The sequence below is a fragment of the Castor canadensis genome, chromosome 9 (genome assembly GCF_047511655.1).
Source record: "Castor canadensis chromosome 9, mCasCan1.hap1v2, whole genome shotgun sequence".
NCBI lineage: Eukaryota > Metazoa > Chordata > Mammalia > Rodentia > Castoridae > Castor > Castor canadensis.
In genome coordinates, this window is record NC_133394.1 from 90,068,232 (window position 1) to 90,173,178 (window position 104,947).

A 104,947-nucleotide genomic window follows, 5' to 3' on the forward strand; every position below is an offset into this window, starting at 1 on the left:
ACAGGTAATCTGGGAAGACCACGCCCCATTCCAGAAATCTGAGGACATCTAAATTGGTACTTGCTGGCCATGTAAACAAATTCAAATTACCTTCCAGCAAAAACCTCAAATTACTTGTTTGCGATGGGTTTTGGCTAGAGGACGTGAATCCAGATCAAAATCAAAAGCCACAGGAATACTGAAATAGCTGAAACAGAGACACGGTCATTACAGGAAGCTGAAGAGGGTTCAAAGGAGGTTAAAAAAAGAAAAGAAAAGCTGGTGGCATCGCCCATCCCCACTGGAAATGTTGATGACATCTTCTGAAGAGGAAAGGGAAGGAGTTAGAAGGGCTAAACAAGCAGCCTAGCCATCGACAAAACAGGAAACAGGAGTGCTGATGAAAGTGAACTATAAATTGGGAAGAGTGTAAAGCATCAAAGCCACAGGGCTGTTGGAGATACTCACTGAGGACAAAGTAAACGCAGTGAGGGACCAAGGATGAACTACGGCAATCTCAGGTTCCCTACTGAAATCAGCCAGAAGTAGTCCTATTGTAATGGTCTTAGGGCTATTCCACTGTACTAGAAGTGCATTGGATCAAATAGTGCTTAAATAAATGGGCCTTCTAATTTTTGAGGATTCTATTGTTGGTATAGATATCTCATAATAGTGTTGGTTAATAATAACAGGTAACATTTAGTATACCATCCACAACCCTTTATGGGCTATATAATTTAATCTTGGAAGGGTGGAATAGTCACAGAATATGAACTTACCCCTCTTCAATCTTCAGCCGATGTTTCGTCTTGAGCCCATCTCGCCTCCCAGGTTATAGTGCTGTTTGATTAATACATGATATTCTATTCAAAATACTTCCAGCATATTTCTACTTAAACTTAGTCTATTTATCGGAATTGTTATTTTCCTTTGTCAGCTTTAACGGGAGAGAAATTGGGCAACAAAATGCTCAAAAGTAAGGAACAACCCAAGTAACTGAAAAGAGCTAAGAAGCCTAGAATTGGCAGCAGACTAAAAGTGGGTAGGTTACTATAGATTGATGAGCTCAACTCGCTCAGTAGAGTGAGTAAACTGCTAGCCCCGAAGTAAGTCTTGCTGAAAGTATCTTAGCAAGTCAGTGACAAAATCCTTTGACCAGATTGGGGATGACCAGGAAACTATTTTTCTTATTTAATAGGATGACAATATTTGGGGAGGGATTACTGCATCAATAATCTAATTTAACAATTACTGTTATTATTGATAAACTAACAGCAACTTGGTGTAGTTAAGTGATCTGTTTACAGTCACATAACATATTCTATATTTAAAATTTCTCCAAATCTTATTTTGTGCAGGAATTGTTCTATTAGCCAGTAAGGCCCATTTTGGATCAAACATAGGCTTATATCACTTAGATGTCAGTTTTTGTTGTTATTATTTGTTTTGCTTTGTTTTTTTAATGCTGAGGATCAAACCCAGAGCCTCTTGCATGTTAGGCAAGCACTCCACCACTGAACTACATCCCCAGCTACATGCAGTTGTTTTTAAAGAAATAAAAGCTTGCTTCAGAATCCACAGCTTATGTTTCTTCTTATTTGGCTGCCATCTCAGGATTGTGGCATGCATGGGACATTTTGCAAGCAGCCAGGATGGCTTTGGACATTCCACTGCTCTTTCTTAACTCAGTTGGTCTGCTGTGTTCCCTAGGTTAGGGAATGAGCCCCCCAGGCACTGATACTCAGAGTTACTTAAGGTCTGAAGAAGGCAAATTTTAAATGCATAGAAAGCTCACAAATACTCCTTTGAAGAAGGTCAACACAAAACACAAAAAGGAGTTCACTCAGTGCTCAGTCATGTTGTGAGAGATCTGAGGACAAACGAAGGAAGATGCGTATGCTGTAGCATATGTGTAAGGACACTTTTCTTTGTTGAAGAAAATTCAGGGATGCCATATTTTATGCTAATGTTCACATCAGTGTGCTTTCTAAGAAATGCTTCTGAGCACACTTGCTAGGTGGGGACTCTACCACTTGAGCCACTCCAGCAACCCTTTTTTATGTTTTATGTTTTTGGTGTAGGGTCTCTATTTGCCTGGGATGGCCTCAAAACATGATCCTCCTGATCTCTGCCTCCCAAATAGCTAGGATTATAGATGTGAGCCAATGTGTACCACCTTAACTTTTTTCCTTAATGTTTCCTATGGAAGAGATTCCTGGTTCCGTCATATCCATTTTCCTCTTCTTTAACAGAAGATTTTCAGCTAGGCACAGTGTCTCTCAAGTCAAAACCCCCATTTCTTAGCCTCCCTTATGATTAAGGGTGGCCATATGACTAGCTTGTCAAAGACATGAAAGCATAATTTCTAGGTGGAATGCCTAAAAAGGCTACTTAAAGGTATTCTCAGCTGGGAGTGATACTTTGTCTTTTTCTTCCCGCAATGCCAATGTGATAACTGTAGCATTAGAAGCTAGAGATGGCAGTAATAACAAAAGCCACATGTTACGATAATGGGGAAAAAGATAGCCTGGGCCCTAGCTGGATTACCTCTCTCCAGATTCCTATGCGAGAGAAGCAAACAAACAGATACCCAAACTTCTAGCTAGCTTTAGAAAATGATAGTTTATGTTTTTCTTTTGTGTGCAGCAAAACCTAATCCCAATAAAAAAATACAGTTGTTCATAAACTCCTCCACCCCTAGTCCTAAGGTTGGATTTCAGAGCCTGAACACTTAAAAACTGATAACCAACGTAATACAGGAGTATATTTGAAAACCACAGGTTTGGTTATTATCTGTCAGTTAAAAAAACTATAAAGAAAAATTTAAGCTAATTTTTATTTTAAGCTATGGAATTCTTGATTTTGCTGAAGAGAGAGAGAGAGAGAGAGAGAGAGAGAGAGAGAGAGAGAGAAGTAGTCCAAAGTTTCTTTAGTTACTGAATATATATATTCTCTGACTCTGTCTCTCTGTCTTTCTGTCACTCTGTCTCTCTGTCTCTTTGTCTCCCTCTCTCTCTCTCTCTCCCTCTCTCCCTCCCTAAGTAATATCCAACAATGGTATGTTTCATATTGTTTAAAAAACTATTTTCTAAGTATTTATATAATCCTTTAAGTTTGTAAAGTATGGCCAAGTAATTAACTCATATGATTCTCATAATAAGAAGGCAACAGAACTATTTCCTTTTCTACCAAGTAAAAACTGGGTTTTCATTCTCATTTTATCACTTTGAGGTACATGGACTATTATTGCTAATATACATAAACTGGAATCATGGAGTGACCTCGTCATCTGATCCAAGGCCTTGTGTACAAGTTGGCATTCAATAATTTCTTGTTTGCTGCCTGGATGAGTGCCAGGGTGATTGAGTGAATAAGGAAAAGGAAAGTTAAAGGAAGTATCAGAGTCAGAACTTTGGAATTAAAATTAGGGTTTCTTTACTCCTATTTTTATTCCTTTTCCATTATACCACATAGCCTCTCCCTAGAAAATCATTCTCCAACTTCCTGAGTTGTCCTTTTGGGTGCATTGTCAGTAAAAGGCGGTTTTCAGAAGGTCACCTATAGTGAACTTCAGCTGATACCCCAGGAAAACACTGCTCACTCCACAAAAGGTTTGCTTTTGCTGGCAGCTCTCCCAATCCTCACATTTTAACACTGCGCCAACGGCTATTGTCTTTGACAAGTGACTGTGCTGGCGACATAGGACTCCTTTAAACAAAGTCCTTCACACAGAGAGCCAGCAAGGAGGTCTTTTTCTAGCTTAGCTTGATACCATCCCTCAGCTAGAATATGTGTTTCACTTGGAAAAAGGCTTCAGGAGGATTTTGCTGTGGTAATTGTGGTTTAACAGCAATTTAAAGGTTTAAACTAGGAAATACAAGAACTATCACGAACCCTAAAATTTAGAACATTTTCTTTCCAGTGAAAGAGCTGAGAAATGAGCAAAGATTCTAACAGCCAAAATCATTGCCTTGATTTACCCTAAGTATGTATCTCAAGTGATGGACATCTTTTTGGTAGCCTGCTGAGGTGAATATTAAAGAATGTCTCTTAAGTCATCTGACTTGTTCACACATAAGGCAGAGAGTCTAGATTCTTTACTTGTTAGTAAGCTAGTAGGTGAAATTCTACTCCTACTGTTTGCTAGCCATAAGACTTAGGAAAAATTAATTATCACTTCTGAACCTCAATTTATATAGTGTATATTAATTGTACAAAACAGTGGATTTCATTATGATATCTTCCTGCATGTACAAAGGTACTTTGATCCCATTTACCCTCCTTATTATCCGCACTTATCCCCCCTTCCTCCTGCTGGTACCCTTCCTATTTCTTGATAGTTCCCCTTCTATTTTCACGTCTTTTTTAAGATGCTATATATGAGAGGAAACGCTCAATTTGCGTCTTTCTGAGCTCAGGGTATTTTGCGTAACATGATCCTCCAACCTCAGCCTCCCTTGTGCTTGGATTACAGACATGTCCCATCATATCCAGATTCTCTGGGTTTCTTAATGTAGTCATTTATAGCTATAAACTTCCCCCCTCAGATTTCTTTGACAATCCATTGATCTAAATCTCAATTTTAATATATACTCCTGTCCTGCTAAGTGTTTGCAAATTTAGATGAGAAATTGTAAGGTACACCTTCGAAGTCACTCAATTTCATGTTTCATTACTTCTGGCTATGATGTCGGCTCTATTTTCAGAACCTCTTGTCACATTCTATGAACAGAAACACTAAGACATCCAATATAACCTTTATCAGAATATTCTGACTTCTTTTAGTACACAAAAGTTTTGAATCCCTATAGCATGTAAAATTTACCAAAATATCTATGAGGACTTAGAAGACACTTGGCTTAGTTGACTTCACCTGTATTGACTCTGGTTCTTTGGAGTACTTTTTGTCCCATGTTCTGCAACAAGAGTGAGAGCACTGAGTGGAGATATTTTGGTGCCTATCATGTCTCATAATCTTGGCCCAGAAGTCCTTATTTATGTTTTTTTATAGCTTGCCTGAGAAAGTATTTTTTAACTTTTAAATTTTCTTAAAATCGATGCATAAAAATTATACATATTTGTGGGGTATCATGTGAAGTTTTGACATGTGTATATATTGTGTGATATTCAAATTAGAGTAAATCTTTTCTTCTAGCTTTTTTTGAAATATGAAATATATTAACATTATTTATAGCCACTATGCTCTACAGTGGAACACCAGAATTTCTTTCTTCTATCTAACTGCAACTTAGTATCTATTGATAAATTTTTCCCTATCCTCCCTCCTGTCTACGCTTCCTAGATTTGGGTAACCACTATCTACTCTCAACTTCTCTGAGATGATCTTTTTAGATTTCACATATAAGTGAGATTATACGGTACTTGTCTGTACCTGGCTTATTTCATTTAATAAAATGACTACCAGTTCCATCCAGGTTGTCACAAATGACAAATTTCATCTTTTTCTGAATGGCATATCGTTATATGTATTGTCACAATGTATTCGTTTATTCATCAGTTGTTGGACATTTAGTTTGTTTCCATGTGTGGGCTATTGTGACTAGTGCTGCAATGAACATGGGAGTGCAGATGTCTCTTTGGCATGATAACTTTATTTCCTTTGGCTATATACCCAGGAGTGAGAGTGCTAGATCACATGGAAGTTATATTTTTAATTCTTAGAGTAAATGCTGTACTGTTTTCCATAATGACTGTACTCATTTATACTTCCCTCAACTGAAGGGTTTTCCTTTTCTCCACATACTCACTAGCACTTGTTAATTTTTGATCAGCAAGTATTTGTAAAGCACCAACTATGTTCCATGCACTACCTAGGTGCTGAGAATACAGCAATGAACAAAACATATAGAAGTCCTGTTTGGAGACTGGAAGTGTAGCTCAGTGGCAGGACACTTACCTAGCATACATGAGGCCCTGAGATCAGTCTTTGCACTGGAAAAATTAAAAAATGAAACCCTGTCTGTTAATAAGGAGAAACAGAAACAAACCAAATATTCATGGTCTGTTGACAAATAATATGCATGATGAAGAAAAATAATGGAGAAAGGGAGATACAGAGTATTAGGGGAAGACTTAGTAATTATAGTGGTTGGAAAAATCTCAAAAGAAGATGAAACAGTGGAGACCTGAAGGAGATAGGAAATGAGCCATTGCAGAATTCACAGGAAGATCAGAATTCGTGGAAAGTACATAGAATGTAAGGTAAGAAAGTACCTGGCATATTCACAGGACAGCAAGAAGCCCAGTGTAGTTAAACTAGAGTCCACCAAGGAGATGGGTAAAGAGATGGGAGGGGCAGATTGTGGACACCCATTATAAGGACTTTGTCTTATTGTGAGTGAAACAGAAGGCTTTGTGGGTTGGAGTAGAGAAGTGACATGATCTGGCTTAAGTTTTAATAAGAGCACTTTAATTATTGTGTTGTGAAATAACCTGAAAAGCAACGAGATCAGTAAGGAGATTATTGCAATAACCCAGTGAGACATTATGCCAATATTTGTTGATAGATTGGATGTGGTAGAGAGAAATAAAAAATGACTCCAATTTTCTTCTTCTTCTTTTTTGTTTTTTGGCATAGGAAAGTAAAAAGATGGTGCCCATCTTTTTAAACTTATGTGCTAAAGACTATAGGAAGACAAGTTTTGGGGAAGATCTGTAGTTTGATATTAGACCTACTAAATTTCAGATTATTATTAGATATCCCAATAGAGATGTCATATAATGGGCAATTGGATATCAAGTCAGGATATAGGGGAGCTATCCAGGCTGGAGATATAAATCTGATGTTGAAAGGAGAAAAGACAGATACATGTGACATGTATTGTAGGGAGGCAAGCAGGTGGGTAAAACATGGTATAGGGAGCTTGTGGAAGTTCTCTTCTCAGTTCCTTCAGTTTCCCAGTGTATTCAGAAGCAAGGTTATCCAGTGAGTGTTCCTACTTAAGGTTCAGAAAGAACAGCAAGGGCTGGAGATGTAGTTCAGTGGTTGAGCACTTGCTTGGCATGCACAAGGGCCTGGGTTTGATCCTTAGCACCACAGGAAAACAGTGGGAATGGCAACTGCCTGACTGTACAGTAAGAGTAGTTCCTGATCGCAGCACCAGAGTCTTCTGTTCCCAGATTCTGCAAGTGCACAGCCCATTTTCTCAGTGCCCTCTCTTTATGCCTAGGTACCGTTCCAAGCCTTAGTTTTTCTTACCTCTATCCTTAACCAGTATGCTGACTATACAACATGGCTCTTGCTAAACAGAGAATTTAGACTCATGACTTAGCAAACCTGCCCCTTGAAACCATCTGAGGGGCAAGTGCCTGAATAGATGAAGAGGAAACCATTGAGTTCAACATCTTCAAATCCCCTCAAGTGAGAAGATGACTAGTTATGGGAGGCATTGGCTAACCTGAGGCCTGGCATAGTGCATCAGAAGTCAAGAAACCACTGGAGAAACGCACACAATGAGGCTACTGAGGAATGACATGGGCTAATTGACTCACAACCTCTGAGTAACTCAAAGAGACTTGGGTGTTCAGTCTTCATAACATGTTGCTTAAGCAGTACGGTTTATCTGTTCATAACTTTAAAAAGATTAGAGACTTTGACTCATAATTCCATTTCTTGACATGAATCCTAGGGAAGTAATTTTGTGACAATATGTTTAATATATTCACATGTTCATCACAATGTCATTTATAATAGAAAATTGGAAACAATTTAAGTGTTCTAAGAAGGGAAAAAGTTAAATAGTCATATAACTATAGGATAAAATGTTTACAACAATGCTTAATAACATGGAAAGTGACTAAAATATACTATTAGGTAAAAATGAATATAAAATTTTATATAATATGATCCTACTTTAATGCTATCAAGTGTGCAGAGAACACAGAATGAAAAGAGATATCCCTAATAACTGTATGTCAGTGGTAGACTTGACGTTTTTTTCCTATGTCAAATCTTTTTGTTTTCCAAATTTTCCACTGGGAGAAAATATTACTTTTATATGATCATTTTTAGTTTTTAAATTGATAATATTAGACAATTCCTAAGTTATTCCTACTCACCCTTGGGTTGATCTGCCTACTGATTGATTCCTCTGCTTGTGTCAGTTGTAGACTCTATGAGATCGACCAAATATTTTCTACCTTTTTCCTAGATCAAGTAGCAAAACCTGAGTGATTAGGCAAAAGGTGACAGGATGTTAAATAAAAGCTGAGCTGGTGGACAGCCTGCATCACTTGTCTGATAGATGGGGCAGTGATCTCCTTGGAGCCCTGGAGCTGTTCATCAGACTAGGATTTCACCCGTTTGGGTTGGCAATGGGCCCTATTGCTCCCAGAATACCTAGAGCTCATCATTAGTGTCTTTGTGCCTGGATTATTTATTCACTCCTACTCTTGAATTCTTTGCAGCAGAATCATTTCCTGTTTAAATCTCTTCAACTTCTTTTCTCTTTGGCCCTGAATTAACTCAGCATTATCTCTGTTCTACAGTGCATGAAATACTCTTCACAAAGGTAATCCATTAGTCATGTGCTAGATTGTCATACAAAAGAGGCAAAACAATTGATACCTACAGTTTGTCCCTCTGATTTGGGAGTAACCAATAGTCACCACAGACGGTGCACCTTATTGGATCAGTACAGGCAATTTCTGAATTGCTAAATCTAGCCAAGTTTTATTTGGGAGGCTGGCTTTAATATCCTTCTGCTTCTTGAAGATTGGGAAACCACCCAGGCCTCCCAGCTCTTGGCAAGCAATAGATTGACTTCATGTTGTTACTCAGCATTTTGCTTCTTACTGAAATGCCTGGCTCTGCAAACTGGTTTATAAAGTCTGAAGATTCCCCTGGGTGTGCCCAGAAACATAGTAGCTTCAGGAGGAGAGGATTGAAAAGGACAGAATGAGAACAGAGGACTTTACAGTTCTAATCAGCTTGGATCAAGCATATGTCAACAGCCTAGGCTCTTGTTGGTACTTAAAGCCCATCTCCCTTCTGGTTGCAATCCCACCTACTTGTCTACAGCAGCTGAAGTGTGCCTTACCAAGTCTAATGTAACTTCATCTGTTTCTTATAATACAGTCTATTATGTCTTACAAGATTTCCTTGTATCGTATTTATTTGTGTCTATCTTACATATGTGTGTTGTCCTACTATAGTAAGTGTCCTGAAAAATTAGAGGGATTGGTTTAGTTTTCATCCCTCTCCTTTAACATATACCTTCCACTTATTAAATAAAAATGCCCGAATGGAATGGAATCAAATCTTGATCTCAGGAAATAATTTGATTTTGAATAGATCTGAGAATGCTGAGACTACTAATATAAAGACGTTGAAAACAGTATTAATGAAGAAAAGCAAATTCTTTTTTGTTTTGTTTTGTCAGTACTGGTATTTGAACTCATGGCCTTGTGCTTACTAGGCAGGCAATCTGCCACTTGAGCCAAGTCTCCAGCCTTTTTAGTATTGGTTATTTTTGAGTTAGGGTCTCACTTTATGCCCAGATAAGCCTGGACCTCAGTCTTTCTATTTGTGCTTCCCAGCATAGATAGAATGACAGGATCACACCACCATGCCTAGCCATTGGTTGAGATGGACTTTTTCCCTGGACTAGCCTCAAACCATGATCCTCCCGATCTCTGCCTCCCAAAGCAAAGTAAATTCTTGAAGTGTTAATTTCTTGGAAAGAAAGAAAATACCCATGCATCGGAGATTAAATTTTTACTGAATATAGATAAAGTAGAACTTGATGAATTAAGATGATAATGTAAGCTGGGCTTGTTGGCATGAACCTTTAATAGCAGCACTCAAGGGGCTGAGGCAAGAGGATCAAGTGTTCCAGGCCAGCCTGTCTCTAAAAAGCAAAATAAAACAAAATACAAAGATAACGTAAATCTGTATTTAGGGTTTCACACCACATTGTTGGATAAAAACAAAAAAATCCTACAGTAGCATGTTTATTATAATCTCAATATTTTTTGGTAAAAACAAACCAAACAAAAGATCACTTCTGTAAAATGTGTCCATCTATCTAGGGAAAACATTTGGAAAATTATATAAGCATTTATTTCTCCTCCAGTTGAAGTGTCCATAGAAAGAATTAGACACAGCACAGTTAGCTAACTAATTAAGGTAATTTCTATACACTACTCTTGATAATAGCTAGAACTGATTGGGAGTGAGTGTCAGCACAGTAGAAAACAAACCACTGTTTCCCAGGCTGTCATGGGCTGTGGGGAAAGTGGGCTTGCACAGTAGAGGTGATGGCGTCTGAGAGTACTGTGTACCTGGAGCAAAGCATGGGAAAGGTGGAGTTTGTCTTTGTGTGAGTTTTTTTCCTCTTTTGGTTGAGTTCAGGGCTTGGTGGGCAAGTGCTCTGCCACTGAGCTATGAAACTAGCCATGTTTCAGTAGGTTTTGATCTACCTGTCTTTTTTCTTTCCAAAAGCTGGCAATAGCCAAATACATTTATAGTTATGAAAACACATTAATTATTAAAATTATTATAGAAAACACTCTGTTCTACTGTGAGTCTAAACCTTCTCTGTCCTTATTAAAATAACTTTTAAAGTCATGGTTTTAAATTAAAATTTGATTTGCTTTTAATAGTCGATATATCATAAAGGACAAAAATCTTTCAGGCATAGCCTTTATACAATGAAGAAATTTGGCCCACTGCTATACCTCCAACCATCCCTCCCCAGTTTCAGCCAGCGTCACCTGCTTTTAAAATCATTTTGATCATTTGGGAGTTTCAAGGAATGCTCATATTTTACTAAAGTAGAGTGGGCTATGTACTAAAATATTAACTGCAATTAATTTTCAAATGACAGTATTATAGGAAGTATTTATCTCTTTATAGCTTTCCAGATTAATTTTTCCCTTTTAGGTAAAATAATTAAAGATAACTTCCAAAATCATTTTGTTGGACTCTGTGTGAGAGCAAGCCTGAATCTTATGTTGTCATCACTTTTTAATTATGCCGTTTCTCTCCTGTTCTTTAGTCTTGGTTAAGATTTCAGCTAATGTAAAAAAGTGTCCTTTTAGGATCCTTCTTCCTTATTATTCCTCAGTCAATAGCTCATGAAAAAAATACATTGAAATCATATTCTGAAAAGAAATTTCTTAATAGAATTTCCTCATGGGTTTCTGAATTTCATTTGATCCACACTAATTAAATCAAATTAATGACTTACTATCTACTCTGCTTGGTTCACTTAAGATGTTTAAAGTAATAGCACATTCATAGGTCAGACTTATCTTACTGAAGACTCCCACATGAATGTAAAATATTTATCTTACTTGGAGGGTAGGAAAAGATTGTATTTATTATATATTTTTTAAAGAAATCTTGGCAATGGAGGTTTTATATGTGGTAAATGGCTACATTTGTGTTTTGAAAATACGCATTTTGTACTACTTTCACTATGCATAAAGCCAAGCATTTCTTCAAGCCTGTTCAAGGTATGAGAATTTGGACAACAGCACCATTTATTCCAAAGTACAATGCATCAGCTTTGGAGTAGACAGACTTAGACATAGGAAAACAGCAGTTCTCCTCTTGCTATTACAGCTTTTGATTCAACTGAGTTTTACTTATTGTGCTTTCTCTCCTATAATCTCTCCTCCTTCCCTTGCTGTCATTCATCTTGTAGTTTCCTTTTACAGCAGGCTAATGTCAATTTAGGATGATAGATCTGGAGGGACCCAGAAGTCTTATCTAGTTCTCTACTAGGTTAGGTAAAATCTCTTCCTCCTTCCCTTCCTTCTATCTTTCCACAAATATTTGCTGAGTTCTACTTTGATCTAGAGACTGTTTTAGATTGCAGAAATGAATTAAGACATGAATGCTGCACTTTGGGACTGTGTACCTGGTCCCTTTAGTTGTTACTGAGAAAAAAAGTAGATCTCAAGATGGAAGCTGAAACAGTGAGTGGGCACAAGTCTGTGGCCCTCCCCACCTGCTGGCCAGGGATGCAGTGTGCCACATGTTGGCATCTTGTACTCCTTGGTGGCAAAGGAGGAAGGCATGGGATGTGGAAGTGATACAGGCTCTGTTTGGAAGCAAGAGATGGCAGCAGTGCAGCAGTGAATTGATACTGTGTCCTGGAGTAATGCAAACCTAGACATTAGATAAGGAGTTTTTCTTTCTCTCCCCAGGATCTAGTTTATTATTATTATTATTTTAATGCTATGACACTTATTGAACAAATGTCATACCTTGACACTTACTGAACAAATGTCAGAATGACAAAGCTTATGGAATTTTCAAGTATGTTGGGAGCATATCCTTAGAAGAAAATTGGGAGAGACTGATAACCAAGAGCTGGCCTTGGTTTATTTCATGAAATAATGACACATAAAATGTTATGGAGTAAACAGTCCTAGCAATGCTCTCACTGGGAGGCTGGATGGAGTAAAGCAGAAGAGGGAAGAAGGGTGGCTTTCTTAGGCTTCTCTCTGGGGTGCTCTGAGGAAGTGACCTGTCCTGCAGGCATGAGTACATACCTAGGGAAGAAGACTTTATTTCCACACCAGTGGCTGACAAAGAAGGACATGGGGTGGGCAGATAGAAGACTAGGTTTGGAGTCAATAATTAGGACATGGAGCTTCTCTGCCACAGTTTATGAATTATTGATGGCCAAGTCTAACATTTCCTGAAACTCAGCTTCCTTTTCTATAGATACTACTTTCCAAACCCTGTGGTGAGGTTCTTTTATTATAGGACTTATTTACCTTAGAGATTTACATGGATCAATATGTTCTTGTTTTCTTTCTGGTTTTGTTCAAGAAAGTGATTCTCTGGTGGGAATTGTAATTTTTGTCCTTTAGGTAGTTTTATTTCATTCATGTTTAAAAAGGTGAAAAATAAAATTCTTGCATAAACCATTTCTCAGATTTGTGGCTTAAGTGAATTTTCTCTTCTCATAAATATAATATTTCTAAATTTTTCTATTCTGTTAAAATAAAGACATAATTAGATATAATTTAAGTCTTCTTTCTCATATTTTTCCAGCATGATACATTCCTTTTTAAAAAATACATTCTTTGAAAATAAAAATACACTTTTTGTTTATTTGTTTGTTTGTTCTTCAAATGTGCTTTTGCAATGTTGTCCCAGTGGTCTCGATATCTTGGGCTCAAGTGATCCATCTGTCTCTCCCTCCCAAGTACCTGGGAAGATAGGCACACACCACCATACCCAGCTAGTGCCAAGTCCTCCCACTCAAACTGGAAACAGGTCTCATGCTTCAAGCTACTTGGGAGGCAGAGATCGGAGAACCTGGGCAAAAAGCTGGACTGTATTTCCAAAACAGAAAGAGGGCTAGAGGTATGGTAGAACACCTGTCTAGCAAGTGCAAAACCCCGAGTTCAAACCCCATTACCACCAAAAAAAAAACAAACAAAAATTTTTTTTAAGTGAATGATAAATGGCTTGTTAGAAATACAGCTCTTTGTTCCCAACCTGTTCAATACCTGCCACTAGACTCCAGGCAGCTTGAGATCCTAATATCCCCTTCTACATTGTGTTTTCCCAGAAAAGATACCCTTTTTAAAAAAGAAGGATGAAACTAATACTTATTACAAAATAAATAAATGAACAAACAAACAACATAGGAAAGTATAAAGAAATTTTAACAATCATATTTTCATTAATTTGACCATCAGTGAAGTAAAATTTTTATGAGTTAATTAGTAATTTCACTAGTGTGAATTGATTACTTCAAACATGTCACTTTTTTTATTGTTGTGTGGGGGTACAAGTTTTTACATTGTATCAAATATATCATACTTGAACTCACCCGCTCCACCATTCTTCTTTACCCCTCCATCCTGGAACAGTTTCAACAAGTCTCATTTTTCCATGTACACACATGTGTACACAGTATCTGCACTGTATTCACCCTCCCATGCTCCCCACATCCTCCCCATCCCACTGGTACCAACCACTCCCCAAAAGGGACCTCTTCTGCCCTCTCCTCTATTTTTCTTCTTTCTACCTTAGTCCCCTTCTTATTGTGATTTCAACAGGTTCAAAAATTCTGTATTCATTCTTGTATAGAGAGTACATCTGCCACTTATTTTTTAACTAACAGTTTGCTTGCTTGATTTCTTACGGATTCATGAAAGGATTTTTTTTTTATAGTAAGGGTACTACACCTTTGTCAGATATTCCTTTCTTATAGTTTGTTACCTGCCTTTTCACTTTGTGATATCCTTTCTTACACAGAAGTTTCAAGTTTTAATTTTTCTTCTTCTTTTTCACTGACTATTTCTACTCTACCTGTGCTACAAAATCAGACCTAGGGGCCTAAACTTTCAAAAAGTTAAGGATGGAAAAAAAGAAAAAAAATTACCAAAACCACAGAATCTAAATATAATTGGCAGATGAACCAACAGACAATAAGGACTGTAGGTGTTTGAAACTTTGCCAAATGCAAAGTGCTGAGTATGCACTCTGGGGTTGAGACTTGCTATGCCTTAATTTTTGCTTTGTCAGTCACTAGTAAACTTTGGAAACTTGCCTAACCTGCCCGTACTCCAGTTTCTTCACCTTTAAAAGGTAGAATTTTTGTGTAGGATGTAGGATTATGTCATTCATTTTTATTTTCTTCCAATTTTTAGTACCTGGTGAAAAAAATCCGACAAGAACTGAGACTACAATGGAGAGGAGAGAAAATTTGAGCCAGGGACCCTGACAATGTACTTGTGGGGATCCACAGGTGGATAAGGGCCCCAGCTAGGGCTGCAGAGGTCATTTGGGAGAGATGGTCTGAAGTGTGGTTACAGTGAACACTGAATTGTGACTGAAAGCAGTCATGGGGGGCGGGCGGACAGAGTGAAGAGGAGCTGGAAAAGATAAAAAGGAACTAACTAGAATTTCTTGTAGCACAATTTTAAGTAAAAAAAAAAGTGGAACTAAAATATCTCAGCCACTGTGTGAAAGGAAATGAAACTCAAGTAGCAGTTAAAAAAAAAAAGCTAGTGCTAACAGTTAGTACAGAAATGAAAAGAACAAGATAAAAGGTACTTCTGCCCCACCAGAATGGCTAACATGCAAAGAATGATGATACCAAGTATTGACAGCCATGAGCAGCAAAAGGAGCTGTTGGTGAGAGTATAAACTGGTACAAACTCTTTGGAAAGCTGTTTGAAAATATCTACTCAAGCTAAACCTTTGTATCCTGCCTCCACCAGGACTCAGCAATGCTACTTTTAGTCTGTATGGAACAGGAATTATATATTTGCTCTCCAAAGACATTCATGTTAATAACCAACACTAACCATGAAAGCCCCCAATGAAACTGCCCAGATGACCATCCACTATAGAAGGGACAGACATACTGTGGTCTGTCCTCCCAGCAGGAGACTGTGTAACAATGAGAATCATAACATGGAGGGATCTCATAAAACTGAGCAAAAGTGATAGACACAGATGAGCACAGTGTACAATTCCATTCATGTTATATACAGATGAAAGACAGGCAAAATTAATTTCAATGTTAAAAGATGTAGTTATTATAGTGAGGATGGTTATTGTCCAAAGAGGGTAGGTCCAAAGGGGATGGGGTGGGAGTGAGTTATTTTTGGAGGTGCTTGAAGTGTTCTTTTTCTGTTCTTTTTCCCCTCTCCTCTCCTCTCCTTTCTTCCTTTTTCTTCTGCGGTGCTTTGGATCAAACCCATAGCTTTGCACATGCTAAGCAAGTGCTCTACCACTGGGCTACACCCCCAGTCCTGTGCTCCATTTCTTAATTTGGGTGGTTACTGTGTGAGTATGTTCAATTTGTATGATTCATTGAAGTGCATACTTACTACTTGCACATTTTTCTTTATGTATCTAGCTGCTCAATAAAAATGTGAAAATATTTGTCCAATATTAGAACCAGAAGTCACTCACAGAAGATATAGTGGCTTATTGTCAGCATTATGGTGGTATAGACTATGATTTTAGTGAACCTAAGTTTCCATATTTACAAAGTGTAGATAATAGTACCTGCCTCACAGTAGGTAATGTCAGTGAAAGAGCTTTGAAAGTTGTGAAATCTCATACAAGGCACTGGGAGAAAGGCTTCGTCTCCACTCCTAATGCTTTCTTTCTATTAGCACAATAATCCTGCTCCAGCTCACTGTATCCCAAGAAGGCATAGCTGATGGGCAAGTTTGGAAATATAGTTCATCCCTTTTCAGTCTTTTCCTTTGAAGACCAGGCTTCCATAACAAAAGGTTATTGAATGAATAACCTTTCAATAACCCAAATTTAGGCTGATAAGTGACGGAGATAGAATCTGAACTCAGGTTTCTTCGATTACCATTCTACTCTACTGCCAGCCTAATAAGGAATGTATCATATAAAAAACAAAGAGCTGATTTGTATAATTCAGGTAAGAATACAGTATGGTTGCAGCGAAGGGAGTGATCCATAAAAGGATGAGCTACGGATGACTACATAAGGTTTTTATATTTCCATGATACAGGAGTCAATTCCTGCTAAGCTCTCTATGTAAACTCCAGGAGCCAGAATGGCTGGAATTACCACTTACCTGCTTTCTAGGCCACATTACAAGAGGCTTCTGTTGTTGGCCAATGCACAGCTAGTGCCCTATGTGGGCCTCGGCACTTGCCAGTTTCTCCTGTGTAACTTCTGTTTGTCATTTAAGTCTGTTGGCTTTTGCCTTTGATTTCTTCTTGGCTTTGCCCCATAGTTATTCTAAGGTATAAGAAGGCACAGGAAGCATGTTTTCAAGAACTTGAAGTGCTTGTTAACACTTGAAGAGCACATTGCAGGATAAAGGAAGGTTTTTTTCTATTGAGGTATAATTTATATTCAAGGAAAAGCATTGATCTTAGATGTTCAGTTAGATGAATTTTGACAACTTTATACATCCATGCAAACACCACCCAAAACAAGATGCAGACCGTTTTCACCACCCCACGTGGTGTATTGTACCATTGTTTGTATCTTGCATCTGCCCTTTTTCACTCCACAGAATATTTTGGAGTTCATCCATGTCATTGCATTTACCAGCAATCTGTTTCTTTGTATCCCAAGTAGTATCCCATAGTATAAAATGTATGACAATTTGTCTCTGTATTCTGTTGGTACACATTTAAGTTGCTTCCAGTTTGGGGTTATTATGAATAAAGGTGTTATGAACATTGTTGTGAAAATCTTTGTGTGACATATATTTTCATTGCTCTGGAATAAATTTCTAGGATTGGAACTATTGGGTCATAGGGTAGATGTATGTGTGCTATTATGAGAAACTGCCAAACAACTCTCCAAAGGGTTGAACCATTTTACATTCCCACCATCAGAGTGGGTCTGCACTCCCAAAGGAAAATTTTTTACAAAGCCAAATATGATGACATTTTAGTAAAGACTATTTATCATGGTGTCTAGGGTGAGAAAGATTTCTGTGGGAATCATTTGGAGGGAAGGAGAAAACACCCAGCTAACAGAAGGGAGTGGATTGGCACTCACCAAATAGAGCTTACCAGGAAGCCAGCCCCAGAGGATCACGTGGGCAGTGGGCCCCATAGCCACCAATCAAGGCTGTGTTTTCTACTGATGACATTCATTCCACATGCTAGGCCCTCTGTCCATGATCCAAGAAATCTGGGCAACTTATTGTTTTTGCTCAAGTTGTACTTCATTGAAATTCTTTTTGGAGTGTCCCTTTCAGTCAGTCACAAGTTCCCTTTCTTGTCTGAGAGCCAAGAAGTGGAGCTCAGTACAGTGAGCCTTTTTGAATTTGTGTTGCTGGCTTCACTTTTATTTGTGGCATTAAAACTGGCCAATCTGAACCATTCAGGTCAGCTTTCCCTTGGCATCCACAAATTGAGAGCAAGTTATTGTTTATCTTTTGGCCTCTTCCCCCAGGTTACTTTTAGTAAGGGTATAAGTTTGTTTTTTATGCTATTATACCCAGTGGAGGACAAGGCCTTTGGCGCTGCTTTAAGATGATTTCATTTTGAGACAAAACCTTGTTCTCTGAGGCTTTTTGTTGGGTTATCATGACAGGGGCCAGAAATGGTGGGGAGTAGCCCCAAAGAAATGAATCCTAACTTTTTTTCAGGCATTGTTGACCCTGGCTATGTCTTCCTCTTGATCCAATCCTATTAGTAAAAATCATTGCTAAAGTAGGGACCAGCAGTCCTGATTCCTCTTTAACCATACAGTTGGCTACTTTTCACACTATTACACACTCTTAGCTTCATAACTATAGTTAAATGATTCTGTGTTTTCTGACACTCTAAAAAGAGAGGTTCCAGAGAGAGCACTTGAAACAAGTGCTCATTCCTGAATCAGTCTAATAGCCTTAGGAAAGAGTGCTGTGGTCAGGTCTTGGTCATACATCTATCTAAACTATAGGAGGGGAGTTCATCTCAGGACAGAAGGTGTAAAACAGGGTCACAGATGCTCAGTTGACAAAAACAACAGAATCTAATATGGAACCAGGGTTTCAGTCTGTATGGAACATTCCTCATTTTTATGCACTGTCCTCACCCCATAACCACAACACAGTGTTCTAATGACTAATTCTACTCATCATTCAGGTGTCAGAGTATACATTACTGCACCAGAGAGACCTCTCCATCAAAATACAAGTCCCCTTCCAAGTGTCTATAGTTCTTATCACTTGAGATTCATTTGTGTAATTGTTGGACACACACACACGTATTTGCAGGGCTGAGGATTGAACTCAGAGACTCACCCTTGCTAGACAAGCACTCTGCCACTGAGCCATGCCCCCAGTCCTTTTACTTTTTAGTTTGTTTTTCAGGTAGGGTCTTGTGCTTTTGCTGGGGCTCAGCCCAGACCACGATCCTCCTACCTTTGCCTCCCTAGTAGCTGGCATGTGACACGTTGCCCCACTTGCTTTTGAGATCGGGTCTCACTAACTTTTCTGCATGCTGGTCTTGATCTACAATCCTTCTGTCTCCACCTCCCAAGTAGCTGGAATTGCAGGATGTCCACTGTGCCTGGCTAGTTTACTATCTTAATTATTACCTTGACTCTGAGCTCTATGAATTCAAGACAATATCTGTATTGTTTATCACATATAAATACTCAAAATAAATGAATCTGAATGAAAGAAAATTTGCAAAGGAATAACTTGTTCTCAGGTTTTATGCTAAATTCCTTAAATGGTCTTTGTAAATGAAAGTTCAGTAAATGAATATCTGATTAAACTTCAGACTCATTATGAGAACCAGTAAAAGAAACTTGCCTCTATTTTTTTCTTTATGTGTGTGTGTGTGTGTGTGTGTGTGTGTGTGTGTGTGTGTGTGTGTTGCTGGCGATCGAGCCCAGGGCCTCATACGTGCTAGACAAGTACTCTACCACTGTATGGTACACCTCTAACCCACTTTCCTCAAGAAATTCAAGACCTACACAACCTTTAGAAGTGAAAACCATTGAGTAGATTAGCGTCATCGTTCTTTATTGAAACAAAATACATAATGTCTGTATGAAATATCTCTCATAATAAATTAATGCAACCACGTATCTCACCTTGCTTAGTACTTTTTTGCAATTTCAGCCACGGATAACCCAGTAAGATAAGTAAAATGGGCAATTTTATTTAGCAAATGAGAGCAAGAGAGAAAGAGAGAGATTGAGAGAGAAAGCCTGAGAACCAGAAAGGGAAGATGAATTCCATATCACATGATGGGAAACTTAGTGGTCAAACAAGACTATTACTCACCAGTCCTTAAGGGTAGTTCTGAACTCATTCTACCAACTCATTCTACCAGTCTCTCAACTTTGCTGTTAACACACACTTCTGTCTCATTTAGTTTGGGATGTGACAAAAGTCACATAGTATTTAATGTAGTTAATTTTAATGTGAACAGGCTTTTGGTTTTTTCTGTTTTATGGACATTCTGGTTATTTGGGCTGCCAGTCTTCTTTTCTACACTCACCGTTTGCTAGTTAGTGACTTACTCCATCCTCATTTTCAATCCCAATAGTAATAGTAATTTTCCCATTCCCAAATCATATGCTCTCTGACCAGTGAGAGCCTAGTATTCTCCAAGCTGTACATTTATTGATGACTGATGGCTCATAAAATTCAATAAGGTACAACAAAATCTTCACTAAATACTCTGGGACAGAAACATACACTCTTTCTATTGACTTGAACTTGAGACAATCTGAAGCTGGAACTTCAGTTTGCTCTCATGTGGATGCTGAAACCAACCCACTGGAAGGTAGAGCTCAGACATGAGGAAAATCATGACCTAGCAATACATTTGAGCCCTGAATTCAGCCATACCTAAAACCCAAAGTACCCCTGGATTTTCAGTCACACAATACAATAAATTCCATCTCTTGGATGAATTGGGTTTTCTGTCTTTATCACCCCAGAAGTGTCTTAACTAAAATATTCTATAATAATGTGCTCCTATTCCATTGTATTCCCACACTCTTTCTAGGCAGAGGCTTTACCACTTGTGCCACACCACCAGCCATTCCTACATTCTTTCTTGAGAGGGAGAGAAGCAAGTAAAGATACAACTATTTCCTGAAGAATTTATTACATGTAACAATGAGATTAGCTTCCATAAAACAAAATTAGACTTTAAGTCACCTCACTAGGATTCAGTTTTACTCTCCTTGTCTGAAATACTTTTTTTGGTAGCATCTTTTTCAGGCTAGTGGTGAGTGGGCACCTCCTCTCACCTCCAGGACAGATAGACTTAGACTTACTCCCTGCTGCTGTGTCATACCTTATCAGCTGGCAGGCATTCCAGAATTTTCCTTAATGAAGTTTTTTTTTTTTTCCTTGCAATAATAAGGGTGAAACTTAGGGCCTGTGTATGCTAGGCTTAATGAAATTTTGTATTTCTCTGCTTCTCATTATACCAAATACTTGAGCCAGGCTCCTTTATTTAAACAAACAAACAAACAAACAAAGGTTTGTTTTGGTTCACAGTTCTGGAGGCCCAAGGGTATTGTGCCAGAATCAGCTTGGCTCTGGTGAGGACCTCTGCCATCAGGGTGTGCTTACGACTGGGAGGAAAAGATCACATGGCCAGATAGGAAGCTGATTCAGGAGTTTGTTACCCTCTTACAACAACTCACTCTTTAGAACACACTGTCACATGATGGTTTTCCTAATCCTTTCCTATGGTAACAACCCCCATGACCTATGGACCTCCAAATAGGCTCCACCACTTAAAGGTCCCCACTACATCCCAACCTCACCCCACTAAGTTCTGAGCCTCCAACACATGAATGCTGGGAGGACGCATTCACACCATAGCAAGTTTGGTGTTCTAGAGGCCATACCACAGTTGACATTCCCTCTGATTATGTGAACCCGTAGCCTTCTCCCTCTGTCAATGTCACTGCAAATCTATCTCAAGAAAAACCTGCTATAATTCCTTCAAATCTCAGAATAGGATTTCCAGTAGTATCTATTTGAAATAATATTCCTGTTCAAAAGTTAAGTCTAAATAATGACTCGCTTTTCTGACTGGCAACCTCAGTGAAATAAGAACAGAGAGGAAATGCTATAGGAACTCTTTTGAGATCAGAAGAATTGCTTTTTTTTTACGGTACTGGGGCTTGAACTCAGGGCCTTCACCTTGAGCCATTCCACCAGCTCTATTCTTTTTTTTTTTTTTTTTTTTTGTGAAGGGTTTTCCAAGAGAGAGTCTCATGAACTATTTGCCCAGTCTGGTTTCAAACTGTGATCCTTCTGATCTCTGCCTCTTGAGTAGCTAGGATTATAAGTGTGAGCCACTGGCACCTGGTGACAATTTCTTATACGGAATAATTTAGTTGGCAAAAAAGATTTCAGCACAAGATGAGTTCAGGGTTTCATTGAAAAGTTTGAGCATTTGCTATCCCTCAGGAAAAAATGAATTTAGTCTGTGCCCTGGTAGTGAATCCAGCAATTACTTTTCATTTGCAAAATGATGAATGTCTCAGCTTTCTAGGAACTAACATTGCTTAATTGTCATACTCCAAATAGATGATAGAAGCATAATGAATGATAGTAACCCAGGGTCTTGTACATACTAGGCAAGTGCTCTCTCGCTGAGCTATATCCCCAGCTCCAGAAGGATTTTTTGTTTGTTTGTTGTGGTAATTCGTACTTATAAGAATTCAAATAAGTTGTTAGGTGCTGTTGCTTCATCTCAACTGACCATTTCTTTTAAAAGAGGAAAGTAATTATACAACAGAAAATGAAATCTTTTACTATGTGAAGTTGCACAGGTCATGGTACCAATACTTAGACTGCAAGAGGAGTAAAGATTGAGGGCCATGCCAATTTCTAAGTTTGACAGAAATAAAGGATTACCCATGTTAGACATCTTTTTGGGCAAATATTCCTGAAAAATAAGGATACCAGAAGAAGGAACTTGCTATGGTATACAGCAGAAAATACCCTGGGCTCAGAATTAGGAAACTTAAACTTTGACCCTGTGTAGGCCTAAGCAAGTCACCTCTCTGAAGGTCTCTTTTCATGTATAAAATAGTGTTAAATAACTGTCAAGGAAGTTTGGGTCTCTGAAAAAGAGCCCAAGCTGATGGAATTCTTGGTTTCAGTTTAGTGTGTGTGACCTCATCAGCTGGCCTTAAACACACACTATCTCAAAGATCTTTGCAGGTAACCACAGCAGCTAACATGAATTGAGCTGGGAGGAAAAGGAATACCAAGGCGTTGATACTTATGATTCATCTATTCATTCATTTATAAATACTTTGAAACACTTACTAAGTACCAGGCTCTACTACAGGTGCCAAAGACACAGAAGTAAAAAGATCAGACTGTCTGCATAGAGCTTGTTCTTTTGAAGGGAGACTAAGTTACAAGCAAATAAATAAAGTGGAGTGTCAGGAGGTGAAATCTTTTATGGAGAGAAGCAGAACAGGGTGAGGGATAGGGAGAGCTTGAGTGTGCTAGAGGATAGTTCTAGACAATGTGGCATTTGAAGAGAAACCTAGAAGGAGTGAGAAAGTCAGACTTTCCAGCTTAGAAATATCAAAGGCAAAGGCCCTGGGGTGGGAGAGTGTTTGGCATATTTTAAGAGCAGCAAGGAATCCTATTTTGTTGGAACACAGAGAACAAGGGGAAGAGTGGTAGTGAGATCAGAAGGAAGGAAAAATACCAACAATGTCTGGAACCTTCTGTGTACTTGAATATAAATTGCCGTATCTACTTATTTGTGGATCTTTTGCTACTAAAATTGGTAGGGGGTAGTAAACTGTCTCAGTCTAATTGCAACATCTGTTTAGACTTGGACAGGATCAGGATCTGAGACACACTGGCCAGAAACCCAAGTTGTTTCTTGTCAGTAAAGCAGCATTTCTTTCATTTTCCGCAAAATTTCACTTAGATTCTATCAGCTCCTTCAGCCCTTCCCCTCCTCTAGTGTTGTCCTTCGATTAACTGTGAGGTTGATGTGGTGGAACAAGGACTCAGCATCTGTTCCACCCTGCAAAAACTAGCAATCTTTTTCTTTTAAATTTAATTTTAACAGATACTTTTAAACAAAAATTGTATGTATTAATGGGATGCCATGAGATGTTCTGATGCATGTAAACTGTGCAATGTTCAAATCAAGGTTAAACATATTTTTATCCTCAAATGTTAACTATTTCTTTATGGTAAAAACTTTCAAAATCCTTTCTTCTAGCATTTTTATTTGTACAGTACAGTATTGACGTCTATAATCCCCATACTGTGCAATAGCACACAGAACTTTTTGCTCATGTTTGACTATAACTCAGTACCCATGGCTCAATCTTGCCTTCCATACTTTTCCCAGCCTCCAGTAACCACCATTCTATGCTCATCTTCTATGAGATCAACTATTTTAGAGTACATATATGAGTGAGATCATGCAGTGCTTGTCTTTCTGTGCCTGGCTTATGTCACTTAAAATAATGTCCCCTGGTTCCATCTATGTTGTAGCAAATGATGGGACTTCATTCTTTCTATAATTGAATAGTTTTCCATTTTGTGTATATGCCATATATTCTTTATCTGTTCATCAATTTATGGACACTTAGGTTGTTCCCATTGCTTGGCTATTGTGCACAGTGCTGCGATAAACATGGGAGTATAGATGTCTCTTTGATAACTAGTTTCTTTCCCTTTAGATTTATACCCAGTAGTGGGATTTGTGGATCATATGGACTCTATTGTTAATTTTTTGAGGAAGGTCCATAGCGTTTTCCATAACGGATATACTTACTTGCATTCCCACCAACAGTGTACAAGTGTTTCCTTTTCTCCACATCCTCCCAGCACTTGTTATCTTTAGCCTATTTCATAATGTCCATTCTTAATGAGATGAGGTGATATCTCATTGCGGTTTTGATTTTCTATTTCCCCGATGACATGTGACATTGAGCTTTTTATTTCATAAACCTATTAGCCATTTGTATGCCTTCTTCTGAAAAATGTCTGTTTAGATATATGACCCATTTTTATGCTATGAGTTTTTGGGCATCCTTATATATATATATATATATATATATTCTGGATATCAGTTTGTGTTAATTGGCTTTTTATCACAGTGACTAATACCTGAGAGAAACAACGTAAGGGAGGAAATATTTATTTTGGCCCACAATGTCAGAGTTTCAGTCCATGATCAGCTGACTGTTGTTTCTGGGTTATGGTGATGCAGACCATCATGACAGAAGGGTGTGGAAGAGCAGTGTTGCTTGCCTCACGCCTCATGGCAGCCAGGAAGTGGAGAGACAGGAAGGAGCCTGGGAGAAGTTATATCTTTCCTTGGCATTCCCCCAGTGACCTACTTCCTCCAATGAGGCCCCATCTCCTGATATTACCATCATATTGTGAATCCATCAAGGGATCCATGCATTGATTAGATCACAGCCCCCAGGATCCAATCCCTTCTCAAAGATTAGATCTACCAGCTGATCCAATGCATGGGCATTTTGAGGAACACTTCATATCCAAACCAACAGAATTCCTTGTTAAATACAAAGGTTGAAAATTTTCTCTACTGTTCTGCAGATTGCCTCTGTACTCTGTTGATTGCTTTCTTTGCTGCACATAAGCTTTTTTCTGTGATGTAATCCCATTAGTCTATGCATGCTTTTGTGATCTTTAAAAAAAAAAAATCCTTGTCCATTCCAATGCCCTGATGAGTTTCTCTTATGTTTTCTCTGGCAGCATCACAGTTTCAGTTCTTACATTCAATTCTAAGCCATTTTGAGTTGATTTTGGTAACTGGTAAGAGATAGGGATGCTGTTTCATTCTTCTGCATGTGGACACCCAAATTCCCAACACATTTATTGAAAAGTCTGTCCTTTCTCTACTGTGTATTCTTAACATCTTTGTCATAAATCAGTTAGCTATAGATGCTTCTAGGCTCTATATTCTGTTCCATTGGTCTAGATATCTGTTTTTATTGTAATACCAAGGGTTTTTTATTTTTTAAATCACTTCAGCTTTGTAGTATATTTCTAAGTCAGTTAGTGTAATGCCTCTCTCACCTTTTTCTTTTTGCTCCAAACAGCTTTCATTATTCAAGGGGTTTTGTGGTTCTATATGAATTTTAAAGCTTTTTTCTAGTTCTAACAAGAATGTTATTGGTATTTTGATAGAGGTTGCATGAATCTGTAAATTGCTGTGGATAGTATGGACATTTTAATAACATATACCACTGCACATGGGATGCCTTTCCAGTTTTTTCCTCTCTTCTTTTCCTTTCATAACATTTTATAATTTTCATTGTAGAGATCTGTTACCTCTTTGATTAAATTTATTCGCATACATTTTTGTCACTATTACAAATGGAATTGCTTCTTTAATTTTTATTTCAGGTAATTTGGTAGGCGTGCTACTGATTTTTGCATGTTGACTTTATATGCAGTAACTTTGCTGAAGTTACTTGTTAGCTCTAATAGTTTTTTGGTGCATTTTTAAGGGTTTTCTCTCTATAAGATCATTTCATTTGCAAACAGTGACAATTTAACTTCCTCTTTTCAACTTAGATGCCCTTTCTTTTTTGGGGGGGGGGGTCTAGTTGCTGTGGTTAGTGCTCCTAGAACTATTTTGAGTAAAAAAATGTGCATTCTTATCTTGTTTCAGATCTTAAAGAGAAAGCTTTCAGCTTTCCCCTGTTCAGTATAATGTTAGCTGCTGGTTTATTAAAAATGACTTTTGTTATGTTCTGGTATGTTCCTTCTATACCTAATTTGTCCAGCATTTCATCAGAAAGGGATGTTGAACTTTGTTATCAAATGCCTTTCCAGCATCTATTGAGATAACCCTATGGTTTCTGTCCTTCGTTCTCTATTATGTTTATTGATTTGTTTGTGTTGAACCACTGCTGCAGCCTGGGGATGAATCCTACTTGATCATGATAATAATTTTTTAAGTGCTAATTGAATTTGGTTTGCTAGTATTTTGTTGAGGATTTTTGTATCTATGCTCATCAAGGATACTGGCCTGCAGTTTTCTTTTTTTGTTTTTGTCTTTGTCTAACTTTGGTTTAAGGGTAGTGCTGGCCTTAAGAAATGTGTTTGGAAGAATTCCCTTCTTTTTGACTTTTTGTAACTATTTAAGAAGAATTGGTATCAATTGTTTAAACGTTTGGTTGAACCTAACAGTGAAACCATCTGGCCCTAGGTTTTTCTTTGACCGGAGGCTTTTTATTACTGATTCAATTTCATGACTTGTTATGGGTCTACTCAGCCTGTTCTCAAGCTCATTTGGTTCTCTCTTTTACTTGATCTGTCTGGCTTTCAATGCCTTCTATCACATTTAAAATTTTGTTAGTGTATTTTTCAGCTCAAGATTTTTCCATGTGATATATAAAATTGATTCCATTTCAAGTGAAGTAAGCCAGGTCCAGAAACACAAAGGTCACATGTTTTCTCTCACATGTGAAAGTTAGATCCAAATGCAAATACAAGTGTTATCATACACACACACAGAGACACTCACACACATATATCTCACTTGTTTTCAAAAGTGGAACAGTTAGAGCAGACTAAGAAGAATGATGGAGAATGAAGAATATAAAAATCACATCTGTGAAGGAAGAAGACACTGAAAATTGTTGAACAATACAGGGTAGGTGAAAAGGTAGATGAATTTAGACTAATTAAAGTACAATACATTTACAGGTAAAATATCAAGTCAAAACTGCACTGAACAATAAACAGGCACTAAACAATGTAGGATGGGGATGTAAAATAGGTCATGTTAAGGGGAGGGTAACATCAGGAGGAAAGGTTAAATGAAGAGGGTAAAGGAAGATGAGTATGGTTGAGGTACTTTCCATACATGTTTGAATATGGAACACTGAAACCTGTCGAAGTCATTTTAAGAAGTGAGTGAGGGAAGAGGGGAATTATGGAGGGAATGAACCAAACCGGGGTAGAATATATGTATATATGGAAATGTCACAATGAAACTCCCTGAACAACTATCATACACTAATAAAAACACTAAAAAAATTGATTTTGCCTGTTTGTTAGAGTTCTTTCTTAAAATATTGAAACAATTCTCTGTGTTTTCTTCAAGCTCATTAAGTTTCCTTAAAACAACTGTTTTGAATTCTTTATCTGAGCAATTGTTTATAACGATTACTACCTGGCCAGTTTCTGGCATCTTATTTTGAATATTTGGTAAGGTCATGATTTCCTGAAGATTCTTGATAATTGTTGGCATGTGATGCCATATGGGCAGTGAAGGATTAAGTTTTATGATCGGTAATTTTGATTGCCAACTTGATTGGGTTGACAGATGCCTTAGGAGATTAACAAAGCACACCTCTTGGGTTGGCAGAGTAGCTTAAGCAGTAGAGCTTGCCTAGCAAGCACTCTAGTTCAAACTCCAACACTGCCAAAAAAAAAAAAAAAAGCACACCTCTGGGTGTGTTAGAGGATGTTTCTAGAGACCATTAGATTACAAGGCTCTGACCTAATCAATGGTTTAATCCATTCATAGGATCAAAATTTAAATAGATTTTTAAGGTGGTAGTACTCTGGAAGGTCAGGCCTAGTTGGAGGAAGAGGGTCACTCTTCCTTTGAAGAGTATATCTTGTCCTTGGCTTCTCCCTGTTACTCATCTCTCTGCTTCTTGGAAGCCATAGGTGAGTAACTTTACTCTGCCATGCCTTCCTGCCACCATGATGTTCTGCCTCACACAGGCCCATAGCAATGGAGCCAGCCAATCATGGACTGAAACAATAAGCCAAAATAAATCTTTCCTCCCTTTAAGCTTTCTCAGGTATTTGTCACAGCAATGGAAAATGTGACTAACACAGATATTTATTCCAGTCTTCCTAATCTGACTTTGTGCTGGTCTTTCCAGAAATTCAAAGCAGGTTGCGAATCTTTTATGAGTCTGTAGTCACTTTTGCAGGTCCAGACAGGCTGGAAGTCTGATGCTGGTGTGTCGTTTCTGTTCCAATACTAGTGGACAATCCAATCTCAGGTTTGTCTTTGTCCCAAATACACTGTTGGTATATTGTTCAGAAAGAAAGGGGAGAGTACTCAGAGTAATTTGTCCTCACAGTCCTTTCCTTGGGGCCAAGGTAGACACAGATGCTTGTCCACAGTTAGTGGTCTGTGGTCAAGCACTATAGTCTTCTCCCACCTTTGTGTGGAGTCACTAGGTTCCTATGTGACACCTGTTGCCACCAATGCCACCAAGCTGTATCACACCCTGAGCCCACAGCCTACCAATCCTAGCACATTACTAAGGTAGGACCAAGGCCCACCCTGCTATAGGCTGTCTATTGCTGAGGTGGAATTGTAACCTAAGATTTCTGCAGATAGCCACAGGTGATAATAGCTAGAATAGAAGCCCAACAGACTGGACTTCTATCTTCCCACTGTTCTATAGGCTCTGTGCTTAAAAAAGCCTGGAGATGGGAGTGGGGAGAGCTGTTAGGTTTTGCCAGTCCAGCACTTAGTTGCAAGGCAAGTCTTGTGCTTATAACCCTGTCCTACCCCTAGTGAATAGGGCCTTAGATCATGCTGTGTTGCCTGAGGTTGGAATAATGTTGGTAAAGGAGTCATTTGGCTACCTGCTATGATGCTAGGCTGGGCCATGCCTGAGTCTCATGGCTACAAGGACCTGAACAGCCTCAGGGGTGCACAGGGCCTACACAGCAGCTAGTGTTGATGCAACCAAAATGCAAATTCATCTCCCCAGGGCTCTTTTCCAGGGAAGTTCTTAAGCTCTATCTGTGTGCACTGGCCTGGTAATAGCTGTGCTGCCCAAGTTTGAAGGATAAGTGGTAGAGAGAGCCCCTTGGTCCCTAATGCTTATGCTAAGCTGTATTACACTTGAGTCTCACAACCTGAGGGATCTGCATAGTCTTGGGAAGAGGGCAGGTGTGCCTCAGCCCTACTCCAAGGCTGGAATTGATGCAGACCAAAACTTGAGTATGGCCCATGCTCCCACAGGTTGTTGTCTGGTGCTGGAGAGGTCTAGAGTTTTTATTTGTAAGCTCTGGCCTGTGTACAGTGCCTTCACTTTCTACAGGTTGCTGGGTCTTACTGTGTCAGGCCTGATGCTGGGCTCTGAGACAAACCCTGTGCTAGTGTTCATACCCTGCTCCCTGCTCTGCTGTCTGAGGTTGGAGAAGGGGTGGTGGAGGCAGTCAGGTGTCTAACCTAATGCAGTTCCAGCAGCTCAGTCCAAGGGAATTGGCCTGGCAGTAGGGATCATGGGGCTTTGCCCAGCACTGGGTTTCACCATATTGTAGACTTCATTGTTTCTCTCTCCTGGAAGCAGGAAGAATATTATCTCTTCACTGGACTGCTTGGAGATGGGAAGGGGCAACATAGGCATCCCTCTCCTTCTTTGCCTTCTTCAATATATCTTTCACTTTGTTATATGTAAAGTCAGTGCTGTGTTCTCTCACTTGATTTCCTTACCTTTTGTGAAAGTAGTTTGGTGCATGAATAGCAGTCCAAATTAGTATGGCTGGGGGCAGAAATTATCAGAGGATCTTACTGAGCTGCCATCTTGCTCTATTCTTCAAGACTAGAAATCTAAGACATATTTGTCCCATTCTTCTGTGCACCAGGGCGTTGGATATGAAACCAATTTGACAAATTGTGTGCACTTGAATGACTTATGAAGGTGAAGTGAGGCAGATTGCTGTTGTCTGTTGTGCTTTTCCTGCAACACAGTCCAGTGTTCAGTTACTAGCTTCATGGGCATCAAAAGACAATTACAAAGGCTGCAGCAGAGGTGGCTTTGGTGCTACGTTGTGACATCCCCAGGCCCTGAGCACTAAGTCTTGATGGGTTGCTTCCTCCAAAAACAAAAAAAGAACTCAAAAAAGTTATATTCTGAGTTTTAAAAAATTATATTCTGTGACTGTGTTGGGATGAACTTGGTTCTGTTATTATTATTCAACTTCAAAGTTCATTTTTCCCTCTGGTTTATAAAGAAATTAATATGTAATAAGTAATGGGTATGTCAGCCCTGATGGTGTTCAGCTCGACTGCCCTAATGCAATGTGTTCATGAAGTCCTTATTTCTGGTGGCAACCCTGAGTGCCTGTCTTATGTACTGTGGCAAAGGAGCAGCTCCCTGGAAGATCCATTCGCTGTGTTGTACCAGGAATCCTTTCTGGAAACCCAGTTTCTCCTAAGGTTTTGTAAGTGCATTGCTCTCTATGCTAAATCCAAATCATTACAATAATGAAGACGATTTCTGTTTCCTGCAGTAGATCTAATTGTTAGAACAGTTTTATGCCATTATTTTCACATTCTTCAAATCTGTTCCTTGTTTTCAAATTCTCTATTCAGTCAGTCTTGCCTTGTTCCTGTTTTCTCACTCTTTGTACTTTTTGCTTTTTACTATCATCTTTGGAATTCCCACTACATTGTGGATAAAGTCTCTAAATTGGTCAGGGTTTTCCAGAGAAACAAAACCAATAGAGTGATGGGAGTGGGGTGTGGGAGGGAGAGAGGGATTCCTTTTAAGAATTGGATCATTGTGGAGGCAGGCAAGTCTAAAATCTGCAGGGAGGGCCTGCAGGCTGATGATTTAGTGAAGATTCAATGTTGCAGTTCAAGTCCAAAGTCTGCCTGCCAGCATAATTCCTTCTTTGTCAGCGGAGGGAAGTCATTATCTCTTAAGGCCTGCAGTTTTGTTCTTTTTTTTTTTTTTTTAGTAAAAGGCTATGAGCTTTATTTATTTATTTTTATTTCTTTTATTCATATGTGCATACAATGTTTAGGTCATTTCTCCCCCCCTTACCCCTCCCCATCCCCTCCCTATTCCTCCACTCCCTCCCTCTCCTCCCATACCCCCTCTCTACCAGGCAGGAACTATTTTGTTAAGGCCTTTAGTTAATGGGAAAAGACTCACCCACATGGTGGAAGATAATTCCCTTTACTTAAAATCTGATTTAAATGTTCATCTCATCTAAAAAAAAAAAATGCTCTTATAGAAACATCTAGAAAAATGACCAAAAATCTGGAACTTGTGATCTAGTCAAGTTGATACAGAAAATCAACCTATTCACATAAATACAGTTTTTAACTTCTTTCTTCTACTTCCTTGCCTGAAATATGTCCTCCTGTGAAATCACTGCTCTCCCGATTGTTTTCATCACAGAAGTCTTATCTCTCTGTGCTCTCTCCAGTCAAAGCGGCAGGTGGAGGGGCGGCTTCCTTTCCCCGGGCAGTGGGCTTTCTTGTCCCTTTGCTACCCTCACTTGCTTTCATGCTCTGTTCAACCGAAGCTTGCACCATTCTCAGCATGGTGACTCACAGAACCCATTCTCATTTCTGAGACTCCTGCATCCGTTGACTAACATCTCTTCACCTCTGTCCTGCTCATCGTCTTCATATTTATTGCCTACAATGTCCACATTAGTCAGCACGGCGGTGCACACCTATGATCCCATCTTCTCAGGAGGCAGAGGCAGGAGACTTGTGAGTTTGAGGTCAGCCCAGGCAAAGTTAGTGAGACCCTATCTCAAAAACAAAAATATGAAACAAAACAAAGCAAAAAGACTGGGGGCTTAGATCAAGTGGTAGAGTTTGCCTAGCATGCAGGAGGTCCTGAGTTCAATCACCAGTGGTTGGGGATGAGGCAGGGAATATCCACAATAACCTTTCAGATTCCTTGATCTCACAGACATTGCCTAGGCTAAGGATTTCCATCTCCATTCCATCTTAACCAGTGCAGTTACACTTGCCTTATCTCTGTTTCTGAGCTCTCTTATCCTACTTGCAGCCACATCCTGTCATCCCCTTCACCTCCTCCCCCGCCCCAAGCCCATTTTCAGCTTCCCTGGCATCTCTACGGCTTCACACACAATCTGTCCCCTTTTGTGCACTAATTCTGTTTGCCTTCACTGCTTCCTGTCTTGCTTGCTAGGATCGCGGACTCCTTGGTTGTGCCACCACATGCCAGACTTGATTTTCAAAGATCCCTGGGAAATAAACATAAAGTAGCAGTAAGGTAGTATGTGGGAGGTAGTAATTAGATGGGATCTTCTTCTCTTCTTCTTCTTTTTGCTTTGTTTTTGTGGTGCTAGGGATGGAACTTAGGGTCTTGTGCATGGTAGGCAAGTGCCTCACCACTGAGCTGCAACCCACCAATCCCTCTTTTTCTTTTCATTTCTGCTTTTTTGCATCTTCTTCTTTTCTCATGCTTCCAAATTATTACTAGTTTTTGAAAGACAGGAAAGAACTCTGAAGATATGATCACTTTCTTCTCAGTGCTATCTGACTTTAGCTATACTAGCTCTGACCTCTCCATTTCCCTTCTACATCTCTTGTGACTGACTCATATCACACCAACACAGAGAATTTTCCTTCTAAATTATTTATATTCTCATAAGATTCCTTTTGTTTCCCCTCAACTCCTTACAAAGTGAAACACAAATAACATCTCCTTCTTGTTTTAAGGTGGGTTCCCCCCTCCCCCAAGAAGGGCAACTGGGGATCAGCCTCCCTGGGAGACTGAGAGGCAGTGAAGATCTACCTCAGAGTGGTCCCTCTTGAGAGTCGAGAACTGCAGCTATTCCCTGCCTTCCATGTGGCATTGGCTGAGGGCTGTCCCTGGGGCATTAACTCCCTGACACTTTTATTCTGTTTTCATTGTGGGCAGTGCAGATCCTACAGCCAGATACAGGCTGCGGCAGAGCCACAGAGACTTGCAGTTAAGCAGTCAGCATCTGTGGAATGCTGGCGTGGGTGGGGCACAAGAACGTTCTGCATTTCCTGTACACCTAGCACTCCTGTCACACAGAACTTTCCTGTCTCTAGCTTTATGCCCTCTTATTCAGTATGCTAGGTGCTCTTGGGAACGTTTCAGTTTAATCCTCTTTACCGTGGAAGTTGGCATTGTCTCAATTTTACTTAAGAATAAGCAGAAATTAAAATTAAGCACTTTTACAAAATTTACCTGGCTAGTAATTCTGAAGCTGTAATTTTAAGACTCAGAAATCAATTTGAATCCAATGACAGAGTTCTGGGACCACCCATTATTGTTAGCAATGTCTTGGTAAGAAGAAATGGGTTGAAGGTAGGAGGGGGATTATTTTGGAGAAAGACAAGCTCCTCATCTAAGACCTGTTTCACCACTGTTCCCTAACTCTGTTTCTATTCACCCCACTTTCTAAAGCTCACTAGCTGGAGTTTTACTTTCTCCATCCACAGGGCCTGATAAAATTTCCAAGAACAAATACCAGGTAAAAATGTAATTTTTCAGAGTAATACTGGTATATACAGTGGTAAAAAGTATCCAATTGTATTAAACAATTATTATCAGTCATCTCATGTGTATAAAACTCTGGGCTAGACACCAAGAGTACAATGGTTAGCCAGCAGTGTTTCCTGACTGCTGAATGAGTCAAGTTTTACATATGACATATATAATCCCACATTCTCAAACTGACACCAATTACATGAAAGCATCAACTGATTATGGCCAATTAGGATGCATCTAGCACTCATTTTTTTTTTTTTCTCAGTCTGGATGCCTAGACTTTTTTTGATATTTAACAACAGCTGATAATGTTGGTATGAAAAAAGCACACTCAACAAAGGAATGCTGTGAACATTTAATAAAATAGTAATTGTCAAATCCCAGGCATTTTGTGTAATTTGTCATACTTGTTTGTATTATAGACTGGAAGAACCATGAAAATACACTCTGAGCTTTTGCTCATGTATCTGCAGCCTTTAAAACAATATTTAGTCACATAGTGGGTCTTCAATTAATGCTAGGGGACTGAATGAATATGTTTATTTTTACCCAAATTTTCAGATGAAATAATTATTCAAAGAGCTTGAGAAGCTGCTCAATTTCTCCATGTTTACAGATTTTAGAGCTATAGCTACTTTGTGTACATTGTGGCTCCAGAATTATCTAGTTATATAATCTAGAGTAGTGCTATGGTTTGAATATAAAATGTCCCCTGTAGGTTCATGTGTTGAAGGTTTGGTCCCACCTCGTAGCACTATTTTGTAAGGTACTGGAAACTTTAGTTGGTGGGGCCTAATTGGAAGAGGTAGGTTGTTAGGGTTAAATCTTGCCCTGGCTCCTTATTGTCTTATTCTCTCTGCCTCCTGTCTGCCATGAAGTGAATAGCTGTGCTCTACCATGCCCTTCTGCATGATGTTCTGCCTTACCATGGCCAGAAATCTGTAGCCAGCTGACCATGGAACTTCTGAAACCATGAGCTAAAATAACATTCACTCCTTTTAAACTGTTTGTCTCAGGTATTTGTCACAGAGATGAAAAGTCTAATACTAGTCATTTTAACCTCTCTGGTCCTCAGTTTCCTAACTAGAAAATGGAGATAATGTTACATGTCTCAGGAGTTGTAAGGTTAGAATGAGATAACATATACAATTAGGCTCATAAAGGTGCCTATTGTTATTGAAATAAGAGTACACCTGAAAGGATGCAAGTCAGAGTTCAGGTCTATTTGTTGAGATGAGACGATGAGGTCACAAAGCCAAAGTCCAAAGAGGAGCTGAGTTCTTCTTCTCTTCAAGGGAGGTAGCATAGTTTGCTAAGTTCTAAAAGCTCCATGTGGTTATTATACAGTGTTTGTAATCTTTTCTTGATATTTCCTATAATTATTAACAGAAAATCCTATGAAAAAAAAAGGATCTTATCTATATACATGATATAGTCAAAGGGAATGGGAAATCCAGGAAAGGTATAAAGAATAATCAATGATTGCTATATTTCAAATATTGTGTTAGATGTGTTTGTTTTGTTAAATTATATACTTCTTTATGTCTTCTATAACATATCCTAGCATTCCCTCCTCCTGGCACCTGGGTCTTCCTGGCAATATGAGTTTAGTAAAGTTTTAGTTTTACTTTAGAAACAGAAGAAAATGGTAGATTGGTAAGGCTAAGCAATTTGCCCCAAATTACACAGAAAATAGGTGGTATTTTAATCCAGAGCCTAGAGTCTAGAGTTTTTCCTTTGTACTTAGGGGAGGGGGAAGCTCCTATTTTTCCTGAAGAAAGACAGAACCATCACACCGAGGAAGCCAAGAGCAGTCCCAGAGAAGCAGGACAACTGCAATGTCCCCAGAGTCATAGCCAGAAAGATCTGTGGCATTTTCTCACAAGGGCTTTCTCTCCATGGATCCTGAAATCTGGGGAATCCTGGATCTCCCAAGAAGTTTCTGGCAGAACCCAGCCCAGACAAATTACACATTCAATAGTCACAAGAAAGGTGAGGAGAAAACCAAGAACCGACAGTTTGTTGCTGGTAGCCAGGGAGAGTCTCCATATTGACTTAATTAAAAGTAGACTAAACAGTGCCAAAGACTTCTTTGTCTTGTCAACAGTGCTTAAGTTAGCCAGGAATTAAAGCAGAGGGTTAGGAAGAAACCGGAGGTAGAGAGAGGAAGGAAGTGCTCTTCTCCCTGACACCAAGCCTGCTTTCCAGAATCACGCCTGGATGAATTGGAAACAATCTCCAGTACTTGTTTTGTAGTTCAGGCTTCTAGTGATGTTGGGCTAAGCTATGGGATGGTGACACCAAGAACTGGAAACAATTAGGGACCCTGGGCTTGTTGGCCTCACCTGTAGCATATTCAAGTGCTTCCCTAGAGTCCTGAGGTCTGAGGTGTGGCACTTGAAGAACCAGAAAAGCAGGATCATTTCCAGATGACTTTTGATCTGGACCACCCACTTCCTAGGAAGGGCATCGAAGATGGATCTTTTTAAAATTTTTTCAGTGGTACTGGGGTTTGAACTCAGGGCCTCACATGTGCTAAGCAGATGCCCTACCACTTGAGCCATTCTGCCAGCCCACCCAAGATGGATCTTATACTGGCTGTAACCCTTGACAGGATGACCTGCATGGCTCCCTTATTATGTGTCATATCTGGGTAGTAGGAATAGAATTAGCATGTACTCTGTAAGCTCCAGCACTGAGAAAACAAACTGGCCTCTGGATGTCTTCAACAGACAGGATTCCATAATGAGATTTCTGATGGGGGATGGGGGGGATTAGGGGAAGCAAAAACAAGTGGAAATTAAGATTAAGGACAGACTCTGGGATATTCAGTGCCCAAGGAAGGTCTCTTTACTGAAGATTAATTAACCCGGGTACCATTTGAAGCATGATTTTCCAATACAATCAAATCATAATTGAGGCAGTTTTGGGAGTTCGTTCTCATTTCTGCTAATCTTTATGTCTTCAAAGCCCTTACCGATAATTCTTTTAATACTCAGTTCAAAGAGTATGTTCCCAGTGAATTCTTCCCTGACATATCTAATTAATCCATGAACCATGGTCCTCTCAATCTCAGCCTCCCAAGTAGTTGGGATTTCAAATGTGAGCCACCAATGCCTAGTGTAGGCACCCTTTAATAACCAAACTTTCTTCTACTTCACATAAAAATACTTTTTAAATTATTAAGCCAATAAGTTGTTAAAACTGTAGAAAACACAACCTAGAAAATAGAAGAAAATGAATCACCTATAATCTTACTACCCAGAAATAAACAGTTACCATTGTTATGTACATTTTTTTAGTCTATGGTTCTTTTTCCCACTTTGTTTGTTTTGTTTTGCTTCTTTTCTTTTTTGAAGGTACTCAAGACTTCACATTTTCTAGGCAGGCACTTCTCCACTTGAGCCATGCTTCTGGTCCTTTTTTGCTTTAGATATTTTTCAAATAGGGTCCCACATTTACGCCCAGACTGGCCTGAACCGCAATCCTTCTATTTACACTACACTCATAGCTGGGATGATTGGTATGTACCACTATGCCCAGCTTTTCATAAGTTGAGATGGAGGCAGGAGGGAGGGGGTCTCACTAACTTTTTGTCCAGGCTGGCAAAAAGTTTTTGTCCTGCCTCTATCTCCTGAGTGCTGGCATTACAGATGTGCACCTAGCCTACAACATTTTTAATGTCACGTGTCATGTCACATTTTACTACAGTTAATGATAAATGGCTAGCATTTTCGCAGTGCTTACCACATACGGGGCCATTCTGAGTACTTACGTGGATTAGTCCACATGATCTTTGTAGTCAATATAATTCAAACTTCATAGATAAGGACAGCGAGGTATAAAGGGCTTAAATAATTTGTCCATGATCACACAGTAACTTTACAGCTGGAATTTGATCCTGACACTAGATCTAACTACGGTGCATTAATAGTCTTTAATCGAGCACCGAATAATTGGCAGTCTCTCCACACATTCTATCCCTTCACTCTGCAAGTGGCAAACAGTGTAAGAATCTTGTCTATGGCTAAGCAGGGAAGCCAGGTCTACCTGATCCTCAACCCATCTCCCTCTGCCCACCCCCACCAGGCTCCCGTGCTAATTAGCCACCTTCCTCCAGAATATCAACTCCTTGAAGTCAGGCAATGTAGCAAAGTCAGCTTTATTCCTCTTTATAGCCAGAGCACATGGCAACAGTTCCTGGGCCACGATTACCATGCAATAAATGTTGAAGAAATAAAGGACTGAAGGAGTTTGTTTTGACTGGTGACCACCAAAGTAAATATTTTTGCTTGAACAGATCAGTTAACACCTATTTAAATAGAATTTGCAATGTATGATCTGTGTTTTTCTTTGTAGACTTGGTACTCTTAATATAAAACCAAATAAAACAAAAGAAAACTTAAAATTTTCGACAATGGAAATCTCATAAATTCCCTGTGAGATAGTGGCCAGGGGCACCAATGCAGGTAGTGATCTGGACTGCTGCAGTTCTCTGAAGGGAGGAAGATGTGAATTTGGACCCATTGTCAACAGGCCTCCCCTTGTTCTCCTCTACCACCTCCTGCCCATGGTGACTCACTCCTTTGTGTAGGAGCTGACTTCCCCTTGGTGTTTTTCACAATTCTCTTTTGCCTGGTGGTTAATATTTTATCAATTGGCAAATTATATCTGTTGCTTCAGAGCAACATCAGGACTCTGTTTATTTCTACCATTTCACAGAATCTATGCCAAAGGAGGACACATGCAAGCTTTTCCGATGGGAGGGGAGTACTGGGGTTTTGAACTCAGGGCCTTGCACTTGGTAGGCAGGTACTCTACCACTTAAGCCATGGCTCCCAGCCCCCCAAACCAGTTTTCCGTAATGCATAATGTGCTCTAAAGAGCTGAACGAGGGGGGTGGGGAGTGGAACTAGTGGAGTGGCTCAAGTGGTAGAGTGCCTGCCTAGCACATGTGAGGGTCTGAGTTCAAACTCCAGTATGGCAAAAAAAAAAAAAAAGGAGCTGAATGGTCTGGGCTGTTTGGATGTCTCAGCTTTGACAGCCTGGGTTTTCTTTTGACAGTTTGCTGCAGCAGGCACTCACCATCACTCCCACTGGATGATCTTCCTCCTCATTTGAAACTCTCATCCATTACTCTCTCACTTTTGACTTTGTAAAATCTACAAAAACAGGCAAACTGTGTTCTTAGAACAGGGCCGTTCCTGGTGGATCAAGCTAGCACAAAGCTGAGTTTGTTGTAACTGGAAAAAATGTAGCACTTGTAAAATGGCTTTCTCAGGAGGCAACTACTGCTTCCTTGGCTCTCACAGTCCAGAGGGAGGCATAGAGAGTGAGTGGGTGGAAAGGGTCTCAGCTTGTCTGTTTGCTAGGGTCGGATTGAAAAGAAACTTGGGGTACTTTCCATGCTTCATAAAACAAGGTTTCATAGGCAGGAAATTGCCAAGAGGTCTGCTTTATCTCTTGTTGTAAAGAAGAGAACTTTACAACATCCCCAAATCACCCAAATGGATGATTCTAAACTATTGTAAGTCTTCCAAATGGGTCAGAGAACAATGGATAACATTTATTGAGCGTTGTAAAGGGTGTATACCCTCTGCTATGTGCTTGAGGTAGTGAGACCTCACACCTACTCTGAACAATAAATGCTGTCCTCATCCTGGTCTTACCAGAAAGGGAACTAAGGCACAGAAAGGTTAAGAAACTTGCTCACTTATGCCCCACAATTACCAACTGATGGGCAGGAAGTAAGCCTAGAGAACCTGTCTTCTGTTGTACAGTCACAACGTAAGGCTGTTTTCAATGAGTATCTCCCCAAAGACTTCCAAGTCCTGTCTTAGAGATGCTATCATAAGTATCACTTATTTATTCTTCAAATGTTTATTAATTTTTTTGAGATGGTTCCATCCCTTTACTCTACCCTTTCAGACACACTGTGCAGGCCACTCCTTGGGGCCCTTACTGCCCAGGAGAGAAGCTTAGCTACGTAACTGGTTGACCACTTACATTTCAGGATTACAGCAAATGATTCTATGTGTAGTTTCCAACCCTTCCCCTATATCCCCCCCCCAAAAATTGTACATGAGTTTACAAACATATTAACATATAAATCATGAGAAAGGTTCTGGGGAGCCTCCCTGTTGTCTCTACTGGAGGTAACACTGGAGGGGCACAGTCTCCACAGACTATGTGTGCCCTGGGGAGTCTCATGGCGGTTGTCTGGGCCCAAGACTAGCTTCTTTGGCACCTCCAGGTTCAACGGCCAGTCTATCTCCCCTGTGCCCACTGAAGAGCTGGAAGCCTGGAACCTGCGGCAGTGGTGACTCTTGTTTAGGCTCCGGCTCATACTGGAAGGGAAGCTTCCTCTCCCAACAGTATTTGTTGTGAGCAGACCCAGTCCTTCTGCTGGTACTGGCAGCCACGGTACTGGGCCATCTGGCAGTGGGCACAGATGATGAACTCCTGGAGCTGCTTCTCAATCACATGCAGGGAAGGTAATGGCACCCACAGTAGGAGAAGAAACTTGCCTCCTCTTCTACCACATCCCCACTGGCACCGTATACCACTCAGAGCAGGGAACTGCTCTTCTCTGGGGGTCTGTGGGAAGCTGCTGGCCTACGGCACCAGCTGCAGGTTGCCCCATCGATGGTCCACTGTCACAGCATTGAGATGCAACACTTGAAACCCGGGAGCCACATCTCCACTGTGTTGCTCCACAGCAGCTCAAGGAGGAGCCTGCCTGATCCTTTTCCTCGGTTTTTGTGGAAGGCACATGCGAATATCTTAGCACCGTTTCCATCAGCATCTACTTCCATACGAGCCTCAAAGGAGTACATCCTCTCCACCAAGAAGATGTCTTGCTCATCTGTCAGTGTGTATTTCGTCTTCCTGGCCACCCGGCCTCCAGGCCTGCTCTCTTGGCTGGTGGCAACACTCTCTCGGGCCAGCAGTCAAATGTTTATTGAACACTTACTATCTGCTATTCACTGGACAAGGCTGTGACAACGCAATTACTAGTAACTAGTTTTTGTTGAGTGAAATTCTTCATGTGCTTCATCTCATTTAATCTTTACAGCTCTTTGAGTTGAACTGTAAGGAAGATAAGTATTTGTCAACTGTACACTGATGCACACATTGCTGTATAAATAGGGAAGCCAGGATTTGAACCCAGATTGATCTGACTCCAAAGCCAATGCATTAAAGACAAAGTAAAGCTGTAGAAATCTGAGGCTATGATATGTAATTGATATCAAAATGGAGAATAAAGAGGTTACCCAGGAGATACGTCTGAATATTGAGTGTTTCTTTCAAAATGCCCTTCCAAATAGGCTCTTAGAGAATCTTCTATTCAGTATCTTCATTTTCCATTTCTGCAGCTCTCCTTATTTATAAGCAAAACATCCTATTGCTCTAGAAAGAAGTGTACAAATCTTCCATCTGCAAGTCACCAATCACAGAGCCCAGGACTTTTTCCAGCTTGTGATATTTCTCCTTTACTCTCCTCAGCGACTAAACTGGTGCTTAATGAGCTGATTTGCATGCACTTGCTTAGGCAGGCAACCTGTGGCAGAGCTCATATACATCTCACGCAAATGCAGATGGCCCTGGGAATGCTGAGAACTCAAGGATTAAAGTAAATGATCCGAATGTTCCATTCAGAAGGCGCTTACAATGACAGTAAGATGCCTGGACCATGACAAACATTCCATAGATGTTTTCAAGTAGTTCACATTTGGACTGGATATTCTGAAACAAGTAAAGTAGGTTTTGCCATTTGGATACAAAGCCATGGGGTGCACTTTGAAGTTGACCTGCCACCTTGTGGAAATTGGAAGAATAAGAAACATGGCCCTTGAACAGCACACCATAATATGATATAGGTTAACATTCTTGCTCACTTCCCCTCCCCCCTGCTTTTTCCCCTCTTCCTTCTTCCCCCCACTCATTTGTGAGAATGGGTGTCACTATGCAGCCCAGGCTGGTCTTGAACTACTGGGCTTACTCTTCCCTCAGCCTCCTGAGTAATAATAATACCTGCCTCATAAAAAATAATGATTTTATAACCAATATTAAGTAGTTGGGACTACAGGCATTCACCCTGAACCGGGCTTAAGCTAATATTTGCTGGGGGCTTATCATATATTCACTGTTTTTTCATTTAATCATAAAATAACCTTACAAGGTAATTATTGTTGTCTTCATTTTAAAGGTGAGGAAAGTGTGGCTTAGAAAGGTAAAAAAAAAGTGTTGCTTGAAGCCACAGGTCTGGGTAATCTGACCCAAGGTAATAAACTTAACCATGGCACCACTCCTGCATTGTCTACTGCCCACCTCTCTCACTCAGGCATTTGAACACTTAAACATTATAGTTCTTTGGAAAGACCATCACCAGCAACCATTGCAGGTAGCCGTGTTCCATCAGAATAGTCAGAAATACACTTCCAGCAGCCTCCAGCTGGCAGGGCATCTGAAGCACAATGATGAGAAGGGTGGGAGGACCGGGACAGCTTTCTAGGGTATTCTTTCACTAGCTTGCTGTTGCTTATCTTCTCACAGTTTGTGATCAGCACTCCCTTCACATTCTCACCTTCCTCACACTCACTCACGCCCAGAGAATTTTCAAATCCAACTGGTAGATCTCAAACCCTGGTGTTACCTAACAGTTTGGAGCCTCATTTTCCTTGTTTGTAAAATAGGAAAATACTGACACGGATAACCATGCTTTGTTTCAGAAAGTATTTATGATGAATAAATGATATAACTCTGAGGATAAATGAGATCTAAAGTGTCTAGCACAGTATGCAGCATATACCAAGTCCTCAATTAATTGATTAGTTGATAATTTTAATATCAATACCATAGCTCTATATTGTGTTTTAATAACATTTGATACATCTCAAGGTAGCTCCAATCATTATTTCCTGTGCTCCTTTTAACAATCCGGTATAGTTGGCAGGCAATTCTATTACCTCTCCTTACAAATCACCATCATTAATATTTATTGTGTACCTTCTATGAATGGGGAATTGAGCTAGGAATTTAGGGATATAGAATACATACACTGACATTCAGAATGACTTACTGGCTGTCCTTTCTATGACAAGATTACACAGCTGAGCCTTGAAAAGCTGGAAAGAACACAGATTCTGTCTAGTTTTGTATTTTTCCTGTACTCTGGCCCTTACTGATTGGAGATAAAGGCTGCTTCTGGGTCCTAATGGGGCACCATAACGTCAAAGAAGCATAAGGTGTAAGAAGTCAGAGGGACAGAGTAGGAAAAGAAGGAGGGAGCAAGGGAGGGAGGGAGGGATGAAGGAAGGAAGGAAGGAAGGAAGGCAAAAAAATGTGGGAGAATTCTAATTGAGCAAATAATTTTTTTCAGAGGAAAAGAACAGTTAATATTAAAATCCTAAAGGGTAGAGATTACTTCACAACTTTAGAGAACATGGCCAAGGTCAAGTTTATACCTTGTAACACCATTTTAGGAGTTTATTTTTGTATTGAGTAAAGGATATCCTCTGCATTTGAACTTGTTGCTCCTCAACATTTCTCTCCATGGTGATGAGTAGCTTGAAAAAAGTACTTTGTATGTGAGTAGAATTTCTGAATTTTTCTTCACACCTCCCCACCGAATTTGAATGTTTAAATAGCCATTCAAATTCACTTATATAGTTCAGATGCATAGGGTAAAAAGAACTTCATTCACTCAACAGAGCTGTGTGATTTTTATGTGTCAAGTTCTATTCTAAGCACTAGAATATAGCAGTGAGGTAGCAGAAAAATATCCCTACATTCAAGTAGTTTACATTCTAGAGTTGAAAAGGACAGTGGCCCTGGGATGAGAAAAATCCTAAAGTAAAATAGTGATTAACAGCAAGGACATTAGAGTTGGCCAACTTGAGTTTAAATCCAGGATCTTCCAAAAGCAAATTATTCAATTTCTCTAAGCTTCCATTCCTGAACTGAATTATAATCTATATTATAAGCTTGCTATATTTGAAAGACTGTAGTATATTTAAGATATACCACACTGTTTATAAAATAGTACCTGACACACAGTATGCATTCAAGGAGCACTAGCAGTGATTTATTTTTTAATTTATAATTTGCTTTTTTTATTTTTTGGACACAGGGTCTCAGTAGCAAACCTCCTGCCTCTGCTTCCCAAGTGCTGGATTACAGATGTGTGCCACTGTGCCCAGCTAGCATTGATTTATTTGTTTGACAATTTGTTCAATCACCAAATTATTTAAGCCAAAATTGTAAGAGTATACTTGCTAACTACCTTGATTACTATGTTTACTCAGTTTTCTCTCTTAAATATTCAAGTCTTTTTTGTTGTTGTTTTATTTGTTCTTTTCATTATCCTAGTTCAGCCTGATGTTTCTAGCATTGATTACAGAGCTAATTTGCCAAATAAGTTCCATGTCTCTGGCTTTTATTGTGGGGGGTGGCGCAGTACTGGGGTCTCAACTCAGGGCAGTACTCTACCATTTGAGCCACTCCACCAGCCCTTTTTTATGTTGGATATTTTTGAGATAGGGCCTCATAAACTACTTTGCCTGGGTTGGCCTCAAACCGTGATCCTCCTGATCTCTTCCTCCTGAGTAGCTAGGATTATAAGCATAAGCCACCAGTTCTTGGCTTGGTTTTATTAAACATTCTTCTTTTATGTATTGCTATGGTTTAGATATGACTTGAGTAATTCATGTATCAAAAAAATGGTTCGTGTGTCAAACTTTTTATATGTGTGTGGTGCTGAGGATTTAATTCAAGGCCTCATGCATGCTAAGCACATACTCTACCACTGAGCTATAGCCACGTGTTGAAATTTAATCCCCATGATGTGGTATTAAGAAGGTGGAACTTAATTCTAAGTGTATAGAGGTGTGACATTTGAGAGGTGATAGGATTAGCTAGGATCATCATGGTAGAGGCCCCATGATAGAACAGATTGCTGTGTAAGGAGAGAGAGTAGATGACACACCTTCTCACTTGGGCTCCCTGTCTCTCACCATGTGATGCCATACCTTCTTGGGACTCTGCTAGTGAGAAGGCTGTCACCAGATGTGAATCTCCAGAACTAGGAGAACCTTTGTTCTTGGGCTCAGGGTGTGGATCAAGTGGTAGAGCACCTGCCTAGAAAGCATGAAGCCCTGAGTTCAAACCCCAGTATTGCCAAAAAAAAAAAAAAAAGCCACTTTTCTTCATAAAGTTACTTAGTTACAGGTAATGTAAAATGGACTAAAAAACCCAATCCCTAGTCAATAGGAGTTTAATTGACATTATTTTCCTGATTTAAATCCTCCTGGAATGCTCTTTCTTTGACTCTCCCTTGCTTGTGAATGCTTCCACACGGCATATGAGACCTCCATAATCTGATCTCGTCCTGTCACCAGCCTTCCCTGTACTCTAAGCCTCAACCACACCAAGCTTTTGGTGGAGCTGTGCACATACCATGCAATTTCAGGGCTCTATGACTTTGCAAGTGCTTTCACCTGTGTCCTGAACCCTTCTCCTTTTCTAGTGGTTGAATTTGTAAACTTGAGAAGGCTAAAGGTCTGCCTCCTGCCCATAGTGTCACTTCCCCAAATGTGTGTAGTTCATACTATGTTGTATTTATCTGTCACATGTCTCCCTACACCAATTTTAAGCTCTTTGGCAAATGAAATGAGTTTTAGCCCCTTGTGTTGCATCTAACACTTAGTAACACCAGAGTTGGCACATGGTATATGATCTGAAGTCTGTTGAAGAATGATGTTTGGCCATAACAGTGATCCCTTATGGAACTTACTGTGTCCAAGCACAGGATGAAACACTTCATAGACATTTTCTTACTCAATCTTTAAGAAATCCTAGGGCAACAATTGATACTAATGATCACCATTGTAGACATGGGGAAACTTGGGTTTTGAAGGTTTTAGTAGCTGCCAAGGTCACTGAGCTAATAAATGGTAGGGCAGGTGTCAGACTAACTCATATACTCCATCTTCTCATGAATTTTAGAAATCCCAGAACAAAAATAACATTCATCTTTCTGAAAGATCTCAGAAGTATTACCAGTGGACTATATTAGATAACAATCCAGGACTACTTCTACAGTATGATTGTTTCTACTCTGGTCCAGACTAATAACTCCAATATTTCTTATCAGTTAAGGTAATTCTTATTTGGTCCCATTCAAGGTAATATCAGGGATTTTTTTTAAAAGCATAGTTTTGATGACTGAAAGGAAAAGATACCTAGCAACAGGATGGATTTTAAAAACCCATTTCTGGGAAAGCAATATTTAGCATGCAGCAACCACAATTCATGCCTGCCACTAAGACAGGAAGTGGTTAGATTAATAGTTCAGCAGATATTTTCTGGATTATGGAGTAACTTGTCATGCACTGGTATTCTCATAGCTTGGTCAGAAATAGAAAGGGCAGGTCAGGTTCACATCCATCTTTATTTTTAAAGACCATAATGGATAAGGTAATAGACTGATAGAAATGGCAACAGCTTTTATAACAAATACCTGCTGTAAAATATCATTAGTTGTTGACACTGGCAACATGAAGGTTGGATGACTCTAAAAACAAGCAGACAAATTACGTTTAACAAAGGCAACAATTTTTATTATACAGATTCTGACTTCCTAACTAGAAACATCATTTGGATAATGTTAGCAGATCCTATTTTAAATTTCATTTATAAGCTCCTACAATAGGAATAAGCTGTTCTAAAATAATCACTTTTGCTTTGTTGTTGTTATGGAACAATGAAAATATCTGTTAGGCAAACAAGTTGCTATTTTACACTTGCTTGTACTTTTAAATACTATGAAAAAGAAGCAAATGGAATTGTTAGCAAAGCTCTTCACAGAAGCCAGCAGCCTTGGGAGAGTCTTCTTCACTTAATCATCTCCACCACAGATCTTTAAGAGCGTGATTCCATAGTCTCCAGAAGTGTCTGACTGCAAAGAACAGGACGGACAGAGAAGAACACATACACATAAATAATGAGAGGACCATAAACGAATCAAATCCCACAGCACTAGGGAATTCACTTGGGTGTGAGACTCATGAGTTACACCCTTTAGTTAAATGCACCTGCAATCCCATCATGCATTCATACCTGAGTTTAGTCATGGTCCAGCCTCACCTCTTTTCTGCAATGTATGTTTAAATTCTTTCTGATGCATTGAAATAAGTTTCAATTTGAGTTGAAACCTCAAAGATTGCAACACTTGCATAATACTACATTATATTAATTTATAATAAAACCTTTAAACTTATAGTTTTAATAAGAATTAATATTTGTCAAATACTTGTTTGTTATTCAAAAAGCTTACTGTGAGGACTGAAGGGTGTAGCTCAGTGGTAGACAGTGTATATAACATGCTTGAGGCCCTGGATTGAGTTTCTAGTTTAAAAAAAAAAAAGAAAGAAAGAGAAGGAAAAAAGAAGTATACTGTGTATTAACTATTTTAACCAAAACAAAACAAAACAAAAACCATTTTGTGTTAAGTAAATGGAAAAAAACACAGGCTATGGAACTTGCTCCAAATCATGAAGAGCATGAGCCTCAGAGGCAGGATCAAATCCAGACAGCCTGACCCTTGACATCTGTGTTGCACTGGTGAAATGAACCACGTCCCCATGCAGTATGTAATTAGTTCCTTTCCCCAAGGCCGTTCAACAAAAGAGTTCATTCAGAAAAGATAACACCTGAGATTAAGAATTAAAGAATCAAGATACCATGTTTGCTACGCAAAAGACACCATCAGAGGTAAAATTTATCTTTTAATCTGGATTGCCAAAAAATCCACGTTATTTTAATTTTTTCAAGGTAACGCAACCAGAGATCACTTCTTACCACTTGAGTTTAATATTTTGGAAAGTAGTTGGAGTATGTATTAAAATAAGTGGTTATGTTAAAGTAATGAGGAATGATCATTTAGTGATGACACAGTAGAACACAGGAAGATACATCATAGTAGGACACAGCAGGCATTGATATATATTCTTCTATGAACATCCATTTTAGTTCTTTCTCTATTGGTTTTTCTAAGCCTTGCTCTGCCATATGTAACATTCTTTCAATCTGCTGCAGTCTACAATGTTCTATTTTTGTATTAAAAGAACTCCCTCTGATCATCTCTCATCAGAGTTGTGAATAATTGTAGGGGTTCTACCAGTTAGTAAAAAAAAAAAAAATCCATGTAGCATATGAGAGGGTGCATGGAAAATTCTGATCCATGGTATGAACTGTACAAATGTTTGACCTTTCTCTTGCCTATATACCCTTCTGCCTTCTAGTAATACAGATATTCTGTTTGTTGGCATTTTAGAAATTCTGGTTTCACAAAAAAGTTAAGGTCTTTTTAAAACCACTGGACATAATTTATGGCTTCCTAATTAGGTCATATTAATTGTTCTTTTTTTAATTTATTTTTTGTTATATTATTGTTGTATAGGGAGTACTTTGTGATATTTACAAAAGTTCTTACAATATATCATCATTGAATTCATCTCCTCCATCATTCTCCTTTGTCCCTTCTCCCCCCCCCCCATCCTGGAATAGTTTCAACAGGCCTCATTTTTCCATTTTTATATATGAGTACAGAATATTTCTACTACATTTATCCCAATTGTTCTTAAGAAACTATCTAAATGCTTCTGTTGGCTTGTTGTTAATAGTGGTACTCTGGTTCTCTCTGTTCCCAACTTTGATCTCATCTTTTAGCCTCCATGTTTAATCAGTCCTACTTAGTGTTTCTTTGTGGTGTTATTCAGTTTATTCCAAATCTAGTCTAGGCTTTCATCTCTTATCACTAGTGTTACAGTACATTCATCAATCTACTTTCCCAATGTATTAATTCTTTTATAAACCAAGTCCAGTAACTAATCCTTCAAAAGCACAAACATTTTCTAGCCCTTATTTTACTTTTCTGTCACCAGGACACAGTGTCTTGTTGATTCAACTTCCTGGAAACATTCTGTTCCCTTGACTTCTGTTCTACCACAAAACCCTGGTTTTTCCTCCTTCCCCTTTGTCATCCTTCACCTTTATCTTCTTTGCAGGCTTCTTCCCATCCAGCTATTAGAGATTAGTGATGTTTTAAGTTCAACTCTTTCTTTTTTCTCCTCTCATTCTACATTTTCTCTCAAGAGGACTTTCATCTTTGTCTGAAGATTCACCAACTTACCTGACTCGCAAAGCATAGCTCATACTACTAATAACCTGGTTGACATCTCCACTTACATGTTCCAAAGTCACCTCAAACTCAACACATGCAAAAACAAACTCATGAACTTCCTCTGACTCCTCCCAAAAGAAAACATCCTAAAACTTGACCCTCTTGCAGAAAATGGCAATACTATCTATTTTGCAAGTCAGAATCCTAGGAGGTCATCTGTGACATATTTTCCTCACTCTTCACACCAAGATATTACACCAACTTCCTTAGTTTTAACTACTAAATATCTTTTGAGCCCCTGCTCTTTCCTCTCTTTGCATGACCATCAACCCAATCATAGCTACTCCAGTGTGACTACATGATAGCTTTCTGACTAATCACCACATATCTTCCAGCTTATGCCTAATTCATTCTTCACAGTCACAGGAATCTTTTCAATGATCATGACACCATCTTGCTTTAAACTCTTTAATGGCTTCCTGTTACTCTTAAGCTAGACACACACATATTTAAACATTGCCCAAAGGTTCTTGCATGAACTTGGTCCCTCCATCTTCATTTTTCATTAGGTTCCCTCTACCATGAGATCTTTCCTGCCATCTGCAATTCTTTTCCTTTCATTAGAATGCTCCTGGCTCCCTGGTTGTGCAGGTGGCATAGCCTTTGTATTGTTAAGATCAGAATAATAATTTCTTCATAGAAGCCTTCCCTGTCAGTCAAGTTTACCTATTATATGATCTTTTAGTACACTTAACATAGTTTGATTTTTATATTTACTTGTAATTCCATAATGGCAGAAAATGTGCCAACTCTACCCCCACTTTAATTGGAATCTTGAGACTGACATAAAATGTATATGTAATAAATTTTTAAGATGGATGAATGTAGTATAAATTCTCTGATCTCAAAGCTTTTTTTAACTGAATTTTTCTTGCCTCCTGGACTTTATTTCTCAATATTCACCACAGTGGATCCTCTAATTAAGAAAGCACCTTATTACTTCTTCTCCTCCTGCGTCACCATATTTCTGTTTCTAGAACATTCATCTTTGGGACCCTGTTGATCAGCAGAGAACGTGACTCATAGGAAGCACTCAATGTATGCTATTGACCTGAAAGGCAGACTCAAGACCCATTGCTGTAAGAAATATTCCTTATCTAACTCCAAACTTCTTTCTTCTCAATTCCTATATTTCTATCCTCTGTACCCCACAATCTAGTATTTAATTATATGTTGTTTCGGTTATCATCTGGTTGTTTTTTATGCCTATCTCAATCCTCTACATAGATAATGAGTTTACTGAGGGTAGATGGCTACTATATTTTCCCTTAAAAATTCCTATTTATTAAATAGGTATATAATTTACTAATCAATGAAAGCTACCAAAAATGTAATTTTACATTAATATCTTTTTATTAAGTAAGAAGAGAGAAATATTTATTTTTTATCTCTGTTTTTCCTTTCCTTCTCTCCTCCCTACCATGTGACAATAGCAGTTAAATATCTGAACAATAGAAGAGAGAGGAAGACAGAATCAAAGGCTGGGGTGATAAAAAATGGAACTCTTATTTCCCAAACATCTAAAGTTAAGCATCTGAAAAGATCCTGCTCATCAATAAGGAAAACACAATGAAATTATCTAATAATGCACACTAGGTGGTAGACATAAAAGGAATTTATATTATTTCAACCACAAACTGAACACTTCAGTGATAGATTTTTCTTTTTATCAAACTACAAATAGTTAAAATGTTTTCTAACACAATAAGTCTCAATTATCCCAACCATTGGGAGACTGAGAGCCACAGCTTAATTTAATTTTCTGGTTTGCTGAGGGTGAACTGAAAGCCCTCCTGGTGTGTCAACCTTGTTACTGACAATCGTTATAAAATGTATGAGTCTGCTTTTCTGCCTTAGTAAATACAATGTGGTTAAGGTTATTGAATCTTCCTCTGATGATTGAAACTATTGTAATGTGTCAGGATCGATTTAAATAGAATCGAGTGTGAGTAGTTGAGGAAATTCACATTAAGCTCCAGGCAGGTTACTTTTTTGAGTCAGTTTCTGGTTTCAATTTATTCATGCATCTTTTCACTGCAAATGAAGATTTTGCAAAAACACAATGCTCCTGTTTCAAAAAAAAGAGGATTTGGATGAATGAATATATTCAACTGACTGGTATTAATTGATTCATTCATTAAAAAAAAAACACACACACACACATTTATGGGTCTCCAGGGAGGACAACTCCCAAGATGGCTAGTTTGCCTCTGATAAAGGTTGGCTGTCAGGGGTAGGGTTGTAACGTGAGTAGGATGGAGAAGCCAGTATGGAAGCCACACAGCTGGCAGGACCTCTGTGAAGCCAGCCCCCGACTCTGTGTTTTCAACTAATCAGTATGGTCTGGTGGTTGAGCTGGTTGGACAGAATCACCAACCTCAGCTCCCACATCATACCAATTCGACTACCACTCTCTATCACTCATTTATAGGAGACTCTCTTATGCCATCTGGGACCAAGGTAGAAAGATGAGTCAACAGAAGACTGTTAGGCAGGTCTGCGGCTAGCCCCTAATTTACCATTTATCTAATCAGTTGCCATGTTCCTATTGGTACCATGATTTAAGCCTGTTGAACAATTTTTGCCAGTCTTACTAAGATAGGGTAGACAAGAATAGGGAGAAAAGAGGCAAACTGCACAGTGCCTAGGGGCTGATGCAACACAGAGCTGTATTACAGCAGGATCACGTGATGCTCAAACAAGATCACTCAAATCAGTAGGGACCAACATGGCCAACTGAGATGATCACTAACTGTGTTTGCCTCATTATAATGACATCTCATACCATTAGTCTTGCAGAGTTGGTGGTTCTCATCCTATATCTGATTGCCAAGATGGACCCAAAACCCCCACATAAGGACAGAAAAGAAACTGGGTGCTGGAGGCTCATATCTGTAATCCTAGCTATTTGAGAGGCTGAGATTGGGAGTGTTGCTCACTGGGCATGGTGACAACCTGGCATTCCAGCAATGGCAGAAAGTATAAAATAAGAGGGGCATGGTCCAGGCTGGCCTGGGAAAAAAGTGAGACCGTATCTCAAAAATAACCAGAGCAAAAAGAGTTGGAAACATGGCTCAAGTGGTAGAGTACCTGCCTAGCAAGTGCAAAGCCCTGAGTTCAAACTTTAGTACTGTCAAACTAAAAGGAAGGAAGGAAGGAAGAAAGCAAGGGAGGGAGGGAGGGAGGAAGAAAAGGGAAGGGAAGAAGGAGTAAGGAAAGAAGGAAAGAAAAGAAAACAATAAATCTCATTCCAGAAATATCCTGACCCATTCCTGGAATTACTCCTGTCTAACTCACAAATAATCCTTTTCTCCATGACGGTTTACCCATAAGAGGCACTATCCCAAAACTCGAGGAATGTGACCCACTCTGAAAAGCCTACACTCCCAGTGGAATAATAAAACCTGCCTCTTTCCCTTCCAATCCCTTACTTTGTCTCATCTCTGTTTTCTCTGATGATAATAAAAACTTGAAAAAAAAACTTGGTGGAAGGCTCAATTTCCTTTTCCCTGGAGCTTCTCCAGCCCCTTATCGCTAGCAACGTTATTTCCTGAGTAATTCTAATAATGCATAATTTATTCAAATTCCCTATGTATATCATCACATCAACTGAGATCTGAAAAGAGTGGCAATTGAGTTAATGCTTCAAACAGAAAGGAAGGAGTATGATACATTTTAGGAAGATTCTCACCTAAGATGATAGAAACATAATGCTGCACTCTTTAAAAATGAGAAACAATAAAAGATTGATAAATTCTATTAAATAAGATTTAAAACTTCTGCTTGGGAAAAACAATACCTTTAGTCAAGTCAAACTAAAAATAAACAGGGAAAATATTTATAATGAGATAAAAAGTTAATCTACCTTATATTAAAAAAAGGATTTTAGAAATCGACCCAGTGGAACAAAAACGCAAAAGAACAATGGGCCAAGAACATAGGAAGAGACATCAAAGAAAAAAAAATACACATGGCATTTAAGGTATAAAAACACTCCCTCTTCCTATAAGAGGCCTGAGACAACCTATGAAACAGTTCACTATTTTCTGGACTCAAAAACCCCATAAAATCATGCAAATCAAGAGGTTTAAATCTTCATGTTCACTTTAAGAACACTTGGGAAATCGACTAGGCAATTAAGAGTATGAATATCTGAAAACCCACAAAGTATCTGAAAGATGTCAGCTTGAAGAAGCGATGTGTGCCATTCCAGCATCACCATGATAGAGTTGGTAAGTGTGCCCAGGCCAAACAGTGGAGCTGGACCCAGTGCCAGTGGCACAAAGAGGTCTCAGTTTTTCTTACACATGCTTAAAAGTGTAGAGTAGTGTTGAACTCAAGGGTTTAGATGTATATTCTCTGGCATTGAACACATCCAGGTGAATAGAACACCCAGCATGAGCCACCACACCTATAGGGCTTGTAATCAGATTAATGCATATGTGAGTCATCTCCGTCCCCTGTCCCCCCACCCCCCACACTGAGATGACCTTCACTGAAGAGGAACAAAATGTCTTTAAGTCAAACAAATTGTTTCTTACACTGAAGAAAAATATATCCCTAAAGAAACTGAAAAAAAATTCATTCACGGGAATGAATTCAGCATAAAGTAAATCAAATAAAAATTTAAAAACCATGAAAAAATGTTCAGGTTCACTCATACTAAGAAAAATGTATATTCAAACTACACTGAAGCCAGGTATGATGGTTTACATCTATAATCCTAGAACTCGGGAGAGTGAGGCAGGAGAATTAAGAGTTTAAGTCCAGTTCAGGATACATAGAGACCCTGTCTCAAAATTTAAGGACAAAGGAAAAAAACCTACACTGAGATATAATTCTTTACCTATCAGATTTAAATACAAAAAAGTGTGTTCATGGATTGAAAACAACCCTCTTATCCAAACCTATGATGACCTAAGGACTCATATGGACCTTATGGAAAGTGGAAAATAACAGATCAAATGGTAATATTTACCAAAATTTAAAAATGCACTTATATCTGTGTCAGTAATCCTACCTCTGGGAATTCATCCCAGGGACACACTTGTACCTCATGAAATTATGTATGCACACTGAAACATGTTGATACTGGCAAGAAAGTAGAAATGTCATTAGTACAAATGTACAAACAGTGGAATGATACACAGCTGTTAAAAATGAGAAATCTTCCTATTGTTGGGTCTGGAGACCTAAGGCAGATGAGGGGTATCCTATCCCCCCTGGAGAGCCATATCATTCCTGCATCCTGAGAAGATGGAGGCCTGCATTCCTGCACCCTGAGAGGGAGTGGCAAACTGCATTTCTGCATCCTAAAGAAAGGATACAGGGTCTGATAGATCTGCTACAGGACTGATGAGTAAAATGCCCTCAAGATTGTTCCCCTCCCCCAATAAAGGTGCAAACCAAACCAGTTCACCTGAGAAAACCCTCGAATCCATGGCCAATGAGAAAAACCCACCTAACCCAGAGTTAGAACATCTGTAAAAACCCCAGCCTTCACCTGTGCAGTGAGCCACTGGCTTCTGGGCTCCACTGCAGTACCTTAGCTGTAGCCTTTCCTTTCTCTCTAATAAATCCTACTTCACATACAGCTTTGGCCCATCATTCAGCTGCCGCACAAGCCAGTTCCCTGGCCTGTGAAGGCAAGGACCCTCAACACCAGCCCACAACACTTCAACACTGTCATGTAACATTTGGCGATGCACAAAGGGACATTTCTTCTGAACCAAGGTTGGTAAAGGTTGTGCCAAACTGGGAAAGGCTGCCTAGGAACGTGACCGTGTCTGTCCGGCACTCCAATGGAGTCTATTCTCCAGGAGAGACCCCCCACCACAGCCTAGCTATGGTGGAACTCCCGGGCCGACCCTCTCTCTCTCTCTCATAAGGGAGGGTTTCTCCCTTGGAAACCTGAGGAAAAGCTCTGAGCCCAATACAGCTGTAAGGCAGGCAACCCGAGAGAACTCAGAGGCTGGCTGGGGGCTTATACCAGACTGCCAATGCTACATGGCAGAGCCAGACTTCAGTGCACTGAGGCTTTTTTTTTCCCCCTCTCCTTAAACTCTAACTCTCTCCCTTTCAAGATCTGACTCACTTAAGAGAAGGTCTGAAAACAGCTGGTGGAAAGGAAAGTTTTTCTTCAAGCTATAAGGGTGCTGTGGCTGGGGCACACCCCAGTATCACCCAAAGGCTGGAGATGCAACTTCCTGACCTGCTCTGAGGCTACAAAGGCAGCTAAGTCTCAGACCCCTCCAGCCATGTCAGAGGCAAACAGACAATCAGATCTCTCATGCTTCCTTCATGATTTCCATGGCCTGAGAGTGGAAGTCACCCCTTGCTTCCAATGCTCCAGTACTGCCTTTGGGCAGGATCGACCTGGACAGCAGTGATGACCAATAATCCCTCATGCATTGCGCCTGGAAACTCTCTTTTCCCCCAACCCTCAGCCTCTCCTTTCTCTTTCCCAAGCAGCTCAGGATGAGTGTCTCCCTCCCCCTTTGCTCTAAATAGCAGTGTGCTTCCTTCTTCAGTGAGTTTGGAAAAAAAACCCTTACACCCGTAAGGGACCTTGCTTCCTCCCTGGTCCCACCTTTTCCTTTATCTCTGTCTGCTTTCCCCTCCCTGGGTTTACTGGGACCCTGGTCTCCCGTGGAGAGCTTGTAGCATGGTACCTTATGACTTTCTTAAGTTAATCCTACAACTAGTTTGTCAGGCCCTTTGGTCCAAAGCAAGTTTAAATCAGCTGCTAGGCACTGGCAGAGGAAGAGGCACTTGCAAAAAAACTGCAGCTCTGCAGCTGCCACACTCACACTCTAATTCCGCCCCCACAAGGAGAGGAGGGAAAACAAACAGGCAGGCTTGTGCACAGTGATGCCGGCCCCTGGGCACAATGGGAACACCTGCCATAGCTAAGAGAATCCTTAGAGAGGACCCAGCACAGATCTGAAGCCACCAGCCACACATGGTGGTGGCTGCGACCCTCAACCTCCTCCTAAAAGGGATGAGAGGAAAATAAATGCACGCAGGTGTGCATTCATGGTGGGGGGGAGGGGGCATGGGCCGCAGGATCAGGCCTAGGCAGACAGGGTCACTTGTCCCAGGTATATGCAGGGGGCAGTGGCACCCTGTGCAAGCCCCGCTCCCAGCCCCACCTCATGCCTTGGGGCACTGGACCCAGCCCTTGTAAGCTAATTCTTATTTCAAGGTTATAGTCTCAGAAACAGCAAAATGGGTGTTACTGTGGTCTATAAACTTGTGTTTTAAAATTTCCTATACTTTTGGCCTCAGCATAAAAATTTTTCCTTCCAAATATTAGCACTAGTCATCCCTTATGGTACTGTTATTGCCCCAGGATGCCCTCTGAATGCCCTTCTCTAACTTTACAGATGATTTATTCCTTTGTTTAAAAGGTAGCCTTTATTAAAGAGGCTGCTTGCTGTTAGCTAAAATGCAGGATCCTAGAGCTCTTCTCACTGTGGCCTAAGGTGACCAGTTTACTTTCCTCCATTCTGGCCACAGATGGCAGGGGAAAGTCAAGAGACAGGGACACTTAGTCTCATTAAGTCAATCCCCTGTCGGGATGCTGATAAAAGGGGAGTCTGACAAGTTCATGTAGATGGGACCTGCCCCTTCCAGTCTTCTGGCCTCAGTACCCAAGTGGTCTCTGCTGGTCTGTTTATTGAAACGTTGAAAGGAAATATTGGAAGCTTTGAGCCACAGTACCTTAGATGACCAAGTGAAGTAGCCTTCACAGGGTTCCTTAAATTACAATGCCATACTCCAATTAGACCTTTTCTGTAAACGGGAAGAAAAGTGAACTGAGGTCCCTTACACAAATTTTCTTTCATCTCTGAGACCACCCAGATTGGCTCCATAATTACTATCTAGATACTCAAACCCTGGCCATTCTTTCTAAGTCACAGGATAAACATGGGGAAGGAGGACCAGAAAAGCCCTACCCCTACTGCTCCACCCTCTACCCTACCTTCTAAGCCACCCCAATATTCAGAACCTCCTAATGGGTGCTTCCCCCTTCAACAGGCAATGGTAGGAAGAAGGCGAGTCTATGTCCCCTTCCAGTTATCAGATCTAAGGGAGATTAAAAAAGAATCTGGGCAGCTATACTGATGCCCCAGATCATACATCCAAGCTTTATCTCTGTGATCCAAAGCTCTAAATTGACATGAAAGGATACTATGCTTCTACTAGACCAGACTCTTTCCTCATTAGAAAAGCAATGAGTTCTGGCCCAGATCACTCAGGTTGGAAATGATTGCCATTTACAATGAACCCCAATACCTGTGGCACCTGAAAATGAGGAAATAAATGTGCCTATACCCACAGGGGCACAGGCAGTCCCCTTGGCAGATCCACACTGGAATCAAAATAGTGAGGAAGATGAGTGGCGTCAATGCCACTTCATCCATCTCATAGTGGAAAGGCTAAAAAGGGCCAAAGTCAAACCTCTAAACTATTCCCAGGTGACTGTAGTACAGCAAGGTCCTGAAGAAAACCCCCTTACCTTTCTACAGCATCTTAAGGACACTATCAGAAAGCACACCACAGTGGATTCAAAGTCACAGGTGGGAGAGGTTCTCCTCAAACATAAATTTCTAACTCAGTCAGCCCCAGATATTTGTAAAAAACTCAAAGTTTGTGGCTGAAGGAGAAAAATTGTTTGACCAACTAATATAGCTAGCCATGTCTGTAAACTATAACCAGGACCTTACTAAGAGGAGAGAAAAAGATAAGAGACATCATGGCCTCATTGCTGTTCTTAGAGAGGGCCCCACACAACTGGGGCCTGCATCCCGAACTTGCTACGATAGTGGACAGGAGGGTACTAAAGGGGGACAGTCCATGAGACAGCCCCACTTCCAACCAGGACCCTGCCCTCTCTGCAAAGGTAACCACTGGAGGTCTAAATGCCCCTGCCTCCGTATGGAAGGTGAGGTGCCACTTCCTATGGATTGATGGGTCCTGGCCTCCTGTCCATGCTCCACTCCTTGGCATCAATGTTGAGGAGCCTCAGGTAGCCATAATGGTAGAGAAGTGAAAGGTCATCTTCCTCCAAGACAGTGGAGCCCTTTTCTCTGTCTTACCATTCTCTCCTGGTCCCTGGTCCAATAACAAGGTTATCATTCAGGGCATATCTGGCCAGCCCCTGGAGCACTATTTTACTTGGCCTCTGGCCTGCTCTTGGGTAGACCTCCACTTCTGTCACTCCACATAGTTCCTGAAACTCCAGAGTCTCTGCTGGGATGGGATTTACTATCTCAACTAAAAGCTCAAATTCTCCTCCCCTCAGGCAGCTATCTCTGCTGCCCCTTCTTCAGGAGCAAGTAGATCCCACAGTGTGGACTGATGGGGTGACTGTAGGGTGAGCCAGGACAGCCTTCCCTATTCAAAGAGAGCTCAATGATCCTTCACAGTTTCCCCACCCAAAAACAATATCCCTTCAAGCCTGAGAGAAGATGAGGCCTTTTACCTATCATAAATTCCTTAAAAAAAAAAAACAAAAAAAACCCAAGGGTTACTAATTAGTTGCTCCAGCCCCGATAATACTCCTATTCTTGCTATCTGCAAGGGGCCAAACAAATGGAGATTGGTTCAAGACCTCCAGCTGATTAATGAAGCAGTCATTCCCAATCCCTATACTCTTTTGGCTCAAATACCCCCATAAGCCCAATATTACTCTGTACTAGTTTAAAAGACACTTTCTTTTGCATTCTTAAATCTAAAGTTTTCAATGTCCAAGAATACACTTAAAATTAATGTAATTGTTTTGTGTTTCATTGTGTAAGTTGTATGTCTCTGATATGATTAATTTATTAGAGACAAAAAAATCTAATAGCTATGATAACAGTCTTATTAAAAACTGAGACTGACTCAAAACACTATTCCTAAAATTGACTCTTTGTTCAGCTATCAATCCACCCAAAATGAGTCCTAAAAGAACAGAATGGGACACCTCTCAATCTGCTCCTAAAAGTTTTTTAAAAAATAACTAATCAATGTACTTGTGGCCACTTAGTTAATTTTTACATGTTCTTGAGCTCTTGAATCTATGCATGTTTAAATTGACATTTATGGCATGACTAATTTAAAACTTTTTTACATATGCATATACTTAAACATTTTTAGGATGATTCTTATTATAAAATTAATGTAAAAAATACAAGGTTTCTGTTCTCTTCTCTTCCCCCACTTCTTCTGTTGCTACTTTTAAGAAAAACCAGTTTTTTAAAGGTTATGTCAATCAGGTCTAACTAAATTATAGGCATTATTTTATGGACAGTGACCTTAGTCTGTTTCATTTCATCATAAGTAATTTACATTCAATTCTTTTATAATTAGATCTATTAACAAATGGTGTCTTTATAGATTACCTATTGTATAAAAACAGTTTAAAATTGCCTTTCTATATGGGTCTATATAATTAAAATTAGGCTACATGAAAAAACTATTTTATTTAAATTTAAATTTAAAATTCTTATGGAAGTTAGTTTAAAATACAAGTTACAAAGTGAATGAGTAGAAAGGATATACATAGGTGTTGAGTGTATATTTTGGGGGAAAGATTAAAGGAAATAAGAAATGTTTTTATATGAGAAAGGATTTTGTTTTGTTTTGGCAGCACTGAGGCTTGAACTCAGGGTCTCACACTTGCTAGGCAGGTACTCTTTCCACTTGAGCCATTCTGCCAGTGAGAAAGGATTTTGTATAAAAGGGTTTGTCCTAAAGATTGTTCCAAATATGGAGAAGAAGAAGGATAAGGATAAACCATAAGAGGGTTTAGAATATTATATAAAGGTTCTGAGTAAGTCTTAAAAGTGTATAAAAAAAACTTCAGTGTGTGATAAAATTAAAGTTGACTATAAGAGTTGCCTAAAAGATTTTTTAGGGTCATGTCAAACTAAAATCTAATTCTGTGTCCACAAAATAACAAGGCTATCTTAATATTGTTCTGCTCTGAGTAACATCTGCAGAAAACTGTTATAGGGAAAGATTTTATCCATTTTCTGTTGATCTTGTCAAGCTTTAAGTACTACTAAATCAGAGTTCATTTACATATTTGCTCATGTGTCTTAAATGACCACCTTATAACAGTGTGGTGTCTATACTTTATCTAAATATGGCACAAACGTTTACAAAGTTAAAAGTGTCAGTTTATGTAAAATGATGAGCTAAAGCTCTCTTTTATCCAAAAGTGTTACATTTAACCTGTTTACCTTTGAAGATCCCACAAACCCTTCACAGCAACTAACCTGGACAGTTTTACCACAAGGGTTTAGAGACAGCCCTCATCTTTTTGGACAAGTCCTAACCAGAGACTTATTAGGTTGGCACTACCCAGAGGCCACCCTTCTTCAATATGTTGATGACATCTGTGCAGAGCCACAGAGCCCCTCATCTGCAGGGTGACTGAGTCCTTTTTAAAACTTCCTGGCCTCCCGGGATACAAAGTCTCTAAGGAGAAGGCTCAATTATGCCTCCCTCAGGTCACCTACCTAGGTGTGGTCTTAAAGGGACAGACTCACTCCCTGAGTCATGAGGGAATCAACCCAATCCTCTGTTTCCCACTCCCCCAGACCATAAAGCAGCCTAGAGCTTTCTTGGGAGTTACAGGATTTTGCAGAATCTGGATCCCTAGATATGCAGCCCTTGCCAGACCACTTTTTCCGCTCCTACGAATATTACTATTTTGGTCTTGTATAATAAATGCTCTCTTCAGATTTATATCTCAACAAGTCCAACGAATCAAACTCTAGCTCTTGGTCAAGGAATACTCACCTCTGCTTACATGAGTCCTCCATCCCATTCTACTGGGGGCCCCTGGAGACTACACGTCAACCCCTGAGACAAATACCCTTCCCCCCAACCCCCACCCTGTCACCCCATTGTCAGCATGAAGCAGCTAGATGAGTCATCGCCCCTCTCCCCAACAGCAGTTGGGTGCTTATCTCAGAGTGGGGATTTGTTGAGTCTGATAACCTAAGGCAGATGAGTAAGTATCCCACCCCCCATGGAGGGCATTCCTGCATCTTGAGGAGTTAGAGGCCTGCATTCTTGCACCCTGAGAGGGAGTGGTAAACTATAATTCTGCATCCTAAAGAAGAGATTCAGGGTCTGATAGATCTGCCACAGGGCTGATGAGCAAAATGCTCTCAAGATTGTTTCCCTTCCCCCAGTAAAGGTGCAAACCAAACCAGTTCACCTGAGAAAGCCCCCGAATCCATGGCCAATGAGAAAAACCCACCTAACCCAGAGTTAAAATGTCCATAAAAACCCCAGCCTTCACCTGTGCAGCAAGCCACCAGCTTCTGGGCTCCGCTGCTCTTCTCTAGCTGTAGCCTTTCTTTCTCTCTAATAAATCCTACTTTATACACCAGCTTTGGCTCATCATTCAGCTGCCTCTTGCGCCAGTTCTCTGGCCTGTGAAAGCAAGGACCCTTGACACCAGCACGTAACACTATATACCAAATTGAAAAAAACTGAAGCTGTAGAACCATGCTAACATTTATGTCTGACAAAGAAGTTTATTATTATTATTATTATTGTTTGGGGGGAGGGATCAAACCTAGGGCCTTACACATCCTAGGCAAGCATTCTACCACTGAGTTATAGTCCCAGTCCGCAAAAAGGAAATTTAAAGTATGTATTTTTCTTTCTTTACAAGCTCATAAACACTGAAATAAAAACACTGAAATATAAATGATAGGCAAACAATTCACACATGCATTTTGTAAAAGAAAAAGATTCATGGCCAATAAGCTTAAAAAAGAAAAGTTGAGTGTCAATTATTTGCCTGGGATTTTAGAACTAAAAAATAGTCACTATCTTTAAGGGATATTTTGCTGTAGCTATTTTCAACTCAGAAAACACATTGACAAGGAGAAAAATATAAGTCATATATGTCTTATGTTTTAAGGAATACAAAGGAAAGAGGATGAGTAGAGAAGGGAATAGTAGGTTTTGCTGTTTTTGAAAGGGGACTTAACTTACTTTAATTGCTGAATACAGGGAATAGCCACAATGCTTCTTGAATTCGTGTCGAATGTCCAAAAGGTCAATTTCTGACCTGGAAACCATGATTCGGTTCAGAGTAAATTCATCAGTTCCAGCACCCTGGAGAGAAATGCAGGTGATCACAACGTGAATCTCATTGGTCACAAAATGACATATAGATCTTTATTTATAAGATATAGATAATGATGCACAAAATATTCAACCATAGTGATTCTTCCTCATTCATTTTCCATCAAACCCCATCATTAATTTATATGAGAAATACTTGTTGAGCCCCTACTCTGTGCCACTACCAAGCCATAATGCTGAAAAACAGAGATAAAGATGTCCCCAATGAGTTACCAATTCTTTAAAGGATACGGGCAAGAAAAACAGGCCACTGCAAAACAATCTGATATATGGGAAATATTGGGTACAATGGAAACATATTAGCAGGAGGTCCTAAGAAAGACTGAGGATTAGGAGGTGACATGTTCCCCAAGGCCTAAATAATCAAGCAGGGGAGCTATAAGCATGGTGGCACACACCTACAACCATAGCACTTGGGAGGGTGAGGCAGAAGACTTTCAAGTTCAAGACTAGCCTAGGCTATATAACAAATCCCTATTTCAAAAAAAAAGAAAGAAAAATCAACTACAGGAAGGAAGAATGGGTTCATATGGGGGGAGAGAATGTTCCAATAGAGGATGATGCATGTGTGAAGGTGTAAGGCAAGAAAGAGAAAGAATGTCACATTCTTAGCTACATAAATGATGAGGGATAGCAAGAAGTGTGTCTGGAAAAGCCAGACCTTGGTAATCATGAAATGTGGTTAACAGCTCCCAAATGTGGAGAACTATTGCAACATATTAAACATGAGAAGGTTGAGAACAGATCATATTTATGTTTTCAGAAGATCACTTTGCAATATAAAGAACAGAAGTAGAATGAAGGTAAGGGAGGAAGACTAGAGTCTTTGGGTGTGGAGAGAAGCCTGTGAGAACTTGACATAAGCACAGCTGTGTCAGGTAATCAGCAGGATGAGTTTGACATGGCCACAGAGGGAGTGAGAGCAAAATGCAGCATGGCTGCTTTTCCTAAGTTGTTTACAGTCAGAGACAGAGCACATTTCTTTTGTTACAATGTCATACCCCTCCCCAAGAATTGTTACTCCATCTCCTCCTTTACCACTATATATAAAAGACTCGCTGAAGGAGGATGGGGGAATTTGATTGGTTGGCTGCTTGTGAGGGGTGGGAGCTACTGCCAGGTGACTTGCAAGGGGACCAACACTACTGCAGAGATTGGTTGCTGCCTGCTGCTGCTGGCTGTTGTGTGTCTGCGAGAGTCTGAGGGCCAAGACTTTAAGAGAGATTAAGGAAAACATGGGACAGTGTGAGTCTAGGTAAAGAGACTTTAAAGAATAGAAAAGAAGTAAGGTTTTAAAGAATAAAGAAGCAAAGTAAAAGAAGTAATGAGGCTGTTGTGCATCTCCATCTGAGCGCCCACCACACCTGCCCCCTGCCCCCAACTTTCTGCATGCTTGTCTTCTTTTGTCCTTCCTGCATCTCCAGTGGCCCCTAGTTAGGTCGGTAGAACAGGAGCTCGCAAAGCTCACAAGATTTGGGACTCACCCAGAGGTGATTGCAGTAATAAAGAAAATGGATAAGGATGCACTGAGCTCAAATAGCACTTAGGGACAGAGAAAATGGGAAGATTTGAGAAATGCTTAAGTAGCTGGATTGACAAAACAATGATGTATCATTTGACTATACGATGGAGAGGAAGAGTGTGAAATTTCTAGCTGAGCAGTTAGATGGAAGTGGGCTCCGTTTATTTATGCATCTGACAAATGTTTGTTGAACGTACTACATGCCAGGCACTGTGCACATGACAGTGAACAACACAGATGCTATCTCTGTCCTTGTGCAGCTTATGTTTTAATTGATAAAGACAGACAGTACAGTACACTAATTCTTTAAATATTAGTAAGACCTGTGAAGAAGACAGAGCAGGGAGATGGAATGGGAAGGAAGCCAATTGATGTAGCATAATCAGGGAGAGATCTTTCAGGAGGAAACATTTGAGCTGAAATTTGAAAAGAAGAGAAGGAGCCAGCCCCAGGAGGAGGAGGAACATACCAGGCAGAGAGGACAACAAGTGCTAAGACTTGGACATAGGAACAGACCTGGTATTGTCAGGGAATGGAAAGAAGGCTGCGGTGTTGAGGCATAGTGATTAAGACCACAGAGCAATGGCATGCCTCACCTGTTGGGGCTCTCCACTGAGATGGCTGAATACAAGAGCAGGAGCAGGACTGGGGTGACGTGAGGTGAGGGAGATGAAGTATTAACTTGGACATTACTGTTTTATTTTTTGGGGGGGAGCAGTATTGGGAATTGAACTCAGGGCCTCACATTTGCTAGACAAGCACTCTACCACTTGAGCCATGCCCCAAGTCCTTCTTGCTTTTTTAGTTTACTTTTCAGACAGCGTCTTGAGCTGACTTATGTGGGCTGGCCTCAAACCATGATCCTCCTATCTCAGCCTCCTAAGTAGCTGGGATTACAGACATGTAACCACCTTACTTTAAAGGTTCATGTGGAACTACAAAAAAATGCCCAGTAAAGAAATTGAGGAAAGGGTCTCCTCTGAGCCAAGCCCTGTCCTAGGACCTAAGCCCAAAGACAGATAACAGCATGATTCATGAAGCTCACCATCCTCCCTGAGAAGACAGACAGGAAAACACAGGGTTACGATAGCCTGTAAAGGTTGCTGGCTCAGCTTGGTTTATTTTAAGGATGGCCACTTGAGAGGGCACCAGATCTCAGGATTAAGTTTGAGATTTGGCATTCTAACATTCTAAAACAAGTTCTATTGCCCCCCTTACTGTAAAGTGAGGAAAAGAATTTAGCCAGCACTTCACTGTACCTATCTCTACATTGATTGGAGTGCTCACTATCAGTGTCCTGGCAAATTAAGCTACAGAAGAGAAGTCATCAGAGTGGAAAGATATATGACAGTTTGTCAATACTAAGCAATATTATTTTCTCCTCAAGAGACAGTAAGAATTTATAGGAAACTTCCAGACCAACCTTCAAAGACTGATGCAGTCTTTCAGCTAAAAAGGCAGGAGTATTCCTCACACAATGAACTGTTATAAAAAGCAAAGTAATTATTAGCTTTATTTAATAGAAATTGGGTTAAGCTACAGTAATATCTTTATTAAAAAAAGATTTTTGGACTGTTATACTCCCTCCCCACGACTGGCTTCTATTTAGAATGAAAGGCTGCTTAACCTGAATTTCAAAGCTTTGTAATGTCATATTTGCACAAAACCTTAGCACAGTAATTACCTTCAGCCATGGGGAAAATAAAATTACCTGCCAAAGAAACTCCCACAGTGTCTGAGTCATCTCTACATCCCAGACACACTGAACACCTACGCTTCCATTGGTAATTCCGTAGGGTGTAGCAGTGCTCTGTTTCTATCATCTTCGGCTTCTGATGAATAATGTGGGCCTAACGACCAGAGATGCTGCTCCAAATAACTCATTAGGTGAGAAGGGGCACTGGAGTTCAATTTAAAACCAGTTCTTCCCACGGAAGGATTTTCTTTTAAAATGCTTGGATTAGAATGTCTAGGCTGGTTAGAGTAACTATATTAGAACAAGTGCCTATTCCTTAAATTCAGTCATCGAAAAAATACTAGTCTTTCAGGTCTTCATTCTGAAATAGCAAGTAAAGCAGAAATAAAACCAGAAAAAGGAAACTGACAAAAACATTGGTAAATTAATTATCCTTTTTTTTTTTATTATTATTCATATGTGCATACAAGGCTTGGTTCATTTCTCCCCCCTGCCCCCACCCCCTCCCTTACCACCCACTCCGCCCCCTCCCTCTCCCCCCCCTCAAAATTATCCTTTAAATAAAGTAAAAAATGTCAGGAACAGGAAAGTCTATAGGAAACAAACCTATTGACTACAAAACAATTATTTTTAAAATCTTAAATGTCATCTGTGGGTAGGACTCTGACAAAAAGTGAATGATTTTTGTAATGAGTTTTATAATGAATTCAGTTTGTGATGAATTTTGGAGCTTAGAACAAGTCTTGTCTGTCTCATGGTGGCTCATGGACTTTCTTTCTTTGGCAATACTAGAGTTTGAACTCAGGTCCTCATACTTGCTCGGAAGGCCCTCTACCATTTGAACCATACCCCCAGCCTAAGCTTAAGGACTTTCTCTTTTTTCAATTTTCAAATACTGGGGTTTGAACTCAAGGTCTCACACTTAATGGATTCTCTTAAGGAAAGCTAAAGACTTGTGTGAAAGCAACTTAAGGGAAACAGAACCAAGAAAACTCTTAGATGTAAAGCTGTCTGATAAGAAACCCACCATTTGAACTGGTACTACCTAAATTTTCTCAAACTCATATTAAAGACCTTAATGATTTGACCAAAACTCATCATGACCTTTTTCATTCTATTAAGTTTTTCAGTCCCCCCAATTAGATTTGTGTGATTCTTTCTCTTTATAATCGTTTCTCTCCCAAGGCTTGCCTTCTGTTTTATGTTCCTGAGTACAAGGTTTGTTCTTCCTGTCTGAAAATGTGTGGTGGCAATATACTATAGTGGTAAGGAAGCTTGCTTGATCACCCAACACCATAGGTAGGGAAAGCTGGGAAGTCCATTAGAGTTAATTACTGTGACCAAGACTTCACAACTGCCTGTTTCCTATCCTCTTCAGTCTCTATCTTTTCATAGGCTTCTGAACTCTGGCTTGTCCCCCATCTTCAGCAAGCACTGAAATGAAGACAATGACCCCTGGCACCTTATCCCAAGAATCCAGCTTACCCACAGCAAAACACATATCTTTCAAACTCAATGACCATGCTCTGCTGCTGCTTGTCCAACTCCCCCTTAACGTCTCTTTAAAAAAAGAGACTTTGTTTGACTTTTTGGATCTTGCACATTTCTGAGATCAAAGTGCTTTTCTTATTGGATTAGTCTTTTTTCTCATCTAAGTCTGGATTTGGCTTAATTTGACAATTAGTAGGTTCCTATTATGCAATTCTAAGATGATGTGGTTCAGATGGTTTTTCATGTCAAAAACTATGTGCTATTAGATTCCTTGTATGTGAAATATTTGGAACAGGTAAACTCATAGAGCCAGAAAGTAGACTAATGCTTTTTAGGGTCTGGGAGGTAGAAAGGAATAGGGAACTGTTAATGGGTACATTTGGGGCTGATGAAAATGTACTTAACTTAGGTTGTGGTGATGATTTCAAAACTCTGTAAGTATATTAAAAAGCACCCTGAATTGCACCCTTTGAATGGGTAGATTTCATGTTATATAAGTTATATCTCATCAAAGATGTTTTTGTTTTGGATGCTGGGGATTGAGCCCAGGGCCTTGCACATGGCAGGCAAGCACTCTACTGCTGAGCCCCAGCCTCAGTCCTTCAATGAAGATTTTTTTTAAATATTTTATTTCAAGGGTAGACTGAAATAGAGAAAGGAAATATGGCATACTTTGAACTTTAAGATAGTTGAGTTATGAATGTATTTTTACTTGATAAAATAGTACATATTATGGCCCAAATTTAATACACAATTCAATGTATATTTCCAAGAAGTTTCTTAGTTCAGTGCTATAGTTTGGATCTGAAATGTCCCCCCCCCACAACCCATGTGTTAAATGCTTGATCCTCAGCCCTATTGAAAGGTAGTTGAAGTTTTAAGAGGTGGGGCCTAGTTGGAGAAAGTTAGGTCACTGGGGGAGTACCCTTGAACGGGATATTGGGATCCTGGCCCCATGTCTCTTTCTTTGTTTCCTGACTGCCATGAAGTGAACAGGCCTCCTCTGCTGTGTGCTCCCTCCATGATGTACTATCCTCCACAGGCCCAAAGCAACAGGGCCAAGCAACCATGGACTGAAACCTCTGAAATTTGTGAGTCAAAATAAACCTTTCCCCCTTTTAAGTTGAATAAAGGTAAAATTTTGTCACAGTGATAGCAAGCTGACTAACTCTTAATGGATGAGAATTTGACATATCAATAAAGTTTTTCAAATATTGAGGCTTAGCAAGAGCAGATAAAGCAGCAAATTACTGCAAAGGTTAACATTACAAAATGGAAAAATGAACTGGCGACATCATCACCACTGGGACATCCTCAGAACTAATTATGAAGACTGACTTCAAGTCCATTTTTTTAATTGAAAAAGAAGCTTTTTCTTTCATGGACTTTTTTTTTAAAGCAATTCTATCAAAGTCAAAATGTATTTTTGAGTCAGCATTTGGATAGAGTCCTGTTCTTGGCACTGAACACAGGGTCAGTAGTGACATATTCTGAGGGCTAAGGAAGCCCTTAGAATAGGCCTGGAACTTTGTTCCCTGGTACATTTTCTGCCATTCACTTTGAAATACTTTAGCATAGACTGTGTTTCAGTCTGTGTCTACACCACAGCCCTTCAGAGTGGTTGTTTAAAATTACAGACTATGGCACCTGCCTGCAGGAGGAGCAGATCAGCTCTGCCATATACTCCCTGGGTAACTGGGGAAGTCACTCGAATGTCTCTGTGCCTCAAGTTTACCATTTCTACCAAGGGGAGGGATGATGATAATAGCTGTTTCATGGAGATTGTTATGAGTCTTAAGCAAGTTAGTATTGTAAAGAGTGCAGTTCAGTGCCCAGCACATGGTAAGCTATTTTAAAATAAAATTCAAGGTATCTGAATTGGGAGTTCACCTTCCAGAGGTGGAATTGGAGGCTCTACTCTAGAGGTAGTTATCCTAAGGTATCAGCTATCTTGACTTCACTAGAGATGCTACAGATGATTGTAATGGATGTTAGAAATGGCTTCCCACTAGTGAGATGACAAGGTGTACGGAGTCCAGATAGCCCCACCTCGGCACCAGTGGAGGAGAAGCCTGCAGGAGGCCCAATGGCTACCCTAAATTGAAATAACTGTTAAGATTCTTAACATTGCTGAGTCTGGGCAAGCACTTAACAGACTTTGTTGCCTGGCTGTTGACTAGAAAGGTCAAGAATTCTGTCTCATCCATTTGAATTCATCTTTCTTACAGAGTGCTCTCCTAGTACCTAAAAAGACAGACTGCGGAGCCCTCACTGTCTGTATAACTGTTTTTGACTGCTTGTTAATGTACATGTTGTATGGGAATGGATTCAGCCTGAAACTTACTTTCTTTTTGACATGCCCCCTGCTCACTCAACCAAGGAAGAATAGTCCTGTAGCTCAGAGCTTGGTTCACTTTGGGAAGCCACTGACACCTTCCAGAAATAACCAAATATGATAAAATATCAGATTGGCTTAGGTCTCAGATTTCAATAAGGCTCAATAAAAAATGCCAGTAAAATGTAATATTTCAGCTCCTAAGGAGTCTACAATCTAAACATGGTGACAAGCCAAATACAAATTTAAAAGGCAAAGAAAGAGGTAGAAAGATAACTTCTTCATGCATCATTTAACAATATTTGTCAAGGCAACTATTTGTACTGTGGACTGTGCTGGGGGCTGTAGGGTGCAGAAAGGTAAAGATCAGTCAGGATTCTTACTTAAAAGGAGCTGCCTTGACATTGAATTAAAAGAAGTGCAAAGCAATTGCTTATTAGTGCTTAAGAACTTACCTATGGCCAGCAATAAGTCTTCAAAATGCCCAGACAACTCTCCTTTAATGCTGTCCTCGATGTCCTTCTGGCTAATATTTCTGTATTCATCAAATGCTAAAAAGTAGCATCACAAAAAATATTTAAAGCATCCCAGTTGACCACACTTGAATATATTTCAAGGTTTTTTTTTTTTTGAGGTCCAACAGATCAAAAAGCAAACTCCAAAGCTCCTTTAAACCATTAAAACTTAAGCTCAATAAAACCCGAACTTCATAAGCCATTTTCTTCAATGGTCTGTCTCTCTTCCTCCCAGGCTGAAGCATTTAAAATAGCCTGAAAGCTTAAGTGATAAATAATTTATCTAGTAAGGTGGTCTGTTTTAAAAATTCTAGCAGTACCTAGAAAACAATATTGTGGTCATTAGTTAAATATATTTCATTTGCTAAAGAAATCTTAATTATGAGGATTATTACTTTTTTTTTTTTTTTTGGTGGTGGTGGTGGTGGTAGTGATACTGGGGTTTGAACTCAGGGCCTCACACTTGCTAGGCAGGTGCTCTACTGCTTGAGCCACTCCACCAGACCTTTTTTGGGTTTGGTATTCTCAAGATTGGGTCTCAAAAACTATTTGCTCAGGCTGGCTTCAAACCGCAATCCTCCTGATCTCTGCTTCCTGAGTAGCTAGGATTATAGGTGTGAGTCACTGGTGCCGGCTAATTATGAGGATTTCTTTATGCCCCTGGAATCATTCCTGAAGGCAGCATGGCTTACTTCACACCTACTAGAAGGCATTTCTGAATGCTTGATCAGTATTTGCCCCAAGTAAAATCTGTCTTATGGCACCAAGAAAGTAAGTACATTTTTTTCTAAGTAAATTTTGAAAAAAAAAGAAAATGTGGGGGCCATTTGATTTTTGCTTTTCAAACAAAGACCATTGTTAAAGCAACTATCATATATTATTATTATTTTATAAACTCAATTAATGCCAAAATTAAGGAAGGACAACTTCAGAATTAAAAAGTCATGATAATCTGCTTCTTTTCCCTATTTTTCTATCCACTCAGCACTGTGGTTGTTCTCTAAACCAGCATCTGGTAATCACAGTGAGAGAAGTTCCAGGCTTTTGGATGCTGTGTCTTCCAGAATAACTCAGGGGGAGGCGTGAGTGACAGGGTGGGTAATTAGCAGTTCCACGTGATTCTTGGTCTGACAAAAGGAGCCTGTCCTTCTAATTCCCCTGACCCCCATTTACTGTCCTGTCACAAAAAGCTGACTGTTTGTTAGTCAGCATTAACCAATCAACAAAAAGTCACCTGCAAATCCTGGCTTTTCTGGAAAGTGGCTAATAAGGGGAAGTGTGGAAAAAGCAGTATGGCCAGGTTCCTGCATCTCATAGGAACAGGCCTTTCTTCTCTCTCCTGACAGAACTGCCTCTTTCCTTCTCCTTGCTGTCTTCCTCCCCACCTATTACCTGTCATTCACTAGGAAATCTATTGAGTCTTTGGGAAAACAAAAGAGGATTGTCAGTACTGCCTTGGGTTAGAATGAGGCCTCCCCATTTTGTTTCCCAAAGTGTTTATGCATAAACTGGAATAGACTTTACAATTTCTAACTCCATTTCCCTGAACCCTGTATATGAAACCCCCAAACAACATAAAACAAAATGGATTGGAAGTCCATACTTAGTTTCAGTTGAGGAAAGCTCCTTAAACACAGAATTTCAGTGAATTTATCTTCATCCGTTCCCCATTTGTTCTCACCAGCATTATAGAGAATCTATTGACGAGAGGAAGAAGACTGATGTGTTATTTCAGACACAATTCTTTCTCTTTTTGAGGGGGTGGAATGAGAAGAATGGGTGCTTTATTTTATTTTAGAGGTCAGTGAGATCATCTGTTATCTACATCTCTCATTTGTAGCAGACTGGAAATCTGAAGGTTGGGATGGCAGGAGCCAGGGAATGATCTCCCCTGGAGGAGGCTGAGGCTGGGGCTGGGAAACCCTCAGATGGAAAGGAGAGGACAAGTGATACCATCTTGCTCCATTTTCACAGAAATGCAAAGGTCATTGAGGGGGAGGATAGTTACAAGAGAGATTTTCTTTGCTCAGTTACTGACCTGGGCATCTTTTTTGGCCAGATGTTCATCTACCTTCAGACTTTCATCTCTTCTACCCTAAACAGAGGTGATAACAACAAGGTCAATCCTTTGAGGAATACTCAGCACTTCAACCAAAACTCTTAGTGATTTTTCTCCAGTGGAGGTTATATAGGATAGAGGAACCAGGTACTTTGGCCTCCAGTCGGCTCTGCCATTGATGGCTCAAGAAATTTGTAGTGAATCACCTGATCTTTGGAGTCTCAGTCTCTACTGAAAACCAAAAGGTGTTAAGAAGATGAAAAGACAAGTCACAGACTGAGAAAATATTTATAAAATATATTAGGACTTACAAACAAAACCTACCAGGAATTCTCAAAACTCAGTAAGAAAATAATAAGCAAATGAATTAAAAACTGAGTAAAAGATGTGAACAGCCACCTCACCAAGAAGATGTAAAGATGGCAAGAGATCACATGAAAAGATGCTTAACATCATATTTCATTAGAATAAGATACCACTGTACATCTATTAGAATGACTAAACTCTAAAACATTGACAACACATGGGCTAAAATGTAGCTCAGTGGTAGACCATTTGCCTAGTATGTGCAGGCCGTGGGTTCAATTCCCAGCACTAAAAAAGCAAAGCAAAACAAACAAAAAACAAAATAGGAACACTGACAATACTAAATACTGGTAAGAATGTGTAACATTGAGAACTCTCATCTTGATTGTTAGTGGGAATATAAAATGGTATAACCACTTTGGAAGACAGTTCAGCAGTTTCTTACAATACTAAATATATTCTTACAGTAGATCCAGCAATTGTGCTCCTTGATATTTTCCCAAATGAGTTGGAAACATGTCCACACAAAAATTTGCCAGTGAATATTTAATAGAAGTCTTACTCATAATTGCCCAAACTTGGAAGCAACCCAGATACCTTCAACTAGTGAAACAAGTATTCCATACAGTGGAATATTATTCAGTGATTAGAACCGTCTAGCTCTGAAGCACATAGAGAAACCTTAAAGACACATAGCTAAATGAAAGAAATCAGTCTGAAAGGGCTACATAGTATATGATTCTAACTATAGGACAATCTAGAAAAGGCAAAACTATACAGACCATAAAAAGTCAGTGGTTGCAGAGATGAGGGGTGGGGGATATAAACAGAGCACAGAGAACTCTTAGAGAAGTGAAGCTTCTGTATGATACCGTAATGGTGGACATGTGATGGCTATACATTTGTCAAAACTCATAGAACGATGTAGCAAAAAACTGAACCCTAATGCAAGCTATATCAATTAATGATAGTATATCAATATTCATTCAGCAACTGCAACAAATGTACCACATTATCCCAAGATATTATTAATAGGGGAGAAGTGAGAAGGGCATTTGAGAACTCTGAAGTTAAGTGTTCATGTATGAACAAATACTTCAGGACATTATAGAAAGATGTAAGATAGAAAAGGAAAACTGGTTTGCCTGAATTATTCTGAAAATTATAGGTGAACAAAACATTTTTCAATAACATTTTAAAATGAATTTTCTTTTTGCAGGTCTTTGTATGCCTGTCTGACTTTTGCCTGTTTTCTTTCTCAGACTGCTGACCTCTGCCACTGATAGTTTGCCTTCTTTGCATTCTCTCCCATTGTGCACTCTGCTCCAATAATGCAATTATTGACTGCCAGTAGTCTTAGTAATAGTGACTCACCACCACCATGTATGGATCACTTTCTATGAGCTAAGTAGTTCACATATTAATCTTCACAACACCTTAAACGGTTGGTGCTATCAGTATTTTGAATTCACAGATGTGAAAATGAATGTTTTAAGGGCTAAACTTGTTGAGATACAGAAAGCTACTAAGCAGCATAAGAGTCCAGTTCTATCTGAATCTAAAACCCTGCCCTAACCTGCACATCCATGTTTATTGCGGCACTATTCACAATAGCCAAGTTATGGAAACAGCCAAGATGCCCCACCACTGACGAATGGATTAAGAAAATGTGGTATCTATATACAATGGAATTCTATGCAGCCATGAAGAAGAATGAAATGTTATCATTCGCTGGTAAATGGATGGAATTGGAGAACATCATTCTGAGTGAGGTTAGCCTGGCCCAAATGACCAAATATCGTATGTTCTCCCTCATATGTGGACATTAGATCAAGGGCAAACACAACAAGAGGATTGGACTTTGAGCACATGATAAAAGTGAGAGCACACAAGGGAGGGGTGAGGATTGGTAAGACACCTAAAACATTAGCTAGCATTTGTTGCCCTTAACACAGAGAAACCTGAAAAGCAACTGAGACCAATAGGAAAAGGGGACCAGGAACTAGAGAAAAGGTGAGATCAAAAAGAATTAACCTAGAAGGTAATACCCACGCACAGGAAATCAATGTGAGTCAATGCCCTGTATAGCTATCCTTACCTCAACCAGCAAAAACCCTTGTTCCTTCCTATTATTGCTTATACTCTCTCTACAACAAAATTAGAAATAAGGGCAAAATAGTTTCTGCTGGGTATTGAGGGGGTGGGGGGAGAGGGAGGGGGCGGAGTGGGTGGTAAGGGAGGGGGTGGGGGCAGGGGGGAGAAATGACCCAAGCCTTGTATGCACATATGAATAATAAAATAAAAAAAATAAAACCCTGCCCTAGAGCCCTGCTCTATACTGCCTCCTATGGGTATGTGAGCTCACGTCCATGCACCCGGATGTGCAGCGCTATGGCTATATACCTCTGAGAGCATGTTTGCTGCAGTACTGCATAAATTTGGGTTTGTGGGTTTTCAGCATTTAAAACAACTGAAGCCATAATGATGATAAATTATTTCCTCATGACATAATGAATGCCTCACTTTGACAAGTGCTGTTTCAACCAGCAGGCTGAGACTGTATTGGAATTTTTTCACACATTAGGAGCTAAATCAGCTGAAAGAAGTCAGTGAGATACAGAATAATTCACTTCCTCTCTTGCACATATCTGAATACATCTCATCCTTGATCTTCCTCCTTCACTATTGAAATCACGAGTCTTCTAAGTAAATCAAGCAAAGAGTGGACACATTTGGTCCAAAGTGAGTAATGATTTTTAGCAGCTTTTCCAAGGTGACAAGCATGAGGTTATAAGTCTTTTTTTTTTTTTTTTGTAATCTTAAAACTGATACTCATTTCTGAAATCTAACACTCATCTCTCAGGAGAATTCTTCTGAATCATACTTCCCACTTAGTTGAAAAGAAATGAATATTCTTTGGAGTCCAGAAGAAAATAAATGCGTCCTAAAAATGGAGACACTTGTAATGGAAATGAATGAATAATTATGTCAGATGATTTATCAGAACATTTTCTAATGTATTGTAAAACCTAATCAAAACATCTTTAATCTATAAACTAACCAAAGACACGCCTTTTGTTACATTACTATGTATTCTTTTATGATCTTGGTTAAACATTTTACTGATGGTGACATGCAATTTAACATGAACAAATCATTTCATAAGGAAAATTGCAGTCTCGCTGCCTCCAGTTGGATTTTTTAAAACTTCCTAAAAATTATTAGTAAGCATGCAGCTTATGTGGGAGTTAAAAAATAAATAAAAACTTACATCTGCCAAAGTCAGCAGAGCTTTCCGGAAGTCACCAGATGTTTCAGAACTAATATCATCTCCAAGGCTCTTCTTATATACTGAAAATAAATGACAATGAAATTATGTCTTACAAACTAAAACACATTATTATAAAACAGAGAAAAGTATAAATGCCAACACTGGCAAGAAATGTGATAAATAGATCTTGCTTCTCATTTAAGTTCCGGTGCTCAACTATTGTCAGATGGAAATATTCTCCTTGTAAAGATTTCTGTGCTGTGTGTTGTGGCAGATGAAGCAGAACAGGAAGAATAGCCATTTTGGATCAAATCATGGTTCATTTCATCTGACAGTGGCTCTAAGAAACATACATTCAGGGCAGGCAACCTGCTAGTCTGCCTTCCAATTTCCATTACCTTCTTTCATATTAATACAACCCTAACCTTTAGCAAAACATAATGCAAACAACCTAAAAACTATGTCCTCAGACAGTTCTATAATTGAGGTCTTCACAATGAAGTGTAGACAGACATGCAAGACTTTGCTAGGAAATCTCCCTAAAGGGACGGGCTTAGTCCTTCCTTGATTCTGCTGCCTTGTGTGTGAACTGATACCTGCAACTTGGGCAGCCATCTTGTACTGTGAAAATAAGGAATATATCTTAGCAATGGCAAAAAAGTGACCAGGAAGGGGTCTGGGTTCCTGAAAGTTTTGAGGAGCTATCATAACAGTTTTAAAATTACCAAACTCCAGACTTCTTCTACATGTAATAGAAATAAACGTCTATCTTCTGTAAGCCACTATTATTTTTCTATTTTATTGAATCCAACCTTAATCTAAACAAATACACCTAAAGTATATTATTTGATATTGCTCAAGAATAAGAAAAACATCCCAAGATTTACTATTTTTCCTTAACTAATGCCAACTATGTGTTCATAGTTATTGTGGTACCCACCTTTTTATTTTATTTTACTTTATTTATTTTATTGCAGTGCCAGGGGGTAGAACCCAGGGCCTTGTGCATGCCAAGAGCTCTACCACGGAGCTAAGTTACACCCCTGGGATCTGTCTATCACTTTTAAATCCCTGTTTTACTCCATCTGTTGAGCAGTAATCCCTTTGCAGCCACCGTATATCTGAATATAGGTGACATCAGGTGCCAATTTGAACTCTGTCTGCATCATTGTCAAGAACTTTCTATAAAATCCCCATATGAACACTCATCCTTTTATTTTATCTTGGAAGTACTGGGGGTTTGAACTTAGGGCCTTGCACTTGCTAGGCAGGTGCTCCACTACCCGAATCACACCCCCAGTCCTTTTTTACTTTAGTTATTTTTCAGGTAGGGTCTTGCATTTTTGCCTGTGAATGCACATCCTTTTAAACGAATGAAAGACAATTATAGAATGAGATTATCTAATATAATTTTAAGATTATATTAGAGAAAACAAGAATTGCATTGAAATGGAAATTTCCTCATCACAATTTTAGTAAGTCTTTTTAATGAAATCTGTAATTTTTCAAAGCAATTCATATAAATAAAATTTACTACAAATACAAATTATTTATCTTAATGATACTTTAGCAGGCACCATTATTCTTAATAGTCATAATATTGTTGCATCTATCTTTCACTGTAGTTAGAAAAAAATTTAATTTAAAAACATCAAAGAATGAAGCTCCCCTGTTTTAGAATTTAGGGATGTATTTTGTGATTTTAGAATTATCTAGATGAGACTTGAGTCATCTTCTGCAGCCTCCCCGGGTAATTTGCAAAAAATTAGACTATTAAAATGGATATGAAGAGGGTAGAAGGGAGGTAGACATGATCAATGCATGATAGATGCATACGTGAAAATGTCTGTGAAATCTGTTAATGTATACAATTAGTAAGTATTAATAATGACAATAATAAAAGGAAGTTATTTAAATCCCAGCTTGAAATTACTTTATGCATTAAGAGGCATAATACAGTATAGAAAAAGAAATACACTATTGTTAACACTGTAGGTACCTGAAGTTCCTTGATCCCTGATTCAGTGTGCTTTCATACAACATTAACTCTGGAGTACTAGAAAAAGCTCTCTACTACTTCTCTATTTATTTACTCTATTGCATCATTGTGCAGAGAAGCCACACAAGACACTAGTTGGTCTCTTTTATGAGGGCCAAATTGGTAGCCTCTTTTGATGGATTCTTATGCAAGGGTCACCATTTCACATTTTATGATGTCACCACTCTTACACAAGACTGCAAACTGTTGACACCGGTATGTAGTGGCCAGCTGCTAAGAGGTGATCTTTGCCCAAAATAAGGCTATTAGTTAATTACTTCTTGAACCCATTGAATCTTCTCTCTCAGAGAGTGAACTACACAGAAAAAGAAGCAAATACAATAGAACAAAGAAGCAAAGGATTCCTAGAAAGAAAGGCAGAAAACAGAAACGAAGAAGAATCAAATACCATGGACAAATATAAGCCTTGGGTAGACAATCAGCATTTAGTAAGGAAAGAGAATCAGAAGCAAACAGTGAGGAACGAGTTACTGTAATGGAAGACAGCACAGGGAGCAATGGATGCCTGATGCTGAGGCAGTGAACAGACAACAGGGTCTCTAGGGAAAGCTTCACTCTAAGTAGTTGAGACTATTGCATTCTTAATATTCTTGTGTACCACTAATTTCTAGTGAAACTGAGTCCTTGGAAACATGAATTTAAAAAAGACATGGCTCCCTTAAGTTACTTGGAGAGAGCTCTAGAGGGTTATTGTATATTGAAGAATCAAGCTGATCTTTGTCTCTGGTTCCTGAGAGGTAACTTCCAAATCCTTGGAATTTCCCATGTAATTGAAAAATTGTTATTCATTCACATTGTCCCCTGAGTTTATGCTAACTACATGACTAAGAATAAAAAGTAATCACATCAGAAAAACCAAGCACGTGATTAGAAGGTTGAGGCTTTGATCCACATGACATCAGTCTGATCTCTGGGGAAAGGAGGGGCTGCAGACTGAGCTCAATCACATTGACATTGATTCAACCAATCATGCCTACATAACAAAACCACAACAAAAACTATGGCTATTAATGATCAAGTGAGCTTGCTGGCTGATAATTACCCATCCATGTGTCAGGAGGGAGGACGTTCCACATGGAACCCTCTCAGATCTCTATCTTTGTGTCTCTTCATGTGGTTGACCTGATTTATAGCCTTTACAGTAAAACTGAAATTGTAAGCACAGCACTTTCTTGAGTTCTGTGAATCATTCCAGTGAGCCATTGAATCTGAGAGGGCAGTGAGAACCCTGGATCTACAGCCAGTTGGTTGGTCAGACATGATTGTGGCCTGGGAACATGTGAGCTTGTGGGCTTCTGGCTAAAGTGAAGGCAGTCCTGTGGGGTCTGTAACTTAACCTGTGAACTCACACACTCTGGGTAGAGTCAGAATTGCATTGTCAGGACTTTCTAATTTTTACATAGTTAACAGACCTTTAGGACTTTTGCTAAGTATATTGAATCCGCATCCTCTAAATGGCTTATCTGATTTCTCACACCAAAAATCACGAGTGTAATCTGAATGGTTTTTAACAAATAATAACAGTAATACAATGATTTGAGTCTCTCATATTGATGAAAATGGTTTATTCAATTAAGTGACTGCTGAGAGCAAAATCCACTGTAGCTATAATATAATAATGCAAAATGTTAATGTCATTGTTAGGCAGTAGTTTCTGGCTCTGATCATGTTCCAATTCTCTCTGAAAATCCATGGCTCATCTTAGAATGTATCTTCCTTTCACTAAGTCTTGTCTTCTCAAAATGCCTTACAAAGGGATGAGTGGGATGCTGGGAAAGGCATCTTGGCTCATATATGTGTGAACAGTACTAAAGGTAAACAGAAAACAGGATTACCTGTGTAATAAGCTTGAGAGATCTCTTTTATTTGTCTACTTGTCCTGGTAGTTAAGATTTCAATCAAAGCATCTTCATCTGTTCCAGTGCCCTAAAAAAGCAGAGGAAATATAATTTTTGGAACTCTTAAAAAAACTTAAGTTCATGCCTTTTAGTCTTAATATCTTATTTTATACAGATGAAAGAACAGTCGAATAAATCAATGTAAGACCTCATATTGCTCTCAGTAGTTTTCTAATTTTCCATGCATTTTAGTATTAAAATAACATGAGTCATCTGGATTAAACTGACACCAAAATCTGATGTTAAGCCTGGATCCCTCTTTTTCCTCCTTCCTCTCAAGAAATATATTAAGCACCTACTTCATTTTACATTCTGCTCTAAGATGAGAAGATACAGTCTAAAACCAAAAGGTTCCCTCTCATGATAGAGGCTTGCCTTTTAGTTAGATGAAAAATAAAAATAAAGAAAGAAAAGACACAAATGTACAAAAAATGAAAAAAAAAAAAGAAGAAAGAGACAAGACAATTTTAGATGCCAATCAGCAAAATTAAAAAAAAACAAAAACAACTGAGGTTGGGAGATAGTTCAAAGGCAGAGTGTTTGGCCACCATTCATGAGGTCCTGGGTTTGATTCCTAGTACCACCACCACAATCACAAAACAAAACCAGAGAACAAAATCCTGACTCTTCCTTTAAGTGACCTGAGGTGGTCTATGAAAATGGTTCACTAGTCACTTGACTCAAAAACCCCACAGAATCATGCAAATCAAAACGTTCAAATCTTCATATTCGCTTTAATAATACCTGTGAAACTGCACAAGCCCTTAAGAGTATACATATATGCAAAAAGCCACCAAGTATGTCACTTTAAAGAAGTTAAGTTTCATTAAACAATGTATGCCATTCTGTTGTTATAAAGGTAAGGCTGGTAGGTGTGCATAGACCAAATACTAGGGATGGACACAAGGTGAGTGGCCCACTAAGAGTTGTTAAAAGTTTTGCTGCACATGCTTAAAAATTCATCAAGTAGTGCTGAGCTTAAGGGTTCAGATGCAAATTTTTCTGGCCATGGAAGACATCCAGGTGCACAGAGAACCCAAGATGCACCACCACACTTACAGAACTCATCGTCAGAGAAACCTGTACAGGAGTCATCCTGCTATATTGACATGATCCTTACTGAAAAGGAACAAAATGTTCCCAAACCGGAAGAGGTTGCACAGAAGAAAAAGACATCCCAGAAGAAACAAAAACTTATGGCCTGGGAATAAATCTAGCATAAAATACATGCAAATAAAAGTAAAATAATAATAATTATAGTAAAGCTGAGCTAACTCAGCTTTAGCTATTGTACCTAAGTACCACAAAATGACTGGAGAAGAAGTACTACAGATGGAAGGGACATCAGTTATAAAGATAGGAATAAGTATATAACATTCAAGAAGCAGACAGAAGGCCAGATAGCTGTGTCAAGCTGTGATGGTCAGTTTTATGTGTCAACTTGGTCAGGCAACAGTTCCAAGTTATTCAGTCAAACATGACCCTAAGTACTTCTGTAAGACATTTTGTGGATATAAAGTCTTTTTATCAATTGATTATAAGTGAAAGATACCATTCTGAGTGGGCTTGACTCAATCTACAGAGGCTTCTCTACAGAAGAGATTCTGCCTGTGGGCAGCTCAACACATACTGAGGGAGGGTCCAGTCTTCCTTTCCTGACCACCTGCCCTACGAGTTTGGACTTGCCCACCCAACCCCATATTCCCATATCCCATTCCTCATAATAAATCTCTTCTATGTCCTGCCTAATGGCTCTGCTTCCAGGGGAATGTTGGCTGACAGAGAGGGAAGTTTTCTAAGTCTCAGAGATAGACAGGAGTCAGACTGTGCTGAGAGAGGAAGATCATACAAAGGAGTTTAAATTTTAAGTGTTCATAGCTGTTAGAGGTTCATGCAGGTGAGTAGAAGAATTTCACTTCAAAAATAACTTCATAAAAAGAAAGTTGGCTAATTCCATAGAGAAGTGAATCAGAACAGATAGAAATGGAGGCAAAGGGTCCCATTAGGATATTGATATGAGCCATCAAGAGATGATGGTGGTCATAGTAGAATGGTAGCAGTGGGTTTTGGAGTAAAGCTAATGACTTTCTGATAGATCTGGGAGCTTTGAAGGGTAAGGGAAAGCACAGGACAAAGATAAAAAAATGAGGCTTTGGCTTAAGCAATGGGGTTGATGATGGCGCTATTTTCCAATGACGACAAAACAGAGAAATGAATCATGTTAAACAGCAAACAAAATAAGAATGTGTTAATATTCTCTCAGCCCAGGAATATCAGGGCTCAAAGACCATCTACTACCCGACTACCCAAAAAACACAACCAAAATAGTCCCAAGCGTGTCCCAAGCTGTGCTCAAGGACGGTTCCCTATTTTTGATGACATAGTCACATCCAGGGCAGGATCAGCTTGTGTAGGATTCATACCTTCATGGATTTCTTCAGCTGCTTCGCATCAAACACAGCTGGTGGAGTCACAAGAGCCATCATGACATGCTTAAAGTGGCCAGAGAGATCACCCTTCAAGTCATCTTTCAGCTCCTAAAATAAAAACCCCCAAGGAAGAATTGTGAGATACCTTTCTCTTTTGCTAAAGTCACCTGTTGAAAGACTATCATAAGTATCCAAATCAGACAAAAAGCAGCCAGTTAAAGGCAAAAGCAGGACTCAGATTCCAGGTTTGACACAGGACATCTTCTGTCTCAGTTGAACTGAAAGTAAAGATTTGAGGGCACAATCTTGCAGAAGCAATCATGGCACAGTCACGATTATCTCCATACCATCCACCAGGGTGACCAAATCCTACCTTTTCATATGCTGCTTGATATTCCTTGACAATCAGCTGCCGCTGTGCATTTGATCTCTCGGTCAGAATGCTGATGAGTGTTTTCTCATCAGTTCCTAAATGAAACAAAAATTAGTTTACTCACTATCAACCCAAAGATAGTCTATATCTGTCTTGAACAAAAGGACAATAATCAAGGCAGAGAGTAAGGCATTTTAATTTTTAATTTCCAGCTTCTTACCAGGTTAAAATCTTTCTTCTTTTCTTTGTTTGCCTGGCTTTTGGAAAAGGAAGGTAACTTTACTTAGATAGTTTGGGGAGAAGAGAAGAACCATTGTCATTTGTTGCCTACTCCTTTCTGTAGATCATACAGAGGGAGGAGCACCAAGACCTTTTTCTTCACCTTGTGAGGTTCTGGGTATGTCTTACTGCCTCTTAGCTCTTATCCTCATTCTGGACATCCAAATATTTTCTCTTCTAGAGAACAGGAGTTGACATTTACTAAGAAGCTATCATGTAATAGGCCCTTGTCATAGTTGATAGTCATGGGGGTCACTGCAGTAGAAAGGACTGAACATTCCTAAATATGAAGATATTAACCCTTGAGAGCTTATCTCACTTACCAAAGTCAAACAACTTCTAAGTTGTGCAGCAAGATTTTTAGATCCAAATCTTTGACCCTCAAAAATATATTTCTATATCTGGTCCACACCTCTTTCAAGCATTTTGTACCCATATACCTAATCAACTGTCTGTAAATAAAGGGTAACAGAGTGAGGGCTGAGGCTGGCCTGCCTGAGAATGACCTCAAAGCCACTAATGCTTGGAAATTAGTGTTGAGATCACTGTGAGAGACTGGGTCCACTTCATTTGCTGGAAAAGATTACAGCTGAGTCGGGAAACTGTGAGGCAGCTTGCAGGCCTTTGGCATGCATGACTAGAATGGTAGAAAGTCAACTGGAACTTGAGATGCCATTTCTCTGGATTGAGGTGACTCACACAACTCTTCTCTACACCTGTCCATGGCAGTGGTATACAGCCTACATCAAAGATGGGGCAAATGAACTTGGGGTAAATGTACTTGGTTATCTGCTGGGATTCACAATGGCTAATGCTGCCCTGCTGTACCTTCAGTCTTGTATTTTTCTATACAGTTAACAGAATTAAAGTCTATTTGTTATCTGTGAGTCTGATTACAACTTGGACCTATAACAGCATCTGTGTCAGTATACAACAAGACACCTCCAAGTGCAAACTCAGCATGCTCCAGCTGGAAGTCACCATGTTTCTCTCTAACTTGTCTTTCATTCTGTGTTCCCTCACCAATGACAGGACTGTGGATACGCTCGTTCTACTCAGAATCCTGGGAATCATTCTACATTCCTTTCTTTCCTTATTCCTTACACTGTAGCAATCATATACATCTCTTGAATTTGTCCTCTACTCTGTGTGTCCTTCTGTCACTGTACCCTTGTCCTATTTCATCTAGATAATCAGAACAGCCTCCTATCTTTAGAAGGGTAAGTATATAGTCAGTTGGAAAAATTGACTAGTATTACTGTGGCAAGTACCAGGGAGAACATGAAGCAAGTGGAAGTCTTATAAATTGCTGGAAGGAATGCTAATTTCTATATTTATTTTGGAGAGCAGTTTGACAAAAATTCTAGCGCATTTGAAAACAAGACTCCCCTTCTACTTGGAAACTCCAATTTTTGTCATTCTAAAGAAATGCTAGCAAATGTTCACAATGAAACATAAGCAGGAATATTCATTGGAGTGTTTTTATACTGCAATGGAAAGAATTGTAGGCAATGTACATGTTCTATCAATGTTCCCATTTTATGATATGGCATGCAATAGATAACCATGTAGTTAAAATTAGTGAACTAGAGCTAAATATATCAACATGGATAAATCTCAAACACATTATGTTAAGGGCTAAAAACAAATGGCAGAAGAATGTACTGAGTACAATTTCAGTTGTTATTAGTTGAGACCAGGTAAAACAATTTGTACATATATGTGTAGTTCTGGTATTGAAGGTTTCATGAGAATAAATGTGTAACTTAGGATGGTGATTTTCTCTAGGCAATTGGTAGGAGTTGAATGTAGAAAGAATTAACGGGGATTAAATTTTTATTTATGATGATGGTGGTGGTGATGATTTGTGGCAACATCAATGGTAGTGGTAGTTTTTAATATTAAGTAAATATGATAAATGCTCCACTTAATAAAACTGGGTTCCTGAAGTGAGCTTTCTTGCGCTCCTGCTCTACTGAGCTAACTAGGGGCATCTGGAGATGCAGAAAGGACAAAATATAGACAAACATCAGAAAGTTGGGGTCAGGTGTGTTGGGCACTTGGATGGAGACGCACGACAGCCTCATTATTTCTTTTCTCTATTATTCTTTTCTTTTACTTTGCTTCTTTTTCTTTTCTTTAAAATCTTACTTCTAAAGTCTTTTTTCTTTTCTATTCTTTAAAGTCTCTTTCCTTTGACTCACTCTGTCCCATGTTCCCTTTAAAGTCTTGGTCCTCAGACTCACAGACACACAACACCCAGCAGCAGCAGCAGCAGCAGCAGCATGTCATTCTCGCAAGCAGCCCACCAATCCAAACCCATCAAACCTTTCCAATCCCATCAATCCTCCTTCAGTGAGTCTTCTGTATACAGTGGTAAACAAGGAGGTGGAGCAACAGTTCTCGGGGAGGGGCGTGACATTGTAACAAGAGAAACCTGCTCTCTATTTCTCTGAATGTAAACAACTTAGGAAAAGCAGCCTGCTGCATTTTGCCTTTGCCCTCCTCTGTGGCTGGGGCCATGCCAGACTCAGTCTATAGATCATTGAGCACAACTGTGCTTATGTCAAGTTCTCATAGGCTTCTCATAATCCACTCCCCACAGGTTCCTTATACTTTCTCTTGTTGTTTCACACTTCTATCTCTAGTTGAGTAAACAACATGGGCAAACTGACTCTGGGCTCTTTCAGATGATGACTTGTCTTTAACTTAAGAAAGGAATTGCAAAGCATCACTCACCAATTCCTCTGATTGCCTTACGAACAGCTTCAGCATCTGCAGATGGGCTAAAGCCGGGATAATCTCTTATTGTTCCTCGGTGTCCAACCTAGGAAGAAATAATTGAAAGTCTCATTAGTTCAAAATGATATCATTATTTATATTATACATGCATATTCTTTTTATCTCTTACACATTTATTTTGTGTGGTCAATTATTGAAATTACGAAAAACTGCTTATGTTTTAAAACTTCACTGCCTTCTAAGGCTCAAAATGTGACTGATAATTGCTCAGTTTGTCAAAGGAATATAAGAGACTGAACACAACCACAGGCAGCATTCCCAATGGGTCCCTACCAGATGTGTTACACTGACACACTACCCACAGTTTTGGGTGGAATCTGATGGAACTGGATTTGCATATTAAGTACCTAGAGCAAATGCTTATTAACATTTTTAGTGGCACAGAGTACAGCCTATCATTTCCATTTGGACCTTGTGTTTGCATTTCATTTGAAGAAGAAACCCATTTTTCTGCACAAGCAGTGCCACAGTGAGCAAAGATACAGTATCTTTCACATACCTTACTATACATAAAGTAGTAGCTTGACTGAAAACTGGAGTGGACATTGAAACAGCTGCTTACTATGCTGGGTGGGCTGAAGGACTGAAAGGATGGCCTGTACACATGCACATTCTTTCTTTTTTTTGGCAGTTGTGGGGTTTGAACTCAGGGCTTCACACTTGCCAGGCATGTGCTCTACTGCTTCAACCATGCCTGCAGTCCTGTGTGCTCTGGTTATTTTTCGAGATAGGCTTTCGCTTTTTGCCAAGGCTGGCCTAGATGGTGATCCTCCTATTTGTGCTTCCTGCTGTAGCTGTGATGACAGATGTGTGCCACCATGTCCAGATTATTTCCTGTTAAGATAGAGTCTCATGAACTTTTTTTCACCCAGGCTGGCTTTGAACCATGATCCTACAAGTAGCCATATGCATATAGGAGATATGTAAAGACCCAGAACTTGCATACCTCCCTACCACTTCAGGCATGGTTCAAGAGTCCCTTCTTCCTAGACTTGCAGGTAACTTAATGTCTAATACATGTATTGTGAAGCCTCTTTTTTGCTTGTGTAAGAAATTACAAATATAAAACACTGCTTTTTTAGAGCAATGGAATCTTGTCAGTCCTTGTGACTCTGAAGTATATTTGCTTTAAAGTGGCAATGGCATAAAAACAAAAGAAAGATGGAATCTCCTACATCCACTTTCTTTTCAAATGATAATTCAAAGCTCTTCATTGCATCTCACACAGAAGTAATTGTGGTTTACAGGCTTCAAGATGTTTTAATTAATGTCCTTGGGGAAACCTACACTAAAAGATCCATAAATGAAAACCCTATTAGGAGTGTCTGTTCTTTGTGCTTCGTTCAATGGATGTGCAATTGTAGCTGATAAATTCAAAAGCTTCACTGACATCATAGATCTTAGGGAATATCATGGAAATAAAAAATACCACACTACTAATTTTAAGCATATAAATTAAAAACAGGTCTGCAAGCGGGACAGTTTGTTCTACCAAAAGAATAAACTATTCTAAAACTGTTAAGAGACTAAAGAGGACAACCACAGAGATGTTGAGAAAAGTCAAAGCAAACATGTACATATATGGTATACCCTAACCCTTTGAATAAAAATCTGTCTTTAGAATAATACTATTTTCTTTTTAAATAGCATTTTCATATCCTGTTACTGAGCAATATTGGTCCTGTTGTCTTGTATTAATATGGCTTCATTTAAGCTCCTCTGAAGTGTTTAATATTTTCATGAAAGGACATTATCTTGTCACATTAAAGTGAATGGAAAATTAATGTCTGGCACAGTGAAAATGACAGTCTGCAGACTGAACAATTTGTTTCAATGTAGTCAAACAGTGCTTAATCTTAAAGTACCAAAAATAAAGAGCTTAAAATCTAAATAAATTCTATTAAATTAGAAACTAGTTGTGAATGAACCAGATCTGAAGACACCAATAGGAAATCAGTCACTTTAATGTAATCTCTGGAGAATTTTCTTTCTCCAATGCTAATAAATATTTTATAAGTGAAGTCAATTGGCTTCACTTCAGTTCTATGTACCTATGAGTTTGTGTGTTTCTCTTATTCATCCACCTTTCATGTCTGGCATATCTAGAAGGATCATCATTGAGCATTTGCACACTACACCTCCAGCACTGTCCTAGGCACTTCATATATATTAACTACAACATGCACAGCAGATTTGATATTTAAGAAGATTGGAGAAATTGCTCAAGTCCACACAGCTAGGTAAGCAGCAGAATCTGAACTTGAATACAATCTAGACTCTTCTATTCCATTCCTGGTGTTTCTTAACATGTAGTCTGTACACTTCCTGGAGCATTACTTAAAAATGTATATTACCAGGCCCTATGCTAAATATACTGAGTCATACTCTTAGAGACCAGGTGCTAGATTCCATCTGTTCATGAAGTTTCCCATTTAAAACTGTATGCCACATGGATATTTAAATGATTGTTTCTGAATATAAGAAGATATCATTGTGGTGGATCCATCCTGACTATTCATGAATCATGAAGCATTCCAGCTGTGACCTTTTGTCTGCCCTCTACCACCTAAGAATGAAAATATGCTACAATTCCAACATGCAAAATTAGATGAGGATGAAATTCCTTACCCATTATGCAACTGTCTAGTAAGAGTTAGATAGGGAGGAACAATTTGTTTAATTAAGAGGAAAAAAAAAACCCTACACATACCCCAACTTGAAAAAGGACATGGGAATTTTATTTTTTATTTAGTTGTTTATTTTGTGGTGCTGGAATCAAATTCAAGGCCTCATTCAGGCAAATGCTTTACCACTGAGCTACATCCCCAGCCCAGGACATAGGAATTCTGAAGTAGAATTCTAGTGAAATATTTAAAACTGCTTCAGTTCCTTAAATGAACAGTATTTTATAGTATTCATGTGACATTCAGAAATATTGCCTAGGTCATTCAGAAATATTTACATAAATTAAGAATAAAAATCTTACTGTAAAAGAAATTAATGGAATCTTTTTACTCCAATACATGCCTGTCAGTATACAAAGTGCTCTACAAATATTTTTATTTAACTTTTACAGTGACCTTAATGAGGTAGATTTAATGATTTCCATTTAAAAGTGGAAGAAGCTCAGTCTCAGAGAGATTATTTGCTTAACAGAAGTCAAGAATAGCCCCAGTTTAAACCCGTCTCCATATGACTAAAATGCCCCATGCTTCACCATATCGATGGGCTGGGGTGAGAGTGGTTCTGAAAGTAGGTTTGTGGATGAGCCCGATCCAAATCACCTAGAACTCTACTCGATCTCATCCCTCACACTCTTACTCAGTCAGCAACTATGGGGCCAAGACTCAGACTGTGTTTTAACAAGACCTCCAGGTAATTCTGATGCACATTACATGTGAGAACTATTGCTTCATTTCATTCTTGGCTGCCTAGAAAACCAAAGCAAAATGAGCAAACATGCTACAGATTCTTTCATGGGTGTGGAAGAAGGAAGAATTTGATGATGAGCTCATGGTTTCAGGAATGTTGGCCTTTTACAGCCAAACAAAGCTGTCTGTATTGCCTGCTTCATGGCAGATCTAATGCTTTGCCATTTAAATCATTATTCAATACTTGGCCAAGTTCATTTCCTAATAGTGTCAATGCTAGCATAGGACATCACATGAGTGCTCTACTAAAGCTAACTTTTTAAAAATCATGTTTAATCAGATTTCCATTCATATCTCTTACACACATTAGTTGCTTTCCTTTTCTCAAACTTGAACTTTAGATGCCCTCAATAGGAAAATGAAGCTGAAACCAGATGGAAACTAAACTAAAACAAGACTGTCTAAATAAAGCAAGAAAATAACAGGAGGTCTTTGTAGAAAGAACAATTGCTGCTACTTACTATGGGCCAAAAACAGTACTCAGCACATTTTCTGCATTAGCTTGCTCAATCCTCACAATAAATATGTAAGGTAGACATAACACATTCTATTCAAAGATCATGAAAGTATACCTTAAGAAACTTGCCCCCAAATTCATGGCCATTCAAGTTTCCTAAGACCTCAAGAGGCCAATCTGTCCTTGACTCAACAAAAAATAGTTGCACTTATTTCTTTATGCAAAGATTTGCAAGAAGGTGAACACTTATATTCAGAATAATGAAGAAAGAAGAAACACAGGATGCCAACTCTGTTGACATAAGATACACTTAAAGCCAAATGCCAGATCCAAAAATTAAGGCTTTGGATAAAACTCCTGGACTCAGGGGCTCTCAAAGAGTCAAGGAAAAAATGACCACTCTTCTTAAAGTGGGTTATGAAGCTTTATGATACAAAGAAAAATGGAGTTGTCTACAATAATAAAGCAATCAAAGCCTGGGAAATATAAGACTTGTTCAATTCTTCGAGTAAGAAGTAGTCTTCCAAACTAAAGGAACTACACTGTATGAGGTCCTGACATGAAAGCTAGTCAAGTAAGACTGGTGGTATGGGTTGAACTATGTCCTCCCAAAAGATATATACCGAAACTCTACCCAACGGCACTACAGAATGTGACCTTGTTTGAACACAAGGTACTCCAGATATAATTAGTTGAGTTGAAGTTACAGGACATTAGGGTGGGCTCCTGATCCAATATGACTGGTGTCCTCATAAGAAAACAGGCCTGTGAAGATACAGAATGTGATCTGATGATGAAGGCAGAGATTAGAATTATACAGCTGCCAAATAAGGAACACCACCAGTATTTGCCAATGTGGGAGACCAGAATATGCCTCCCCCAAATATGAAGGAATGTCAAGCTGAAGAAATGGGTACAGAAGAGCTTTCTGCCCTGTCTGTATTGTTTAAAAGCAGGGCATAAGTTTACAGACAAAATGTATCCTTCCCTGCTGGGAGAACAAAAATTACCCACTGAAGACAGCCTGAGACTCTTAACAGCTAGGAGCAGACCAGAAGACTTTATTAGTGAGCTTTCCCAAGTTATTTTTATCTGCAGTTCTTCCCCTCCTCAAATCATTGCCTGTAGAGACTTGTTCTTCCTTTTCCTTTGTCTTGTCACTTCTCTAAAAATCTATCTTCTTTGTTGGAGATGCTACATAAGCTGGAATTCAATGCTACCTCTTTGAGAACTACTCATCCTCTAGATATCTCTCTAGGTGTTTTTATGAAATATACATCTTAATCAACTTGTTTGTTTTTCTTGTTTTCTGGCTTTTGAAACAGGGTCAGTACCACCTGTGAGTTTATGGGGGTTATAATTACTTCCCTATACCAGCAAACCACCAAAAGCTAAAAAAGGCAAGGAAGGATTCCCCTCCAAGTTTCAGAGGGAAGATGAGTCTGCTGACACCTTGACTCAGACTTCTAACTTCCAGAACAATGAAACAATATATTTCTGTTGTTTGATGCTACCCAGTCTATGGTGCTTCCTTACAGCAGCCCTAGGAAGCAAATATGGCTGGCAGGTAAGAAACCAGAGAAAAAGATTAGCAATGATTCAGTGTCCTGTAGGACACGCTCAGGGCCTTTCCAACTCCCACAGGCTGACAGTGGTCACTGGACAAATGGAGGGTGACCAGCCAGAGAGCAGTGAAGGGAAGCTGTACATTCTGTCCTTGGGTGGGGCGGGCAGCCATTAGGGATGCAGGAGTAACCAGACTGACGTCATGATGTCGTTTGCAATGTGCCTAAGAGATCTGAAGGAGATATTTACTCTTGTGCTGCTCAAGTGAGAAATATTCATTCTTTGCAGCTTTTCTTTTGTAAGTATAGTGATTCAGCAGGGCTGTCTCAAAGCAAGAGCATAGGAATGCAGTGACATTGGGTGAGTGTAGGCTGGAGTAGAAAGATGAACATGGCTCAGAAATCAGAAGAGAAGGACAAACATGCGATTTATATTTTCCATGAAACATGGATTATAAGAGCACCTCTCAGAATCATGTATCTCTCATGATTAACCCCCACCCAGCCCCTGCCTTCCTTTGGCTCCTGTATCACACTTCTTGGGTTTCTCCCTGCCACTTCACTCCATTTATACTCTGTCAGCACCTCCCCCTGGCCTGACCTCTGCAGTGCAAAGTTGCTTCTTCTTTCTGCTGTGGTTATTTCACTCCCTCTCTGTATGATGGCCACTCCTCCATGTATAGCTGCAGACTTCTGGTTTGAGCCAAGGTCTTATATATTGAAAGTCTATTCTATGTATCTGTTTTGATATCTTACATGTTAACTCATTATTTCCTCCCAAGCCATTTCTTCCCTGATGTGACATTTCCACTTGTACCTTATATATTCCTGTTTACTCAGTCCCCAAAACCACTCTATGAGGTAGGTACTAATATTACACCTGTCTATAGAGGAGGTGATAGAGGTACAGAGAGGTAAAGAAACTTGCCCAAAGTCACAGAGTTACCTTGTGGCATAGCATGATTTGAACCCAGGTAATCTGGCTCCAGCTTCAGTGCTCATCCCCCCTTTGCTGTGCATCCTCAATTATCCTCATCCCTGTAAAGGGGACCATTGGCCACCAGAAACCTGGGATTCCTCTGTGACTTCATCTCCTATTTTCTCCAAATCCTACCCATCAGCAGAGCTGCTGAGGCCATCTTGAGAGGGCAGCCACATGTGCAGTGCTCCCTAGCTTTGCCCCTGCTGCCATCTAAGTCACCATCTTGGCTCCCCTGGATGTAGACATGTGCAGGAGTCTCTCTCTGCTTCCTTCTACTGCCCCTCTCCAAACATTTCCCACACAGCAGAAGACAGTCTGTTAGAGATCAATGTCACTCCCCTAACACCTTGTCTGAATACTGAATAATGTCCCATCTCCTCACACTGGTTTTTATGGTTCCATGTGGTTTGGTCCAACTTCCCTTGTCACTGTCCTCTGAAGCCACTTTTCCTTTGCCCATCACACTTCCATTCTCTGAAAGTCCAGCAGGTGTGTGTCAAACTCTTTCTCACCTTAATGCCTTTGTCCGTGCTGTACACTCTACCTGGCAGGGCTTTCTCCCTTCAGCCCTCTCCTTAAAGCCCATTCTCTCTGACAGGCCTTTCTGGAAAGTTGATGAGAGCATCGTCTCATGTCATTCTCCATCCCAGCAGCCCTTCCCCCTAAGGGCACATGGCATTCAGTCACATTTCTTGCTATTCATTTCTGTTTCTCCTTCTCCTCTAAAATAAGGTCTCAGAGGGAAGAGACTTTTTATCCAGCTCCTAGCCCAGTAAGTGTAGCCACCAGGTAAAGATTTAACAACTGAATGAGTTGAATAGAAAGATGGAAGACAATGGCATTCCAAAGTATGGGATTTCCCCAAGGTTTACACTTGATAACTGGCTGCCTGATGAAGTTGCTTCCTTCAAACATCAATAGTCCAAAAATCAAAGTGACCATGTGTGCTGGGATGTGCCTAGTGTTCTGGAGGAGTGAAAGGCACTGAGGTATCCAGGATTTCTCCAGCATCTTCTTTTCTGTCCCTCCAAGCCCAACTTTCTCTAATGAGCTTCAAACACTAGGCTCCTAAAAAATATTCATGAACAATGAAATCTTTCCCAGAATAATTTTCATTTATTCATTTGAAATGGGTTAAAAATAATTAATAGTCACCTTCTTTTGAATCATCTAATACCAGTATCTGAGGATTATTCTTTTTTTTTTCTTTTGTTTCACAATCAAAATCAAATGTGTAACTTAGTTAAGAATTCTTGGCCATGACGGGGGCATGGTTCAAGTGGAAGTGTGCCTGCCCAGCAAGCATGAGGCCCTGAGTCCACCCCCAGTACCACCATAAAGAATTTCTGGTCAAATTCTCCTCTTAGCCAAGGGTTACAGACAGCTGAAGACTATCCTGGCCATATCCTCATCCCTGTTTGTATCTAATTTTATCTTCTGGATGAGGCACCACTGTCTACAGGATCTGTGATCTGACCAGAAAATACAGGGAATTCAGCTGGCTGAAATGAGGAATCTACTGTCATCCACATCTTAAATGGTCCTTAGCTGGAGGACAATGCCTGGCTATCTTAGTCAGTTCAGGCTCCCATCACAAAACACCACAGGCCTAGTGGCTTATAAACAACAGAAACCTATTTCTCACAATTCTGGAAGCTGGGAAATCCAAATCAAGGCACGTGTGGACTTGGTGTCTGGTTAGGACCTGCTTTCTGGTTCATAGACTGGCCCCTTTACATTGTGTCCTCACGTGGCAGAAGGGACTAACTAGCTCTCTGAGGCTTCTTTTATAAGGGAAATAAACCTGTTCATGGCAGCTCTGTTCTCATGACCTAATCACCTCCTTAAGGTTCCACATCTCCAAATCATCACTCTTGGGGGTAGATTTCAGCATACAAATTTGGGGATACACTCACATTCACCATAGCCCTGACTTTATAGGACTTGGGGTCTGTGGTGATGAAACTTACTCTCCATCCACTTAACACATATGGGGAAGGAATCCACCCATGAAGAAATGAGATTAGGGACCTCTGTTTTTTGTAACATCCTGCAGAGAATATTACTTGCAAAAATGGCCAGAGCCAGTGATGTTCATATGACACTCTGGCAAAATGCAGTATTTTATAGGTTACTTATGAATTTACTTGGGAAGTGACAATCCTGACAAGTCTTTACAGATTTGGAGTTGTTCCTAATGTAAAGTAAATCTAGTGAAGAAATCTCCTTGAATGGTTTGTGAGAAGACTAAGGAACACTTTAGGATCTTTGGAGGATCCCAAAACATCGTAAAAAAAAAAAAAAAAAAGAGTTGTGTTTTGGTATGGTAGTGCACACCTGTAATCTCAGCTACACAGGAGGCAGAGGTAAGAGGATCACAGGCCAAGGCTGTGCCTTGGCAAAAGCCTGAGACCCTATCTGAAGACAAACTAACAGCAAAAGGACTGGGGGGTGTGGTTCCAAGTGATAGAGCACTTACCTAGTAAGCATGAGACCTTGAGTTCAATCCCCAGTCCCTCCATGAAAACAAAACATTGTGACATCTCCCCAGATCTCCTTTAATTTTTGCCTCTCTCCTCTCACTGCGTGGGAACTTTCTTGCTGCTCTCAAACATACCTATCTGTCTTCCTTAGAACTTTAGCTTGCTGTCCCTCAGCCTGGTGCTCTTCCCTGAGGTATTTTCCCTGCCCACTCCCTCATCCATGTTGACTTCTGCTCATCTATCTGATCAGAAAATAACACATCCCATCATTCTTGTTATTCATCTTTGTGTTCTCCCACAGGACTTAAACTGACTTCCTATAATAGCTGTTTGTTTCTTCATTTATTGTCTGTCTTCCCTAATAAAAGGTAGCCTCCATGTTTTCATACTCTCTTTCTCTGCTGTGTCACCAGAGCCTAAGTCTGGCACGTAGGAGATGGTTAGTACTGATAAATACAACAACATGCTTTCTTGTCTTGGCCTTGTTTCTTTTGGTAATTTCCCAAGGATACTAGCAGACTTTTCAGAGCTCCATATGGTTTTCACCTTTGCACATTCTTCATGTGAGCCCTGTTCACCTGGCACTGTTACTACTCCCATTTAAACATGCCTGCAGAATGAAGGTGAGGAATTTAATCCAACACAAAGATTTGAAAATTAATGGAGGAGCCAAAATCTGATAATGGAGAAAGGGACCATCTTGAGAATTTTCTGCTCTTTAATCCACGTGAGACCTGTGTCTTAATCTTATTGGACAGTACTCTGAAATTCTTATCTTTTTTCCTAACTGCTTTGTAACCATGAAAAAACAGACTTTCATGAAAATGAAAATATACCTCCTCTGGTTCACACTCCTTGCTCTCCGATTTAAAACTTTTTCTTTTCTCTTTGCCTTGGATTTACCATATTTATTGATGGCTGCTCATTAGACTCACAGTTTATATTTTTATCACGATTAAATATGAAAGAAAGACCCTCCCCCTTCACGGCTGGGCTTGGATCAGGGAGGGCAAGGAACAGCTCTTCAAGGTTCATTCCATTCATTCCTAGGAAGCCTCTCTTCTCACTCAGATTATAGAGTACTTCTTTCCAGTTCTCATCCTGAAACAAAGTGTTAATGTTTTGATTTGAAATCTAGGTTTAACCTGTTTTTCATTTACTTCCTGAAAACGGCCAGGGGCTGTGCACCAATATTTGCCTAAAGGAGCTTCAGAGGACATGGTTTAAAACGCACACCAGAGTGGAAGTTGCAATTCTGTTGAAGAGTTATCTAATCCTGAAGGAGCCCCATTCTGCTTGGGATGTGAAGAGGTGGCTTCAGAGAAAATAGTTTCAAAGTCAGCTCTTCCATTCCTGAGGCATGGTGGGTGGGAGGGAGGCCCCCTACCTCAGGAGGAGGAGTTCAGTACATCTGTGCATGTGAACACGGGCTTTCTCCCCAACATGTTTACATATGCACAATCAGGAAGAACAAACACCAGGAAGGAACGTGTAGTGGGATGGGGATGTCCCTGCCTAAGCAAAACATGAAATTGGACAAGGCTCTCAGAAGTCCTTGAACCCAGAACTAATAACATCCATGTGCCCAAAGTTGGCAGCATCCATGGGACAAAATTTGAAAGGCACCACCTTTGTCAAATTCTTTCCTCTGAGCACACAGAGAGCCCTGCCACAGGTATCATTCCTCTGGGTTAGCAGCAGAAATGAGACCCCTATGTTCTCAGGTGTCAAACTGCACCAGTCTTTTTCCCAGGAAAGAAGGACAGAGTCAGGTGGGGAAGGGAGGCTACACTTACACTCCCACCATGAACATATTTCCATGGGTACAAGTTTCTACCTTACTTACAAAGGCCTTCCTCAACATTTCCACCATCAAGAGTCACTTTTTTCTTTCTTTCTTTTTTTTTTGCAACATTGAGGATACAGGGTCTTGTGCATGCGAGGCAAGTGCTCTACCACTAAGCTAAACCACTAGCCCCAAAGATACCTTTCTTATGTCTTCTACATGGGTGCCATGTTTTCAAATGATGCTGTCTGCCAGTCTTTATTATAAAACATGAGCTTTCCCATTTCTCCTCATTATTAAAGATGTAACTAACGATCAGAGCTTATGATCAGCATTAAAATGGCCATTAGTATCAACATAATTTTCATAAAAAATAAAGGAATATGATGTTTGGGATGAGTTAAGTATGTGCGGTATAATAAGGATGATATCTGGTCTTTGTTCTGGTTCTTGGCACAGTTTCAAAAATCCTGAGAATTTTCCTGAATGATAGGAGTATCTTTGTTCTGTTACTGAGGTGACTCACAGCAGGCCCTTAGCTTTAGGATAAGGGCTGATCACAAGAAAGACCAACCATGTGATCATTGTGCTAGGGTTTGGGGTTAGACTGATCTGGAAGGGAAAAGAAGACTGGGTATTGAACTTGGTAGTATAGCAAATAATCTAATCAATCATGTCTACACAGTGGAACTCAGATTAAAACTCTGGACATTGAGACACAGAGGTGACCCCTGGTTGGTAAAGACACTGATGTGCAGTCAGCGTGACATTCTCTGACTCCATGGGGATAGAGCATGGAAGCTCTATGAGCCAGGCCCTGTCCAGGTCTTGCCCCGTGTGCAGTCCTCACAATAAATCTGCAGTTGCAAGTAGAACACGCTCCGTGAGTTCTCTGAGCCAGGCTAGTGAATTTTGAATTTGAGGGGATCATGGACCCCTCCCCTCCAAATTTATGGCCTGATAGAAAGAATCTATCTGGAGACCGACCATCCATCTGTTTGAGATGGCTCAGAGAGAACCATTCTAATGGGGAGGAGACCCTATTATTGATTTGAAATAAAATCAAGCCTAGAAAACAGGCTCCTTTATTAAAAACAGTTGCAGGGATATTATTAAACAAGGAATGCTTTTAGAATAAAATTAATATATGAAATGATAATGATTCCAACTAAAATTTACTGAATGCTCAGGCTTTTGCAGTCACTATTTATGTATTTATACAAACTAGTTTAATGCTTACAAACAACAGATGATAAAGGCACTACTACCATTTTATAGATTCGGAAACTAAGGTAAAGGAGACTAAGCAATTTGCTCAAGGTAATATGCAAAAGTTTGATATATGGGATGGGGGAGTGGCTCAAGTGGTAGAGTGTCGGCCTAGCATGTATGAGGCCCTAAGTTCAAACACCAATACGACCAAAAAAAAAAAAAGTAAGTTTGCCTTTTAATCAACTAGGGAGTTATAGAAGGGAAAATTGGGATTGTAACTGGACTGTCATTGTTTTGCCCTCACTAGAGCCCATTGCACTAGGTACTGGCTGCTTTGTTGATCTATGCTTTAGATGACTCCCAGACACAGTTAGCGGCACTGTGTTTTTGTGAAACTGCATTTTATCCTTTGGTTCCAGAATGGCTCCACATTTTGTAAAGTGGAGTTTCGAATGGGGAGGGGGAATGCACAGCAAGTTAGATCATTAGTAATAGTTCATGTGGATCACAATGATAATGATTAGAAACGACTAGAGAATTTCTATTAGCATGTAAAGATTGAGAGTTCAGGCAAATGGGAGTTACATTTATTATTATTATTCTATAGATGTAAGTTAGGAAATAACCAAGGAGGAAACAACTCAGAATATTACATGGTATCAGCACAGTTCAGAACACACATAGAAAAAAATCCTGCTGTAGTTTCTTAATGAAAAGTTTTGTTCTAAGATATTCTAATTTGAGAGCTTCCTAAATGCTTGCTACAAACCTAAAGGCAGAATATGACAAGAAACCCTGAGTCCAACAAATACAGACCCACCAAATATCAGGTCTTTCCACAAGGAAATTTCAGAAAGGAAATACTTACACCACGCAGACTGTTTATTTATCTGAAACAATGGTTGGGTACAACTCCCCTTGATAGAATAGCCGGCCGGAGAAACCAGCCATCCTTTCATCTTCAGCAGTAATGTTGGAAATTGCAACTGACGTCTTCTCCCTGTTTATAGTATTTCCCATGAACTAACTACAAGCTGGTAACCTCTAACTGACCTTCGGATTTGTAGCAGCGGGTGTCTCTATTGCTTATTTGTGGTTGGGTGTGTGTGCGCTTTTGTGTGAGAAAGCAAAAGGGAACAGAGGGAACTGAAATCAGTTGAGGCCTGGACAAACTTGGACACAAATTCCTTAAATAACAAAGTTCTGAGGTTGTCTTTCAGGAAAAACCTCTGGAATCCACTCACAGATGATTAGGAACCAGCTTTTCAAAAATGGACATACACAGAAGCAGTCAGTGACCTTTAGATGCCACGAGCTCAAAATCCCCTGTGCAGAACAGGATAACTCCCTCTGAGAGAAATCTGTGACCTATTGAAGCAGCAGGATAACCATTTATGCCTGTGCCAATGAACCCTAAATCATCCTCCTTCTAGCCATCCAATCAACAAGCAGCTTCTCCCCTCCCCCTTCCTACAAATTTCCCCACTACACATACCAGCTGATGGGGAGCAGATTTGAGCCCCTTGTACTTTGTGGCTTCTATACCAGTCGACTGTACAATCAAGCTTTTTCTTTTTCCAAAAACCTGGGGCCCTAGCATTGGTCTCTATGTGTGCCAGATGCCGGGCACTTGCTTCATGAATAGAAGTTAAAGATAAGAATATTCACAACTGGCTATCTGAGTTTTTGTTAAATCTTAGCCATTTTTAAGTGTGTAACTCAGTATGAGTTATTCCACGCTGTTCAGAAAGAGATCACCAGAACTTTTTCATTTTTAGAACTGAAACTCTGCACTGACTTATTAATAATGTCCTATTTTCTGCCCTTGACCCCCGACAACCACAATCTTGCTTTCTGTTTCTATGGATTTGAGCACTTTAGATATCTTATTTACATGGAATCATACTATATTTGTATTTTTCGGACAGGTTTATTTGTGATGATTTGCTATGGCTTCAACAGTAAACTAACACAGCCTCTGTCACCCTCACCGGGACCTCCTCAGTTCTTAGAAGGTGTGAGCTAAAGAACCTAAGCAACTAATTCCATGCCAATTCTTCTTTCCATCTGACCCTGCAAGAGGCCCATAAAAGCAGCAGGGCCTTCAGATCTGGTCAGAGTCCAGATTAGCTTTCCAGCCAGCAGGGGTACAGGAATAATGTGGGCCCAGGGACGCCTTGCACTGGTACACCTGCACTGGTACACCTCCCAGGCACTGCCCACGCCCAACATGCTTTTTTTATACTTTCCCAGCTCCCTACTTATAAAATATCCTACATGTTCAGGCTTTGAAGAAACAGAGTACAGAAGGTGGAACATTGAAAAGTGAAAGAGCACTTGCTTACAGTCCCACCTTCCTAGAACGTTTTCATGTAATTCAGTCTTTCTATATCTTCTGTTTTCTTTCTTTTAAACTGAATTGTTCTGCACATATTGTTCTTTAGGATTCTTAAGACAGAGAGTTTTCTTTTTTCTTTTGGCAGGGGGTAGGGGTGGTGGTACTGGGGATTGAATCTAGGGCTTCACGCATGTTAGATAAGTGATCTACTGCTTGAGCTATGTCCCAGCCACATCTCAAAAGAAGGGTCTTTCCATGTAGCCCAGGTTGGCCTTGAATTGTGGGGGGTTTTTTTTGGTGGTACTGGGTATTTGAACTCAGGGCCTCATGCTTGCTAGGCACTTGAACCACTCCACTGGCCCTGTAACATGATTTTTTTCATTGGTTAATGTATTGTGGTACATTTTCTAATGTACATACAGCTGAGTGAGTCCCTTTTGTCCCATTTTTCTTTATGATCACATTAAAATGGCTATAAATTAAGAATGAGTAATTTACTAATTTGTACCTTATGGGTACTGTGTGCACATTTTCAATAATACAAACAAATATCCTCAGACCCTATTTCTACACGAGCTTATCTATATCATTCATATTCAGAAGTGAAACTGCTGAGTTAAATGACACATGCATTTAGACAGCGGGAGACACTGACCCAATTCTGCCATGAGCGCTTGTCTCACCCACGTCCTTCAGAATGTTGGTCTTACTACCTTTTTTACACCTTTGCCATTTCTTAGGTAGAAATGGTTTCTCACTGTATTATCTACATTTCTTTAATTTGCAGTAAGATACAGTATCTTTTCCTATGTTTATAGAATATTCACATTCTTTTTATGTCCTATTTATGTCCCTTGCAAATTTTTCCATTGATTTCATTTTCAAAATTGATTAATTCAAATTGCTTATAAATTAAGGAAATAAGCCTTTTATCTGATGTTCTACAAATATTTTCCCCCTGTACATTGTCTTCCATTTATGTATTGTTTGCTGTGACAATTGTAAATTTATGTATAGTTAAACAGATCAATGGTTTTCTTTAAGTTTTTAGTTTAAGGTTATAGTTTGGATTGCCTTCCTTACTCCAAGATTATTTTTTTAAAGTGAGGACCAGGCTTCGTGGTGTACACCTGTAATCTCAGCTACTTGGGAGGCAGAGATTGGGAGGTTTGCAGTTCAAGGCCAGCAGGGGAAGGAGGGGAGTTAAGAAGATCTCATTTCAACAAATGAGCTGGACATAGTGTCATGTATCTGTGACCCAGCTATGAGGGGGACATAGGGAGGAGGATCACAGTTCAAGAACAGCATTGGATAAAAACTTGAGACCCTGTTTGAAAAACAGCTACACACAAAAGGACTGGTGCAGTGGCTCAAGTGGTAGAGCATGTGCCTGGCAACCATGAGGCCCTGAGCTCAAACTCCAGTACTGCCAAAGAAGAAAAAGAAAAGGAAGTCTACTTACATTTGTTCTCATTCATTTCAGCATTTTATCCATTTGAAATTTATTTTAATGTAAGAAGGGGGGAAGGAATACAGATTTACTTTTCCCTAAAATCCCAGTACCAACAAAAAATTCTGATATTTTGATTTTCTGTATTTTTCCTTGACTCAAATAAGTTACTGTGTTGTGAGGCTTGATTTTTACTTACCCAGATAGATGCCATGATATCCCACTTTTTCCTTGAGTTAAGGTCACACTAACCTATTAAAAGAAAAAGAATTACTAAATCTTATTTAATTTGTGATTCCAAACACAATGTTCTCAGTCTAGCTCTTACTCTTTAATCTGGAAAACACAAGTCAACATTCAAAGAAAAACCTCAGGAGGAGGCTGCATATTGAATATCAGAAATCCCATTTGCTAGTTACTGGGAGTCTACCATATACAAGGAGCTGCAAGGGCTCCACAACAAGGAGAAAAACAACTTCTACAGGTAAGAGGCTTACAAATACGCTTCCTGGAGAACCTATTTAAAATCCATTCACCAAGTGTTGCATACACAATTATAGTCCCCACTACTCAGGAAGCTGATGTAGGATTGCTTGAGCCAGGAGTTTGAAGTCAACCTAGCCAACATAGCAAGATACTGTCTCAAAAAGAAAAAAAAAATCCAGAAGAACTATATATATTCCTGACTTGTTTTAACCAGGACAGACTGCCAATAATGACAATTTGGAAAAAAAAGAAAACACAGACAACTGCTCTTCCCCATCAAATCAACACAAATCTGAGCTGCCTTCAGTTTGATTCCTTATTGATAGCGAGTCCTCTATATACATTTTTGCAAGATTCTGAGGCCACCGCCTGTAATAAACAGACCACCTGCTCTCCAAGGAGTCCAATCCCATCCCAGGAAGCTGTGAAGGTAAAAGGGCCAATTCTTTGGGAAGGCAGGCACATTTGTCATAAGTAGACATTATTCATCAAGCCAGCAGGTGTGTCTAGAATTGATTTAGAAATGCAAAAGGCTCCCATCCATCCTGGGAATAAATATTCCAAAAATTCAATGCTAGCCTCAGAGCAAAGTTCAACAGGAAATCATGAGTCCCTGGAACTATTTAGTCCTGGGTTTCTCAGGCCCTCTCTAGGCTAGGGCAGGTGGCTCTCAGTTATAGAATCTAACCCTACATTCAGGCTGTACAGTGGATACTAATATTACTAGTTCTGGTTTCGTGTCTTGTGGTTTGGATTTGCAGTGGCCCCCAAAGGCTCATTTGTTGAAGGTTTGGTCCTGAATGCAGCTATGTTCAGAGGTGGACTTATGGGAAGAGATTGGACATGAGGGCTCTGACTTCATCACTGGATGAATCCATTGGTGGATTCAGAATTTGATTGGCTATTGGGAGGTGATGGAAATTTACGAGGTGCTTCACAGTTGAAGGGAGTGAGTACTTAGGGGCACACTCTTAGAGGCTATATCTTGTCCCCTGACCCTTCCCTTCTCCCCTGCTTCCTGGCTGCCATGAGATAAGCAGCCTCCTCTGCTACCTGTTCCTGCCACCATGATATTCTGCCATGCACAAATGAGCTCCATTGTTACATAACTGTAATGAAACCAGGAGCCAAAATAAACCTTTTCTCCTTTTAAATTGTTTCTCTCAGGCATTTTGACATAGCAACAAAAAGTTGACTAACACACCTCTTAAAGCTAGACACAATCTTAGAGTCTCAATTTCCTCATCTGTACAAAGGAGAGAGAGCTCTTGCTAGCATGGAATGAGATAATATGTACAACAATATCAGCCAACACCTTGTGTTCTTATATATCAAAAGTATCAGAAGGTCAATTCCACAGGGCTCAGGCTTTTTACCATGTGTGTTCACTGTAGCAGAAAAAAACCACTTATTGAATGAAAGATTTAGCCTGAGTTAGCTATCACTGATAACATCTCCATTTTGCATATGAAGAATCTAGGAGCACAAAGAGGTCTGACAAAATTGTACAGACACATAGTGAGTGGATCCCCCTGAATCCAGGCAGCTAGACCTCAAAGGTGTGAACTGAACCTGATGCTCTGTGGAACCCAAGTCCCTGGCCCGTACCTGGCCAAAAACGAACTCTCAGTATTTCTCTAGCGTAATTTGTGAACTATTAAGAATTATTACTGATGTACCTTTTGACTCTTAATAAGTAAAGAATTACTGTGCACTGGAGGGCAAACGACCTAACAATACTATTTTAAACACATCCTTCCTGGAAGGGATTACAGAGGCTGCATAATTTCCTTCCTCCGCCATTATTTCTAAACAGATTTCTCAACGACCAAACAACGGTGGGAACAAGGGACTGGTTTTCTTTACATTCTTAAATTCCCTTCCTGGTCATTCTGAAGTTTTCTGCCTTCGTCAAAACCAGAGGCAGTATCTTCACAGAATAGCGTTTTAATCAGTGCATTTTTAAGACGTGGATGAAGAGTAGGAGCTGTAGGTCTTCAGGCAGAGCCCTGTGGCCGGAGTAGACATAAATCCTTAAAGAATTAAAGCTCGGCTGTGCAACTCCTTATCAGCCAATGGCCAGGGGGCCTCCTGTGACCATAACCCAGCACCTCGCGGCCCAGGTGAAACTACAATTCCCTATCTATGGCCACCAAATACCCCAACCCCACCTGCTGACTCAAACGCAAGGGGGAAGATTCTTGTCTAGTGAATCCGACTCTGTTGCAATCAAAGAAAACGGTGAGTCTTCGGAGAAAAGCAAACTTCCTCAAACTTCCAACGCCCAATATCCTAATCCACCCTCCCATCCCACCCTCACCCCCACCCCCCAAAAAATGGAAAATAAAATAAATTGCCTACGTGAGAGCGTGCACACAATGGGTGGGGTTCCAAGTACGCAAAACAGAGCTGAGCCAGCCCCACGCAGAGGCCCGACTCCCCGTTTTTTTTTTTCTGTTCCATGACCTTTAGGAACGGGAGGCCGACCTGGTTAACGGGATGCCCGAGGGGTGATGGAAGAAAGCGAAGCGTCCTGGGAGTTGGGACAGCTCGGTGTCTTGCGTGGCCCCGCCGGGACCCTAGCTGGTGACCTGCCAGGCGTGGATGGCACTTTTGTCCCCGCACCCGCGCAGGTGGGGGTGGTTGGTGCTCTGACCAGGACGGAGCAGCGCCCACCTGGGCGGTGGGGACGGTCACTTACCTGGGACCGCCAAAGGGAGCCGGGTGCAGAGAGCTGCTGGCGAAGGTGCGCGCTCCGCTCGGCCCCGCGCTCCTCCCCGCCGCACCCCTTCCTCCCGCCGCACCCCTTCCTCCCGGCCCTCCTCGGTCCCCTCCCCGCCCGCGCGATCGCCGCCCGCGGGGACAGCCAGGCCGCGCCGCTCCGCCTCGCTCTAGGCCCACCAGGCTTCCCCGCCTGCCTCTCCCCGTCCTCGCTCCGACAGTCGTCCTCGCTTTCCGTTTCTCCACATTGATTCCACAGCTCTAGGCACTGTGGATTCAGAGATTAGACCGTTCCCACCTCCGGGGAATTCACCCCGACACAGGTGGCCGCTGCCGAACACGAGTAACAGTGACATTTATGCAGTATTTGCTTTAGGACAGGCACTGTTCTAAATTCTTCACATCTGCGTCCTTTTAAATCTACGACAGCAACTCTGTAACGTAGATGCTGTTATAATCTCTATTTTTTTTTCCCCAAAACATAAAACCAGAATTTATTGAAAACAGGTATATTTCACTATCTCTGATTAGAACAAATCACCATTACTCAGGAAAACAATATGTATAAAACTCTCAGGAAAAGGAGAATAAAAACTCAGCTGTACAGGATTGAATTAACAATACAGAATATAACAAAGAGCCATAAATGAGAAAAGTATTTTATTTTTTCTTTTATTCATATATGCATACAATGTTTGGATCATTTCTCCCCCCACCCCTCCATTTTACAAGTGAAGAAATTGAGACCAGGGAGGTTAGGTAAGTGAAGCAAAGTCGCACAGAAAGTAATGGCAGAGCTAGATATTTTGAACCTGAGTATTTTAGTCGTCCCTCTGCTAAGCTTATTGACTCACTAGTGTGAATATTAGAAACAGGCTTGGAGAAAGAATAAGGTTGGGAGGGTGTTGTGGGCA

The 104,947-nt window shown here is 39.8% G+C and overlaps 1 protein-coding gene and 1 pseudogene across 3 annotated transcripts; both read right to left on the minus strand.

Moving 5' to 3' along the window:
* Nucleotides 1-39,299: 39,299 nt before the first annotated feature.
* On the minus strand, nucleotides 39,300-42,859 carry LOC141410757 (zinc finger MYND domain-containing protein 19 pseudogene; annotated as a pseudogene).
* A 3,258-nt stretch (nucleotides 42,860-46,117) lies between these two features.
* On the minus strand, nucleotides 46,118-104,363 carry Anxa3 (annexin A3). 3 transcript variants are annotated; one of them, XM_020161452.2, is made up of 13 exons: nucleotides 104,014-104,363; nucleotides 101,026-101,078; nucleotides 85,060-85,147; nucleotides 82,042-82,136; nucleotides 81,663-81,776; nucleotides 79,177-79,267; nucleotides 75,283-75,362; nucleotides 71,685-71,741; nucleotides 71,250-71,343; nucleotides 69,587-69,682; nucleotides 65,033-65,091; nucleotides 61,935-62,057; nucleotides 46,118-46,643 (listed from the first exon to the last, which is right to left on the minus strand). In XM_020161452.2, the coding sequence occupies exons 2-13, from the start codon at nucleotides 101,038-101,040 to the stop codon at nucleotides 46,584-46,586; spliced, it is 972 nt and encodes a 323-aa protein (XP_020017041.2). In that variant the 5' UTR covers nucleotides 101,041-101,078; nucleotides 104,014-104,363; the 3' UTR covers nucleotides 46,118-46,583. The 3 variants fall into 3 exon arrangements, with proteins under 3 accessions (XP_020017041.2, XP_073898024.1, XP_073898023.1); XM_074041923.1 differs by lacking the exon at nucleotides 104,014-104,363 and adding an exon at nucleotides 103,800-103,980; XM_074041922.1 differs by lacking the exon at nucleotides 104,014-104,363 and adding an exon at nucleotides 103,674-103,743.
* Nucleotides 104,364-104,947: the final 584 nt, after the last annotated feature.

What these genes read in the sequence shown, in the direction of transcription:
- Anxa3 (XM_020161452.2), bottom strand. An exon ending in CTCTCAAGCTTATTACACAG is followed by an intron (nt 75,363 to 79,176) that starts GTAATCCTGTTT and finishes ATTTATTTTCAG; the next exon opens with TATATAAGAAGAGCCTTGGA. An exon ending in CCCTGTATTCAGCAATTAAA is followed by an intron (nt 46,644 to 61,934) that starts GTAAGTTAAGTC and finishes TGTTCTTTGCAG; the next exon opens with TCAGACACTTCTGGAGACTA.